The sequence below is a fragment of the Phyllostomus hastatus genome, unplaced genomic scaffold, assembly GCF_019186645.2.
Source record: "Phyllostomus hastatus isolate PE091 unplaced genomic scaffold, TTU_PhHast_1.1 phas_scaffold_1674, whole genome shotgun sequence".
Lineage (NCBI taxonomy): Eukaryota > Metazoa > Chordata > Mammalia > Chiroptera > Phyllostomidae > Phyllostomus > Phyllostomus hastatus.
The window spans coordinates 10270843-10415021 of NW_025334011.1; the positions used below are offsets into that span (position 1 = coordinate 10270843).

General features: G+C 39.7%; 1 protein-coding gene and 1 non-coding gene across 3 annotated transcripts; both read left to right on the top strand.

Annotated features, from left to right (window-relative positions):
• Nucleotides 1-8988: 8988 nt before the first annotated feature.
• On the top strand, nucleotides 8989-70596 carry MKX (mohawk homeobox). Of its 2 annotated transcripts, none has more exons than XM_045857961.1 (7): nucleotides 8989-9118; nucleotides 11188-11454; nucleotides 13252-13411; nucleotides 21103-21256; nucleotides 21651-21986; nucleotides 68062-68095; nucleotides 68201-70596. In XM_045857961.1, the coding sequence occupies exons 2-7, from the start codon at nucleotides 11267-11269 to the stop codon at nucleotides 68385-68387; spliced, it is 1059 nt and encodes a 352-aa protein (XP_045713917.1). In that variant the 5' UTR covers nucleotides 8989-9118; nucleotides 11188-11266; the 3' UTR covers nucleotides 68388-70596. The 2 variants fall into 2 exon arrangements, with proteins under 2 accessions (XP_045713917.1, XP_045713918.1); XM_045857962.1 differs by lacking the exon at nucleotides 8989-9118 and adding an exon at nucleotides 10162-10291.
• A 68289-nt stretch (nucleotides 70597-138885) lies between these two features.
• LOC123831378 lies at nucleotides 138886-138989 on the top strand. Its single transcript, XR_006787900.1, has one exon. It is a non-coding gene; the product is annotated as a U6 spliceosomal RNA (small nuclear RNA).
• The last annotated feature ends 5190 nt before the right edge of the window (nucleotides 138990-144179 follow it).

Genomic DNA, 144179 nt, shown 5'->3' on the forward strand with positions numbered 1-144179 from the left:
CTAGAGAAACCATTCATGAAATCTGATACCAGTGCTTTATACTGACAACCAGCATTGAACACTTAGCATTGCAGATAACTGTATTTGTATAAAATATTTTAAATTAGTTTTCAAAAAATTAAGATTTCAGTTTTTAAAAATATATTCATTAATTTTTCTTTTCTAGTTTAACTTTATGTATAATTTGAATATTTTAAAATAAAAATAGTATTTTATAAACAACATATTAAAACAAGTCTAACTAAATTTTCCTGTATTTGTTTTAATGTATATACTTCATGGAAATATATTCAAATTGTGGAACTGTATGTAGAATTACATTTTATTTGTAATCCTTCAGAACACAAAATACAACAGAAAATTAATTATAATAATGTAATTAGTAATTTTTGCTCAAAGGAAGATAAGAAAATAAATTTAATAAAATAAAATACATAATAAATTGTGAATTATGTCTCTTTCACTTTATTACTTATCTAAATATTATCAGTCCAACAATGAAACATCCAGATACATGCAGTAATGATTAAACTTATTTGTCATGGATATTTTCCCAACAAAAATCATACCTACACAGTTTCTGGTTTTTCGTCATAGTGGTATATTTGTCACCATGGAGGGATAGGACCTGTTTTATTTAACAGTGTTTTGATTTAGAGACAACGATAGACAATTATAATCAATTAACAGCTTGATTTGTAACTTTTAAATATTTAGACATATGGATGTGGGCATCCACTTGTCTTCCTGCCTAGGGCTACACAAATGTTCCAGACAGGCCTGAGAACTATTGCAAATGGAAAAAAGACAAAACCAGACAAAACAGACAAAACAGCAAGAAGAGGGTTATGAACTTGTAGAGGCCACTACCATCTCCTTAGACTTCTTAATCAAACCTACTGGGCTTCACCCCGGCTGAGCGAGATATGCCACTCATAATTGGGCTATGTCTTCTCCTGCAATAAAACACCATTTCAGGATTGTTTTGGTTACTCCAAAGATGTTGTTTTTTTGTTGCCCAATGGGAAAAATGTTCTCCAGATTTAGAGAACTCACAGGAGACTCAGCAGTTACTGGCTTTTTTAGTGTGAGTCCACACATGAAGATGAACATGAAGGACAGCCCTTTAGCTGTGCGAAGTCATTGGATTCCAGTGATGCTGAAATTGCACTTGCTCCCCACCTAGGAGAAAGATCACATACAGAAGTAAAAATGAGCATGTTGGCATTGAACTTCCTTCTGTTAAGTGAGAAGCCAAAAGATGTGCAACTACATAGTAGGCTGTGCCTACAATTACATAGTCAAGTGTTTGTAACTCTTCCTCTCTGTCCTTTCCATGCACCTTCAAAGAGGCCATGTAATTTGGCTCAGCACACAAGTTCTGGTGCATGCCTGACTCCTTCCAAATACTGGGCCCATCAGTTATCGACTTGTGTTTATGGCAATTCTATGCCAAGGTATCCTCTTCTACAATATGGGTACTAGTGAGTACTTACCCCAAAGGGCAGCCGTGAGCATTTATATGGGTTAAGTGCCTAGAACAGTGCATGGGCATGCAGTACATGCTGTGGGCATATTATTCGATTTGTTATATGTCCTTAATTATGTCCCCTCTTACAAGAGTCTAGAAGAGCAATGTCAGGACATAAGTCTTACGCAAACTGCTAGTGCAGATCCAAGGGAAAAAACCAACAATGTGGCATTTGCATTTTGCAAGGGCACCTTTATCCTAGGCTTTGGGCTATTTATATTGCACCATTAATTGACAAAACACCTTTTTCCTTTTCCCTTCCACTTAGCCCAAATTCTCATCTAAATTAGGATTGGTGGTAGCTTACAATATCAGAGCACACTTAAGAAAGATCAATGAATATCACAACAAAGAGTTGACTGATGACTTAGGGTCACTGTGTAGTCTCAGGTGCAGACCTGACCTCTCTCTCCCCACCAGCTGCCGGCCAGTGGTTCTGTGTCCCAGATACTTGGGGAAGAATTAGTCCCCTCGTGCTGGGGACCACGGGAGGCTTCTCTGTATAAGCCTCAAGAATCAATGCACCACCACAACTGACAGGTTCGTCCTTCACTCTTCTCATCCAACCCCCCTTTTCCATTCTGCACCTTTCCACAGGAGGAGTGTGCAAGTAGGAGCCCCAAGGCAGGTTCAAGGAAGGCCCGGACAAGCATAGGAGGAAAAGAAGATAGTGAGCTAACCTCAGTGTGTTTATCTTACTGCATTTTTTTTTCAAAAGAAGTCCTAAAAATTTCTCTTGAAACCCAGAGGTTTTTGGCATAAAACTTGAAAAAGTCTGATGTAAGAGATGAAAATGCTGTTTTCCAATCAGGCTCAAATTTCTGAAATAAGGATCTTTTTGCATCTTTTCAGGAAGGATGTTGGTAATATGGTTACAAAATTTTTAACAGACACATAAAATGGCCCTTCTATCATCTTCAAGCTCCCTCATGTATTTCTACAGATGATTTACAGATTTACTGGATTCAAGCAATCTTTATATCAGACACCCTAAAATATTTTAGATGAGGTGTATTTGTTTCCTTGTGCTTTTCCTAACAGGCTTATACGCTAGGCAAGGATCGTGTTTTTTAAATCAAATTCAATGTCGTTCTTGGCACAGGATTTTGCATACAGGTGCCCCATAAATATTTATTGTTGATTATTAAAAAAGAAAACAGTAAGAAAGTAGTTCCAATTGTGTGAGGGTTTTTTGAAAGGGAGGAGTGAGCCAGAAAACACTAACTCTTAACAATCATTCACCATTTTCTGTGACTACAAAAAACATAAGTCTTAAAATTCACACACCAATACAATGTCTAAAGGTATATTAGTACCTTTAAAAAGTGGATAAAATAAAAAAGAACATAGTATCAAAAATATTGTAAAAATAATTAGGCTGCTTCTCTCCACATGTGCAATACATTTTCAGGAGAAGAATGGCAAAAACACTTTTTCGTTCCATCTCTTTTCCCATTCCTTCTGGTTGTGGCAGCCCCTAGTCATTAAACAGCACTTTTCTTAAGCCCATCTGGGGTAACCGAGATTATCTTTGTACAGGTGTGCATTATGTAAGGTAGAGACTGAGCTCCTTCAGACAGGAAACCCCAAAATACAGTGACATAAATAAGGGAAAGTTTATTTGTCCCCCATAACAGCCCAGAGCTGATCATTCTAGGTCTGGGGCCATCAAACAGCCTTGGGTCAAATGTAGCCTGTTCTTGTTTCTGTTTGTGAGGTAAAAATAGTTTTCACATCCTTAAATAGGTAAAAAGAATCAACGAAAGGATAAGAATAATGTTTTGCGGCACATGAAAATTATATGAAATTCAACCTTCAGTCTATTAAATACAGGTTTTTCTTTTTGGACCACAGCAACACGCCTTCACTGAATCATTCACAGTCAAGCATTCATTCATTCAAGGCAAGTATTCATTCACAGTCAAATTGTTACCCAGGACTGCTTTGGCACTACAATGGTGGAGCTGAATAATTGCAACAGAAACAATATGCCCCACAAAGTCTAGCACATTTACTAGTATCTAGCCCTTTACAGAAAAAGTTTGCTGAGACCACACTAGGTAGCTCTCACTCCTGTGGTCCATTCGAAGGTCCAGGGTTCTTCTTCTTGCAGCTCTGCTGTTGTTTAAGTTTCTATCAAATCAGTGGGTATGAGCCACTGCCACATCCATGTTCCAGCTGTCGGTAAGGACAGGTGAAAAACAAGAGCAAGCAATTTCTTTTTAAGCATGTGAAGCAGAAGTTGCACACATCACTTTTGCTCACATGGATTCCTTTGTTGAGTTTATTAAAATATACTACACATAACGAAAGCAAGGAAGATGAATTTGGGGTTGGAGGTGTCAGGTGAACCTTTAAAATCAATTGAGTACCTGAAGTCCATTAGGTTCAATATACAGAGAGTCATTCTAGCCTATGGTCAGAAGTCTTCACTGTATTTATTAAAGTAGCCACTTCTGGATGTAAAGCAAATTGATGTTTGAGCTAGAATAATTTTCTGGAAGGAATTCTAGTATTTCGTTACAAGTTTTAAAAGTGAAGTGTTCCTCAGGATCCCAGTACACGGTGTGTTCTCATGTGGGCGATGTCCTAGAAACTCACAGTGTCAGGGAGCAGTTGGGGTGTTGGGGCTCCAGCTTTCCTTCAGGTCCTGTCTCAAGCTCTGAGAAGTGGCCCAAGATATTAACCCATTTGGATCTCAGCTCTACTAACTGCTTATTATTTGTATTGTCTGTACTTATATGAAGCTCATGTTTTTTTAGAAACGGTGGTGACAAAGTACTTGCATTTTTGTCTGGAGTGAATTTGACTAAAGTACAACCATATTGAAGGTTCTCATCCTGACTGGCTGCTTTGTGAAAAAATTAATTCTGATTCCATAGAAAAACTGAGCAAGAAGATAGATACAGTTTACTTTTTCAAATCATAGATGCAGGGGCCCATCACTGTTATGAATGATCTTATATTGCTCGTCCCCAATTGTCACCTCATCCTGTGATGTGCTGGAAAATCTGTGTACAGCCAGCCTACTCTGCTCTGGAGAATATGGCTGCCTGAAATCGCTCTGCTGCTTCTGAGCAGGGCACAACCAAACACACAGCAGCGCCTCGTGGAACAGCATTGAATTAGCCTTCTAATTGGAACCATTACCAGGCAGTGCACAGTACTATTTTGATACTTGACATGCTCTGAAACTAGAACAGAATAATATTGGAAGTCTTTAGAGTGCAAGATGCTTTTTAAATTGTGAGGTCTATTGTAAATTTGTTACAATCTATTGGTGTTTTGTATCTCTCAAAGCCTTGTCAGACTAACCTACATATGGAAAGGAATCCACCACATACATGAGAAAAGTTGTTTCCAGTCAATGGGGGAAAACTCGTTAATAAGTGCCATAAGAATAATTGCCCACTAAATTGAAGAAGAAAAAAATAAAATTAGATTTTTGATTTTACAACGCAACATATACAAATTAATTTCAGAAGGATTAAAGAGCAAAGCGAAAATAATTGTTTTAAACTATTACAGGAAAATATAGGGAAAAAAACTTTCTAAGGAAGACACAAAATCCAGAATCTATAAAAAAGGCAGACTTATTGATCTATAGTCATGTTTAAACCTATAGTAAAGCAAAATACAAAGTAGGTAAAAGGCAGACGTTAGACCAAGTTACGTATTTGCAATGTATAAAGCATATAAATCATGGAAAAATGGTTTACAAAAGAAAACTCCATCAATTACAAGGCATCTAATAAGAACATAAGCAATGACTATAAGCAAATTCCTTCAATTAAGAGATTAAAAAGTGGCTTATAAATAAATGAAAATGTTCTCAACCCATGAGACATTATTTTATCCCCTGTAGGCAAACGTTATGAAGACCAACACACACAATGGTGTGTAAGCCGGGGAGGCAATGGGGACTTCCATGTGTTACTGCCAGTGTGAGTTGGAAGGAAATTTAGAAATATCTATCAAAATTTTAAAAATCTTGTTTCCTTCAACCCAGCAATTCTATGTCTGTGTGGTTATTCCTAGGGAAATATTTACACATGTGCAGAAAGAATCACATGCAAGAATGTTTCATGTTCATAATAGTGGAAATTGGAAAGACAGAGACATTCATAGGGGAATGGCTAAATGGATGGTGGAGCATTATGTAACAGTTAAAAAGGGGTTATATTTACATGTTCTATTATGAACATTCTTTATGAAATTATTGAGTGAAAATGCAAGTTTTAGTTTAATATTCCTCTGTGTGAACCACACGTAAAGTATGGTCTTATTTATTTAAGAAAACTAATAAAACAAACTTATAATGTTTTGTTTATATTCATGTCTGTGAATGCACAGAAAAAAGTAAAAAAGATGCCCATCAAACCAGCAATGGCATTCTCTTGGTGGTTGCCTCTGAGAAATGTGATTGGGTGTACCTGGCTGAAGAGGAACTTCCACTTTGTACCCTTGTTCTTTGGTTGCTTGAGAGTGGATTTATGGAGAAGACCCTCTCCGAGAGAATTTATTCTGTATTATTTATACAATTAAAGTATAAATAAAGCAACAATGCCTCGTGAGGTATTTGTGGGCCACCCATTCTACTAGTTTGTTCGCAATGTTTCTGCAGCTGTGTCTTTCACCGCGTGTGTCTTTACAGGTTGCTAGCCAAGTGTGAGGTGAATCTGCTATTTGTTCATAAGTCTACTGGTTTTTACCATTTGGATGAAGGGTGACAGTCATTCCCTGCTTTGTAATTTATTTCATTGCCTATAAGTAATAACTGGAAAATAGAGTTTAAAAGCAGTCATTATTTTCAAAAATTATAACGAATATTTGTTCTGAAATATCAGGTTCCTTGGTAAAATATCAACATGCTAAAAATGAAGTCTTCTTTATTTCCTTCATTAGAAAGTAAAAATTATATTTATAACTACACTTGAAGTCCAATAGAATGAATTTAGATTTCTACCAAATGTTCCTCCTTAACATATTTCTAGCTTTAGCAATGTGTAGCTTTCACATTAAAAAAAAAAATCTTGATGAGAGTGTGAGGAAAGTTTATGGAAAACTTAATAATATTCATTTTACATTTCAGTAAATTCATGTTAAACCAACATCTAATTAACCAGAATTAAGATTAGGGATCAAGTCTTCTGGCTCTGGCCTAAGTTTTTTTTCCCCGCTACGTTAAGGCGATATCCCACAAACTACATACACTTTCTTAAATCTTTCTAAAACTGAAGGTTTTACTTCTGAGGATTATAATATAGCATTTGATAGACTGAGATTGGAATATAATATAAGAAGCTGAGTAAAACACAATTTAGAAAAATGTGACATTTAAAATAATGATAAATGTACCTAAACAGTGGATTGAAATGAAGATATTTTACTCTTACATAAAGGATGAAATGCAAAAATAAAAATTTGGTCTATTACAAAATACACACTCATTTGTATATTAGAGAGGAATTCTCCACACAATTTCATTTTAAAATAGACCCTCCACTGTTCTATCATTTTAAAATGAATTCTAATGACTAAACTATAATGTAATGATCATGTATTAATTTTCAGTGACTTAACCTGAGGCTTAACTTAACTTATATATTATTCCTCTACTTAATAATAATAATAAAAAAACATTTTGCAGAAATATTTTTCTATATATTTACATAAGATTTTAAGAAAACAAATCTTACATGTAAATATATCTTTAATCAATGTTCTCTAAATGCATTTGAAATTGCATAAATAAGGTAAGATCAAAACAAAATTAATTTGTCCTATACTAGCCTATATTAAAAAGCATACATCTCCATATTTCACTACAGTAAGTATTGTGAAAATGGAAGCAATTACATACATGCCTTTTGCTTTGCCCAGCACAGTTGACCAAGTACATGTCAGAGGGAAACGTTGCAGCTGATTTCATGATCATGTCTGGTGACCACCATCACAGTCTTGGAGACCATGGAGGGGGGAACAGGTTTCTTTCCTCCTGTAAGTTACCAACTAGAACTACTTCTGTTGTGCAGCTTCTGTTCGCACCAAGTCTGTGGGTGAAACTTTGCGAGGTACCCTGGACTTCAAATCCTTACAGCGAGGTCTGTCGACCTATGTCTGCACTGAGCTCACACCGCAGCTAGTCAAGTGCAGCTCCCAGACGAGGTGCGCGCTCTAGAAGCGCGAGTCGTATCATGAAAGACAACCAAGGACATCGGGAAACGCGACCAAATGATTTTATTTATCTGCCTGGTGGTCAAAAATGTAAACCTACGTCCCTTTCTGCTTTACATTGTGCCACATCCCAGTTTACTGCCTCGTATTTTGGGAGATAGCAAAGAAAATTCAGGGGTCTGATTTGTCTTGGAAAAAATAGCTTTAGTATATGTTTTAACAACTTCCAGGCCATCTAAACATGGATAGGTGAGCCGCTGCCCCAGCGCTGCCAGCCACCTTTAGAGGAGAAAGGGGCCATGCCTTTCAGGTTTGGGTAACTCTACTTTCGCTCTTAAAAACAGAGAAAAGGTGTCGCTGCAGCGGCGAGGCCGGCAGCGAGAACGCGGGCATCTAGGTGCTCGAGCCTCCTGTGCACCTAACCCACAGCTTCGCTGCTCTTATATTTGGGGTGAAGGTGAGAAGCCAAGTATCATCAGTAAGTGAATCTGAGAAGCATTCTCTCCCCGTGCACTGTGTTCCCTTTCGGATTCTTCTAAGTTCTGTTCACTTTGCTTCGTGCCTTAGGGTCGTCCTCTCTTCCACACCTGGACACCGTGGTCTCTCTGAGCCCCAGCCTCTCCCGAGGCGAAGGCGGCCACTCCAGCGCGGGCCCGGGAGGGTGAATGTGTGCCTGGCTTTGAGACAGCCATGACCTCAGAAACCTAGTAACACCAGAAAAAAAGGCTCCCGGGATTCAAGGCTCTCCTACATACGCTCACGCGCTATAGGCACAAACCCGAGCTGTAACTTCACTCCAACTAATCCCGAGGAAAATAAAGGGCGCGCTGTAGTGGTCTCGCCCTCCCAGCCACTTGTAGTGAAATTTCCGACACTCCAGCCAGCTAAGACACAGGATTTGCACCGCAGCCTCTCAGCTCCCAGAGCCTGAGCCGGGCGCTACTTGAGGCCTCTCCGAGAATTTCTCCCCTAAGTGCGAAGGAAGTAGCCCCTTATGCTCATCGCCTGCGAGGCCGGTGGAGCTGGGAGCCTGGCCCGGCTGGCGCGGACTCCGCGGGCTGGGGGCTCCCTGCTGTGCCGGCTGTGGCATCCCCTCTGCGAGGGTTAACTGCCATCCGCACGGCCGGGCGGGCGCAGAGGCTTCCTCTCGACAGCCCGGGAACGTGGATACCGCGCCCGCAGGATGTTCGCTGGCTGGGCCAAGCAGTCAGGAAACATGAGAAGGCCTTGATATTCCTGTTCCCGGGCCGCGCGCGCCTGTCTGGGTAAATAAAGCCGAGGCGACGGCGGTGGCGGCGGTGAGCGCGTTGGAGCCCGCGCGGAAAACATGCGGCGGGGATGGGAGTGAGCCTAGCCTCGACGCGGGAGAGCCAGCAGCCCTGCCGCCGGCCGCCGGCCCCACTCCCCCAGGTACAGCCCTCAGGGCGCGGAGTCCCCGCCCGAAGCCTCGGGTGGGAGGCTCACTTTGTCCCCGGGCGCCTCAGCGCTCCGCGCCCTTCCCCTACTTCTCTCCACAGTTAAGAGGAGACGCGCACGGGTGGCCGCTAAGCCTGGCCGGAGGGTCTGCTAGGGCCCGGGAGCCCACCTGACCGCTCCTCCTTTGCTTTAAAATTGTTCCCGGGCGTTGGGCGGGGCAGTCACTATGGGAGGGAGCTCCACAAGTGACAATTAGGAGTGAATTAGGGTAAGTGGAGAGCACCGGAGCCCAGAGGAGGCGTGGGGTACCGCGCGTGGGCTCCCTGGAAGCTGAGAAGCGGCGGTTCCCACGCCCCCGGGGCCCCTTGCGTCAGCATCCAGCTCTCGAACTTCTCCCGCCGGCTCCTGCCATGCCATTGGACCCAAACCACGCCGGGTGTCTGACTGCCTGCCACCTTTTGCAGACTGGGGACAGCCGGAGAGGGGCCCAATCTTCCAAACTTCAGGGCAGATGCGCTGGGGAAAACACCCCTACGTACAGGAGCACTGGGGTGGGAGACTGTGGGGCTGTGGAAGGGTGTATTATACAAACGGAGCAGCGAGAAGGCAAAACACTAAGCGCACGGATTTAACAATTAAAAAAACCGAGTCCTGACCTTTGAACCCGGGTAGCGAGCACGGAAATTTGCTTTCACATGTCGCCGAGATTGTGTCCAAACCCCAGACACGTACCTGTCTGCGCGGGAGGGAGGATTCACTCTTATGGGACTCGGGGCTGCCAGCAGAGGTCTGACTTCACGTCCCCACGAATACTGAAGGGAGCCGTCGTTTCGCCGTGCTCACGGCCCTACTTGTCGCGCGTGGCCGCTGCTGTGGTAGCCGGAGGGCGGGGCGAGGGGTGTTGGCGAGTGTGGGCGCTCGCCGAGGCAGAGGATCTGTGCCTGGGTTGGGGGGGCAGCCCGCGCCGCGGGGGGGCGGGGTGAGGGGCGCTGGCAGCGAAAGGAAAGAAAGCTGCTCGGTCGCTTGGTGGCTCGAGGCGGGGAGATGGGGCGGGTTGTGGTGGCCGTGCGCCTCTGGGCGGTCACTCGGCAGATCCGCTGCAGCGCGGACTGGCCCCTGACGCCGGTGCACTGCCGGCAGAGGCTCCCCGCCACGGCGACTCGGGAGGTGAGCTGGAGGCTTTCTCTGACTGTGGCAGCCGCAGGCCCTGCGGTGCATGGACCTTGATTCCTCCTCTCCTAAAACATTTGCAGCCTCCGAAATGGTTTCCTGAAACCCCGGAAAGGGGCGGGTGTGGAGGGCTCCGGGCGCCAGGCTCGCACCCGCGCTGCGGAAGAGAACCTCACTGACAGCGGGCTGCAGAAAGCCGGGGACTCACGCGTCTTGGAACTGCCCGGACCCTGAGAGTCCCCGAGCGGGTTGAGGGTGGTGGAAAGATCTAGGGGGAGAGGGAGCATGTGGTGTGTTTGTCTCTGACGCCACTTAACTTTCTAGCTCTGGAGTCTGCTAAATTTCCCAGCCCTCACCCCCACCCCAGGGACGAACGCAGGGGGTTCAGCCAAACCATCCAAGATCTAGAGGACATGAAATCCCGGTCCGGCCTGGGACTCATTAACTGGGCTTGCGCATGCGGTTGTTCCTGTTACCCCCAATTTCCCTTTCCTCCAACCCTTCTTTACGGCCCGGGTGGAAGCCCCGAGAGACTTGAGCCTTCCATTATGACTGAAGAACACGCGGGTCCCGCTCTGCTATCTGGAATGTGGTTCTTTCAGATTAAAACCGAGGCAGAAAGGCTCCTTTAGGAATTACTTTCCTTGCCGCCGCGGGTACACTATTCCCGTTTGAAGTGCCTTGGCAACGAAGAGGGCAGGGACCTGCCCCAGAGTGTGCGGGAGCAAGGGGAGCGGGTTAGTCAGGTACGGAGAAGTGTGGGTTCCCTGGTTCAGGTGCGGCGATGCCGCTTCTCGCCTGAACTCCGCAGCCCCTCGCTTTGGCCAAGTTTGGGGCTCCGCTCAGGGTGTGAGCGCTCTCAGCGAGTAACGTGATGCACCTTCATCTCCTAGAACCCGAGCCCTGCGGAGCTCCCGGTGGCCCGGCTCCGAGGCTCTGTGGCCGCGCGGGGCGCCCCTGCCAAGCCACACCATGAACACCATCGTCTTCGACAAGATCAACGGCGCCGTGCTTTTTGAAGACCACGGCGTTCCGGAGCGGGAGCTGGGCGGCCGGCCCTATGGCGGCGTCCTGGACAGTCCCCATGGCCGTCCCGAGATGGGCATTCCGGAAGGCCCACCCCTCAAGGACAACCTCGGCCTGAGACACCGAAGGACTGGGTATGCGCACCCTCTGGGGGCCCCGGCTCGCTCGCAGTCCAGAGGGGTGGGGGCAGTGAGCGGCGCGGGTATGCAAGTGGCAGTGGGGGCGCGAGGGTTGGAACGCGGAGTTTCTCTGTAGGGCAGGTCTCCGCCTCCTGGTTTTGCGCATTCTTATTTTAAGGTAGTAGTTTCTTAAAATATGGGGGGGATCTATTCGTTAGGATAGGTCAAAAGAGACTTTTTGGAAGCCGAGGACACCTGGAACTGCCCCCGCCATCCTCCCATACTTGGATATCAGGGTAGTAGGTTACCTGTCCCTCTCTGGACCGCGGGTGCAGACACGCGACTGAGAGCCAGATATAAAGAACAGAGCAGGAAGCTAGGAACAGGGCAGGGCCAAGCAGCCGGGGGCGTCCAAGGTCAGGCCAGCCCCGGGGGCTGCCCCTCTTCTGTCACAAGGCTTCACACCGCCTTGCGGCTCGCCTCGCCTTCGCCAGGGTGCTGGGAAGGTCGGCTTTGCCCAGGGTGCACTCATCGTGCTCGCTCGGTCAGGGCTCGCTGCCAGCTGGGAGGGGAAGGCCGCGAGCCTGCTGTGCAGGGTTTCGTTTTAGAAGGGTGAGGGGCCGATGCTCGCTGGTGGGCCCAGCTGCTCTTGCTGCAAACGTGTGGACGGCCGTCCCTAGCGCGGCCACCTCCGGAAGGCTCCCGGAGTGCCAGGTTGAGTAGGGGCAGCCGTCCTGGCCCTCTCCACCTGGAAGATTGCATCAGCTGCTGTTCCTGCGTTGCTGCCGGTCAGTAAAATAGAGATTAGATTTCGTCAAAATGTTACTACCAGTCCTTTCGAGTGGAATTGCATTTCAAAGTGCGCAGAGGCGAAAGCCCCCGAGGCTGCAGCTCCACAGCGCGAACCTCCCGGAGTCGCCGAGCGGTAGGGCGTCGGCGCGGCGACACCTCCCGGAGCCTCCTGGGAGCGCAGCGCCGAACGCTGGCTCCAGACTGTCTCTTCCTCCTAGGAATATGCCTTTCCAGGGGTCTTTTTTTTTTCTTTTTTCTTTTTTAACTCCATGGGACAGATCTTTTCAAACTTTTTAACTCTTCTTATATCAGGAAAAATCCCCCAGAGTGTTTTCCCTCGCACCCTTCCTTTGGAAAGTGTCTCCTTTTCTCCAGAGGTTCAAAGGAGACTGGATAGAGCTCCGAGAGAACCAGGGTAGCGGGGCGGCGGTCATTCCTTGCTTTACTCCCGCCGTCCAGTGAGCCGCCTTTCCGTTGACCACAGGCGACGAGGAGCCCTGAGAGGCCGGCACGAGTTCCTTGAAAGAACGTCCAAGAGCCTGCAGCAACCTCTACCCAGCCAGCCCACCAGGCCAGGGCCACGAGAGAAGGGCGCAGTGCCAGCGGGCGAGGGAAGGGGGACAGCCCTGCTGCGCAAATCTGTAGCTTAAATAACATTTTCCTTCAAATCATTTAACCATCGTCACCCAGATATCTAACCTCGGGTGACTGGGTTCAAGATATCCCCCGTTTCAAGATAAATCTAAGGTTCTTTACTGCCACATGATCCCTCTGCGACAACCAGGCCACTTCAAAGAGAAATGCCGAGGAAATGATACTCGCACCCAGACATTGTGCGGCTCCCTCGCCTCAACCTCGGGACGCGTGGGAAGGGTGCGCGCGGCTGGGCTGTATGCCCTGGGGTGCCTGGCGGGGACTCCGCGACCGCGGAACTGCGTGTGTCCCCGAGTGAGGGATTCCCTACGGGCAGCATCCAGAGAGTGTCACTCACTAGGGCCTCCTCCTCCCCCGGTGTCCCAGGGCCCGGCAGAACGGCGGGAAGGTGAGGCACAAGCGACAGGCCCTGCAAGACATGGCGCGGCCCCTCAAGCAGTGGCTTTACAAGCACCGTGACAATCCGTACCCCACCAAGACCGAGAAGATACTCTTGGCGCTCGGCTCGCAGATGACGCTAGTGCAGGTAAACCCCGGCCCACCAAGCCCCTGATCCTTATCCTAGCGAGAGGTGAGGAGCGGGCACTCCTCCTGTTTGTGCGGATCTCCACCTGGCGTTTCGCCCTGGAGAAGGGTGCAGCAGAGGAAAGCCAGCTGGAGGCTTTGGCTCCAGCCGCTCAGGGTGATGACGGGTTGGCCCAGGGGCAGAGCTGTATTCTTCGTCGAGTTTCTGGGTCTCCTCTCAATCTTCTCTTTTAGTTCAGTGCTAATCCTCGGTCCCAGGAGTGATCTCTTGGTGTTCTGTTAGGGGCGGGCAGTGAAAAGTCAACAGCAGAGTTTTGAGAAGGTGTCTGGGAATTCAGAGTCATGGACCTGTATAGATGGATACAGATGGGGACTAGTCACAATGATTTTCAGACTGGAGTGTGCATCAGAATCGCTGGAAGCCTTGTGAAAACAGAGGTTGCTGGGCCCCACCCCAGAGCTTCTGATTAGGAGGTAGGTCTGGGATGGGGCCCATGATTTGCATTTCTAACAAGCTCTCCAGGTGATGGGGAAGCTGCTGGCTCTGGGTCACACTTTGAGAACCAAGTACAGTAGAACTTTCAGTGTTAGCATCACTGACAAATCGAGGAGGTGGGTTGGAAGGTCAAGGAGAGTGTTTCGGTTTTTTTTGAGAAGCAGCATTCTGGGCATTAGCTAAAATCCACAAATTTCCCTGATGATACCTTCTACTGGGGTTAAGAAGAGGCAGATCTCAAATGGCTGAGTTACTCGTCAAGTGTAGGACAACACTAGTGAGCAACACTACTTTACATTTGGCTGGCGTTTTTTCTCATACATAATCTTACTTGGTATTCACAAAAACATGGGGAAGCACAGAAGTTATTGTCAGCATTTCACAGATGATGTAACCGAGGCACGTGGAGGTTATGTGTTAGTAAGGGTAGAGGTAGGTCTGGAAATAATGTAATTCCAGATCAAATGCTCTTTCCATCACACCACAGTTTTCTTTAGTAATTTGCTGACAGGAACTTTTATACATGCAAACAGAATACATGTCCTCAAAAAGGGGGAGGCACTAAATGAGCTGAGAAGTTTTGTGCATTATAGTAGCACTACATCAATGCATTTGTGAAATTTTGGTCATCCTATTAACTATATAGTAAGGAAGAACCCCAAAATTTAAAAAACAATATTTAACTTTTAGATAAAATAAAAATTGCTTTCCAGAGCATTTAAGATTGTCATTTAGGAATTAAAAGTTTGACAATGATGTTAGCAAAATAACAATAGATTATTTTGGTTGATTATATAGTTCCATAGTTAATGCTTGCCATTCTTTTATATAAAAGCAAAAAATATTTATGATATATTTTGAACATTTTTAATTATGAAAAATAACATTTGTCATTAGTAGACATTTAAATTTTCATGTGCAATAATTTTTTAATATGCAATGCAAGTATTTTTCATTTTCATGCTGAGTCAAATCACTTTCTACCTGTAATGATAGTGCAAATACAAGTAACAATTTGTTTTGCCATTAGACATTGGTTAGGCTATTACATTTTTCAAATTTACATGAGGTTTTCATTCCTATAATGAAAACTTTTCTCATAGTTTCTTTCTGTATAAAAGTATGTAATTCTAAATAAGACAATGATAATTATTCTTAATAATAAGTGATACTTGCTTAGCAATTTTTAAATTTTATAGTATATGAAGCTGGTTTCTGGAACTTTAAAGTAAATGAAAATATCAAAATCTATGTTACAATCAGGGAACCTTACATATAATCCAATTTAGGTTCAATTTTTTCAGTTAGGCATAAAGGGTATCTATGTAAGAAAAAATGTATATGTGTAATGTATATACATAATGTAAAGTGTAAAAATGTACACACTCATATCTACCTACGTATATGTTTATATATATGAGGGGTTTATAAAAGTCAGACATGCACTAATGTCCAAATTCTGACCCTATGGGGAACCAAATAAATTATGTAAATACCTTACACTTCTGAGGAAAAAAAATAAAGCTATGGTCTGAATAAAGCTTTTGATCCCTGCAAATTAGGCCCCTACTTAATGAGTCAGGCTCCCCCACTAAATAAATTTCTCCTGTGGAGTCAGGCTTCTTGAGAAGAGTGACCTTGTCGTATTCATTCTTCTACCACCATATACTACCTACCACAGTACTTTCCATGTAGTAAAGTGGCCCTACATGTTTATAGATCAAATAGGTTCTAATGAGGGAATGCCACGATAATCACCATGTGGATTTCAAAAACACCTTAATGAAAGCTAAAGAATGTCTTGAAATCTGATTAAGAAAGTTTTAAAATCCATCCTACTGTAGGGAATACATGGAGGGCAACTTTTTGTCTTTTTTTTTTTTAGATTTTATTTATTTATTTTTAGAGAGAGGGGAGGGAAGGAGAAAGAGAGGGAGAGAAACATCAATGTGTGGTTGTCTCTCAAGTGCCCCTAACTGGGGACGTGGTTCACAACTCAGGCATGTGCCCTGACCGGGAATCAAACCTGTGACCCTTTAATTCACAGGCCCACACTCAATCCACTGAGCTACACCAGCCGGGGTGCAACTCTTTATCTTTAATGTTATATGATGGTTTTATAGAATAAGAAAGAGTATAACTAACCTTATTATTTTAATATATCTGGAAATATGCCCTATTTTCCTGTCTGTAGACAAGCATGGAGTGTTCCCTTCATTCCTGGCTTCAAATTCCTATTTCTTGTTTATTGCAACACCTATCTCCTTTTCTCATGATTTATATTAATAAGCTGTTAGCATATCTCTCATTACTTAATACAAAACTAGCTTATATTTTGATAATTTCTTTTATACTTAACCATTTCCTTTTGGTTATGAGTAAAACTGTCAAGCTTTTCATGATAAATATTTTTGCCTTAATTTGTTACTCTTAAATTAATAAGGAGGGATGTAAAACCTCATCAGCAATCTCCATGAAGCCCAGAAACAAAAAGCTGCAACTTCAATGGATAGAGAATGGATAGGATGGAAAGAGAAGCTCTATGGACATTAACAGGCATCTATTTTTATTTGTGCCTGAAAAATGAAGCAGAAAGAATTATTTACAAAACTTTCTAGACTTGGCAACTTTCACAACACACTCGACTTGGCCTAATGTGCTGTGATTAAGTTTGACTCTCATTTGCATCATGAGTCTGGTATCTTACTTCCTAGTGAGATACAAGCATTTTTATAAAATTATCAATGAGATGGTTTGTGTGTGTATGTGTGTGTTTTAATTCTAATCAACCAAAAGTTTTCATTGTGCTTGGTTCCTATTGCTGACCACTGTTGAAATATTATAAAAATGTACTCTGTACTCTCAAAAAATAAATAGCTTTATTGTAGAATAATATAAACTGGTATACAATTAAGGTTCTGTATTATTTTAAGAAATGAATCTTACCAAAGAATCATTGCCTTTAGAGAAATTTTCAAAGGGCAGATGAGGCTGTATCTCTGTGGTTTTAATATTTTCTATCATTTATTTTTTATCCCTTAAAATAATATACTTGTATTTTTCTGGATTATAAGAGTGAAATATCTCCCTAGGATGATATCTTTCATAATCACCATTCAGAGTGCAGGGCAAGAGCTGTTTGAGATTACAGTTTAGTGATGTTCATGCTTCCTCCTCTTACAGCAAAATTTTGAAATTTCAAGGATATGTCCATGCACCATGTGGTTAAAACTGCTGTATTGCAAGAGTTTGCTTCCTATATTGACACAGTTTTAGTTTTGCTTGGTATGAGTGCTTCTGCTGAGATATGTATGTAGTTATTAACTGCAAGGATTATAGCAACTGTTAAATATTCAACAAAATCTCAGAAAGGTCCTTCTACATTATTCCCAGTGTTATACAACATGGTGTGGAAATGAAGTGCTTAGTATTTCAGTCGAGCAACCCAGAGTCACTTTGTTAATTCTGCGTGTTCACAGGTGGACAGATGCCAGCATATCCCCTGGGTTTACTGTAATGATTCCTCCGTCAATACGATGGATATAAACACCTCAGTTGGAGTAGGATGAAAATTACTTCATTTACTCTTCCAGCATCTAGATATTTGGTTCTCTAAGCATTCACTATAAAATAGTGTTTTTAAAGCTCTGAGTTTGACATTAAAATACTGTTCCTTCAGAACCTCCCCCGGTAAAGAGGCCTGTTTCATGTAAAACAGACTTTAAAGAGAATTTGAATAATAACCTGAAGGAACCACTAGTAAGTTAAAGGTAGGAAACCTGAACTAATTTTTTTTTAGTGAAACAGTTGAAGTTTGCCTTAATTCATCAGGGAGAAAATTGCAAAATAATATTTACGCAGATTTGTTAAGCTATTTTTCTGCTGTTTGCACAACTTAATGCAAGTAGATATTAAAGTCTCAGATTGTATCCAGCCCTTTGATTGTGCTGTGAATGTCTAGTAATAAAATACTGACACAGTAAATATATTAGCAGATTGGGTGCTCATCAAACCTTAAAATCAGTTTAGAAACAGCCTGTATTAGACATCAGAAAAACTTTCTGGAAAATCTCTTAATATACAAGGGTGTAGCACAAATAACGCCCCTTTCTATTACGAAATATTTTATTAAAAAATCATAAGCATGTAATTCTGCAACATAACAATATCACACTCAAGCATGCCATATGCCATTTTAGGTGAAGTGTTCAAATTAAAACTATAAATTATTACACCCATATTATTACCCTACCAACCACTCTCAAGTAGTTCTTACTTCTACAGGACCCTATATAATTAATATACTATGGATATGTAAAACATAAAAAAAGTCTTTGGCCTAGTGGCTCAGTTGATTGGAGCATCGTCCTGTGCTCCAAAATGTTCTGCTTTTGATTCCCAAGTAGGGCACATGCCTGGCCTGCAGTGCGATCCCTGTTGGGGTGCCTGCCGGAGGCAACCAATGAATCTCTCTCTTTATCTCTCTCTCTTTCTTTTCTCTCTAAAATGAGTAATAAAAACTATATCCTCAGGTGAGGATTAAAAAGTTTAAAACATAAAAAAGGATATGACCCCTATAGGTGAAAAGCTAGTTAATGTTACCATGGCATTGAAAGGTCCCCCATTTTTCTATGTTAAAATTATAGTATACTAACATTTTTGAAGTTAGAAGACCCATTGCATTTTAATAAAAATATGAGGAGTTTTTTTAAAGTTATATTTTTACACTCCACTACGTGGCGGTGATGTTATAATTTAAGGTTAGTTAAGAATTAAGATTAGTTAAAATTTGAGGTTTGTCTGAATTATACAATGTTTAGTAAAGAAAGTAACAAAAAGTTTTAGACTTGGGTTCTAGTAGATCTATGACATCAGCCTAGAGGAAGCTGCAGCGTGTCGTGTGTGTATAAGAGGGGCAGAGAAGGGCAGAAACACGTATCTGAGCTAGAGGGAGTAGTGGTCGGGAGCAGAAGGTGGGTTCGTACCAGCTCTGAAGGGAATTACCACTGTCATAGGACAGTGTGGGTTGTATCCACAGATCTTAATTTTGAGAGTTGACGAAGATGTTAGGAATCACATATTTTAGATGAAGGGTTTGAAGTTCAGAAAAGTGAGTGTATTATCTCAACTCACACAGCATGTGTTTGACAAATTCAGAACAAGAAACCAGGTCTCTTTCCATTACACCACAGTAACAGGATAATGGGACATTCGTGTGGGTTTGAAGAAGTTAAATGATTAAATCATAATGGTTTATCAACAATTGAATTTGATGGTGGTTGTTAAGATCCATTCAACTGGACAGAATGGAAATTCAGAAAAAGAATGTTCTAAAATTCTTAGTTAGTAGTAATGAGGACTTGGACAAATACCTTGGCCATGACCTGGACAATAGAAAGAGAAATGTATCAAAGAAATGGACCAGGTACTTTGTGCTTCCGTAGCAATAACCCATGTATCACAGTGTTAATTCCCTTCATAGTTTTTCACTGCTGGTCCTTCTGTGTGTACATGGGACACAACGTCCACTCCTAGCACTTACCACCATGGCTAAAGCAAAAGAGCATCTTGATACATGTTTGTTGAATGAAGGGTTCCAGAAGTTCCCTGTCTATAGAGGGTTGGAAAAGACTGAAAATTTGAAGTCAGACTGAATTATGGTAATAACAGCACAGCTTGGCAGGAAGAAAGATTGGTGAAAACTAAGACTTTTGAAATGCCATGGTGAGATATTACCTCATTGTATATAAGTTTAAGGGGACAATTAATCATTGCTTAAGACACAAGGGCAGTAATTTGAATATATATCTAAAGCTTAGGATATATTTTGTGCATATGTATATATAAATAAGCTGGGAAAAAATACCTTGCTTTACCCATAGGGACAAAGAGGAAAAAAACTTTGGCTCTTTTTTTGTTTTTGTTTTTGTTTTTTTTAAGTAGGAATCACCCCAGTTCCATTCAATAATTAGGGCTTGAGCAATATGCAAAAAGTGTGTATTTATAGTACAAATCTGAAAAAAGGAACTTCTGGTGCAAGCATTGCCACATAAACCATTATGGTAATGTGGGGTCATATTCTGGAACAAATTGGCAGAAAGATTCTCTTTCCACATTTTATTCTTTTAAAGGCAAATACCAGCTTCTCAGGTTTTTCATTTATGTGTTCTGATGATAGCCTGGTATTTGGAAAGAAACCTCAAGTACCATTTTTGCCTCTAGAAATTCGGTAGCATCTTATTAAAAAACAATAGAAGCAAATGTCCTTTGTTTGGCAGTGTTCATTTCTTTGGTAGCACTTGACTATTAGGGTAAAGCTGGGCATTATTTGGGCTTTTCTCCCTCAGCTTGTCTGGTTTCTCTGTCTCTGGTTGTTTTGCCAGCTCCTCTTTTATACTCTTACATCATTAATAGCTAGAGGTCTCCATTGGTCCTTGACCTTCTTTTCGTTCTGCCTCTCACAACTTCAGCTATCACCTCTGTGCATTTGACCCAAATCTGTTCTTTCTCTCCTTAAACTGTAAGTTACCATTTTTATTTTCTTGCTTCACATCTCACCTACATGCTAGAAAGTGTTTCCAACTAAACATGCCCCCAAACAAACATATCATTCCATCCTTAAACAATCCTACTTTCTTTCTTTAAATGGCACAGATTTGGTAATTCAAAGTCATCTTTAACTCGTCCCCCTTCCTTACCCACCAGAATGTCTCTGGAACTTGACTTGTCTTTGTTCCTGTGTCCTCTTTATCAGGAACACACTTTTCTAGGTATTACACCTGACATTTTCCTTCAAAGCCTACCTTAAATTTTTCATGAAGTCTTGAGTCATGTATAAAAGTATCCTTTCTTTCCTTTGGAGTCCTGTATAGTTTTATTGTAATGCATCTTAAGCCACTCTTTCCTATATCAGACTTGTCTGTATATTCTCCTACCTCTCTTATTAGACTGAAAATTTGATGGCAAGACATCTTCATTTTTTCTGTTCCCCAGATACAGTAAGTGCTCAATCTCTGTGCTAAGCACTCAACATATTTGTTGAACGAATGAACAAGTGGATTGAGTGTCCAGTGCTGTTATGCCATAAGAATATTTAGTGGTGAGAGATACTGAGAGAGGCTTAGGTCCTGTGTGGGAAAGTAATTGTATGGTGGATAATTTTTATGTTTTGTTAATTGAAAAATAATACTTTTTAGGTGTCAAATTGGTTTGCTAATGCAAGACGTCGACTTAAGAATACTGTTCGACAGCCAGATTTAAGCTGGGCATTAAGAATAAAGTTGTACAACAAGTATGTTCAAGGAAATGCTGAGCGGCTTAGTGTAAGCAGTGATGATTCGTGTTCCGAAGGTTTGTTCATATTTTTATTTTGCTTTCTTAGCTTTGCCTCAATTGCTATTTTTAAGGTCAATCCCACAAAATATAATGGTGCCATAGCAGTTCTTTTTTCACTTTTATGGTACTATAAATGACCACCAGGAGGATGGCTGTTTCCTCTTATTTATAATTTATTGTGTGTCAGAATGACATTTTCTGTGAAATTCATTAAAATTAAAATACCATAGAGAGAGATCACATAGATTCCTGCTTTTCTTTGCCCCAAAATTAATCTTGAATATCAAAGTTAGTTTTATACACTTCAAATATTCTTTCTTTACATTTATTGTTAATGATTAAACATACCAATTGGGTGGCTGGGGGAAAGTACATGGGCGTCCTACCTACTGATATTTTTCCCCCTTAGATGGAGAAAACCCTCCAAGAAGCCACATGAACGAAGGGGGCTATAATAATCCGGTCCACCATCCTGTGATTAAAAATGAGAGCTCAGTCATAAAGGCTGGAGTGAGGCCAGAGTCACAGGCCAATGAGGACTACGTGTCACCCCCCAAATACAAGAGCAGCTTATTGAACCGTTACCTTAATGACTCTTTGAGACATGTCATGGCCACAAATGCTGCCATGATGGGAAAGACAAGGCAAAGGAACCATTCGGGATCTTTTAGTTCCAATGAATTTGAGGAAGAGTTAGTGTCTCCTTCATCATCAGAAACCGAAGGGAACTTCGTTTATCGCACAGGTAAGTCTGTGCCTTTTCTGACCTCTTGTTTAAAACCATTAAAACTGTAAGCAGGGGCATTGATTTCAACAGGTATTAAGTCATAGTTTTTATTGCTTTTGTATCAAATTATTCACATATTGCCTATAATTAGGTTTTAAAGCTTTCGATTTGGTTTTAATTACCAGAGATGCTTGTAGTAGATGATGGAAAATTTTCATTCTTAATAAAAATGATAAGAATATTTATTCTTAATAATAAATTTTAATCTTAATGATAAACATTCTTAGATGATACATATATTGGCCCTTATTAATAGATTTTAGTGGAGGAATGTTCTGGATTCCATCTTTAGACATGAGAATTCTTTATATCCCATATTTTTCTAAAATTCTTTTATTGCTAATAATGGTGGGAAATAAACACAAATTAGCATGGGTACCAAGACTTTGGTGATAGAACATTATAGGTCTGGCTTAAACTGCTTTGGAAATTTTACTTTTATTTCAGAAATAATGAACTGATTACTACCTGTCCAAAACAGTCAGAGGGAGAAGTAAATTTGGTAAAATTTTCTATCTTTACTTCAGTTCCTAGAGAGCTTTGATCACAGAGTGTTCGAGCAAGTAGATTCAGAACAAAGGACATGTGTAACCTATATCTGGTATACATAGCGTCCATGTCCTGAAAATGCCAACAAATGAGGTTTAAAAATGTTAGAAATAAAGGTAACTTCAGAAGCATCCTGTCCAGCCACATTATGTCATAAATAAGAAAACCCAGACTAAGAACACACAGCTAGTTTATTCTTGTGCAGATCAGTAGTGCAGCTGAGCTAGCACAACAGGTTGGAAGGATGCAACTGCTACCAGACTACTATTACTGTTATTATTACACATTCTAATGTAGCTACTACTCAACTTTATATTACATATACTGCTACCATCATTGATTGAGTAGTCATGATATGCTAGGCTCTATGCTAAATGCTACACAAATGTTACTACATTTACTCCTTAGCATATCAGGAAGCCTGATGGGTGTCCCATAGGGCTTTATAAAACAATTTAAATTTGGTTTGTTTAATAAAACCTTCACATTATCTAGCCAGAAATCAAGTGTCTACAAAGTATACAAGATACATTATCTTTGAGGATTCAGAGGAAAATCCAAATATACTTTTAAAGACTTAATCTCATTTTTGTTTTTGTCTCTAATTCCAACAATGAAAATAACTCCAAATGGTCTTAAATACAAAAATAGTCTTATAAATAATGATTGAGTCTAGGAAGAAGTTATAAGATGCAATAAAAGACTATTTAGCTGATAAATAAAATTTAAAACTACATAGTAACACCTAGCAAATATGACCAGAGAGGAACTACAATGTAACTTAGAGCTTTATGAATGCTAATTTACAGAGGAAGGAAAATAAGTCATACAAGGACAGGTAATTGAGAAGAATATTTTTAAAAATATAAAATGTGAAGCTAAAAGATAGATAAATAAATCAAGAGTTGACTCTTTGAAAGCAATAGTAAAAGAAATAAGCAAAAATTAACACTAGGTAAAGTTGGAAATGGGAAAGAAGATCTAGCAATCAATATGTTTGGTACTAAACAAAAATATTTTAAATTATGATAAAATACTATGAGCAATTGTTGACAAGGTACTGTATACAAATGTGTGGATAAAATGAATAGGTATTATCCACATAGATTAAATTATGGACTCATAATGAGAAAAGTTTTAAATCACCACTAATTAAGGAAAAATAAAGGTTTTTTAGTAAATCCAATTCCCAAAACACATGACTTCATAGGCTCATTGGATTTATTTCAAACTTTGAAGAAATCATTTTCATGCTTTATACATTTTTTGGTCTGAAACATATAAAAATATGGGAAATATTGGCCCTGGCCAGGCAGCTCAGTTGGTTAGAGCGTCGTCTTGATACACCAAGGTTGCCAGTTTGATCCCTGGTCAGGGCACATACAAGAATCAACCAATGAATGGATAAGTAAGTGGAACAGTAAATCAATGCTTCTCTCAATACATACACACGTATAATATGTATAATCTTAGTTTTTAACAATGTGAATGTTATCCAAATCCCAAACTAGATTAAGATAGCATAAAAGTCAAAATTTTTATTTTGACTATGAAACAACATGGGAAATGTGATGTTAAGTGAAAACAATTTAAAATTGTGGAAACACCAAATATAATTATGATGATACAAATGTGTATAGACAAAGACAAAAAAGATTTTTGGAAACAATGAAAATTAATTTTGATGAGATAATTGAAGGCCTATTATTTTTAAAAATTTCTTTCTGTTGCTCAGTAAAAGCAAGGTCATATGTCTGTGAAATTTACCCAGTGTAATGAGTCTTCTTAAAATGCATGCTTTTTTTCAGAGGTAACAAAATAAAAACATCAAAGCAGGAATACATGCCTGTATAGTTGATGCTTTTCTAAGTTAAATATCATGGCCATTTATTTTTATTAAAGCATTCCAATGGACTATTCATGTGCCAAGTTCTATTTTTAAATTAAAACTTATTTTTTAGTTGTGCAACCAAATGAGAAAGCAGCCTAGACACGTCAACTTCTGGGTTTTCATGCATGTTTATAAACTTGAGAAGGACAGAATACATTTTGGGGTTTTGTGGGTGGAGAATTAAGAAAGACTGCTACATTTCAGACCAAAACAACACATGGCTGTCTGCTAAGACTGAGTGACAGCCTCAGTATGACTGAAGCCGGGTTAGCACTCAGGCACGAATGGCAGAACAGGGGATTTCAGTAAATGCTTTCTGAGCAACTGCTATGGTTTTCTCTGGCATGCAGACTCACTCTGAATTCCTTCAGTTCCTTCTGGTTTTACTTTCTTTCCTCACCTAAAAAGAAATCTTCTAAGTCTGGTATTAATACCACACCCCTTCCCAGTTCTAGAGTAGTGCAAGGATTTCAAATTTTAAATTCTTTTCCGAGAAACGATTGCCTTTAATTACAATCTATTAGTTTATTGGTGCCAAGAAACTTATCTATTTTCCACCCATTTTTGTAAAAGAGTTGTTCTCTCATAATGCATTGTAAAGGAATGGGTGTATGGGATGGGAGGACAATGTGTCACTGAATTTCACTTCACTGGTTCTTCCTTGGTTCTGGCAGGGAGAAGCCTGGAAGGATATAAAGTAGATACAAACATGTTTTTATTGATTTCATCGATTTTCCATAGGCATTAAATATTTCTCTGTAATCTGCAGTCTCCCACATCATGCACAAAAAAATGTTCTTTTTTTTTTAGGAGCATAGTAAATATTGGTTACTTATATAACAATAAATATTGGTTAAAACATTTCTGACTGCAGCAATTATAACATTATAACTAATCAGAATTGTTAAGGTCATTGCTTGTAAATAAAATTAAGTAATACTCAAGAGAATTTAGTCAGTGCTGTTTGTTGAGTTAATTCATCTAAATTAAAATTATAATCCATTTTCACTATGTTAGGTTAACAGATGGTAGTTTTCAGGTATTCGATAGAGTGAATTCCTATTACAAACTGACCTCCATGCCTCTAGCCCATAGGTGGGTTTGCTCTAAGGTGTCAGGACAAGGGCTCTACCCATCACATCCATCTCCATTCTTGTTGAATCAATGCGGGTAGTCTCCACGTGGGACCACCCATGAAGGAGCCATCTGCCACCTGTGCCACCTTACAAAGTCTTAGGTGGAGCCTTTCCAAACTTGGATTAGAGTCTGATTTGCCTTCAAACACAAGCCTATCACATTTATTTCTTTGCTGAAGGAAAGGGGAGACATTTCTGAGAAGTGTACTGATAGGGAAAATCAGGCATGTCTTTTTAAAAAATTTTATTTATTAATTTTAGAGAGAGAGGAACATTTATTTGTTGTTCCACTTATTTGTGCATTCATTGGTTGATTCTTGTGTGTGCCCTGACTGGGGATTGAACCCACAATCTTGGTGTATCAGGATCCTCTAAACTAAACTACCTGGCCAGACCTCAGGCAAGTCTTAAAATTAGATGTGTGGACTTCCCCTCGTCTTTTACTTGGCTTGAAGACAAATCCCTGTCCTGTTCTTTCTTTCTTGCAGCTCACAAATGATCAACTTTTAAGTGGCTAGTACATTTTGAACCCTGCTGATCTGCCAGCATATAATTCATTTTTAATGTATTTTATTGATTATGGTATTACAGTTCTCCCGATTGTTTCCCTTTGCCTCCCACTCCATCCAGCATCCCCCATTCCCTCAGGCAATTCCTACACCATTGTTCACGTCCACGGGTCATGGGTGGGTTCATTGGCTACTCCATTTCCTATAATGTATCTTAAATCCCTGTGACTATTCTGTAACTACCTTTTTATACTTCTTAAGCCCCTCATCTCTTCACCCACCTCTCTCATCTGGTAACCAGCAGAACGCTCTCCATATCCATGATTCTGTCTCTGTTGTTCTTGTTTGCTTAGTTTGTTTTTAAGATTCAATTGTTGATAGAGTTGTATTATTTTGCCATTTTATTGTTCATAGTTTTGATCTTCTTTTTTTTTAAATAAGTTCCTTTAACATTTCATACAATAATGGTTTAGTTATAATGAACTCCTTTAGTTTTTTCCTTATTTGGGAAGCTCTTTATCTGCCCTTTGATTCTAAATGATATCTTTGCTGGGTAGAGCAATCTTGGCTGTAGGTCACTACTTTTCATGACTTTGAATATTTCTTGAGAATCCCTTCTAGCCTGCAAAGTTTCTTTTGAGAAATCAACTGAGAGTCTTATGGGAACTCCCCTGTAGGTAACTAACTGCTTTTCTCTTGCTGCTTTTAAGATTCGCTTTCTATTTAACATTTGGCATTTTAGTTATGTCCTGGAGTGGGTCTCTTTGCATCCATCTTGTTTGGTACTTTCTGTGCTTTCTGGACTTGCATGTCTTCACCAAATTAGGGAAGTTTTCTATCATGATTTTCTTCAAAAAGATTTCCAATTTCTTGTTCTTTCTCTTCTCCTCCTGGCATGCCTATGATGCAAATGTGGGACCTATTAAAGTTGTCCCAGAGGCTGCTTATACTATCCTCACTTTTTGGGGTTCTTTTTTCTTCTTGTGTTTCTGATTTGTTGTTTTTTGTTGCCTTGTGTTCCATATCATTGATTTGATTCTCAGCCTCATCCACTCTACTATTGTTTCCCTGTAAATTGTTCTTTATTTCAATTAGTGTATTCTTCATTTTTGACTGGATGTTTTTATGCTGTTGAGGTCCTCACTAAGTTCCTTGAGCAGCCTTATAACCTCTGTTTTGAACTCTGCATCTGATAGGCTGCTTATCTCCATTTCATGTAGCTCTTTTTCTAGAGCTTTGATCTATTCTTTCATTTGGACTATGTTGCTTTATCTCCTCATTTTTGGCAGCCTCCCTGTGTTTGTTTTTATGTATTAGGTAGAGCTGCTTCGACTCTGTGTCTTGGTAGTGTGGCCTAATGTAGTAGGTGTCCTGTAGGGTCCAGTGATACAACTTCCCTTATCACCAAAGCTGGGTGCTCAAGGTGTGCCCTTCATATGGGCTGAGTACACCTTCTGCTTGTAGTTGAACTTTGGTTGCTGTTGGCAGGTCAATTAGAGGGATTTACCCAGACCAGTCAGCTCCAAAGACTGGCTATGACCACTGACCACCAGCCTCAACCCTTTGTGGAGAATCAGTTGTAGCAGGGCAGGGTGGTGGTGCTCCATCATGGTCTGTAGCTGCCAACTGCATGCGCTGGCCCTGGGAAGGTAGTTTAGGCCAAGGTCAGCACCTTGTCCTGCCCTGAGTTATGAAGGCGACCCTGCTTGAGTTATTAAGCAGTCTGAGATGGCTGCTACTTTTGGTGGGCTTGGAGATTCCCAGGCAGAGGCCTGTGAATCTTGGCTGGCTGCTGCTAGTGCCAGGCCTAGGACTCACTGAGACAAGCTTTTGGTTGTTTGAGAAGATTTAGGAAGTTGTGAAGCATGAGCCAAGACCAGCCATTCATATGGAAAAGCATCTTGGGTAGGCCTGGGTCTCTGGGCATCTCCAAGTCAGGTCAAACAGTGTAAGCCAGGTTGATGGATATGATTGATAGCCAGACATGGCTTGTGCCTGTCAGCTTTGTGGCTCTGTGGAGGGAGGGTTTAGAAAAGGGAAAAGACCTTGGCTCACTTTGATGCCAGACACTTCAGTTTCTCCCTGTCTACCACCGGTGCCTTTCAGGCTGCTATCCCAGTGCTGGAGCTCGGAAGAGGTGAGTCTGAGTAGATGAGTCCATGTGTGGGTCCTTTAAAAAAAACTGCTTGGAGCTCCAGAAGTTTCTTCCACTGACTCAATCCCTGCAGGTTTTTGCAGCCAGAAGCTGTAGGGACTTATCTTCCTGGAACTGGAACCCTGGGCTGGGAAGCCTAGTGTGGGTCTGAGACTCCTTTCTCCCAAGATATCCCTCACGAATTTTTATCTACCACACATGGGTGAGGGACCAGCCTATTCCATATCTGTGCCCCTCCTAACAGTCTGGATGGATGTGGTTTCTTTAATTTCATGGCTTTCAGACTTCCATTCAACTTGATTTCTGATGGTTCTGAGAGATGGCAGTTCTACATTTTAGTTGTATTTTGATGTGGTTATGTGAAGAGGCAAGCCATGTCTGCCTACACCACCATCTTGACTAAAAGTCCACATGGGATTCATAAATATAACCTGCTTCTGCAAGACTGAATGTTTAAACTTCATCTTGTTAAACTGTCTAAAATCCCTCTTAATATTTTACATCTGTTGTTGCAAAATCATATAGGCAGATGGGATTCTTTTCTTGGTAAGTGTGAATTAATCAGATTAGCTTCCCCTCTACTTGACGGAAGTGAATATCCCTGAAGAAAGGGAGATTTTGACCGAGAGAAGACAGGTCATTTATTTGGTACCTGGAAGACTTTGGGAGGTAGAGTCCATTTGGATGACTTGCCACATTTGGAGCAAATGAGAGAATGAAGCATTTTGGTTATTGAAGAAAGAGGAACTAGGAAGTAGAATGAAATCTGGGAGAATGACAAAGGCTAAATACCATTTCCAAACATTTTTCTTGGCTAACAACTCCTTTGAATAAAAAATGGTGACTTTCTGATAGCCTTTTAAGAAAGGGTCTGTTCTCCTGGCTGGTGTGGGTCAGTGGATAAAGCTCCTACCTGTGAACCAAGGAGTGGCTGGTTCGATTCCCAGTCTAGGGCACATGCCTGGGTTGAAGGCCAGGTCCCCAGCAGGGGGTGTGTGAGTGGCAACCACACATTAATATTTCTCTCTTTCTCTTCCTCCCATCCTTCTCCTCTGTCTAAAAATAAATAAATAAAATCTTTTTCAAAAAAGGGGTTTTTCTAATTACTTATTTCAAAGCAGTAATGTTTTAGATGAGATTTCTAGAAATTCCGACCTTTGAATAAGCATGGGATTACTATAGAATTATAAACATTTAAGCATTGTTCTAAACACCACAGATTTTTTAATGTCAGCGGTTTTGGTGGGAAAACACATACACATCATACACATGGATTAGTTCTAAAATTAAAATTAGGTTTTTGAAAAATAAATATTTTATGGATATATTTGCAAAATTTAAGTGAAATTTTTCTGTATTCTACCTACTATTAAAAATTGAGAGATTAACTGCAGTCAAAAATAAAAAGGAGAACAAATGTTGGCATGAGCAGTTGCTGACTCCTTCAGGGGTTAGCGTCTCATTTATTTTCTTTGTTTTCTGGTATCGTGTGACAGCCTTCCAAAACCTAACTGCAGATGCTGAGACTCACAGTCCCATTCGACAATGTGACTTACAAACAAACTGAAGTATACGGCGGCTCAGTTAACAAAATGTACGCATTTTTAGGGTTGTGTTTAATCCTGACCTTGATCAGCCTTTTATGTTGTATTTCCTCCATGTGGCACCTGAAAATGATATAACACTGACTATATTTGTGTGAATGTAGACAATTTTCTGGAAATGAAGTTGTATCTTCTCTCATGCTGATTCTCACTGCCTTGTACATACTAAAAGTTTGTTGAGGCCCTGAAATGGTGTTTTATTCATTTTTATAGTCCCCTTATCCCTTAGTATGGTATTTTTTACATATTTGCTCCATAACTGTCTCTTAAATGAAGGAGCTAGTGTTTTCATGAGTCCGTCTGTTAAGTCATAGGAGACATTTTAATGTGTATGTTGATCTCTGCGAACATGGCAAGAGAAAGAAAATGGTCCTAAATAACTTTTAAGTGGGTCAAAAAGAAAAAGCAAATACAAGAAGTTAAAACCAGAGGAAGAAAATTAAACAAAATGAAGCTTGAAATCTTAAACAAAATGTTTAAGAGATTAAAAAGAAAAAAATTAGGAGATATAAAATGAAACTAAAAAGATTGTTAAGTAAAAGAGTGACTTTTAAGAAAATACAAGGGTGATCAAATCCACCAGAGAATACAAAGTATAGCATAGGAGAAAAAACAGTGGAACCTTAGTGATTTTGACTTCACTGATGGTGTTCACTGTGGATATTTAGGACACAACCCCATAGGCAAGACCTAAGAAACAAAGCACGGAGTTGGACCCATGGATTTAAACCTTTCTGCGTATTCACCCTCAGAGTTGGCATGACAGCTGTGACTTTTTCAGAATGACTATTTTTAATCATATGGTAGAAATGGAGACAGCCTATGCAGAAATTTTACATTTTCTTTCTCCTATTCATGTGAAAGTAAAGATCCCATACATTTTACACATTTTCCTGTAAAAAACAAGTTTATCAATTTGAAATTTTGACTCTGCAGGGCATTTTCTATATTCTGGCATTACTGCATACTGGCATTCAATCAATTGTAATTGATTTCCTGACACTCTGTGCATTTCAAACTTGCTAGAGCGGTCAGTCGTATCCTGGTGCAATTTCATAGAAGTGCTTGTTCATGTCACTATATTTAAGGCTGTGTCAGTGTTTCCATTCAGAGACTTTTTTCATTCCCTAGGGCTTCTAAATAAGTCATAAAAATTCAAGCCAGACTCAAAGTTGGCATAAAAGGGCCTTTTTCCCCTTCTCCTATGTATAAAGAATATAAGTGCATAACTCCCCCTAATTCTAAATTTAGTTGGGTTTGTAAACTCTTTACACACTGACAAGACCAAATAAGATCTGTTGACACCTCTCCAGTCTGGTACTAAAGAGGTTTTACTTTCTATGAAAATAACAAGGCATTCTGTCTAATGAATATGGAAGTGGTTCCTTTCCTTTCTTTCTTTTTGGGTTGGCCGCAGTTAGTTTCCCCTTCGGCCTCCCTACTTTGTTTCTAAAGTTAAACAGGTACTTTTCTGTGTCAAAATTTGTCTTGTTGATGTGACAAAATTTTTGCTTAAATATGTGTTTTCTTCCAGTTCAGGATTTTGGTACTTTTCAATTTGGAAAGTTTGTTTGCTTGTTTTCTATTAGAAATGATGTAATTTATATTGTGTTTTGGGAAAGGAATATAATAATATTTTTGTTTACTTTGCCCAGGTTCTTTAACAAGACTTGATTCTTGTTTTTGTTTTTGTTTTTTGTTTGTTTTCAGGTTCGATGAAGCAGAGCATGTTTAAATAGTAGCTACATAACGAGCCTTTTCTCCCTTGCTTCTTTGACAGCTTTGTTATCCAAGTTCTCTCATTTTTGTTGTCCTAAAAAGGGCAATAGCCAAGGATTTCATAAATCCAGCAGTGGATTTTAAAGGATTCTCTACTTCAGTCCTTTAGTTTGCAAATTAGGAAATTGCTTTAGGCTCTTCAATAGGTATCATAATTGTTGGGTTTTGGGATCTGAGTGCTGGGCTTGCTTGCAGATGTGATCCTGAACCCCCAGTACAGGAAGCCTGATTGCTTTTGGTAATTTCAGGTATTTAATTGACTTTTACTTAAAAAAATACTTAAATCCTTAGTGTTCAACTTTTGAGAATTTAGGCTAGGTGTGTGTACATTTTTTTAAAAGTCCCTCTTTTAATAGCTGTAGTAGAAATGTCTTCACACGTGTTGATAGACTGTAGGTTGAAACAGGCACACTGTATCTGAGAGACCATCCTAATGAAGACAGGAATGGTTGCAGAAGCTCCCAGACAGTGAATATTCCTGTGGGGGGTGTGTGTGTGTGTGTGAAGTTGCTTAGTAGTAGTAGTAGTAGTAATAGAAATTGAACATAGCTGGGAAAACAAAGTAGCTTGAAAATGACCAGTGGTATCTTTCTTCTGCCTTGTGCACATACTGGAGACATAACAACCCAACTGGAAAGTGTTCTGAGAAGATAAATTAGTCTCAGTTTAAAGCAACAACATCACTCATCGACTTCCAACAATTTTGAGTCTGCCCACTCAGAAAAGCCAGTCATGAACCATTCTTCATACCCAGTAAGGACATTACAGTGCAGGAAACACTAAGGTGTTTCAATGTCAAAATCACCATTAACATTTCTTCAGGTGAAGCGCTTCACTAAATGTACCAAGGAAAAACTAAATTGCAGTTTAGACTTGACTATCTCACAGGTTTGGTTAACACCTGAACGATGGCGCCATGGCCAAGGTGCTCTGACGTGCATGCCACATCTTCCACAGTCACTGGATTGCAGTCAGGTTAACAGTAACCTCTAGCATTGGCTGGTGTGGCTCAGTTGGTTGGAGCGACATCCAGTGAACCAAAGGCTGCAGGATCAGTTCCCCATCAGGGCACATGACTGAGTTGCCATTTGTTCCAGTTGGGATATGTTTGGGGTGACCAGTTGATGTTTCACTCTCACATTGATATTTCTCTCCCCCCTTCTCCTTTCCCCTCTTTTTCTCTTTCAAATGAATAGCCATGTACTCAGATGAGGATTAAAAACAGAAAGGCTCTCTCTCGCCCACTGACTTCAGTGCTTTGGAATATCTTTGTTACAATGACCAAGATGGACATTTTTGGCAGAAAAAATGTATTCCCTTTTTGGTACCATCGTATTCATATATATTTGGATATAATACAGTATATATACTGGACACAGAGGCAATTTTGCCTTTGATAGGTTTCATTTAAATAAAGAGAATAAAATTTCTTCAGATAGTAATTTTAATAGGAATATTTTGGTAATGTAAAATTAAAATGAAAAAACACAAATGAAAATGAAACCTTTGAAACCGCTAAAAGGTAGTCAGTGACAACCGTTCATAAAGTGTGATTTCCAAGAAACAGTTTGCTCTTTGAGTTTTCAGATCGTTGCCTGTATATTTAAAATTTAGAACTGCTAGTCCCTTCAATTGAGCCAGACTCAGGTAATGGTGGACAAAGCTGTCAGTATGGCAGAGACATTCTAAGTGAGAATGCCCTGTTCTGCCAAGACTGTCATTATGACACTAAAATGTACCCTTTTGCTAAGGGCCAAAATTCAGAGCTTCTCCTTCCAGTTTCTACACTAATTTAGACAACAGATGCTGAAAAGGCGAAGTGGTATTCAGGATCATTTCTCACATGGCCTCAGGGCAAGAGGACGGCTACCTGCCAAGAGTGAGAATTCCTTAAATGTTACTGGGTCTTACGTTTCGAAGCGTAAAATCCCTGGCCAAAAGCGGCTTGGTGCCATGTGCCGTTGCTGTGATGTTTTTGCCCAGCATAAAGCTGGGTGGTTGCAATGTTGTGACTGCTGAAGAATCTGCATCGCCGTCGCTTGCTTGCAGCCGAGGCTGAGCGCTGCTGCTGCTGTGCGTTTTCTTTTATCGTAGTTTTGGTTGCACTTATTCTCACTATATATTTTTTCTCCTTTAGTTCTCTTCAGAGCTGAAATTTATCCAGCTGGATCATGAATTTTTTCACAACCTGTCAGTAGTGCAGTTGGTCTTGTTTCAGCTTTTATTGTGTCTCCTGAGTTCCTTTACTTTAGACCTTTTCAGAAATATGGCACCACTTCAGATTTACTCATAACCCATGGGGTCTCCAGTTTATCTAACCTGTATACTTTCGTCTTTTGGAGGATAATTTTTTATTTACTTTTTTCTTAAAATGTACTTTGAAAAGTATAAACATAAATTATCTGGAATAGTAATTCTCAACTATCTTGAAAGGTGTTTGAGTTCTATTTCACAGTTACTATGACTGAAGCAGTAAAATTTAGTTTATAGTTACAATAACTTTCCTTTCATTAGGAAAATATTAAAAAGCTCAATTTTATGATTTCATGACATATTACCAGCCCCCAAATACCATTCCTAATCCCCACCCCTTCACGCACACACTCAGTGAATGCTGAGAGGAAGCTCAGAGAAGAAGCACAGAGATAAAGGAGCTATGCTCTGTTTGACCTCAGCCTGTCTCTAAGGTGCTTTAATTAACATGATAGCTAAAGTCTGCATAGAGGATTGGTTGAAGCCATACCAGTTTAGTCTATATTTTGATTGTAATTAAATTACATTTGATTGAATTTCTTGCTTTATCTGTGGTTTGCTGGGCCCAGATTTTGTCTCCAGTCAGCCTGCTTGTCTGACCTGCAATTTACCCATGTGTAGATTAGGCCACAGAAGTTACAATGCCAAAAGAGGAGAGGTTTGCCTTAGAAATCGGCAGCCCGGGATCCAGCCACAATTGCCAGCAGTTGGATATGTATTTTAAGGCAAGTCACTTTATTAACCAGGACTTCAGTTCCTTTAGCTGTAGAATGAGGGAGTGTGCCAAGATAATCCACAAATACCTTATTGCCTCTGATAATGGGAGATTCTGTGAAATGTGTAGGAAGAGAAGGACACCCACAGTTTACAGAAAACCACAGGTAAATGCATAGCTTGTTATCTCTATTAGAAACAGAACTTGGGCTCTGAGCAACAGAACAGGAACATTTCAAAGGAGCAGTGTGGAGCATGGCAACAGTGGTAGCAGATGAAGGATCCTGACTTAGGTGGCTGAGAAGGGAGGGGCTCATGGTTACATCGGACAACGTATTTTCCCCCAAATTGATAGCCAGTTGTCCCAACGCAATTTACCAAGTACTTCCACCTTTACTTATTGATTCAAAATGCCACCTTTATTACATACTTTCTTTATGTGTATCTATTTCTATATTCTAATGTATTCCATCGAACTTTAAAAATATTTCTGTATCAATAGTATACTGTTTCCATGACTGTAGCTTTACTGTGCATTTTGGCATATGGTAGATGTCTCCTTTTACTTTTCTTTTTTAATCCTCCCTTGCTTGAGGATACAGTCATTGATTTCTAGAGAGAGAGGAAGGAAGAGGGTGAGAGAGAGAGAGACATCAATGTAAAAAGGAAACATTGCTTGGTTTCCTCCCATACATGCCCCAAACTGGGATTGAACTCACAACTTAGCTATGCGCCCTGCCCAGGAATTGAACCCATAACCTTTTGGTGTACAGGATGGCACTCCAACCGAGTCACCTGGCCAGGGCTACTTTCACTTTTTAATAATATCCTCATCTAGGCTCTTGAGTTTACTTTTCAAGTTGAAATTTGGAGTAAGTTGGACAATTATTTAAAAATTATTGGAAATTAGTTTGGGATTGCATTGAATGTATGTATTGGTGTTATCCTTATTATATCAAGTCTTCCCACTCAGAAACATGGTGTATTTCTCCATTTATTCCAGTCATCTTTCATGACACAATACATTTTTAGTTATATTTTTTGTTTATGTTATTACTATTGTCCCAGATTTTCCCTCTTTGTCCCCTTCCACCAGGCCCCTCCCACTCCCTCCGACAATCCCCACACCATTGTCCATGTCCATGGGTCATGCCCGTATGTTCTTTGGATACTATATTCCCTATCCTGTGCTTTACATCTCCATGGCTATTCTGTAACTACCAATTTGTACTTCTTAATCTCTTCACCTTTTTCACCCACCCCCCAATCTTCCCCTTTTACCTGGCAACCATCAAAATGTTCTCTGTATCTATGATTCTGTTTCTGTTCTGCTTCTTTATTTATTTTGTTATTTAGATTCAATTGTTTATGGATATGTATTTATCACCATTTTATTGTTCATATTTTTTATCTTCTTCTTAAATAAGACCCTTTAACATTTCATATATACTGGTTTGGTGATAATAAACTCATTTAGCTTTTTTGGGGGGGAGCTCTCTTTCTTTTTTTGTCTGGGAAACTCTTTATCTGTCCTTCCATTCTAAGAGATAGCTTTGCTGGGTAGCATAATCTTGGTTGTAGGTCCTTGCTTTTCATCACTTTGGATATTTCTTGCCAATCCCTTCTTGCCTGTGAAGTTTCTTTTGAGAAATCAGCTGACAGTCTTATGAGGACTCCCCTATAGGTAACTAACTGCATTTTTCATGCTGCTTTTAAGATTCTTTCTTTGTATTTAACCTTTAGCATTTTAATTATGATGATGACACAATAAATTTTTATAGTTTTCTTTACATAGGGTTTACATATTTCTCATTAACTTAATTACTAGATATTTTATTTTGTTAGTCTTATTTCTATTGTAGATGACTTCTTTGTCACATTTATAATAATTATCACTGATATTTGGAAAATCTGTTGGGTTTTGTATATTTTTCTTACATCCAGTTGGATTGTCAAAGCATACAAACATATACTCTTCAAATAGAAACTCCTCTCTCTCTTTCCCTTCCTGCACTTATTAATTGCATTGACCAGGTTTTCCAAAACAATGCTGAATAATAGAAGTGATGGCAGATATTAAAGGAAATATTTCTTATAATTTTACCATTAAGTATAATATTTGCTAAATGTTTATGGTATAATCATTTTATCAAGTGAAGGGATTCTTCTTCCATTTCTAGATTATTTAATAAGAGATTCTCCCCAACCCCAAACACACACATAACTAAATAGGCTACTGCATTTATCAAATGCTTTTTCCACAATTTTTAAGACTATCATCTAGTTGTCCTCTTTTGATCTATTTGTATAGAATACATCTACTATGTTTGTCCTTGAATTATTAGGAAAAATTCTATTCCATCACAACATAACATTCTTTTAATATGCTGTAGTTCTGGATGCAACTTATTGACAATTTTAGTAATTTTATGTCAAAATTCTCAAGTGAGTTTTGTCTATAATTTTCTTTTTTTGAATGCTCTCTTTGTACAATTTTGATATTAAGAATTATCCTGTCTTGTGGAAATAGCTGGAAAGTATTTTATCTTTTCCTGCTCTGGTCAAGTTTAAATGAAATATGGATGAGGTCCTCCTTGTGTCTTGAAGGTTTGAAAGAATTCACCCATGAAATGATGTTGGCCTGGGATTTTGGGGGGTCTCTACTTTCCCTCTGACATTTCTCATTTCCCCTCTATGTTATGAACACTTCCCTCAATTTTACCTTTCCAGATTACTGATTTAGTCTTTAATTTTGCCCTTCCATTCTAGCTATCTCATTTTTGTTTTCCAAGAACATCTTGTTTTATTGCTCTTTTTTTCATAACATCCATGACCCCTGTAGAGATCAGAATTTACCTGAATCTTGACTCTGCATCTCTTAATGTCCTCACTCCTTTGCTAGGAGACCTCTTTAGACAGGTCCCCTAACTTGTTTAAAGAACATTTGTAGCAGCTGTGTCCTGGGGTCAGATGACTCAGTAGTGTTCTATAAACTCAGGAGGAAAGGCATGACCTAGCTCTTTTGATGTCTGTCTCTTAACAGTAACGTTCATGATTTCCCTCATGGTCCACTTGCTGTCTATGAATGGCTCACTTGGAATATCTCCTGTGCCCTGCTCACACTCCACCATGGTCTTGCTGTCCACCTGTTTTGAGTTATGGTTCTCTGCTTGGATTTCCTCACCAATTTGATGGCATGTGCATTTTATCTTTCATGAATTTCTCAACTTTTCTGATTTAGTAATTTAATGTTTTCGAGTATTGCTAGGTATTTATTTGTTTTTAAATTTTCATTCTGTAATTTTAATGGGTTTTTGAGAGAGAAGAATATAAACTTATTCAGTGCACCATCTTAAAGGGAACTCTATAACATAAACTTAATAAATGATTTTATTATAAAGATGCTTCCTTTGTTTCTGACAGTTTTTAGTGGGGATTTGCACACATTCAGAAATATGAACAGATTCTGAGTAGCAGAATAATCACTATAGAGTAATTATGTACAGAATGGAGCATGGGAGCTCCTAAAAATTCCTGATAGGTGTCATGCACATAAACATGACACATTACCATGGGCAAGATTTTCCAAAGTACAGTGCTTGAAATAAAGAGCTAAATGTAATTTGAATTAAAAAATGCCTGTAATCATAACAGTATAATACAGTGGTACTTGGCAATTGTGAACTTTATAAATACTACACTTTTGAAATGTGATTAGAATCCAAAAATGTACTACTTCATTCCATAGTTAAGCATGTGGGAGAGCATGGTAAAGTAACATTTTTTTATTCCTCTCAGTGGAAAACTTACATTCTTTGTTTGAATGAGTAGTGTTGGGAATTTTTAAGTAAAAAAACAAAGAGCTAAGAATTCCTTTTTTTTTGCCCATCTTTCCTTCAAGCAAAATTATCAATTAAATGGAGCGTTAAATAATAATGTTTCATACTTTTTTACCCTTTCATATTGGATTACTTTAATAACTTTTATCTAGTGCTAAAATGTACTTAATTAAAGTTGTACATCAAAATAAAATGATACCATGGGAAGAAAAGGGTTATCATGTTTCAATCATTATATTAATAAAGTACATATAAAATTTGCATATTCAATTTATTTCAAAAATGTCAAAATATCTTGGTTTTCTTTTAATTTCTCTCTCTCTTTGCCCTTCTCTCTTCCTCTCTCCCTTCTTCTTTCTCTTTCCCTCTCTCCTTCCCTCCCTTCTTCCCTCTTCCTTTTCTCTTTCTTTTTAAACAATAAACTTCATTGTCTTTGTTCAATATTCTGCTGTCCAGGTCCTTCCCTGGTTTGTTTGACTGCAGCTGAGCTGACTGAATATGTCGCTGTATTTCTATGTCTCTGGAACTGGTGGACTGACCACAGAGTACTTTTCTGTGAGTTTTCTTTCTTCCCTCAGGGATTTGCTTGATTGTCTAGTTGTCAACATGTGGATATTGTGCTGTTTATACAGCAATAAATTTAAAATGGGCCACTGTTCTCATATTTTTCCTAGAGCAGCACCTTCTTTTACAGAAGCATGAAGCATTTCCAGAGCCCTTATTGCAGTGACTTCATTGCCATTGTTTCAGGCAGTACCTGTTATACTGGTTGGGTCTTTGCCTGGATTATGTACCAAATGCTTTGGTACATTCTCTGAATTACTAGAATCATCCTGATGAGGTCAGAAGCTTTCCATATTATCACTAGCTGTTATCCCTGCTGGGCAGGCAGCTAAAGAGCAGGTATCCAGACCTAATTCTTAGTCAGCCATTGCTGCATAGCCTTTCCCAAGACTTGTCCTAGAATATGTATGGATTCGAAGAGTTTTCTTTTTTATTGATCCTGTACACCCCCTGTTGGAGATGCTAATGAACAACAACAAATCCAAGCACTTATTTTTAGAAAATATTAAGTGAAGCCCCTGAAACTCAGAAGGACAAGGGGTGTTCCAGAAGGATGGCTTGAGACTGTGACACATACACAGCCAGGAAAGGACAGCTTGTATGCCTCAGTCAGGAATGGTTTAGGTTGTTTTAGAATTGATTAACCATGACAGGTTCAGAACGGATGACTGTGGCCGTAAATCAAAGTATGTTTTTATGCCTATGTATTGGTGTTCTCTTGGTGCACAACCAACTACCAGACACTTAACCAACTTAACACCACCTGTTATCTCAGGTCAGAAGGCTGGCACAGTATGACTGGATTCTCTGCTCAGAGTCTCACTAGGCTGATATCAAAGTGTTTATCACACTGAGGTCTTACTTGGCAGCATTGGGAAAGAGCTCACTCACAAGCTTATTCAGGCTATTGGTGTAATTTCTAAGTTTACTTGTGGTGGCGATAGGACTAAGGGCCCCATTTCCTTGCCTCTCTGCTTCTGGAGGCTGCCCCATTTCCTCTCTCTGATCCCTGCATTTTCACACCAGCAACAGCATGTTGGGTCCTTCTCACACTTGACTCACTCAGCCTCTCCCCTGTGCCCCCAACCAAGAGAAACCTCTATGTTTTGGGGCTCACATGATTACATTGAGCCCCCCGCCCAGATAATCCAGGATAATCTCCTTATTTTAAGGTCTACTGATTGGTGATCTTAATTACATCTGCAAAGTCACTTTTAACATGTAACATAACGTATTCACAGAGGTGACACTAGGGGGAAAAGTCAAGGGAGAAAATTCTCCCAATCCCACCAGACATCACTTAGCAGGGGGATTTTTAGATAAGGTTTTGCTCATTCAACCCCAAATGTTTGGACAATAAGTGTCCTCGTTGGTGTTATCCATGTCTCAATCCAACCCTGCAGGCCTTTGTCTCAGGACAGCTGATACCTGTGGGGTATGAAAACAGCAAGGTCAAAATACTTTACCCAAGGACATACTGATGACAATAATAGTAGCTGGTAGTCACTGAGCACTTATCAAGCATCAGGCACTGTGCTAAGCACTTGCCTTGCCTTTTCTTACTCAATCCTCTTAACTACTCCATAAAGTCAGTACCGTTATTATTCCCATTTCCCACAGGATATTTTGAAAGCAGAACTGGTAAATCTTTAAAAGATTAAATGTGTAAGAGTTTAAAGAAAGCTTCCCTAACTCCTCTGGGCCATCGTAATCCTTTCCCCATTCCAAAAGATTAGGATAAGCCATGTGGCTCCTTTATCTTTGATTACAGCCTTCAGTCCAGAGTTTATTTCACTGCCTCCTTCATCTTGCTGCAGATTCTGTCTTTTAGAGTCTCGGTGTAGGCATTTGAGACTGGCGATGATGCCAATGAGATGGAGCCTACTTTATAGGACAGGCAATGGCATCTGGCCTTAGATCCCCAAGAGGGGGCATAGAGCACCTCTGTAGAGAGGAGGGGAGTCCAGAGACATAACAGTGGCCAGAGGGAAACAGGCTGCCTTCAGCAATTCTCCTAAGAGCTACGGAGTCTAAACATGTGGTGAAGGCAGAAAGAAACAATGGCACAGAACAAGAGTGGTAGGTCCCTTTATCAGAGGAAAGCTGTTCCTTTGGAAGGGGCAGCTGATCTGTGGAGAAAACAAGCAGGACTATAGTCAGATTCCTTCCTGTGGCTTCCTGAGTGGCACCAGAATTCTCAGGGCAGGAGAGGAGGTAGCACCTGCCTGGACCTGGCACAGGTCTTCCCTTACTATCCTAACTAGTGTGCACTGGATATAAGGCTTCTCCTTCAGGCCACTCTAAATCCACAGGAAATAAAGTTGTGCCTTGAATATCAGAATACACACCTTCCTAAAACGTTAGATTTAAACTGAGTCATGCTTTAAGGACAGTACAGACACTTGGTATTTTAAAATAATCCTGCCATGCACCCTTTTGTTGTATGAACAATATAACTCAACTTCCGTGTTCCATAAGTTCAGATTCTAAGATAGTGGGGTTTTCTTAAGGTTAAACAATATAAACTGCCTTAAAAACAACAACAACAACAACAAAAACATCTATCCTTGTGTCAGCAGTAATGCCTATTAAAATATTTTATCCTGGTCCTAAAATGTAACTGAAATCACTAGATGGTAAAATAGTGAGTGGATGATCTGTGAATATCATAGTTTTAAAACTAGAGAAATGTTGTCTTTATGTATGAGTGTTTGCACTCAGGTTTTTAACTTCCTATACCAATGAAGATTGATACTTTAAGAGAATTTTTTTTAAAATTTCAAATGCTGACTCCACAAGTGGGACTCAACAGCATTCCTTTAAAAAAGAAAAAACAACAACTTTCACCTTGGCTTTTAATCGATAATTAAAGCCAAAGTTTTCTTTTAATTTTAAAAGCTTATCCTTGAACTAAAATAACATAGAAGGTTTGAAAACATGGCTCCAAGCTGCTGTAGATCATTGCCTGAAGCCACAGAGACTCCAGTTAGACCTCTCAGCGCCAGAGAAACTGCAAATTAGAGCTAGCTGAAGGGACTGAGTTTCTGGATGTCATAGTACCAGCAAGGCTGCTTGTGTTTTGGGAGGTGTTCTCTTTGGGCTCTACTCATGAATGACTTAATCCCTATGTAAGATCAAATGTCATGCTGGTTGCCATGCAAAGAAAAAGTGAGTGAAGCCTCTTTCACCTTCCACAAACTTGATGCGCTGGCCTGCAAGAAGTGAGGCAGCAGACAGGAAGAGACACAAAACAGACATTGTAAAGTGAGACCAGAACACAGAAAAACTACAAAGGTTAGGTGAATGATAAAAATATCCTTTATAGGGGGTAAGGGGCGTGTAAGGACTAAATGGTAATGGAAAAAAATACAATAAATATTAAATAAAAATATACTTTAAAGTAGAATGCCATTGTTTATGATGGCAAGAATAGGGGATAATGTCCATGATTGAACTGTAAAAATATTTTTACTAAGGTCATTTTTGTGCTTGCTATTCTGGTATTGGGTTAGTAAATCTCATGCCAGATTAGATCTAATAATATATTGCGTTGCTCTGTGTAGTGTAGAAAGTGCATGAACATCTGTTATTTTATTTGATTTTCATTACAACTTGGTGGGTAAAAAATAAAGATAATTATTCCTACTTTCAGTTATTCTCACTTTCTTGCAATTGGGAGGGAGTTACTCACTGATGAGCCAGAAAGGCAAGTTGAGTCTCCAGCTCCTCATTCAGGCTCTTTCCACTCGATTTTACTGTGTTTTCCATCCTGGTTAAGTGTACTGAAAATAAAACATTATTTATGGAGTAGAACCCTCTAAAACATCCTTTTGTACATGTACTGCTTTGAAAATTGGATGAAAATCTTTGGATCTTTCTCCAGGGAAATGTGTAGTCACTCCTTTCGCCGCCACACTTTTGTGGAACCCAGAGGACAACAGGGGTATCTCTGATCTTTTAGATTATCAACAAAAAGTCACTGCCAGCAGAAGTCCCCAAGCTGATTCAATAAAAGGAGAAAATTTATTCAGATAAACAATTTACAAACTAGGGAGACAGACAGAACCTCCAATGAAAACCAAAAGTTCATTGCACAGAAACAAAGAGGAAACCCATTTACAGAAAGTATCTACCCCAGCCCCTGATTGGTCCATTCTTATGCAAATGAAGGATTTAAATTTGCATACTCTGGTTCAAATAAACTGTTCCAATTGGTAAGAATCACAAGTCTTGATCAGTCATTAAGGAGCTGGTCTGATTGGTTAGTAAAGATGCAAGTTATACTGTAGCTACCCAGCTCCTATTTTATAGGGCAGGTCTCAGCTCATTGGTTGAGATAGGACTCCAGGAACTACTTTATAAGTTTAGCCCTGATGGCAGGAATGAAGTGTAGAAGGCTTGGCAGCTCAGTCTGTGACTTTTTCCTGAAGTGTGTGAGAGGTGCCATGTAAACAACAGCTGCTAGACTCTGATTATGAATTTGGGCCCAGTTAACCATGAGGAGTCCTTTCTGGAAGGTATATTTCTTCTTGGGGTCAACGAGATCTAAATAGGATTCTCTTGGACACTTTATTCATAGTGTGGAAGGTTGGACCCTTCTGAAGATTTCTGCTAATAGCTGAGGGTTCTGTCTTTAAAGTCTATGTCACCACATGCTTTCCAAAATGCTTTCAGTTTATGGGTAGCATCACCATTCCACACATGTGGTTCCCTGTTTTACATCATGTTGATTCAGATATGAAATGTACTCCCTTCTCAAATGCCAGGCGATTTCCCCCCATGCAGAAAGTGTGTATGCGTAGCAGACTGAATGGAAAAGTTAGGGGAATGAAGAAGGGCCACACATCATGCAGTTTGCAGGTCACCTAACTTTATATTAAGCACAACGTCTTTTTGTTAAGCATCCTTTAGCCACTGTATATGGGACTCTTCCCTGCCTGCTCTGCCCTACATGGTCCCCAAACTCACAGTATCTCACTGGCTCCAAGATCCCCCATTTCACCCTTTCCTACTCACCCCCTAGATGCCCAGTTGCCTCAAAATCTCCAAGTTCTTTTCACACCATGTAATATAATCCATATCTCTCCAGCTTCAGCTCCCATATCATGCCAGCCCTAGCTTTGATGCTCAAACCCATGCACCAAGATACTAAGCAAACTGAAGGGACTTGGTCCATAGCCTTCACCTTCTTTGTAAAGCATTTGTGATGTTCAGTGACAATTTACTTCACAGTTATACCTGTTTTTATAATTTTAGGGGTTTCAAGGATTCCCTAATACTCAATAGTCATCCCTGCCAGATTTTGAACCCCATTTGGAGATAGCTTCTAGAATTTCTGATTTTTTAGGGACTGAGTTTAGAACTTTCTTGGGGCTCATTTTTGCAGCAAAGTTGGAAAGTAAGCACAGGGCACACTCAAGACCACTGCAGGGTTGCATCTAGGTTAACACAGCCAGTGTGGAGCGAACAGCTGGGCTCAGGAGCCCATTCCATTTGCCTGGCCATTCTAGAAACTGAGGGTGGTATTGAAGGTTCTGGGAACAAAGAAGATAAATCAATTAGTTCAAAAAACACACTTTGGTTCTTGGTTGTGTGTTCTTTAGAGAAAATGACACATGTATTATGAGGAAAAGTAAAAATATGATACAGGAATAAAAAATGGCATAAAATGGTATTTTAAAAGTGGATAGCGATTTTAATGAAGGAATTTATTATTTTACCTGATTTAAATTTGAAACCATGTTATTCTAAGAGATGCATACTTGTTCCCAGTGATGGAACTTCCCGTCTTGGTGATGGTCTGTGATTTCAAAGCACTGCTACTTGAGGTCTACTTCTGTTTCCAGGGTATTGTGGCATATATAGTTTTCTTTATATGCCACATATAAAGAATTGGGCAGTACAAAAAGATTTTCATCTTGTCCTGGCTTGTGTGGCTCAGTAGATTGGGGGCCAACCTGGGAACTGAAAGGTTGCCAGTTCAATTCCCAGTCAGGACATATGCCTGGATGGTGGGCCAGGTCCCCAGTTGGGGGCATGTGAGAGGCAACCAATTGATGTATCTCTCACACATCAATGTTTCCCTCCCTCTCTTTCTCCCTCCCTTACCCCTCTCTAAAAATAAATAAATAAAATCTTAGAAAAAGATTTTTATCTTACTTGAAAGCAGTGATATGATTATCACATTTCTGAAGAAAACTCCCTATGTGAGTTTTCTCAAAAAACACCATAATGTGATTTAGAAATATCACTAGTAAACACAAATGTTAAGAAACTGGCAGAAGTGTAGAGTTAATGATGGACCAGAAATGTCATTATACCCACTGCAATTCTGAAGTTGTGTTAAAGAAGCAGAAATCCTCAAATTGGAAATTAGACCCCATCCATGTCTCAACTTATCCACTAAAAAGATTTCGTTATTTTTATTGGGTTGTGTTACATTTATGTATGTACATTTATGTATTGGGACTGAGATATTTATGAATCAATTATAAAAATTAATATTTTTATGATGTAGATGCATGATATGCAAAAGTTGGTATGTCTGTTCTTGTCTCATTTTATGGCTGTTAAATTGATCTTGCACATTTCTTGTTAAATTTATGCATAGACATTTTATAGTTTTGTTGCTGTAAGTAGGGTCCTTTCTTCCATCACATATTTCTGAATGTTGTTTATATGAGAAAGACACTGCTTTCAATGTTAATATTGTATTCTGCAATGACCATAACTTTGCTTATCATCTTTGATAGTTTTTCAGTAGACTTTCTTGTGCAGTAATACTGGGTTGGCCAAAAAAATCTTTTTTTTTTTTCTGTATGATGGCTCTAGTAGTACTTAGTTGTCTTTAACTTTATTCAAAACAATTTTGTTACGTTGTATTGTGGCAACTGTTGTATCAGTGTGCATTTAAAAAAACATCAAAATAGGTGAATTTTTGTGCAGCCATTTTAATATTGAAGACATAAGAAAATGTGCAACATTTTTGGCATATTATGCTTTATTAATTCAAGAAAGGTAAAAATGCAACTGAAAAGCAAAGAAAGATTCGTGCAGCATATGGAGAAGTTACTGTGACTGATCAAACATGTCAAAAGTGGTTTGAGAAGTTTCATGGTGGTATTGACATTTTGGCCAAATAATTCTTTGCTGTGGGGCTATCTTATGCATTGAAAAGTTTTGAGTAGCACCCCTGGCCTCTGCCCACTAGAAGCCAATAGCAGGAGATAGCTGACACACTCAAAATATCCAAATCAATAATGTTATCAGTGAAAATGAAAAATGTATCTTTTATTTTACAGAAAAAAAACAAACAGACTTTTTGGCCAACTCAATAAAATTACAGTATTTTGCCATGTATAATAAGTACTGTTTGCCCAAATTTTTGAGGGAAAAATAAGGATGCATATTATACATGGATAGTATTAATTCCATATCTATATAAATGTTTTTAATTCTTTTATTTATGCTTATATGTTAAAAGTGTAACTCTAGAAAGCAATAATGATATCTGTATGCAAAATAATACCCTGGAATATGATCATCAGTTTTATACATAAATAAAAAATTGAGTTAAAAAATTAAAACGAAAGACTGTTTTCCCTGAAAGTTGGGCCAAAACCGTGGGTGAGTATTATACATGGCAAAATCCGGTATAGTGTTTGCAAATAGTGATGGTTTTACCTCTTTTCTGAAATTTTTGCCAGTGGGTTTCTTTCTCTGGCTTATTGCACTGAATTGTAGCTCTAGCACAGTGTTAAATAAGAGTGATGCACACTTTATCTTGTTTCAGACCTTTGTGGCAATACTTCCAGTATTTTCCCATTAACTATGATGCTGGCTTTTGGGTTTCAGTCAATGCCTTCGGATTATGGTTTTAGGATTTGAAGATCTAGGTTCAGATTTTTTTTCTCTACCACTAACTAATTGAGAAACAATAGGTAAATCATCTAACTTTTTTATTTATTTCTAAATAAATCAAGAAGTATAAAATAAAGAAAAATATCTGCCTCACCACGGAGCGGTTGATAATGATTATGAAAGCACTTGATAAGCTCTGTTATGTAAATGTCTCTTGTTATTTCTGTTGCCTCCAGTACAGAATGCTTTCCTACAGAGCTCTTTTAAAGATTGGAAAGTGGATTTCCCTTTGTGCCTCTGGGCCGCTTTGTAATTCCATTCACAATACAATTTCTACATATATTCCAAGTTTGGAAAGAAAAAGCACTTTTTGAATGATGAGCAAATTCCTTTCCTGATATTTAAATGAAATGTATTCCAAACCTGGAGCTGTTTGGAATGCTAAGAAAATGTTGGTCACCTTCTTGTTAAAAAAAGTATAATAAAAATGTTTATGTACCTCTGCACTTCCTGACTGAGCGGCAGTGAGTGCACTGAGTTGGTGTTGTTTTGTGTTGTTTCAGTTCTGGGGGAAATGAAACCAGAAAAGATAGGACATTTTTGGAGATTTTTGGTTGTGAAAGCTTTTTTTTTTCCTTCCCCACTTTCATTAAATTGAGAGGGACATATAAGTTTGAATCAACTGCAAACGAATTCCTGTCAGTGATCCGTAACCAACATTTTCTTCTGTGTTAAATTCTGTCTTTTAAAGAATGAACTGCGTGTCTAGAAATTCCAATGGCTGTGCTTACTTTCTTAGACATAACACTGCTGCCTGGTAGCCTTGACTGGGCTTCCTTACTGGTTTCTGTGCAGAGTTATGTCTCGATCCAATCTGCTGCAATTCACAAATGGATTTTTCCTTTGTAAGAACCACCCACAAGTAGTTCCACTTCTGACAGGGTTTGCACTACTTGAAGTCTGATGTATCAACTGCCACCTTCCTCCATGCTTAAAAAGTAAAATATGTGGTTATCCACCCTGTGTTTTCTTTTAAAAAAATTTAAATATATTTTATTGATTATGCTATTATAGTTATCCCAATTTTTTCTCCCCTTTATCCCCCTCTGCCCTGCACTAACCACCCCCTGCCCCCAACCCTCCAGCATCCCCCTGACCCTTAGTTCATGTCCATGGGTTGTACATATAAATTCTCTGGCTTCTCTATTTCCTATACTATTCTTAATCTCCCCCTATTTTGTACCTACCAGTTATGCTTCTTACTCCCTGCATCTTTCCCCACCATTCTCTCCCATCCCCGCACAACGCATTGATAACTTTCCATGTGATCTGCATTTCTGTGATTCTGTTCTTGATGAGGCAAAGTTAAAGGAGTTTATCATCACCATCCCTATGTTTTATAGCCTCTCTTACCTTCCTCTGCTGGGCACTGTCTTAGGCTCTTGGTATTAGACTGTGAGAGTTATTTTCAAGCAGCAGCCTTTTCAGTTGGCCTGCTGTTACATCAGAGGCTCTGGAGATGCCTCTGGCTTTGTCATGTGGTTGGGCTTCGGGAGAAATGGTTGAAATTCATTTTCCTGGATCCATTTCTCTAACTGCACATCGAATCAGAGGAAACTGCCCTTTCTAAAATGATTGTGGATGCCATTTTGCATTAAAAGCTAGCCAGGCCTTAATGTTTCTCTCACAGACACTGGTATAAGGAAGCCGTTCTAGTCTCCAGCATGCATTAAAGTTTATTTGCTGACCTGAAAGGCACATACCTTGGAAAACATATTCCTTCTTTTGTTTATACATGTTAATTCATCTTTTGTGAATCTCAAAGCAAAAGCATAACACGAGAAAACAACATGGGAATGTGCCATGGGTCCATGGGTCCATGCAATTCTTTCAGGCGGCAGTTGTTTCGACAGTAGCAGTACCATCGTCGTTCACACTCGTTCATTTTACAGAGCACTTGTCAAATCAAATTCAGTAAATTAGAATAAAAGCCAAAATAGAAGGCATTAAATGAATCAGTTCAAAACTAACCCCTCTACAGACATAGCTCAAATGGCAAGAGGGAGCTGGCCCAGCAGAGCATTCACAGCTCCCTTAACCCCCTAAGCGTTCTAAATGAAGGGCTTCACCCCATTAGTTCAATAATACAACAGCAGTCAGGGAAGAAAATATGTTACGTTCAGTAGGGGGTGGGTGGGGGGCCTCTTCCTAGTTGTAGAAATTAACATGAGCAAGCTAGAAAATGACAATATGTGTTCAATTTATCATTTTTCTCAGTGGGCAAGCTTCAGAGGACAGAAAGCATCTTCATTGTCTTGTTCACTACTGTATTGCCAGTTGTTAGCAAAGTGCAGTAGAGATCTGCTGATTGATTGATCTCTGGGGAATATAAAAATACTTCCACCTTTGAAACAATCTTAGTTTGGGGAGGAAAGTATGTATATCTTTTGTTACGTAAATATAACATCAAGCAAAGTAAATATGATGGGCCAGAGTCCATTCTTGGGTAATTGGAAACAGACTCTGTGCCATGCAAATGGTTTACATTACTCCAAAAGCAAAATTTTGCATTTAATGTAAGATATAGTGGTAAAATATTGAGCTTTTGCTTTCTACTGATAGTGTAAACATTACTCCAAGATACAGTCTCTGGAAATAATTTAGCTAACTCTTATTTTTATATGCATGTTCTGTTCTGGAGACTTGTAAAAATTGATGGAAAGTTATTTTCTTTAAGTGACAGTTTGTTTACAGAAATTCCTTGAAATCTTGATGGTTATTGAAAAAACTGAAATAAATGTTGCCTGAAACTGCCTGTTGCCGGGTACTCCACACCTTCCAAAGTGGTACCATACCCTGCTGGTAAACCACCTGAAATCCAGAAAGGTCATGGAGGCGGCTCCCTCTGTTAAATGAAATATTTATGTTTCAATCCCCAAAACATATTGTGGATCATTTTGGTGTCTTTAGTTGAGGGTACAGAGTAAATTATTCCAAAATTATGGAGGCCAAATGCCATTTTCTCCAAAAGTTTGTGTAATATCTATTTATCTGTGGGCAGATGACTGCTCAGTATAATCAGAGGCAGACTTTGTCAAGTTAAGTCTAAGTAAACACAGCTGAACATAAGCAAGTTGGACTACAAGGTTTTTTTGAGCTTTGCCAACAGCATATGACCTTGGAGAATGCTGCTTTTTTACTACAATCTGCTTTCAATGGAAAAAAGAATTCTTTTTGTTTCACATTAACAAGTGATGATTAGAAGCTTGTTATGTTCTAGTTTCTACATGCAAGACAAATGAACATCATGCACGCACCCAGCAAAAAGCCACCTTCCTGAGGGAAGCTGAATATTCATTCCCCTCCAGGGAGCTGAATATATAAACCTCGAGTGCAGACACCAGTTAAATGGAGTTTCTTTCTAAAAGAAAACCTTTTTGTTGTTGTTCATTCATATTTTGCTTTTTTCTGTCTCTGTGCCATTTCAACAGATTAAAATTGTGCTTCCAAGTGCCACTGGGAAATGAACTTTATTGATTTATCCATTCTTTAAGAAGCATCTGTCATCAATCGGAAAGAAACTTTGTGGTGACATTAACTTTTGGTTTTCAGTAGAAATTCTCACTAACCGTTTTATGCTTTCCACTAGTCCTTTCTTTTTCTTTTTTAAAAAATATGTGTTTCTCTTCAGTCACCCAATCCTGTCTTCTTTTAGCATAGTATGGAATCCAATATTTAAAAAAATTTAAAGGCATTTCATGGTTCAAATGAAGTTTCTATTAAATATTTCACGTCAAAGGTGGACTAGAAGTGGGAACTTTGGATTAGTGGAGATTTGCCTTGTAACTGCTGGCTCTTCTGTGTCCTCTGACTGGCTGGCAGCCAGATCGACCCTCCGTTCTTTCTGTTCTTTCACTTAAGGAAACAATTTCTTTCCCCTTCACCCTTCAGGTGTGCATTTTCTTTCAAGAGTAAATGTAGTATGCATTAAGGGTGTGTGACTAGTAAGATTTTAAAATAATTCATCTTTCAAGACTGGTATTTTACAGTTTTGTTTTGTTTTTTAAATCACATGCTGAATAATATTAGCAAAGAATACACAAAAACATTTAAATCTATGTGCCAAAATATTATTCTATAGTTACATTTAAGACCCTTTCTTATTTATATATTTATTTGTATACCTCTTTTTCCTATATACTGATGTATTTCTATATTGAAATGCATGCTTTGAGGTGGAAATATTAGAATATTTCTAAAGATGTTGCTAAGTAATCCAGCAATGAAGCTTCCTCTTTTCTGTTAAAGGCAGCATCGTACATCTCTGAAAGTATGGCCAGCATCCACACTTGAAGGCCCTCTAAGCTCTCCTCCTCTCGACATGTCAAAATCAAACCCATTATGACCTGCCTCCTCCAAAGTAAAACTCGCTCTTCCTCTTTTCTTCCTTAACTCAGTCATCCAAGGCAGAAATCTGAAAGACATTACCAACTCCTGCCTCCTGCTCCCAATGCCCACCCAGTCTTTCAACCTCTGCCTTCCTAATCTCTCTCAAAGCTTGTCTTCCCATCCATCCCACTGCTAATACCTTAATCCTCAGACTCCCCACTTCTCTCTTAGGTCCCTGCCATGGTTCTACTTGGCTCCTCAAATCTGATCTTCCACTAAGGCTTCAGGGATCTTTCTAAAATCCAAATCAGGTCATATCACTGTTAAACATTTTTTAGGCATTCCCCATACATTTCAGGATAGAGTTCATATTCTTCTTCTTGGCATGCAAAAGCATAAACCCCTCAATGCCTGGCCTCCGCTCATCTCTTTTGGTTCATTTCTCAACAGCCCCTTCAAACACCTCATGCATTTCTGCTTCACCTAAAAGAGTTTCCCAGAGGAGTTGTGCAGTGGCATGACACTGGCTTACACACAGCTGTTCCCTCACCTTGGAATGCTTTTCCCCACCTTCACCTTGGTACTTCCTGCTCACCTTTACCTCAGGCCTACGCTTTTCCATCTTTTCTGGGTCTAGGCATCCGGATAATAAGTTGGTTGGGCATGCTGGCATGAATGGAGGAGGCTACTTGCTGCTGGAAGTAATTGCCCAGGGCCTTTTCTCCATGCTGCCCCAGGAGTGTATGATCTCCTAGTCTCCTTTGCAGCTCCTTTTCAGGACCACCCCACCCCACCCCTGCCCTTGTCCTTGATCCCTCTCCTATATGCTCCCATAGCACTTACCACACTGGGTTGTTGTCATTTGTTTCCCAAACTGCAGATTGCTTGGTGTTGAAATCCGTTTGTAATTTGTATTTTTAGCAACTGTCACGTTGCCTGCTAGATAGGATGCATTCATTAAATGTTTGCCAAATGAACCCCTGAACCCATGAATAAGTCAACGAATACAACGTGGAGAAGAGCAAATTATACTGCACTTAAAGCTGGGAGATCTGGCTTCTACTACTGGTCCTCTTGTTGACTAACAATGTGGCTTTGGACCTGTCAGTCAGCTTCTCTTAGTCTCCATTTTCATATCATAAAATGGAGAAATGATACAAGTGTGCACAAAAAGAAAATGAGATTACTTGAACATTTATGACTCACAAAATACTCCATAATTATTGTTATCACCATGAATTAAGTTAACCTGGTCCTTAACTATGCTCCCGAATGTAACGTGGGAGGGGACAAAATGCTGTGTACAGACTGTAGTTTTTCACTTGACTCTCACAGTAAGATAATTTGGCTTTCACTTGGGTAAGCTCTAATTCGCTGCAATGTGTTTGCCCATTTGCTACCAAAGTACCAGGCATCCAAAGACGGCAAAAAATATTCCAAAAAAATTGAGTGTTCCTCTCATTCTGCTATGCATTGGGAAGAACCCTTTAATAAGTGTCAGTCTTTTTGTAAGGTATCAGGAGTTGAAATAATCTATATATTCTTGCTTCAGTCAATCTAAGAATTTAGGGATACCAAATACAGTTGTTTAGAGTAAAGCAGTCACAGAATTAATGTCTTTTAAGTACTATATGTTCTCAGTAGTTATTTTACTCCTTGTGAAAAGTGGGTATACCAGTTGGTTAGATCTTCATAGGAAATTCTTAATGACAAAAATTAGAGAAGTAGCTTTTAAAAACTGGGAATTTCCAAAGCTGCTCTTCCAGATTCAAATGGTATATTCTATCTTGAGAGAGGACCTTAACATTTAAACTTTCCCCACACAATTAGGAAAAAATTCTCTAACACATCTATATGATTGCACAGGTAATGTGTAAACCTCTAGTCCAATAGTAGTTACATGGGCCAACCCCAGAAAGGAACGGCAGAAGACCAGTTGCTGACTGGTATTTGCCATGGTAATCCTGAAATTTGCCTTGGTACTTATTCTCATTTTCACTCTCATCAAAGATTCCATCCTAATGTTTTGCATGTTATGGCTACTAAGCAATTTAAGTGACGTTCTCTGAGCCATTGCAAAATCGATGCCTCCATAACATGCTGTCTTGCTCTTTTGAGGATTTTTCACACCAGAGCACCATAGACATAACATGGCTGCCCTTGACCCAGCTTAGACAATTCAAAGGCAAAAACTATTTTTGAATTGTTGTGCTACATGTTATCTGTTCCATTCCAAGATTCAGCATTCAGCAAAATTTGCTACCACTGCAGAAAGAGTATTTGCAACTGTAGAATAGTTATAGTTGCTATTTATTCAGTATTACTGGGTGTCTGATATTTTACAGTGATTATTCTAATTTCTACAGCAGTCCTTACTGTGCAGTATTTTGTATCTATTTTACAGATGAGGAAAAAAATAAAAGAGACTCAGAAATTAAGTAACTTGCCCCAAATCACATACTAATAAGCATCAGAACTGGGATTCAGACCTCAAGCTCTCTGGTTCCAAATCTCTACTCTTTCCCGTGTGCCTCACTGCTGGAGGACTCGAGTGTGATTAAGCCAGTCCACCCTCCACCATTTGAGCTGATTAGTAGTGAACAGGTGTGCTCAATTTCTCAATTCAAAAGAAACAAAAAGGACACGAATCCCATTAAAAGCAGCTGTAGGAATTTGTCATTAACGGGGTATTTTCTTTCTCTATGTCCTAAAGACTACCAAAGTTATCATGGAATTCTATTTGAATAATTCTTCAATTAAGCATAAAATGAGACTCCTATTTCTAAAGCAACCAACCCTGGCCCCACAGAACTCCCATTACTTTCTTTTTTTCTTCAGTATAAAAATCATCATTTTTTTTCATTTCTGGGCCCACTTGCTGCTTTTCCTAGCCCTGTCAGTTATTTTTATTATGATGTTTGTGAATAATTAACTGATGTATTTTCATACTTTCACCTTCCTCATCACTTACCTTTCATTTCTTTATTCTTCTCCTGTGAGTTCAGATAAGACAGCACATATACAAATTCCTTGCTCCTCCAGTTCAAAAATATTTTTCTGCATCTTCTTGTCCATGTAAGAGTCTATATATTACATTATCTAATAAACTAGCTTATAGGATGACTTTTATAAACCTCTTAAAGGAAGTTGAAAACCAGCTGGATAATGTATATTATTGCTTAGAGTTTGAAAAATAAAAGAAATGCTTTTTCTAAAAAACCTTACTAACCAACTCCACTTTTCCACCTCCTATTCTTGTCTTTTCTGAGGGCTGTGTACTTAAATGCTGCCCAGAGGCCTAAGACAATGGCTTACTTCTTCATATGTGTTCTGTAAAGTCTTGTGTTAGGAAACCATTGTGGGTGGCCTTGGAAGGATGGTTTTTCCTGCCATGGTAGAAGGATGGTTTCTCCTCTTTCAGTTCTCTAGGGTTTGGACCCATGTGTAGACCGTATGTGTAACAGAGAGTGGCTCAGTCATGCTAAGCATGAACTGGGTGTGTGTGTAACTGGGTAGACATCTGAAACAGTAGAGGGCATCATGAGCAGTGGTGTGTGGTACATTTCTCGCCTGAGGGACCCCCACATCTCTTGGTTTCTTATAAGAAACTATTCTGCCCACAAATCTGTGACTGGGCTATACCAACCCCTCTTGCTTCTACCTCCTGAGTGTGGAAAAGTGACAAGAACTACCCCACATGTCTACAAGAGCTAGGGAATCTTTCAAGGCTGGGGTGTCAAACTCATTTTCACGGGGCACCACATCAGCCTTATGGTTGCCTTCAAAAGGCCGAATGTAATGTTAGAACTGTATAAATATAACTACTCCTTAACAGTTAAGCGAGAGATCAGCGCTGCCTCTAGGTAGAAAAAAGGTGCTGGGCTGGATAAAGCAAGGTGGAGGGCCGGATTCGGCCCGTGGGCCTTGTGTTTGCCACCTGTGTTTCAAGGGATGTATGATTTTTTCTGGCTGTTATTCCCTATCCCATTCCCCGCCCCACCCCCTGGCAAAAAAAGTTAAAAAAAAACACCTGAAAAAAGGCAAGTTTTTTGGTGCTTCCATGATGAAAATATGTACTTTATTTACTCTTGTCTGTGACAGCCCGACTCTTTTGTATAATACTTTGATTGAAGGCAATAACTACTATCTTCTCAGTGCTTATTCACCATCTATTTCTGGGTGTCTGGAGAGAATTTAGAATTGGAGGATTTGATTTTTAAATCACTTTTGAGTATGCATAGTATATTCCATCACCAAAACCAAATATGTTGGTAAGTGGATTCAGTTTGCTCTGGAACTGTAATTTTTACTTTTTTTATTTTTTTTTGCACAGCATTCTGCCTCCCCCACCCCTTTTGTTTATTTTTAAATTGGTTTGTGTTATTGATTGTTAAAATATTACATTTGTCTCTAAAGTCATCAAGAAGTATGGGAAAGGACCCTGGCTGGTGTGGCTCAGTTGATTGGGCATCATCCTGCTATGCAAAAGGTCACCCCTTTGGTTCCTGGTCAGGGCACATGCTTGGGTTGTGGGTTTGTTCCCCGGTTGGAGCACATACAAGAGGCAACCAATTGATGTTTCTCTCTCACATCAGAAATCCCTCTCTTTATTCCTACCTTCCCCTCTACCTCTCTCTCTCAAACAAAAAAAAAAAGAAAAAGAAATAGCTTTCTTTAAAAAAGTATGTGAATACCATTCACATACATTTTCTACCAGAAAATGTAAGAAATAGCAAAGGATTGCATTTAGCCCAAAAATACATTATTAGGCTCATTGCCCCTTTCTCTAAACTGATAATTTTTAATGGTGAAAATAAATGTTTTCCTTTTATTTTTAAGGTATCTTATTTACTTATAATAACATATGACATTTATAACACGATATGTATGGCAGCTGCTGGGCATTTAAATATATTTAAAGCTTGTGAACATGCCATTCTCTTGTATTTAAATTTCCATGAAATGGTTTGCAAGAACTTTTCTATATGTTATACTCATTTTTCTTTCCTGGTAGTCATTGAGATCTTTTTTTTTAATCTAAGACCTTTAGGGTGCTTTCTCTCTTTTTATAATTTCTTTGATTAGTACTATGTCTTTAATATCTTGTGATGCCAACAAAATACCCCTCCTGAATATTCCGTTTCCTAAGGCCATAGCTGTGGAGCCTTGCCGTTTAGACTTGCTCCATCTAATTTGGGTGGCTGTTGACAGCAGTGGTCCCAGCCCAGGATGGCTCCATATGCTCCCGGGAAGAACCGTCTCAGCTCACTCTCCAGCAGACACCCAGCCAAGAGTCATTTGCAGCTCTCAGTCTGTCACTGGGCCTTTGGGTGGCTTCGAGACAGCTACCATTAGCATTCTGGTTCTCTTCAGCCCTCCAGTCCCAGATGGTATGACCTTCTGCTGTTGTGCAAAAGCAAAGCCATCAGCAGGCCAGAGAGGGCCCTCTCAATGCTCCTTCCCGAGTAGATCCAACGTCATGACCAGTGAGCTCTGTTTCGGTAGCTTTGGTCTTGGTGGTGGCCGAGTTGTTTGCATGCTGATTCTGTTTCTTATTGCCTTGTCCCTGTTCCTCCTTAGAGATCACATAGCTCCATCTATTTCTCGGGGCTGCTGTAAAAATAACAGATTAAAACTAACCAAAAACTGTTTGTAAAACCTCATCACTCTGTCGAAGCATAAAAACAATGCTCTGTTCTTTCTAAGGCAGGCCTGAATAAAAGATTCTACTGAGAGCAGCAGAAACAGAGTTTACTTTAGTTTATAAAAGCTTATTATGCTACCCTAGAAAAAAATTCTGTTAGGTTAAATTAGTTTTTGATAACTCCGTGTGGATTAATATTTGTCACCCTATTTTCCCAAAGGAAAGATAAAAAATGCAAGATTACAAAAATGAAAGGCCTCACCATCACAGCAATAGAGAGCTGGGCCAGCCTGTTTATTTTCAAAACAGAAAACAGATCTTATAACAGTCTATTATTACCATGGCTGTTTCAACTAGAAGAGGGAAGGTGATTGGGTTATTCCGAAGTAGTCTGTAATATAGTACAATAAAAATCTTGGGTTCCTTCATTCTCAACTTTGTGATGGCTGTCCCTGAGTTATATGTCACAGCACAGAAAAATGTGGTAATTACTGGGGGAAATAATGCAATTAAAGTGAAGTGATTTATCAAAAAAGTGTTTTTAGTGATATTATATTTGTTTAAGCAAAAAATAGACAATGAAAGTATTTTTGAAGCTTCATTCTGAGCAATATTTCCCTATGATGTTCTGAACAATTCTTTAAAAATGAAGAGAGAATCAAGAGCTTGGTTCATTAAATACAGCCCTTAGACTGTTATTTGACCCTTCTTGGAATACTAGGAATCCATAATAATTTTTAAGAAGTAGCAAAGAAATGCTGCCTGTGCTGCCACCGTTGAGTGAATACCCGGACTTCCAGTATCATGGCACCCTTTACTGAAAGCAGTCCACTCAGATGCTCCACCATAGTTCTGCTCACGGGGCGGCCCCTCTACCATCTACGACAGAATGCCTGCCGAGCTTCCTCCGCACCTGTCTGTGATCTCCATCATCACTGACTCAGAGATAGGACAGGAGCCAGCCCTTTTGAGAAGTACTCCTGTGGATTTTATTCTCTTTTCTACCGCATCCTGAGAAGACGAGTTAGAAGTTAAAGTGTGCTAGCCTCTAACTCACCTGTAGAGGGTGTAGCACCTCCAAGGAACTTGGAGTGGCCCCAGGACTAATGGAGGCCGATTGAACTCCCCTCCCCTTCCCTTAAGGAATTGTAGTGCCATAGCCTTTGCTTACTACGTGCCAGGTAGGATTCCAAGAACTTTACACTTAGTATAGCCGGTCCTCGAATAACGTTGTTTCATTCAATGTCGTTTTCTTATAACATTAATGAGAAAAAAAAATCGATTCTTGCCAGACCTACTGCCCGTGTAGGTTGGTGTAGGTTAGCGTATTCTCCTGGGGTCTGTGCGGGTTTTCTCCTGTGCTCCAGTTTCCTCCCTGTCCCAAAGATGTGCACAGCAGGTCAGTTAGCACGTGGTCTCCACTGCCACGATCTCAGTGGGTGTGGGTGTGTGCAAGTGCACCCTTCATTAAAAAGGTGCCTCGCCCCAGGGTGAGTCCCACCTTGCACCCTGAGCTGCCAGGACAGTCTCCTGCCACCCAAGATTCTAAACTGGAATTAAAGGGTTGGAGCAGAATTCTCTTGTTTTTATTCATCTTTGTTAAATGTATGTGTAGCTCACATTGAATCCAATGTTTAATATTGGAAGTGCTTTGAGTCTTTACTTAGAAGTGTGGTGATATTTTTGTTTCCAGAACATACCACAGAAACTTAACTCTTGTTTCTATCTATTAGCCTATGGTAAAACTGGTTTCCTCACATGTTGTTTCACTTAAAGCCGAAGTTTCCAAGAACCTATCCAGGACATTAAGCGAGAACTTCCTGCACATCATTTACTCCTCACAGCAACCTGGGGAAGTAGGTGTAACTCTTACCCCCATTTTATAGGGGGAGACACTTCAGTGCACTGTGCATAAACAGTTTTCCCAAGGTCACATACCTAGCTGGCAAGTTGGCTAACATTGTCCTGTGCTCCTAAGACACATCCTGTATCTTAGACAAATTATTATACAAAAAGGTGGTTTCGAGCCATAAAATGTTTTTGTTTTCTCCCTAAACATATCAACCTATTATCCTTAAGGAACTTATCCCCCAGTTTTTTCTAGCTCACTTGTATTCTAAATGTAGGTGATGATAGTGGAATATGATCTGTATGCCGTTGGAATTTAATAAATGATTTGGGATGTGGATTCCCCTGGCAAGATTTAAAGTAGAGAGGGGTTATTTGGTTTTCTCTTGGTCAGAACAGGTCATCAGAACAGGTCATCAGAGAAGCCTCTTGGACCTCCATCTACCGCTAAGGCAGAGCTAGGCACCAACTGCATCTTTATGCCCTAGTTCCTTTCCAACTGCTCCTGCCCATTGGTGCCATAAGCAAAATCTTTCCAATTTTCACTTCAAAGTCCCTCCTCTTCCCAGCTTAGACTCTAAATGACTGTTTCTGCAATTAAAAGCAGAAAATCACAGAACCTTTAAATGTAGAAATGTGTGAACATAGAACACTGACATGCCAAGTAGAGTTTTAACATCTTAAGTATATTAAGAACATTGAAATGTATTTAAAATGTACAAGAAAGACTGGTAATATCGCTCATGTTATGTCTAAAATATGTTTTTGTTTCTATTAATAAATACAGCAGATGAACTGTGGGTAGGGAAACTGCCATTTGCTACCCTTTGGAAAGATCCAAGAAGGTTGTGAACATCATCTCTCTTACTGTGTCTCTCTGGTGTTAATGCAGTCAGACAGGTTCGACACAAAGATCTCCTAGGCTGAAGAGTCATTTCTAGAGTTGGTTATTTGAGGAATTTAAAAAGTGTGGCAGCAATGTGAGCCAACTCAGAGATACGCGGCTGTTCACTCATCAAAGGATGATTTTTCAGAGACACTGAAGACCTTGTCAAATACATGGATGGAGCCAGACTTTCCAGCCAACTTCTAGATTGTTATGAAGGCATATTTTTTTCATTTAAAGGGTCTTTTTGCTGAACAGAGTCGTATTAGTATTTTGTAACTGAAAGCTATTCAGCTATATATTTATTGAACAAGTCAACCTTCTAGAACTGCAGTGTGGCAGCTATAAAGTTGATCTCAGGAGAAACAGCTCTCATTAAGCTTTAGCTGAGAATCAGTAAGTCCATCCAGTTTTCAGACATAGTAGCCCAACTTGCCTGTAAAAAGGACTGCTTTTATAAACAATTAGTGCTCCTTGTAACACACAGGCACACAAAAGTTATGCATGCATAGTTAAGAGGTGATTTTCTGAGACTTGGGTTGAAAACTGAGCTATCCTGGATGAAACATTTTGGGGAACATCTCCAATAGTCCCCTTAAGAACATGAAGTAACAAAATCCATTAGACACTTCAAGGTAGTAGATATTTTTTAATGTGGCTCCAGTGTTCTTTGTCTTGGCATGTTATAGTACTTTGGCACAAAATAGCATCAGAAAGCCATTTTGTCTTTGAAGATGATAGATTCTGCGCACTTAATCCATTCATCTGAGCTGATGGGCTTTGCCCAGAGTTGATGTATTTCATCTTTACATAATGATTTGCATATTAAACCTCTGAACAATACAAATTTTTCTGGTAACTGCATTCAACCCCATATTCTAGATGTAAAAAAACCGAGAAAGCTAACTTTTTTTATTTTATACAATTTATATAGTCCTAGGTATAGGTGCTCAAACTCTCTTCTAAATCTTTTACAAAATATTAAATCATGTGTCCTCATAACAAGACTGTGCATCCAATACTATTAGCCCCATTTTATAGGCGAGAAAGCTGAAGCACAGAGAAGTCAAGCCGCTGGCCCGCCGTCACACGAACAGTCTGTGGTGGAGGAAGGGTTCAGCCCCTGCCGTCTGGTTCCAGCGTCTGAGCTCCAACCACTCTGAGCACTGCCTCGTGCCTCACACCAGACCACACTCATAGCTCATAATGATGAGCTAATAATGGAAATGAGAATATTTAACATTTCCAGATCTTCTTCTGGTTGCTTGCCAACAATTTCCTCCCCATAGACCTCATTCTAATCTTCAAAGTGAAATTTCAGACTGAAAGTTTTAGACTTTGGGAAGATGGAGCCTTTGAAATCACAGAGGAGCAATCCTGGTAGATGGCACTATGCAGAGTAGCTTAGTGTCAACAATATTTAATATATTTAGTGGGAAAGATTGAAGGTGACATTCAGAAATTATAATTGGGTGGTACTCTGCTTATTTCAAAGTTTCTTTCTTTCAAGTTATAAAGTCCACTTCCTACCTACTACTTTAGTCCTCTAGCCCAGACTGATGGGGTCAGGGTAGCTATGGATTTTCCCAGAACAAAGATACAGCTGGGACTTAATAAGAAGCCACCAGCCTGAAACCTTTATACTCTGCCTTACAAGGAAAGCCATCAGAGCCATAGCTCCCTAACTGATAAGGAACCAGGCAGTGCACTCATAGGTTTACCCACAGACATGGCTACTCTAGAATAATAAAGGTGTTCTGCTATTGTTGGTGTCAATGGAAATAGAACCTATTCTGAAAGCTTTGAGATGTCAATTTTCTCCATCCTGACCAAGGAACTCTTCTCTATCAGTCCAAAATAGAAGGGTGTGGTTTCTAATTTTTATTTTCTGGCAGGAGATAGAGAGGATGGTGCACTGACAGAGAGGCAGTGAAAGGTGGAGATCCTGTGGATCCAGGACATCTGGGCATCATTAGCCATGGAGAGGCCAGTGCACATGTGAGGCAGTAGGAAGGAAAAGAATCTTTGGCCAGAGGGTGGAAGTCATGGCTGGAGGAAACACTGGCTTAATTTTTGGAAAAGATTGTTCTTCAAACTCTGAAGTGATTTTGGAAGCCACCCATTCTTTAAGGCCCCAGAATAAACAATTTAGCTAGTACATTACAAAAGGAAAAAAATACTAGATCCATCCATGAAGATGAGATGGACTTTATTGAATAATTCTCACTATTCAGAAAGCTTGCAAAGCTCCCCAGCTCAAAGCTCCCAGAACACAGGCTCCAGTAACACCTCTGAGAGCAGTAACCTAGATATTCACTGAGCTAAGTTGCAATCCCTTCCTGAGGTTTTCAAGTGGAACTCACTTCTTTGGTCAGTGGAACTGTAAGAAGCAGGTTAGTCATCAACAGGTAAGTGTTACAGGTTATTGGGTGGTTTTCTCCCCTTCCTTTTTGGGAAAAAATCACTTAGAATGATTTCTCTTTACTCATTCAAAAGCTCTAACTACTCTAAAGAGAGGATAACAACAAAAATTTCCTCTAAAAGTGCTGCACAACAGCCATCTAGAAATTATTTAGTAGTAATATATCACTAAAAGAAGTGATTATACATATATCACATCTATTAAAATGTTACCAATTAAAGTGTGAAAAAGAGCTCAAGAGAACTTATTTAGACTCCCTATTTTGTGATTTGGAGAGATATTTTGACATTAGAAATTAAGTTATAGGAGAAAAAAGTCTTTTTGTAGCTCTAGGGTCTAAAATACTAGCAAAAAGAACAGAAAAAGGTGTTTAGTAGGTTTTTCATAGGTTATCATTCCACAGATTTCCTGTATAAACAATGCATTCGGCCTTGCCAGGATCCTTGAAAGTGGCTTTAGCAATCACCGGGGCAACTGAGATCACCGGGGCAACAAGATGCAGCAGTAGAAAACATGACCTTCAGAGTCCCACGGCCTCAAGCTGAGTCTCACAGCCCCGACTGCCTACCACTGAGTCCTTTGCGAGTTTCTGGACTCCTCTGAACTGCAGTGTCATTTGTAAATAAGGGGTGTGATACTCTCTCAAGGTTATTGGAAGCATTTAACCAGAGATGACATTTGTAGAATGCCTGGCATAAAAATAAGCATTCAATGAGTGTTAGTAATCGCTGTTTTAAAGATAACCTCTTCTCGTAATGTTGGAGTCTCTCAGTATTCACATTTACGTTAGAGAAAGCTAGATTTCGAATTCTTTCAGGTTGTTTCTATTTCACAGGCAAAAACCACCACCACATCAGGGAAGACCAAATGGTAGATTATTATCTTATTTATTAACAGAGGGTAAGGCTAAAGTAGAAGTTCAATGAGAAAAGCAAGTTATAAAACATACAGAACAACCCCATTTTTAAAAATGTCTATAAATGTGCTTGAAAGGCCATATATCTAAATGTAAATATCAGGTATCCCTAAGTCCTTTATTTTTTCTTTAACACTCTTCCCCAGATTTCTGCAGTGAACCTGCATTTTCCTGTTAGAGAAAAACATGTGCTGTGTTTAAAAGGAACGGAGCAGAGAGCCACAGTGGATCCAATCCGTGGGTGTGTGCGCGCCCAGGCTGGGTCTATTGTGGGTGGCGGTAGAGAGAGAAGCCGTGGTGAAGGGAGCCGAGAGCCCGGCTCAGTCCACTTGCATAAGGTCCTAAAATTTGGAGCAATCGGTCTCTCAGAATCGTCAGCAAGGTTTTGTATCTGCTCTCCTCACCAAGTCTTGTTTTTAATCTCACTTGTTCCAAGTATGTAATTACTCCAGAAACTGATCTGTTGTCTTGGGGGCTCTTGGGACCTCTGAGATCAGAAACACACCAAAGCCCTGGCTGTCCACACCTGCTGTCACCAGTCACGGCCCCAAACTGACCCAAGTGTGAGGAAACGCAGTTGCCAAGCATCTGGAGCTCTGACTCTCTCTAGTGTAACTTAGGGAAGCATATTATATGACTTTTAGACCATTTAATTAAAAATATGCATATTCTTAATCACACTTAATTTTACTTCTATTTTAGTGGTATGAGTAATACTTTGAGAAGAATTTAAAAACATTCCTAACTTTAGGGCTTATTGATTAAATTTGAAAAAAAACCTCAGAGCAAAAGATTTGGCCATATTTTTGTCTCTTTTTATGACTCTAACTCTTATTTCAGAAATATATATCAGAATTAATGTGTTTCTAAATCGGCGTTTATCAAACTTAAGTGGACACTTTGCCCACAGAGCTTTGTGCTTACCCATCTTGAGTTTCAGCAGACCTGAATTTTCTGTATAATTGTTTCTCTGCTTAACTGTATGAGAAAACACATGTCCAAACCGAGGATAGCCCCACCGTAAGTTTCAACATGCTTTGGGTTTTACAGCGTTCAAGATTTTCCTAACTACACACCTCTTTTTTTCTTTCCTTTTCTTTTTTGGTCTTAAAACACGCTCTTTTGGCGGGTTTAATACGTTGTTACTGCCAAGCAGTTGCTTTTATGGTAATTGACAGCGTAGCTGATTTTTGGAACCTTAGAATCTAAAAAGGCATTTTAGCTCAGACTTTGGAGAGGCTGAGCCAAGCTACTTGCAGAGTGAGAGCTACAGCTGAGCTGAAAGTAGGGGGCAGTCAGGCTGAGGTCTGTGCATGCTAATTAACAACAGGGAAAGTCTGCTCTAGCTCAGACTTACAGTTTCTCTCTTTTCAGCAGCGTTCAGAATCCTTCCTCCTCCTGTCAGGCTGAGCTACTGGGTGCCACTTGTGGAGAGGAGGCAGTGAGACCACCTGCCTGCGGTGGGCAGAAGTGGCATGAGCCCCTGGTGATGGGTTAACACCCCACACTCCTTAAATGCTGACAGTTGACTGAAAAGGCATGAGTATTTGAACCAGATAAGAGCCAGCAAGTTTAAACTTCAAATGAAAAGAGCATAAGGAAAAAAACCTTTATATTTAATATAATTATTCAATGTAATTTGTGAATTGTAAATTTTCTGAGTTCCCCACAAATGAAGCCAGTTCTCTAAAATACCTGGGGCATTTCCCCAGATTTTATCTCAGCATAACAAATAGAAAAAAATTCCCCAAACTCCCACATCTTTATAGTTCTTTGCTTACCTACAAAACCACAAATATTTCTGAGTAAAAGGCCCCTGTTTGCTATATCCCTTCTGCTTAGTTCTGGAAACTAGAAACACTACATGGCAGGAGGTGGCTCTTAGATGCATAATGTCCTAGGGGCAATGGGCAGCCCCCTGTAGCAGCAACAGGAAAGAATGCCCTTCTAACACCAGTTCAGATTTTCAACCGAGTGACCCTGGACACGGAGACCCCCATAAGCTGTAGTAGTCAGCTTTCTCTTTCCCGTTGGTTTGAAACGTTTGACATGGAGCTATGTTATACACTGTTTTAGCATCGACTGCTGTTGATGGAGAATCAAAATGTTTCTCCTCTACATGACTTCTTATGGAGACTTTTCTTCTGTTGCTGGGAATGGAACCCGATCCCATCCCTAATGACACTGCATGTGCCTGTCTGTCTGAGAAATGAAATAAAGGATTCAGTCTTTTGAATACCGCCGAGTACATTGTTGAAATTTGTGAAACTAATTAGGAATACCCAAGTGGTGACTGGAGTCTGTGTTTTTGTACTTCAAAGGTATTTTCATAGGCACCAAACTGTAAAACACATATACCCAAAGAGTAAGCAGAATTTTATAATCTCACAGGAGGCTGTAGTAAACTTGTTTCTCTGTGGCACAAGTTCAAGGAGGCAGCCCCAGGGAGCACAGCCATTCAGGGGACTGCAGGACCTACAAGTTCACTCTACATCTCAAATAGAAGCACTCCGCGGACCTTAACTGAATTACATGTTCCCCTCCCACAAGCAGGCTGCACTCATTTCTGGTGTTTCTGGGCTCTGTAACCCATTACATATTTGATAGCCACAGGCTTCTTTCTTGCAGTCGGTGCCATAATCACTCTCAGGTTGACCATTCAGGTGGGGAGTCTGATTCTGGCCCTGCATGTATGTGAGACTGCTTGCTTTGTGAGCCAGAGCATCGGTTACATGGTCTTTTCTAAATTATGTTTTGTTATTTCCCTAATGTTATTTAAGCTTCATGGAACTTATTCTGCTTTTGCCAAGTCTTTCCATTGAATAAATATCTCCATAACCTATTGCTTCACTCTGGCAACAGAATTGTTGCAATTTGTGGGCAAAATTGAGCAAAGGCCTAACTCTTTTTTTCCCCCTCTGTAAAATGTCCAGTGTGCTAGCTTTCCTCCTCCTAAACAAAAGCCTTGACTTGTTCTGTGTTCTGGTAGCACCTTGTGTCTGGCACTCCTGCATGGAGATTCACAGATAACAGTGCTAAACAAAGAACGATTTAACGGACGTAACGCAGACATGCTGTCCACACACAGGGGCACTAATACTAAATAAATTAAAATGCAAAGTGCTTAGAATAGTGCCTGACACATAGGGAGTAATCTGTGAACTAGGATCATCAGAGTTCTGTGAATTAAAAGTTCCTCCATTTGCGTGAGTAGTTTTGTAATCCTAAAATTTTCAAAAGCAACAGCAGAATAGCTAACCATCCAGGCAGAACTAATGGGAGCCAGAAGATCCAGAGGCTGACCATCCAACAGCTCACTGATTCATGTATTTCCTCCAAAGGATCCCTAAAACGAAAAGAGTCCAAATGAACTAATACCACTTGTTATTCCATTTTGGGCTAGACATGCATTATCTCATTGATTCTTCCTGACAACCTTATCATTTATTCAGTAAATGCTTTTGTTTTGCTTGCATTTTTGTTTCTTTAAGTTCCCAGGATCCCGGGTGAAAGACTGTGCAAGAGCTCACAGTGGTCCGTTACTGTCTCCCTGTCTACACCATAACGCCTAACTTAGGATGAGTTAGTGGGCTTTCCTGATTCTTTAGCTTCGTAGAGGCTTCGAGGTTTAGCTGCCTTATCTACATGGCTACTTAGTTATATTCTATTGACCACATCTTGCCCGGGAATTTTGCCTTGGCTGAACAATATACGATCATGTTGATGTTTTTCTTCTAGTTCTGTGACTATCTTAGATCTCAGAACCAGAAATTATGGTTCTAATCAGCCTTAAGCATTGCAGAGAAAAAAACTGCTTTCAGAAATATTGATTTGGGGGTGGTAAAAGAACGGGAAAGGACTGAGAGCAGGAAGAGACAGCTTTCCAAAGGCCACAGAGCGAAAGGAGAGCCTTGAGCAAACAGTTTTTCAGGTTTCCTGTGTGTGGCAGTGTACCTCATTCTGTAGCTATTCGGTAATGTTTGTTGGGGGTGATGCTGGTGACTTAACCACTATCTAGTTTGGGGGTCTCACAGGCTGATGGGGAGTCCCGGGTCTACTCTTATTCCCCACCCCCCTGCCATGCTGGCAGCCCCTCTTTCCCTCTATCTGTCCACTTCTGTGTTCCCAATTCATTCAGCTAAAGGAACTGTCCAGAGAGATTTAATCAAGACCAAGAACCCATTTTGTCTTTCTTTATATTGATGTAGTACTGGTTGACATTAGTGTTCTGAGTGAGGGAGCAGCAGGAAAAGAAGTTCTTTTGCAGCCTGAAGACTGGTGCCTGCTTATTTTAATATTCCAGGGACTCCTGTGTTGCTGTCAGCATTGGGTCTATTACTCATTTGCTACCCAGCCAGAGGGAACTAGTTGCCAGTCCTTCTTCTGAGGTGGGGGTTTGATTCCCATGAAATCATAGAATATTGAGCCAGAGGCACTCTGAAGATCTTCTAGGAACATCCTCATTATATAGTTGAGAAAACTGCACCCCAGATGTGGTGGGGAGCCATATTCTGGCCGGAGGTACACCACGGGTTAGTGGTGGGGTGGAACCGGAACCACAACCCGGCTATCTCATTTGCCTCCTTGTGAGAAAGCTCAATTTCTCAGAATAAATTAACCTCGGATTTTTGTATATCTATGAAAGCTACTTTTTATTCTTTATTACTTGTCTTCATCATATGCTTGCTTCTTTGTAAAGAGATATTTTTTGCATCTTAAACTACTTTATCTTTGTGTGAAAACTAATTTTCAGCGTATTTTCTTTATTTTTAATTATTGTTATTCAATTACAGTTGTCTGCATTTACTGATGAATTTTTCTTAAATTTTTTGATTTTTTATTTTTTTGAGAGAGATCAGTTTGTCTCTCCACCCATTCATGCACTCACTTGTTGATTCTTGTATGTGCCCCAACCAGGGATCAAACCCACAACCTTGGCGTGTCTGGAGGATGCTCTAACCAACTGAGCTCTCCGGTCAGAGCCTGGAGAACTTTTATTCCTGGTAATTGATGATGCAGCTCCTGAGATTACAAAGAAAGGAAAAAAGTAACTGAATTTTTGCTTTTCTTTACAGACACTCTGGAAAATGGATCCCATAAGGGCGACAGGTGAGCAGTGGGCTTCCATTCACCACTCGTGCTTTTCACTGGTGCCATTTTTTATGTACATGCAGTGAGTTTGATCATTTTCTTCCCTCTTTTGCTTAAATTCAGTGCAGCTAATAGAAAGGGAGCGAGCAAGGATGACACGTACTGGAAGGAGATCAACGCGGCCATGGCCTTGACGAATCTCGCACAAGGAAAAGACAAACTGCAGGGAACCACCAGCTGCATCATCCAGAAGTCTTCGCATATAGCGGAAGTAAAGACGGTCAAGGTGCCCCTGGTGCAGCAGTTTTAATAGTTTGTCGCTTTCCAGATCGATGGCTGTCCTTCACACCAGTGTTTTTTCATAAGTCCTCATCTTAAGAGCTGAAGCAAGAGTGAAAATGACTCCCTTTCAAACCTCTCTTTATTTTTAAATATCCTGAATATATCATTCAGTTGCTTCTGTAAAAGACATAAGTTATAAAAAAACTTACTTTAATCTAAAATATTAACTTATTTTATGTTACTCAAACTATGCATACAGTGTCTGCATTGCCATCACAGTAAGTGCCTTGCTTCCCCAAAATAAGCTACAACGTGGGCACAGCAGAGCAGCTATGCCTCAAAATGACAACGCCGTAATGCTTGCTAGTCTGTGTGTCATCCCAGATGGACCTGACCAGTCCAGGACTGAAACCATAATTGCCAAAGCCCTTGAAACACATTCAACAAGTTACATGTTAAAATTTGGAAATCTTTCAGCCCAAATGAAATTTTCCTTTAAGAAAAACGTCTGTCGTATGTAAAATTGTTCAGTGTGCTTTTCAGAGAGACAGTGAGACTTTTATGCATGCGTCTTGCCTGCGTATCTGATACATTACAAACTTCCAAAATGAAAGGAGCAGTGATCACATAATGTGTATATTTAAGAAGAATCGCAATGACTACGTTGTGATCAGAAAAACTTTCCAAGCACTTCTGGAAAGTACAATGCCCTTCAGAATCAATTTGGATTTTCTTTTTCTCAAGTTTTGCTGAAGTATTACGTTTATCATATAGATAACAGGAAATTTTCCTTTGTAGAACTAAACTTATAGTTTAGTTTTAAAACATAACCTTGTTTGCATTAAAGTTCAGTTATTTTTGTGGTGCAAATTGTTTTTCATAAAGAATGGGTAAAAACCTTTTATTTGGTTCACTTCAAATTAAATTGCTGATGGGCAATTTATTTTGCAATGAGAACAAGATAATGAAAGAAATGTATCTCTGTGAATATACATATACATACATAAAATTGATTTTAAAATTTAAAACATATGGACAACAAAACATTGAACAGTCTCTGAATTATGCCAAGTAGGATATAAAGTAAAAATTAAGTGAAATTGTGCATTAAAAGAAAGAACATTTTGTTTCTAAATTAAGATATCATTGAGTGAGAATAATCAATATCATGAAAGAAGACTATTTTTTTCAGTCAAACAATCATATTCTAATCAGCTTGGGGAGACTTGAAACTTGAATAAGCAGTGGAGATGCCAAATATAACAGCGTTTATGTGCTACAGAGAAATAAAAAGGATTTGACCCTCTTATGAGGGATGAGTTTTTTGTGTATGTAATGTATTTTGTAATTTTTTAAAAAACTGGAAAGCATTTTGTGAGTGTGAATGAGAGCCAGTAATGCAGCCATTTGGTGACATTTTTTTTTATTTTGCAAAATGCTTTTAAAACCAAAGGCTGCTCTAGTTGTTATGTGGACAGTATCAATCTTGACATAAATTGTAGGACACTTTTTCATGTAACATAGCATTTGGGAATTGGGTTTATTTAGTGTAATTAAGATAATTTGATATAAAAATATTTTGTATATATATATTTTTACTTTGTTTTCTAAATTGCTGTTTGCAGTAACAGTAAGTGCAAAGCAAGATATGTAAGTTATGACTGTATGATCAGATGAAGTACATGGTCTTTTAGTTTACATCCTTAAGTACTTACAGATCCGTAATAATAAAAACTGTTTCATCTTTGTAAAACAATTTTGCCACAATGGGGTCATATCAATGATAACTAAAAACAAGTACTTCACTCTTTTTCATACTACTATAAGTTATTCTGGTATTAAATATTTTAATAAAATTGTTTCATTTTGACATATTCCTGTTAGATGAATGGATGCTGGTTGTTTTTCATTTGAATTAGCCATAATTCATTTTTGCCATTTAAAAAAATCAACAAATTTATTCTATGTTGTAAACTATGGATGACAAGCCAATAAAGGACAGCTATTCACATAATTTTTTTTAAAATACAAACATTTGGAGTCTAGCCTATAAACACATCAAGAAGTTTTTGTAATTAGCACATCCTTGGCAATATCTCCAATTGTAATTATTTTTAATTTTTTTTTCTCTTGCTGCTTTAACATTCTCTGGAAACTAAAGTCCCCCCAGTCCTTTAAAAGAATCTTGAACAACGCTGAGCCAGCAGCTGAAAATCTAACTCATAATTTATGTTGTAGAGAAATAGAATTACCTCTACGCTTTGTTTTGCCATATGTAGTCATTTTAATAAAATTAATAACTGTCAGGAGTTCTTGACAGATTTGAAATAAAAGTTAATTTCTAGACCTCCTATGAATTTTGTTTTCCTTTGAGAATTGACCAGGTGGAGAAAGAAGTAAAACAGAAGAGCCCATTATATGCTGTGATTCCCCTGGGGTCATAAGGGATGTGATATGGGAGTGTTGTACTGGTGCTGGGTTTGATTTCATCACCTTAGACCACCAACCCACCTTTTCAGAGCTAAGGAAAGGAGAGTATGGTTCTAACTGTTAAACTACATTACTGCTTTAGAATGAACATTTTCACTAAATACCTTCTTTCAGTAGCTACTACAATAAGCATTGTTTCTGGGTGCTATGTACTGGAGGGAGCCTGGGCTTCAAAGCTAGACAGATCTACGTTTGAACCCCAGCACCGCCTCTCACTACTGTTGAAACCCAGGGTCGGTCCCTCCTGACTTCAGTTTCTTTACCTGCAAAGTAAGAGGAATGAGGTAAACCTTGTAAAACTTGCCACAAACTTTAGAGATAATATATAGTTTATAAAGTGCCTGCCACAGTGCCTGAAATTTTTTTAATAGGTGCTCAATAAATGGAAGTTATCATCGCATAATTATAACCCTCTATATAGAGTTTAGGTGAAAGAAAGTAGAACTATAAATGGCATGAGATATGGGTAGTTTAATGAAGAGCCTTGGGAAAGGAAAGATATCTGACATGAGAGACTGCAATGAAACAGTGAAAGTGGGTATCAGTTTAGACCTTCAAGGAAGATCATTGTATTATTAGTTCGAACTTCCTGGAAAAAAGTATAAAGCAGAACACAGAGAAGAACAACATTCCAATAGAAAGCCCAGCATGTGCAAAGCTTCCTTTATTCGGATTAACCAGAATTGCTTTTCCCTCTCTTGGTCTTGCTTGATTTTCCTGTGCAAGGTGACTAGGAACTCAAGCCACTGTCTGTATTCTCTGCCCACTCCAAATAGCAATGTTTAACAAACAGTGGCAACAGCTATGGTCTGCTTTTAAACTCATCTAGCTCAATGCCATAACATCATGCAAATAAACAGAGAATAAGAGTAGGTCACCCAGGGTCTTCTGTCTGGGGCAGCTTAGGTTGGCCACGTCTTGGAGGCAATAAGGAGTTGTGGTCAGAACTGAGCTGGCACAGCCTGGCATTGACTCTTCACTCCTTAGTGACATTGGGGAATAAACATAAGTCTCCTAAACCTGCAGTTTGCAACTGTAAAATTGAACCTATGAAATCTACCTACTCCAAAGATCTGTTGTGCAGATTAAGTAAGACAGCGGATATAAAAGCCCTTCTTTGCACACTGCATGGTACTATACAAATGTTAACGATTATTAATGTATTCCAGATGCTCTGAAAGGTCTAATGTGCCATAATTTCTGGCAATATAAATTGTGGTTTCCATGAAGCATATAGGACCCCTCAATTTTGTCAAAAACATGTTATGATCTATCATTTTGGACCTTTTGAGCACAACGCATCTTTGGCCCTGTACTTCTTTGAAACAATTGTGATCAGAATTAGGTGATTGATTGTCACACTGCAGGTAAAGAATCATAACTTCCCAGCTTTGAAGCACATCTTAGAGATGGAGTAAACATTTGGTTTGGGAGGTGTGCACATTGCCTGTTTTTTTTTTTTAAGATGAGAAAACCAGATTTCTGAGTTTGGAAAAACAAGCTCATGTGTTTTTACATCTTTATACAAATGACTTCACGGAAATTCATGTAAAGATTGTCTCAATAAGTCTTCTAAAATAAATTTCACCCCAAAGCCAGTTTCTGGAAATTTGATTTGTATTCATTACTTTTAAACAAAATTTTAAATTTTAATTTCTGCTTTTAAAAAGTATAAATTTAACTTATGCTAGTTGCAGAAAAGTGTAGGCAGTACAGCAGAGCACAAGATTAGAAGCCCCATGCCCTGTGTCTACAGGATCCCAGCCTCCCAGCCCAGAGATAACCATAGCTAACAATACCTTGTGTACGCTTCCAGGAACTCTGTGCATATACAACCTTGTACTCTTCATCTTGCACTTCTGACTATACTTATCATTCTTCACAATATTTTTCCATTCTATCATGTATATATAGAGATGGTACATATATACAAAGATATGTAGATTTCATTATTATATGAATACATAGGATTTTTTATTTATTATAAATGATTTACTAAATACCCCCTTGATAGACTTTTGAGTCATTTCCAATTATTAGTTATTATAATCTAATGTTATCCAAAGAATTGTTTCACATTGAGATAAGCAGCTTGTCCCAGAATATAAATCAACATACTGCTTTCTTAATCAATAAAGCCTTTCTATGAACAAAAAATTATCGCTTGAACTCACAGTGCTCTTAGAAGTGTAGTTGATTTACATTCTGGCCCTTTAACTCCTCACAGACTAATAATAAGCAACTGGTGGATTGTCATCACTGGGCAGACCATATTGAAATAGCACTGCTGTAAATACTGATGCAGTGAACATAGGTCTTTTATGCCACTTACACCCCCATGGAATGAATACCTAGCAGTGGAATTAATGGCTCAAATGATAAGTATATTAAATGTTTTGATGGATGCTGCCAAATTACTGTTTAAGCCCCAGCTGGTGTAGCTCAGTGGATTGAGTGCAGGCCTGTGAACCAAAATGTAGCCAGTTCGATTCCCAGCTGGGGCACATGCCTGAATTTTGAGCCAGGTCCCCAGTGGGGGGTGCATGAGAGGCAACCACACATTGATGTCTGTCTCCTTCTCTTTCTCCTTCCCTTCCCCTCTCTCTAAAAATAAATACATAAAATCTTTAAAAAATAAAAACAAATTACTGTTTGAAAGTTCTACCAACTTATACTTCCAACAGTAGGGTGTGAATGTCTTTTTTTTTAAATAACTTGGTCAAAGCACTGAGTATTACTAAACTTTTCAATACTTAACAATATGCTAGGTAAAAAATGATGGCTCATCATTGTTTTAACTTGTACTTTTTAAAATGAGTGACATTGTGCATAAGCTTATTGGCCATTGGTATTTCTCTTCATTGAACTATTTTTTCACTTTCTTTCTTCCTTCTTTATTTCCTTTTATCCATTTCTTAGTGATATTTACAATCTAGTTCTATATTTAAAAATTCAGTACCTTGTCTATAGTATATGTTACAAATATCTTCCTGGTTTGTATTTTATATATATTTTTACTTCTCGTACAATATTTTAAACTCAGAAGCTTAAATATCATCTGTGCACATATATACACAGGGAGTATGGGAGGGGTCTGCATCTATTTGGTCAGCATAGACGCAGTGTAGTTCTCCAGAGTGCAGGTTTTGGAGCCAGACTGCTGAGGTTCCAATCTTATCTCTTCTGCTTACAAGCTCTACATTCTTGAATAAGACACTTAACCTATCTAACTTCAGTTTTATCATCTATAGAATACTGATGATAATAATAATAATGTATTTCTTAATGTTGTGAAGATTAAATTAGTTATTATATATAAAGCACTTGCAATAATAGTACCTGGCTTAGATAGTGCAAAGATTGTAAAGACAGTCATCCATCTCTTTTGCAGTTTGTATTATGGTGTATTCTTCTATTGCTGTTTTTGTATGCTTAACTCTCACATCCGTTGGCAATTTATTTTTACATAAAAATCAGCTAGGCACCCCCCAAAAAGAAATACTTATGTATAAATTTAACAAAATATGTATAAGATCCAGATATAAAAACTACAAAACTCTGATGGAAAAAATCAAAGAACTAAATAAGTAAAGAGATATTCAATGCTCATGAATGGAAAGACTCAATATTGTTAACATGTCAGTTATTCCCAACTTTATCTACAGATTCAACACAATTCCAATCAAAATCACAGCAAATCACTTTGTAGATATCAACAAATGGATTCCAAAGTTATGTGGAGAGACAAGAAATGCCAAATAGCCAATACAATATTGAAGAACAAAATTGGAGTCCTAATGCTCTTAATTTCAAGACTTACTGTATTTTGCCATGTATAATGAACACTTTTTATTTGCTCAGATATTTGAGAGAAATAAGGATGAGCATTATATGTGGGTAGTGCCTGAAATACCTTGTATCTATCCTTGTGTTTTGTAATTATTTGTTACATAAAATTTCTTGTATCATAATATGTTAAAAAATAAATACTAAAATTCCTTTATAATACAAAAAGCAAGTATCTAAATATAAATAAATAAATAAATAAAATGCAAAAATTAAAACAAAAGATTTTTTCTTGAAAGTGTGGGCCAAAAATATGGGTGTGCATTATATATGGCAAATATGGTATTTTAAAGCTACAGTAAACAGCCCTGGCTGGCGTAGCTCAGTGGATTGAGCGTGGGCTATGAACCAAAGCATTGCAGGTTCCATTCCCAATCAGAGCACATGCCTGGGTTACAGGCCATGGCCCCCAGCAACCGCACATTGATGTTTCTCTCTCTCTATCTTTCTTCCCTCCCTTCCCTCTCTAAAAATAAATAAATAAAATCTTTTTAAAAATTCTCTAAAAAAATCTACAGTAAACAAAGCCGTGTAGTGTTGGCAAAAGAATATACAAATTCAACAGTGGAACAGAATAGAAAACCTAGAAATAGACCCACACAAATATAGTTAACTGCTATTGGACAAATTAACAAAGGCAATACAATGGAAAAAAGATACTCTTTCAAAAAAATTGTACTGGAACAAGTGGACATCAACATGCAAAAAAAAAAAAAAAAAAGCTAGACACAGACCTTACATCCATCATAAAAACTAATTCAAAATAGATCACATACCTAAATATAAAACATAAAACTGTAAAACCCTTAGAAGATTAGGTAAGAGAAGACCTGGGTGACCTTGGATAATGCAGTAACTTTTCGGATGCATCACCCAAGGCTTGTAACAGTTGATAAACTGTACTTCATTAAAACTAAAAAACTTTTGAGAGACAATGCCAAGGGAATAAAAGACAAGCACAGACTGGGCAAAACTACTTGCAAAACACATATCTGATGAAGGACTGTTATCTAAAGTATACAAAGAACTCTTAAAAATCAGCAATAAGAAAACAACCTGGTTATTTTAAATGGGCCAAAGACCCTAAGAGATACCTCACCAAAGAAGTTATACCGGGGGCAAATAAGCACTTGAAAAGATGCTCCACATCATTTGTCATTGGGAGAATTCAAATTAAACCAATGAGATACCACTACCCATTAATTAGAGTGGCCAAAATCCAGAACACTGACAACATCAAATGCTGACAAGGATGTGGAGCATTAGAAACTCTCATCATTGCTGGTGGGGATGCAAAATAGAGGCTTCAAGGGCCTCTGCTGGGATGACACTACATATCAACTTCTGCTCAGTTAAGATTCTACTTTTTATGGGGGAAGTGGTGGGGAGAAAATGCAGACAACTGTAATTGAACAATAAATTAATTTATGAAAAAAAATTCTATTTTTTAAAATTAACTTTCTAGATGTATCACTTGGATTCCCTCCTCCTTTTTTCTATGCCCCCTTGCCTTCCTCCCTCTCAATTTTCTCATTAATATTACATTGTCAGTATTTATGCTACTTAAATTTTTCTCTGAAAACATAACCCCCCACAGTTACTGAAAAGGTTTGATGCTTACTTTGAGTCCTTTCATATACTACTTCTCCTTCTTGAGTTCTGTATTTTATCTTTTGATTCAATGGCTTTCATCATGTTTTTTAAAGATGAGCTCGTAAATGCTGTATTCCCTCAGGTTGAAGCTATCTTCTGTTCCTTTATACATTCATGATAACCCACATTGGTCTGGAGTCTCACTTTCACCCTCAGAATTCTTGTTACTGCTGTCCTACTAATTGATTAGTTGGATAGTGTGTAGGAAACCCCGAGGTCAGCCTTATGTGTTGGAAATCCACCAACACATTACTTACTACTTTTTTGCCTGAATTCCACACAATTCTTTATGTATACTTAAAGTTCAGTGACTTAACCAGAAGGGTCTAAGGGTTATTCTGGAACATTCTGTGGAACATTTTGTGTCTTCTCTATTTATGGTTTGAAATCTAATTTAATTCAGGAAAAAAATTCTTACATCTAAATTATTTAAGTTCCTCTTTTCTGTTCTCTTCCTCGATGTTGCCAACTTGTCATATTAATTTATTCAACTTATTACTTGTTATGTACCAATACTACACTGGGCAATTTGCTAGGTGGTAGGTATTATAATATAAACCAAGTATATCAGAAACCTAGTTGAATGTCCTCTGTCAGTCTTTTATAGCTACTTTTAGCAGTATCAAGTTTTATTTTTTGTTTTCACATCTATGTGTTTTGTTTTGTTTTGAAAATTATCTTCTATTTCTTTCCTGCTCTAAAGAGGCTCACTTTCCACTCCCTTATTCTCTTCTCTATGATCATGATATCATTTATATCCTCTTTGAGCTTGTTTTTCAAGCTCTTTAACATCTTTGAGTATATTGAATAGTATTCGTCAGAAGTGTTCTTCTTTTCCTGGAGAGAGTGCGTGTGTGTGTGTGTGTGTGTGTGTGTGTGTGTGTGTACAGGATGATGCTCCAACTGAGCCACCTGGCCAGGATGAGAATTTCTTTTTTATGCTGGGTCTTCACTTGTTTTTTGCTTGTTACATTTGCTTTTCTCACTTGCAAAAATTACACTGAGGTCCCTTTTTTTTTGTCCTTTATACTTAGTACTACTCTTTACTAAAGACTGGGTGTGGAGGTGGAAAAGGCACAGTGTCTCTGGCAGCTCTAGTCCAAGTATGTGCTTTAGAACAAGACCATGTTCTTATTTTTCCCAAATCAGCTCTGTGTCTGTATGAGGACAGGACTCTCATCTCCAGGGTGGGCAGGTCTCCCAGGCTGGAATGGAAGAGGCTTGTAGTAAAATATGGTCATTCTCAGAGATTACTTCTTTGTTCAACTGACTCAGGTCAGCAGTTATAAACTACATCATTGTTTTCTCTTCTTTCCAGCCCCAGCTCACTTCTAGTTCATTTCTTGATAGGAGAAAATAGGTCTTGCAGCCCCACTTCCCTTCTGGTTCTATGTTATGAAACAACTCCCACTGGGATTGACCTCCCCCCTTTCCTGTGGTCTGCCTCTAATCCAAGCGCTTGTCTTTTTAAGTAAGGGACTATTAGTTGGCTGTTTTAGAATATCGGTCACTGACTTTGAGAGCCACATATACCTTCCTTAAGATGTAGAGAGGTATACATCAACTTTATCATTATCCTTCGATTTGTTCAAAACACCACTACATAAAACAGGTATTCTTTATATTCTGAAGTGGGTCCAAGCCAAGTTTTATCAAAAATGGAAATTTGCCTTCATTTTTCTTTCTCGTTGGTACTGGTGGGGGGTACTAGCAAAGAAAGTAAAGTATAACTTTGTGCTACCAACTTCTATCAGGAGTCCCAAGGAAATACATTCTTAATAATTTCTTTTATTGTGGTCTTAAAATTTTCTATTCTGATATTTCATTTTTTAACTTTATTTTTTGTACCTTTGCTAGATTTGCACAACTTTCTAACCCTCCCACTTGATAATATCATGTTACCTAGAAATGATTTCCTCCTTTAAATAGCCTCAGTATTGCCTTTCCTAGTGTGTCATAAGACCCCCTGAAGTCAATAATGAATGGAGTGGCTATGAAGAAGTGATAACCTCTATTTCCTGTTCACTTTCTCACAGGCGGTTAAGCTTAAATGTGTGCTATAAAATCTCTCCAACCAACAAGCCCAACCATTTATCACTATAGTCTTAACTACCTCTGCTTTTTGGATATCTTAATTCCCCAAAGGACTGTCAATTTAACCATAACTACCTAACAACTGCCAAGCCTCACTTTATGAGCTGCTGTTGAGAGTTTAGTTATTTAAGGCTGATTTTTAAAAATTTTTATTGGTACTTCATGGCGTTTGCTTGATTTACAATGCTTTCTGTAAATAACCACAAATTAGGAAAGTTGCTTCCCCTTTAAGGTGTAGGCAAATATTAAAATGAGTACTGAATCATCTTTCTCCATATATTTAACTCCTTGGCAGGTTATTCTCCCACGTTCATCCAACTCGTAAGGTTGAATGTGGTCAGACCTTGATGGGGAGGAGACCTGCGTGGAAAATGACTTCATGCATTTCATCAAGTACTCGGTGTTTTTGCAAAGGTATCCAAAGTGGGAGAAGTCTAGTGGTTAAAAAGAAATATTGAATATTTTTTGGCCATAAGAAGGAATAAAATTCTGACACGTTACAACATGGATAAACCTTGAAGACATCATTCTATGTAACACAAGCCAAACACAAATAGATGATTCCACTTAAGTGACGTACCTAGAATAGGTGAATTCATAGACACGGAAAGAAGATTAAAGATCTCCAGGGGTTGAGGAAGAAGCAATGGGGAGTTACGGCTTAGTGGGTAGAGAGTTTCTTTTGGAAATAGACAGTGGTGATGCTTTGAACAACATTGTGAATGTAATTCATGCCACTAAATTGCACACTTAAAAATGGTTTATGTGGTTTTTAAAAAAAGAATTACTTCACATTTTTAAAAAATGTCTGGAAGTAACTTCAGTACTCTCATCTCCTTTACCCTTCCTTCAGAGGGTCCTGCCTGGGGTCCTTTCTCCTCACTTAGGATACTGGGGCCCTTTGCTTGTGTCTTGGTGAATCTCTCTCCATCACCTGCCACAGTTCCTCCATTCCTTGCCGTCTCTCTAGGAGGGTCCACACTTGACTCCTGTCTCCCACCCTTCCCCTCTCTGAACAATCTGACCTCAAGTCCTTCTTCCTCATTTTCGAGGCTGAGTGACACTCCCTTCAGCATTCTTTTGGTCTGTGAGATTTAGCAAAACTCACCCAGTTCTGTGCTACTGCAAAGACCTTCCGGGCAAGGACCACTATGGCTCCTCTCCCTCTGCAGGCCCTCATGAGAAACAGAAGGGCCCTGGGACAGAGCCGTAATCTCACAAAGTGGCCACGACCATGAAGAGCCATATCCTCATCTTTGCTGTCTGCTCAGGAAGCAAGTCAGATCACTGGAAGCAGTGTTCCAAATCACCACCTGGGCTGGCAAAGAGTTTGACTTGTGCACCTGCCCTAAACTCTGAAACCAGTTGGTCATTTTGCTGGGTTTTCACTGCCAGCAGCTGGGGGCAGGTACAGGCATGTGGCAGGAGGAGTGTCATATGGCACAAATCAGCAAAAATAGAGAAGGCCTTAAACAGGGTTTAAAGAATTGCTTCACTTTCTAAAAAACTGTAGAGGCAAGGGCAGACACTGCTGAAAAATCAAATACCAGGCCAGGGGCTAAATCTGAACAAGCAGAAAAGATAGCATGCTGTCTTGTGTAGGAGAGCCTTCAGTTTGTACAGTTGCCCCTCTGTATCTGCGGGTTCCTGTCTGTGATTCACCCAACAGTGCCTTGATGCAAGGTTGTTTGAATACATGGATGCAGAATTCAAGATGTGAAGGGCCAACTAAAGGACTTGAGCATCCTTGAGTTTTGGTATTCACAGGGGTCCTGGAACTAATTCCCCAGGGATACGCAGAGAGCAGTGACAGGACAGAAGTAGGCAGGGCCTGTGCAGGAGCTAAGGAAAAACCAAAACTTGGGAGAAATGCTCATTATACCAGGAAATTGGTCACTAAGTGAATTGATGTTTACTTAATTTTCTTTTGGGTAATTAGAGTGCATAGCCCTGTGACTCCCAGTTATAAGTGACTCCGGTTCACATAAAGCTCATTTTCAGATTTCTCAGAAAATAGTATTTGTCATATAGACACAGAGGGAGAGAGATAATATGCCATTATATGTATTAAATATTAGTTTTTTTACCTAGTCATTGCAAATAATTCCAGGTTCCAAGGAACACAGGAAGCAGAGATAAATTGCATGTATCTGCTTAACTTCGTTAAGAATTGTCAGAGGAACATTCGCATGAGCAAGTGAAGGGGCGAGAAGCAGTGTGTCGGTGCTTCTGAATCTGTATGGACTGGTGGAGCCACAAATGTGCAGGCGTGTGAAGGGGGTTGCCTTATTAGCCTAAGAAAAACATCATTAGGAAGGAGATCTGCTACTGAAAACTCTACCATCGTATATCATTCACCCCAAAGCCAAATACAGTGGAAGGTTTTTGTTTACCTACTGTCTGGAATTTTCCATACTTTTGCCATTGACCAATGGAGAAACAGCCTCAGCTTTGGGCTGGCTCATTAAGGTCTTTCAGAAAGGAGCCAGTGGACTTAGCATCTCATCCCAGAGGGAAGGCCCCTGATCACGTTAAACCAGAATGGTGCTGACTGCCTCTTGCACCGCACTCTTAGTTCAAAGCATAGCAGCACTAAAGTATCTGGAATTATACTCACTCTCCTTTTGCCACGGACATCCCCAGAAATATCCTACACAAGTATGTGATTTCTCTAATGAGGCCCCACATTTTTGTTTTGCTTTCTTACTTCTCTTCAATTCTTTGCCCACCCCCTCCTCCTTTTTCCCTCTTTCTCCTTTTTCCTCTTTATGAAGCTACTTAAAAATTTGTCTTTGAGTTGAAGTTAGCAATCTAGTGGTAAAAAAAAATTTAAAAACACACACAGACAAATCCAACAGCTCAGGTGTGAAATCCTCTTTGTAGAAACCCCTCTTTGCCATGTGTGCATATCTTACAGAATGAAAATGACTGGATGGCACTGCGTTTCAATATGGTTTTACTATTGAATCCATAAGGGTTGGATTAACCCTCCATTGGTAAGTGGAGTCTCAGTGAAAATTTGGAGTGATTCATGGGCCACCTTCTTTGAGAAAGAAGTTTGAGCCTCAAAAAGGAAATTTGAACAAAGAGCATGGACCAGGCTGGCCATGAAAGAGAGTTCTTGGTCTGGACAGCACAAGGTCCGATGTCTAGGGGACAGTCCCTGAATGGTGATTGTTACACATGGCATTTCCAAACTGACACCTAGAAAAGAAAGTCTCAGAACAAGGCTAGATCTGATGCTCAGGTATCCCACATGCAGCTGCGGCCTTCGGGCTGCAAGCCCTACTGCATAATTCTGTTCAAATAGAGGCAGACTGCCTCTATTTTCAGTGTTTTCTACATTTATTTCCCTTTGGTTATTCCCATTCATGATTAAATAATTTGTTTTACTGAAGGTGTCAAGGAAAGCACCCTTTCGCCAATTTTTAGGTGTGAGTATCTTAAGGATGCAATGAGTTCCTGAGGCAATCATGACTCTACAAAGGAGGATCTAACACAGAGACAAATTTGGGGTTTCCCTCAAAAAAGAGAGTCCCCTTCTCACACTAATTTGAGAGTGTCTTGGCCTTAATTCATATGGAAGTTGGTGTTTCTTTTGCCTTTTCCCAGCCAATTCACTTAATGATCTCCTTCTTCCTTCCCAAAACATTTGCAGCCAGTTACTAATTTTTGCTGAATAGAATTAACTTGGTTCAAAGAAGTCATGTTCTATTCTAGCCAACAAACACTCTTCTCCTCTCCCTCCTGCCCAGAATGTGCAATTAGGGCCCGATGCCACCAAGTGGTGTAGTAACGGAAAATAAATAAGGGAAAACCTCATTTAAATAGAGTTGGAAGCTCTGAGGGGGCAGATCTCTTCCACATATCTGTTGCAGTCCCTGGCAAGAAGAAGCTTCTTTTACATACCCCTGAAGGAAGAAGTAAGATTTTCTCCCTGCCCAGCAATAAGCCAGCCAATGAGAAACTGCCATGTCTCAGCCAATGAGAAGTCACCACAAACCTGAACTCTCCTCCAATAGATTTCTGTTCAAAGCAACCCAGGCTAGGAGGAACTGAGTAGTCTAGCATCCCACAGGGTTAGGAGCAGGAGGGGCAGCTTTCTGTAAGACAGAAGTGCTGGCAGAATCCAGTGTTCCTTTTCTGGGATCTCCCCTCACAAGACTAGCAGACTGGTGCTATATCTGAATCTCCATCAACCTGGCTAACAGTGTTCACCCAGCCCTAGTGATTCCCTGAAACCCCTGCAGGATCCAACTGACAGGCCCAACCCAAACCATTTCCAGTGGCTTTTCCATACAAATTACCTGTCTTGGCTCATGCTTCAGACAATCCCAAAATCTCTCAAACAAGCAACATCTGGCCTCGGTATGCTGCAAGCCTGTGCTAAGGTACCCCAGGCTCAGCACTAGCAGTAGTCAGCCTTGGCCTCTCCTGAGCACCTCCAAGCCCATAACAGGTAGCAGCAATCAGCAGATCACTTTGTAGCTCATGTCCAGTGGCCCTGGGCAGGATACAGGTGGTATCCTGTATCCTGGCACAAACATTGGTTTGCACCTTCCTGGAAACCTCAGAGCCAGAGCACCTCTTGGAAAGCTTCAGGCCATGTTGAAGCTTCGCCCAACCTCCTGCACAAGTGACACAGCCAAGGGGCAGACTCAGTGGGTACCAGAGCCCCACTGAAGTAAGGCCTGTTCTTTGGGGTTGAACCCTGCACAACTGATTTTCTATGATGGTCTGTCACAGCTGGTCATCACAGCCAATTGGCTTTGGGAGAAATCTTTCCCACTGAGGTGCCAACAGCAATTAAGACAACTAAAACAGGAGGGTATACACAGCCCACACAGGGGGCATACAAGGAGTGCCCAGTTCAAGTGATCAGGAAATTTTGCCACTGGACTTAAAGGACACCTATTATGTTAGGCCACACTATCAAGCCTGGGAAACCTAGCAGCACTACCCAATACATAGAAACAAATTTAGGGAGGCATCCAAAGTGAGAAGACAAAGAAACATGTCCCAGCTGAAAGAACAAGACAAAACTCAAAGAAAAAACTAAACTAAATAGAATCAAGCAGCCCACTAGTTACAGAGTTTAAAACACTGCTTATAAGGATGCTCAGTGAACTGAGGGGTTGAGTAGATGAACTTAGAACTTCAACAAGGAGATAGGAAACATAAAGATGGAACTAGAAAATATGAGAAGAATTAGTTACAAACGAATAATACACTAACTGAAATTAAGAAAGCTTTACAGAGAATTTAACAATAGAATAGATAAAGCAGATGATCAAATCAAAGATTTGGAATATAAAGAAGCAGAAAACACCCAATAAGAACAGAAAAAAAGAAAAAAGAATCCAAAAAAATGAGGATAGTTTAAGGAGCCTCTGAGATAACTTCAAGTATATCAACATTTGCATCATGGGGGTGCCAGAAGGGGAAGAGACCAAGTAATTGAAAACCAATTTGAAAAAGTGAGGAAGGAAAACTTCTCTAATCTGGTGAAGGAAATAGACATACATACTCAGGAAGTACAGATAGTCCCAAACAAAATGGATACAAAGAGGCACACTCCAAGATACATCATAACTAAAATGCCAAAGGTTAAAGACAAAGGGAGAATCTTAAAAGCAGCAAGAGAAAATTGGTTAGTTACCTACACAGGAGCTCCCATAAGAAATTTCGCAGGCCAGAAGGCATCGGCAAGAAATATTCAAAGTGATGAAAAGCAGAGACCTATAACCAAGGTTACTCTACCCAGCAAAGCTATCATTTAGAATCAAAGAACAGATAAAAAGAATCCCAGACAAGAAATACCTAACAGAGTTCACCACCACCAAACCAATATTACAAGAAATGTTAAAAATATCTTTAAGAAGAAAAAAATCAAAAATAAGAATAATAAATGGAAATACCTACATATCGATCAACACTTACTTTAAATGCAAATGGATTAAATGCTCCTATCAAAAGACATATGGAAGGTGAATGGATAACACAACAATGTAAGGGTATTTATAAGAGACTCACTTCAGCCTTGGCTGTATGGCTCACTAGGTTTGAGTATTGTCCCATACACAAAAAGGCTGTAGGTTTGATCCCTGCTCAGAGCATATACTTAGGTTGCTAGTTCAATCCTTGGTCAGGGTGCATATGGGAGGCAATCAATTGCTCTCTCTCTCTCTCTCTCTCTCTCACTCTCTCTCTCTCTCTCTGTCTATCTATCTCTCTGTTTCTCTCTGCTTTTCTCTCCTTCTAAAATCAATAAATGTATTTCTGGTGAAGATTTTTTAAAAAAGAGAGAGACTGACTTGACATCAAAAGACACATACAGATTGAAAATTAAGAGATAAAGGAAGATACTTCATGGAAATGGAAACAAATAAACAAAAATAATCTGGGGTAGCAATACTTATACCAAAAAATAGACTTTAAAACAAAAGCTATATTACAAGAGACAATTCCACTTCTCAATATTTATCTGAAGAAACCCAAAACAGCAGACTGAAAAGTCATGTACATCCACCAGCCAAGATGGAGGCATAGGTAGATACACTCTGCCTCCCCACACAACCAAAAGAAGGACAACAAATTTAAAAACAAAAAATAACCAGAACTGCAAGAAAATTGAACTGTATGGAAATCTGACAACCATGGAGTTATAAAGAAGAAATATTCATCCAGACCAGTAGGAGGGGTGGAGACAGGCAGCCAGAGCAGAGAGGACTCATGGCAAGGTAGAGTCTGAAGACCAGGTGAGGTGGCAGGTAGTAGAGCCAATAGTCCCACATCTGGGTGCGGATAAACTGGGAGGAACAACCAGGGAGTGAGACAGACTGCACAGCCCAGGTTTCCACCACTGGGAAATAAAGCCTCAAAACCTCTGACTGAGAAAAATTGTGGGTTTTGAGGAAACAGGAGAAACTCCCAGCCTCACAGGAGAGTTTGGGGAGACCCACAGGGTTCTGGAACATGCACAAACTCATGCATGTGAGAATCAGCACCAGAAGGGCTCAATTCGCTTTTGGGTAGCAGGGGAAGTGACTGAAAACCAGCAAAGGATAGAGCAAGTGACACTGTTTTCTCTTTGACCCCTCCCCACACACAGTGTCAAAATGCAACAACATGGGTTGCCCTGACTTGGGGAATACCTAAAGCTTCACCACTTAATGTAACAGGTGCACAAAGACCAAAAAAATATAGCCCAGTTGAAAGAACAGATCAAGGCTCCAGAAAAAATACAACTAAGTGGTGAAAAGATGGCCAACCTGTCAGATGCAGAGTTCAACACACTGGTAATCAGGATGCTCACAGAAATAGTTGAGTATGGTCACAAAATAGAGGAAGAAGTAAAGGCTGTGAAAAGTGAAATAAAGGAAAATGTACAGGGAACCAAAAGTGAAGGAAACTGGGACTAGAATCAACAGTTTAGACCGGAAGGAAGAAATAAACATTTAACCAGAACAGAATGAAGAAACAAGAATTCAAAAAAAAAATGACGAGAGACTTGGGAACCTCCAGGACAACTTTAAACATTCCAACATCCAAATCACAGGGATGCCAGAAGGAGAAGGAGAGCAAGAAGTTGAAAACTTATTTGAAAACATGATGGAGAACTTCCCCGACCTGGCAAAGGAAATAGACTTCCAGAAAGTCCAGGAAGCTCAGAGAGTCCAAAAGAAGTTGGCCCCAAGGAAGTACATGTCAAGGCACATCATAATTAAACTACCCAAGATTAAGGATAAGGACAAAATCTTGAAAGCAGCAAGAGAAAAGAAGAGAGTTGCCTATAAAGGAGAGCCTTACCTATAAGGCTGTAAACTGGTTTCTCAAAAGAAACCTTGCAGGCAAGAGCAGGCTGGAAAGAAGTATTCCAAGTCCTGAAAGGCAAGGACCTCCATCCAAGTTTACTCTATCCAGCAAAGCTTTCATTTAGAATGGAAGGGCAGATAAAGTGCTTCTCAGATAAGGTCAAGTGAAAGGAGTTCATCATCACCAAGCCCTTATTATATGAGATGTTAAAGGGACTTATCTAAGGAAAAAAAAGAAGATTAAAAGATGAACAGTAAAATGACAACAAACTCACAACTATCAACAACCTAAACTAAAAAAAACAAAAACGAAAACAAACTAAGCAGACAACTAGAAGAGGAACAGATTCACAGAAATGGAAATCACATGGACGTCATCATTAGGAAAGAGGACAGGGGAGAATGGGGGGGAAGGTACAGGGAATAAGAAGCATAAATGGTAGGTATAAATAGATAGGGGGAGGTTAAGAATAGTATGGGAAATGGAGAAGCCAAAGAAATTATACGTATGACCCATGGACGTGAACTAAGGTTGGGGAATGCTGGTGGGAGGGGGGTACAGGGCAGAGGGAAATAAAGGTGAGAAAAATGGGACAACTATAATAATACAATCAGTAAAATATATTTTAAAAAAGAAAAGACATTTACAATAGCCAACATATAGAAGCAACCTACATGTCCATAAATAGATGAATGGGTGAAGAAGAAATAGTGTACATACAATGGACTATGACTCGACCATTAAAAAGAACAAGATCTTGCCATCTGCAATGACATGGATAAACTTAGAAGGTATTTTGCTGAGTGAAATAAGCCAGACAAAGGAAGGCAAATGCCACATTATTTCACTTATATATAGAATCTAAAAAGCAAAGTAAATGAATAACCATAACATAAACAAACTCATAGATAAAGAGAACGTTTTGATTTTTGCCAGATGGGAGGGGAGTTGAGGAAAGGTGGAAAAAGTAAAGAGATTAAGAAATACCATTGGTAGTTACAGAATAGTCACAGGGATGCTAAGTACAGCATAGGGAATGTAGTTAATAATATTGGCTAGTACGATATCAGATAGATATGAGATTTATCAGGATAATCATTCAGTAAGTTATATAGATGTCTAATCACTGGGTTGTGCACCTGAAACTAACATAACATTGCACATCAACTGTAATTGAAAAATAAAAAAAAATATTTGAAGTGAAAAAGCAAAACAAACAAACAATCAAAAAAGCTGCCTTGTCCGACTTTTGCTTTTCCTCTATGAAAGAAAGCTCCTCTTTTGTTTGTGGGTCTTGCCTGTGGTTCCCCATAGTTTGCATGATACAAATTATGACACACGTTTATGTTTTGTTTAAAATCTAACTTTAAAGAACTACCAAAGTTCCCTTGGCTTTATAATAATTTTTCCATCTTGTATTTAGCAAAATACAGAACTCTTCACTAAGTTTACAAAGCTGGCTTCCAAAACTATCTTCTTCTCTCAGAATAATTTTTCCTCCTTTTCTCTTTATTTTGGGAACTTTTCCTAAGCTTGTCTTTCATATCACTAATGTGGCATTAATCGAGGTAGCAATTCAAATATTTTATTTCATCTTATACTTCATAATATTCAGTCTTTAAATCACTTTGCTTTTTAAGAAAATATTAGTTCCATGACTAATTTCAAGCTATTTCATAGAGTCCATGGTTTTTTACATTTTATTGAGTTCATAGCAGATGCTACTAAAATGTACTTCCTTTTCAGAAATAAATGTTTTATAAAATTATGTTCCCTCTGTCTTTTGAATATGATGTTTTCCTTCTTATATTAGAGATTTTCTTCCTATGCTTGTATGTGTCAGAGTTAATCAGGAAAACATGAGCACTTGGAATATTTTAAAGAAGGAAGCAATACACAGAGAACTGGCTACAAGGTCACGGAGGAGATGCAAGGTCAAACAGCGATGTTGAGACTGCACCCCAGACAGCAGAGATGACAGCAAAGGTACTGGTGGAGCCCAGGCACCAGGCTACCTGGCAGAAGCTGAGCCTCAGCAGCCTGCCTGGGGGTGGGTGGCAGGCTAAGGGTAAGGGCTGGGACCTCCAAGAGAAGAGGCTCTCCTGTCTGGTGAGAGCTGGAGCCACAGGGGAGACCGCATGCCGCCACAACAAGGGTCCTTCTGAAGCAGGGAGAGAACACCCTGACTTCTCCCTTCCTCCCACACTGCAGTCTCTCTGAGACTCCAGAGAGCAAGAAAAGCTTTTGATACAGGACAGTATCATAGTGTGAGGATCTGAGAGCAAGCAAAAAAAAAAAGAAAAACAACCTTATGCTGTTGGCTGCTTTTGGGTTTTTTTCTACTCCTTTTTGAACAATGGGGATTCTATACGGGCCTCACATTTGTGCCAAAAGGATTCCTTGTGGAAGGCTTCTTACATGCTAAGCTGGCACAGTACACTAACTAAGGGAATGGAGGAAAGGACCAGGGGCTCTCCTGGCAGTGGGCCTCCTGTCTGACTTTGGAGACGCTGCCAGGTACCACTTCCCCAGTGTTTCAGCCTCCTCCTGAGTCTGCAGGCACTTCATCCAGGCAGCCTCCCTCACAGGGACCCTGACCCTGCATGGTGTGGCCACCTCGCAGACAGCCTGCCCAGCCAGACTCTCCTTGTCAGGCCTTCAGCCTGTTGCCAGTGCCTGAGAAACTTTATAATAATCACCGCAGACCATAGCCTGGCAGGGCTCAGGGAGCCACCCGCTCACCCTTGACGCCCACTCCTAAAGATAGAATGTAGAGAGAAGACCCCTAGCACTCCTATAGAGACCTCCTGCCCCCACACTCTGCCAGGTTGGCGCCCTGACCGTGACTGCCTGTGCCTGGGCTGTGGGCCCAGCCTCCCCGACACAGGCAAAGTGACTGCAAGTAGGGAGCACTTCTCTGTCCGGTTATCTCTCTTTGCCTTTGGACTCAGAGGATATCCATGGAATGCGAGATCCTCTCGATTTACTTCCTGCAAAGCCACAGAAACTAGAGACTCTGTGGGAATCTAAGGACACAAGCCAAAGATACAGTCCCTGCTCCACTAGGAAGACAGGCAAATAGAGAGGGGGAGGAAGGCCAGACAGGAAAGGGCAGTGCTTGCAGAGGATACAGGCAGGAGAGGCAGCCTGCCTGGCTTGGGGGAAGCTGGTGCTCCCTGTGTGGGCACCGCTGAGCAGGGACTAGAGGGAAACCACTGTGGAAGTGGGTCGGCTGCTGTCAGACACAGGAGACACAGGGGAAGGCTGGCTTCTAAGGCAGAGGGAAGAGCATGGCCAGAGGCCTGAAAGTGGAAGGAAGGCTGGTGTAACTGTGGACCTGCAAGGGAGGAGACAGGGAGAGTGGCAGAGCAGAGATCTCAGAAGTGTGGCAATGAACGGTGGGGGGCCTTTCATGCTGACGTGTCCAGATTTTAAGCTGAGGGAAATGGGCATCGTGAATATGTGAGCCAGCAGCACATGTGTGTTTTAGCAAGAAAACCCTCTCACTACACCATGTAGAATGGTGTGGAGGAAACCCAGTGCAGACACAGGAAGACCAGTTAGGAGGTCAAGGCTATAGATAAAGGCACCCCAAACTTGAGGCAGCAGAAGGGATGGAGAGACATGGATGGTTCGGGAGAAACTGTAGCAGCTGGGGCTGATTGGGTGTGGAGTGTCAGGCACAGAAGTAACTGGGGCAACACTGAGGCCTTTCTGGCTTGGGTGACTTCAAGAATGAATGAAGGACTGAGGCAGTGAGCATTGGATGAAAACCAGGTCAGGGAGGAAAGATTTGGTTTCTTTCTTTTTTCTCTCTCTTTCTTTCTTTTAATTTGATGAGTTTGAGACACATGTGGAAAATTTGCTTAAATACATAGGTTAGGAGTGCAGTCAGGAATGCACAGATTGTAAGGATGCTTGTGGGCCTAGATAACAAGGGTGTTCCAGCTAGCACTATTTCATGGCTATGTAAACTCTGCACTGTGTGACGCAGGTGGCAAATACTAAAAATGCTCTCTTTAGAAATGATTTCAGATGTTTCTAAGATCATGACAGGGACATGGGTTAATTTTAAGCATGACCATTTTTATTGGAGTGTGACTTAGAATGACATCTGTTCTAGTTTACAGCTCAGCAGATCCACCTGGAGTCAGAAGACAGCCCTAAAACACATCGAAGGGCAGCAGAAGCATCAGTCTGCACGCACAGGGGTCCTTCGTGGAACTGCCTGGTTCCTTAGGACGCTCTGCCTCCCGATTATGGGGCAGGACAAACAGGACTGTCTCCCTGAGCAAACACAGCCAAGCCAGGAACTGTGAAATTCAGTCTCTATCAAAAAAGTCCCCAGAGAGCCTGAAACTCATTTAGAGCTGTTTCATAGAGAACTCATTTGAGGAACATGACTGGCCTTGTATAGCACCTTTAAAATAACAACTTTCCATTAAGCTGTGAACACTAAGGAAAACATTTCTCACAAATATTTTTTAACCAACTTCCAACAGAGGGTTGCCTTATCCAGCCATGCTGGCTGGAACACTGCTTTCGTTCTGAGAGGAGCCACAGGACCTCCTGCAGCAGGAGCAAGACCTGGCGTGGCTCTCTGCAGCTTTGCTCAGAGCAAAATGGAGTGAGAATTCCCCACATCATCTGTAATGTGAAGTAGTCCTTGGCTCTGTTTCATAAAAACACGCACTAGAATGAAAGCAATTGTGTGGTGAATGTGGATTTACTACTGAAATCCCATTATTACTTTGAAAAAATAATTATGAGCACTTACCAGACACCAGGTGCTGTTATAGGGGCTGAAGATAAGAAGTTAAACGGTAAGGTCTCTGTGTTTTCATCAAGCTCACATTGTCATGTGAAGAGAAAGAGAGTAAACAAGAAGACATAAATGAACAAAACGATTTCATCTTGTGCTGAGTGGGATGCAGTGCTACACACTGGCGCGGTGCACATGGAAGACTGAGGAGTCGGGACGGGGTGTGCAAGCAGAAGAGCAGGCAGGAGCTTTTAGTTTGGACATTTCCTGAGGAGAATAATACTTCATGACGTGTGAAATTACATGAAATTTAAATTTTCTTGTCCATAAGTGAAGTTTGATAGGACGTAGCTGTGTGTATTGTGCTATAACAGCAAAGCCGAGTCATTGCAACAGAGGCAGGATCGCCTGCAAAGAGGAAATATTTATGTGGTTCTTTACGGAAATATTTTCTGATTTGGTCTAGATTTTAAGAAACTGAGAAGAAAATAATAAGAATGCAGATTCTTAAATGTTAACATTGAGTGTTGTCTCTTTCAAGTATTACATTATAAATACAATTTAAAATGTACAAAAACAATTGAAGGACTATTCTCCAGCATTCAAAAACTAGTATTCAATTCAACCAAGAACTCTCCACATTACTATCAAACAAGTGAAGTTCTGGCACACTTCTATGTTGCTTTACTTTCTTCTTAAGGAAAATAAACAAAAAAAATCAACTGACATTTATGATGTGGGTAATGGAAAAAGATATTCCATGCAAACAGTAACTAAAAGAGAGCTGGGGTGGCCATATCAACCTCAGACAAAATAGAATTTATATTAAGAAAGGTTACAAAAGATAAAGAAGGAAATTATATTTTGATAAGAGTTTCAATAAAAGAAGACATACAATTGTAAACATTCATGCACCTAATCATAGTTCCTCAAAATATATGAAGCAACACATTTTGAAAGGAAAAATAGTTCTATAATATCAGTTGGAGAGTTCAATATTCCACTCTCAATAATGAATAGAACAACCAGATGGAAGGTAAGTAAGGAAATTGAGAACTTAACAGTAAAACCACCTAGATCTAACAGACACGTGCAGAATAATTCACCTAACAACAACAGAATGCACATTCTCTCAGGTGCACATGGGACATTCATCAAGATAGACCATATGTTAGTCCACAAAATGTCTCAATAGATTAAAAAAGATGATATTATATGAATTATCTTCTCTGACCACAGTGTGATGAAGTTAGAAATCAATAACAGAAGAAAGACTAGAAAATTTACAAATATGTGGAAATCAAACAACACACTTTTGAACAACCAGTGAGTCAAAGAAGAAATCACCAAGGAGATTAGAGAATATTTAGAGATAAAGCAAAACAAAAACACAGTATATCAAAACTTATTGCATATAGAGAAACCAGTGCTAGAAGAAAATACGTAGCTGCAACTACTTATGTTAAAAAGAGTGAAAGAACTCAAATCAACAACCTAACTTTCTCACCCAAGCAACTAGGAAAGAAGAACAGACTACACCCAAAGCCAATGGAAGGAAAAAAATAACAGAGGTTAGAACAGAGATAAGTAAAATAGAGACTAGAGAAACAATAGAGAAAATCAACAAAACCAAAAGTGGCTTCTCTGAAAAGATCAACAAAATTAACAAAACTTTAACTAGACAACTAAGTAAAAGAGATAAGCCTCAAATTACTAGAATAAAAAAAATAAAAACAAGGACATTACGACTGATTCAACAGAAATAAAAAGGATTATGAGAAAGTATCATAAATAATTGTCTGTCAAAAATTGGATAACCTAAAAAAAATTAACAAATTCTTAGAAACCTACCAAGATTAACCCATGAGAAATAGAAAATCTGAATAGACCTATAACTAATATGGAACTAGAATCACTAATCAAAGACTCTCTACAAAGAAAAACCTTGCACCAAATGGCTTCACAAGTGCATTATTCAAAACATTTAAAGAAGAACTAACCTCAGTCCTTCTCAAATGTTTCCAAAAAATTGAGGAGGATGGAACATTTCCTAACTCATTCTTTAAGGCCAGTATCACTCTACAAGTAAAGCTAGACAAAACAAGAAGACACTACAAGAAGACACTACAAGAAGACACTACAAGAAGGAAAGAAAAAACCCACCTACTTATATATCTGATAAATATCGATATAAAAATACACCAGCAATCAAATCCAACAACATATAAAATGGATTATATACCATGATCAAGTAAGATTTATTCCTGGGATATAAGGCTGGCTAAACCTGCAAAAATCAATGTAATCACCACATTTACAGAATGAAGGACAAAATCCACATAATCATCTCCACTGAGGCAGGAAAACTTTTCGAAAAAATTTAACCCTTTCATGATAAAAAACACTCAATAAACTCACTGAAAGGAAACTACTTCAAGGATACATCTTGTATCTAAAGCGTCAGCAAATCGCATCAGCTTTTCCTTAAAAATAAGTCAGAATCCAGCTTCTCAAGATCATCTAGACTACTACAAAAACTTCAAAGCTGGTCTCCTTGCTTCTTCCCTTGTCTTCAGTCTATTCTCAAAACAGAAGCCAAAACGATCCTGTTGAAATTTAAGTCACATTATGTGCCTGCTGTTATCAAAATTCCTCTGCTCTCTTCCCATGTTTCATAAAGTAAAAGTTCAAGTCCTCACAATGTCTTACAAAACCCTACATGATCTTCCCCTCCCCCATAATCTCCCTGAAGTCATCTCCCACTGCTGTCCCCCTCGCTCGGTCTGCTCCAACCGCTCTGGCAGGCACCTCCTGCCTCGCAGCCTTCCCTGAGTGGCTCCCTCCATTGAAATGCTCCCCTTCTCAAGGTCTTCAGGTCTTTACTCACACATCACCTTCCCAGTGAAAACTCCCCTGGCCACCTACTCTAAAATTTCAACTATCTCATTCATTCTGATATTTCCTATTTTCTATCTCTGCTTCAATTTTAAGTCTCAGCATTCACTACGACCTATCATACTAATTAGCATATATGTATACTATATATCTGTACTAATACTATACTATAATATAATATATAGTATATAATACTACATCTATATATGTACACTATATGTCTGTGCTAACACTATAATACTATGCTATAATATAGTATATAATATATAATTCTATATAGAGATACTATTGTACATTATAGTATACTATAATTTGTATATATTATAGATAACATAGATATACAGATGATCTCAGCCCTGGCTGGTATGGCCCAGTTGGTTAGAGTGTCATCCCATAGACCAAAAAGGTCATGGGTCCTATTCAGGGCACATACCCAGGTTGTGGGCTCAATGACCAGTTGGGGCACATGTGAGAGACAACCAGTCAATGTCTCTGTCTCTGTCTCTCTCTCTCATCCTTTCTCTCTCTCTAAAAGCAATGAAAACTGTCCTCAGGTGAAGTTTAAAAAAAAGAAAGAAAGAAATATAAATGATCTCAATTAGACTACAAATATCATAAAAGCAGAAATTATTTGGTCTGTTTTGTTGTATCTTTCTGTATTGCCATATCCCCAGCAATTAAATAGTGCCTGGTGCTCAGGCACCCAAGGACTGTTTGTTGAATGAATGCATAAGTGTAATGCATATGACTCAGCAAACACCATTAAGGGAGCGCTTGTGTCTTTGAAGGCAGGGAAAGGATAGGTGAGGAAGCAAGGCACAAACATAAAACATTTCCACCGTAGCTTTTGGATTTTGTTTATTCAAAATAATATTATTATGTCTGTAGATAGCCAGTTGGTAGGAAATACACTGCAATAATTTTGAAAGGAATAATCACCTCCAAACACAAACTTTCTTCAGAGACTGCAACTGAGGACAAAGATGAGATGACATCACTGGTATTGGACACTGATGTTTTTTAAAATGCGGTTTTATGTAATTTGGGATTAGAGGACTCAGTTAAGGGGCAGCCTGCAGCCAAGAGAAGGCTGGTGAGCAAGGAGCAGAAGAACATTCATGTGAAGCAAAAAGAGGGGGTAAGTCCAAGAGAAAACAGAGAAAAGGGTCAAGGGTGATACCACCTTTGGCATTTGTGTCATAACTCAAAAATCACTGGAACCCACTTGGCCTAGCTTCAGCGCATACATTTTGACTCAAAGAACAACAATCCACTGAAAAACAAATGAAATCAATTCCAATTTTTACTTAGGGAAAAATGACCAAGAAATGTGGAGAGAACTACACATGTAGTGCATGGCCAATCGTCGTGAGTCTTTTCTCCAAGCCTCTACTCTTAACACTCCGAGCCCTTTCTCTGAGTCTCCTCCACTCTCACTATTCACCACAGAAATCACAGCTGACCCCAGAAACTTCTTTCTCCCTCCCTCTCAACGACCAATCCAAATATGCTCCAAGGCCCATGTCCTGCTACTCTCCACTCTCCCTCTGTCTGCCCTCCCTTTCATCTCCCGTTTTCCTTCTCATGAATAATCTTGTCCTTTCCAATGTAAACTCCATGTCTTCACTCGTCCAGTGTGTGTCTGTCTCTCCCATTGCCTCAGTTCTGTATCATAAACTCAGGCTCAGAGCTGACAAAGCTAGAATTCTCTTGATGAGAGAGGCAGAGGGGGTCCTGGAAAGGCTGTAACTCATAACATTAATAATTTTCTTTCCCATCACAGTAGAATAAAGTCTCTTTTCCTCTCTGGATTTCAAGTGTCTTAAAATATCTGATTTCAAAAGAAGGAGGAGGAAGGACCCCTTGGAAAGACAGAAGTACTAGTGAAAAGAGAAATCCCTCTCTTTGACTAGGGATTTCAGCCAAGTGAGCTAAAAGGCCAGGATTCTTTTTAACCATCCATGCCACAAGATGTAAACGAATCTATTTACTCAGCAAAATATTTCCTTATTACATTTTGAGTAATTTCCCATTGAAAACAAACAGTGCATGTCAAAAAGTTCCACAAGTCCCTCGGGCCCTGAAAGCTAGAATGGGCCCATCACAGTCATCTTTCTTCTTCTTTCAAGAGAGAAAGCCAGACAAGTTTATTTTTACTTTTGTCTTTCTATTTTGATTTACCAAATGCCACTGCTCAACTGAGCTCTGAAAAAGAGACAAAAGCAGCCACCATCTTAGTTTAGGTTAACTACAGAACATTGCAGCTGAGAGGGATCTGAGTGGGCAGCTAATTTGACAATGTTTTATTTACTAGTTAGGGAAACTGGGAGCAGTCAAGGTTACCAACTTTGACATGGGTTGCCCATGTTAATAAGCCATTGAAAAAGGAACAGTAAGAGAGAAGGGGGGAGGGAAGACTGGATGAAAGAAAGTGGAGGGATCAACCAGTAAGCATGTGTGTAACTCCCAGACACAGACAATGGTGTGGTGGTGGCCAGAAGGAAGGGAGGGGCTGTGAGTGGAGGTAGGCAAAGTGGGGGATGGGGACATCTGTGACAGTGTCAACAATAAAAAACAAAACAATAAAAAAAGAAAGAGAAATAAAATAATTTCCCTTCTCTTTGTTTAGTGATGATCAAGACAACTCATTAGACAACCTACTCCTTCCATACTGATGTAAAATGCTACGTTTGTCATAGATGGAGTTCTCATTATTTAATTCTACTCTGTTATATTGAGATATATGTTCTGGCAGCAGAGTCTGACCCTTCTTATTTCTATAAATTTCTGAGTAATTTTCATATCTTATATAGTAAGTTTACTTCCTTTTCCCTTTAAATACTATTATATTTATATTTATTCTGAGTGAAATTTAGAATCATTTGACAGATTTTGTTAAAAATCTCTATTAAGATTTATTTATTAAATTAGGATGCACTTAACATCATTGCAATTTTTTAAAGATTCCTCTTTAAAATTTTTTCTGTTTTCTTCCCATGGGTATAATCCAGATACTGACTTCGCACATTTTTTAACATTCGCACTGAGTTGTCTTGAACCCTTTCTCAAATGCAGTGGGAAACCCAGAGGAGGTGGACCTTCAAGGACAGGGGGGCATATTGGTGATGTGCAACATGTTCAGAACCAATATCCTAGACTCTTCAGCTGACTGAAGCCACTCTTGCTGAAAGCCGGTTGCTTGGGCTTCAGGAATTTAGGGCTCTTGCAAGAAAGGATGAGAGCAGCCTTTTCATTTGCACTGGGCGGTTTCCCTAGAAAAGAATGAACTAAAATTCTACTGTAGAGTTCATGCAGGCTGTTAGTTTTCTAAGACCCAAGTGAAGGGGGAGGGCCAGAGGTCTCTATCTTACTTCCTGTTGGTTTCTCCACCCGTAGGCCTACATCTCCACTTTCTCCCTACTTTGTGGAGTCAGTCACCATTTTCTTGCTTTCGAAATGTTGATAGATAGTATTTGCTATTGTTTTCTATCTTTCTTTTCTTGTTTGTGTGGATTTATACCTTTTGAATATTTTTACAGTCATTTTAGTGGTATTTCTGGAGAGAGTGGGGAGAAACCTGTGTGTTCAATGCACCATGTTTCCATTATTTACCTTTTAAACTTTTCTTATTTTTTACAGTATGTCTTTTGAAGACAGCAAATAGTTGGCATTTTTAAAGTCAATTTGAGCCTGTTATTTTTTTCTTTTTTAAGGTATGATTTATACATGGTAACAGACACAAATCTTAAATGTACAATTAAATGAGTATTTACATATGCATAAACTTGTGTAGCCAACTCCCAAATCAAATTATAGACCATTTTCATCAACCCAGCAGGCTTCCTTCCACCCCTATGTTGCAGTTTGGGTTCTCTGAGACAAATTTTAGTGCTTAGGATATTTCCAATGAACCCTCAGGATCAATACCTGTGGAAGGGAGGGGCAGAGGCATGACCAGGTAGAAGATGTCATGGTGTGAAGCAGGGTCCACAACCTCGGCCACACCCACAGGAAACTCTAGAGCTGAGAGGACACATTAGAGTTGTCCTGAATTGGGCCAAAACGGACAGTCTTTTGCCTTCATGAATTATTGGATATGGACAGTCTCTGGAAGAGCACAAGCTTGGACGAGGCAGCTCTCTGCAGCTGAGGCAACTGACCGCTCTTCTCACGGACTGCACTCCCAGCAGCTGAGGAAAAGTCCTCCCTCGCAGGGGGAGTCCAGGCAGTGCTTCCTCGTGTCTGCCATCCCCTCCTTGTCAGCGCCTTCCAGGTCATTCTAACTTCTACCACAGATAAGTTTTACTTAATTTTGAATTTCACTTAACTGGAATCACAAGGCACATGCTTTCATTCTAGGTACTTTATTTTGTTCAACACTATGCCTATGAGGTCCATCGTGCTACTACAGGTAGAAGTTGCTTTTCTCATTGCTATATAGTGTTCTATTGTCAGAACATATCAAAATTTATTTATCTATTCTTCCATTGAAGGACATTTGGGTTGTTTCCATTTTGGGCTATTATGAATAATGTTATTATTAACATTCTTATACATGTCTAGCCCATACATTATATTTATTTTATTTTGGAAAAACATAAAAAGTCATTTTTTTGGTACATATCCCAGGAGTGGAATTGCTGGATCATAGGATATACACATGTTTAACTTTAATACATATTATTTTCTTAAGTAATGTGTTCTTTCAATTTTTTTCTATACACATAGATATTTTTTCTTTTTCAAAAAATTTTATTGTATTTTTCCATTACCATTTAGTTCCCTTATGCTTCCTCCCCATAATCACCCCACTGTTGTCCATGTCCACAAGCACTTTTTCCTTTTTGCTCAATTTGTTAATTTTGTTTCTGTTATATCTTTGCTTTTTCTATCATCAATTTCTGCTTGAGCTTTGTTTTTGTTCTGTACATAATACTTAGGGCTTAATATGCTTTTTATAGCCCAATTCCTTGAGGATACTTAAATATTTGATTTTCAGCTTTTCTTTTTCTAACATATTCATTTAAAATTATAAATTTCTCTTAGTCAGAAATTGCATCCACCAAACTGATACACCAAATTTTTACTACTATTGAGTTCAAAATATCTCATAGCTACTACTGTGATTTTTTCATACACAGGTTATTAAAGTTGGAGATTTTCTACTTATCCATCTGTTATTGATTTCAAGTTTAATTCTACTGTGGTCAAAGGATATTTTCTGAATATATTTAGTCCTTTGCAATTTTCTGAGGCCTACTCTGTGATCCAGCATGTAGTCTATTTGGGTAAATGTTCCATATAAACTTGAAAAGAACGTGCATGCTGCAGTTGTTGGGTGTTATATTCTATACCTGTCAATTAGGTTCAGATATTTCATGATTTTATTGATTATTTTCTCTTCATATTACTATCAATTATAATCAGTTACTAGGAATGGTGTTTTAAAATATCCAACTATAATTGTTCATTTCAATTTCTACTTTTAGTTCTATCAACTTTTGCTTTATATCTTTTATTAACTATTAGGTATACTCAAATTTGAAATTTTTATGTCTCCTTGATATCTTGGCTCCTTTATCACTATGGAAATTCCTGTCTTTGTTAATATTTTTGCCTTGAGTTCTATTGTTTGTTATTAATATAGGACTGTATCAGCTATCTTTTGGTCTGTGTTGATATGGCACATTTTTTCCTTCCTATTTTTCCATCTTCTTGTGTCTCTTACAAACAGTATTTTGTTAAAGTGTATCTCTTGTAAATAGCATATAGTCAGGTGTTTTTTTAATCCAAATTGGCAAATGGGCTCAGTGGAGAAAACTGACAGATCACCTCAGAACTGGAATTCTAATTCATCTAGTTCTCCTTGTTTCCACAACTCTCCTATGTCCTTAAATATATAATTTAGGAAAGTTTCAGGATTTGTCTGGTTATGCAGTGAGAACACTGAATTACTATGACCTGCTACATCCAGCCAAGAAGTGCAAGTCTCTGAGTCTTTGTCATTCAATAACAAGTTTAACTATTCACTGTTAATGTGATAACTCCTTTATGTCAGCTAATTTCTTATATCTTTATTAAAGATGTATTGCCTTGCAATTATTTTTCATAGATTTATCTTTATAACTCCAATAGTGTAGACACTGTGTACTCCAGGTGTCACATGGCTCCTTGACATCTGAAACTAAACCAAATCATTGATCCCCTCTTTACCACATTCAATGAGAAAACTAACATCCCCTCCAAGATTCTGGCAAATTTATAGGCACTTAAATTTTCATGGTGAATTTTGCTTCTGATTCTCTTTGTCTTCTAACTTCAATATCTCTGTGACGCTTACCATAGCTTTGCAATCCCACAGCTTTACTCTGGCTCAAACGTGTTTTCTGTTCTCTTTATTTTCTCTCAACCTCCTCATCACTTCAAACCTTATGTTAAGCTTTTAATTATTTCTGAACCTTCCGCAAAGCTTTCACTGAAGACTTGAGGTAAAGAAGGGACAGTGAGTTATAGCTGCACAAGAAACAGAATATTGGATGAAGCAAATCTCTTCATAAAATTTCTTTGATCATCCTGACATTAGAGATTTCTTGCAAGCCACCGTTCTCCGCAGGTGACTATTGCTCTCACTGTGTAAAGTTCACTTCTTTTTCTCATTAGACTTTTGTTTTTTTAATATATTTTATTGATTATGTTATTACAGTTGTCCCATTTCTTCTCCCCTTTATTCCCCTTTGCCCTGTACCCCACTCCCACCATCATTCTCCAATCTTAGTTCATGTCCATGAGTCAGACATATAAGTTCTTTGGCTTCTCCATTTCCCATACTATTCTTAACCTTCCTGTGTCTACTTTGTACCTACCATTTATGCTTCTTATTCCCTGTACCTTGTCCCCTGTTTTTCCCCTTACCCCTCCCTCCTGATAACTGTCCATGTGATCTCCATTTCTGTGATTCTGTTGCTGTTCTAGTTGTTTGCTTAGTTTGTTTTCGTTTTTGTTTTTTTTTAGTTTAGGTTGTTGATAATTGTGAGTTTGTTGTCATTTTACTGTTCATCTTTTAATCTTCTTTTTTTTCCTTAGATAAGTCCCTTTAACATCTCATATAATAAGGACTTGGTGATGATGAACTCCTTTCACTTGACCTTATCTGAGAAGCACTTTATCTGCCCTTCCATTCTAAATGAAAGCTTTGCTGGATAGAGTAATCTTGGATGGAGGTCTTTGCCTTTCATGACTTGGAATATTTCTTTGCAGTCCCTTATTGCCGGCAAGGTTTCTTTTGAGGAATCAGCTGATAGCCTTATGGGAACTCCTTTGTAGGTAACTCTCTTCTTTTCTCTTGCTGCTTTCAAGATTTTGTCCTTATCCTTAATCTTGGATAATTTAATTATGATGTGTCTTGGCATGTGCTTCCTTGGGGCCAACTTCTTTGGGACTCTCTGAGCTTCCTGGAAGCCTATTTCCTTTGCCAGATTGGAGAAGTTCTCCTTTATTATGTTTTCAGATAAGTTTTCAATTTCTTAGTCTTCCTCTTCTCCTTCGGTCACCCCTATGATTTGAATGTTGGAATGTTTAAAGTTGTCCTGGAGGTTCCCAAGTCTCTCGTCATTTTTTTTTTTTTGAATTCTTGTTTCTTCATTCTGTTCTGGTTAAATGTTTATTTCTTCCTTCTGGTCCAAACCGCTGATTTGAGTCCCAGTTTCCTTCCTGTCACTGTTGGTTCCCTGTACATTTTCCTTGATTTCATTTTTCATTGCCTTCTCTTTTCCCTCTATTTTGCAACCATACTGAACCATTTCTGTGAGTATCCTGATTACCAGTGTTTTGAACTCTGAATCTGATAGATTGGCTACCGCTTCATCACTTAGTTGTATTTTTTTTCTGGAGTTTTGATCTGTTCTTTCTTTTGGGCCATACTTTTTTTTTGTCTTGGTGTGCCTGTTACATAGTAAGGGGAGGAGCCTTAGGTATTCACCATAGTGAGGTAACCCACATTGCTGCGTTGTGGTCCTACATGTGGGGGAGAGATCCAAGAGGAAGCAATGGCGCTTCCTCAGCCCTTGGTGGGTTTTCGGTCATTTCCTCCACTACCTACAAACAAATTGGGCCCTTCTGGTGCAGACTCCTGGGTAAGTGGGTTTGTGTATGTTCTCGGACCCTGTGGGTCTCTCCAGTGGCTGGGAGTTTCTCCTGCCACCTCAACCCCCACAGGTTTCTTCAGTCAGAGGTTTTGAGGTTTTATTTCCCCCACTGGAACGCTGAGTTGCACTGACTGTCTCACTCCTCACTTGATCCTCCCAGTTTATTCTCACACAAATGTGGGACCACCTGCTCCTGCAGCCACCACCTTGCCGCGAGTCCTCTTCACCCCAGCTGCCCTATTCTGCCCCTCCTACCAGCCTGGATGAATGTTTCTTCTTTAATTCTTTTGTTGTTGGACTTCCATATAGTTTGATTTCTGGCTGTTCTGGTTATTATCTGTTTTTAAATTTCTGGTTGTCCTTCTTTTGGTTGTGCGAGGGGGCAAAGTATATCTACCTATACTTCCATCTTGGCCAGACTGAACTTTTATTTTTGCATAGGTAACATTTTAGCTCTTTATCCATGTTAAAGTCTATCTACCATTGTAGATCCCTAAAACTCATTAGCATACTACACTAGAAAAGGGATATATTTTTCAAATCTTATACTTACCAGCACCAAAGTATCTGCATGTGATTAAAGACTAAAGCTTAAAGCTTAAAGCTTCAGTCTTTCCCCAAAACATTCTCTATATGTTGAAAAGACCAATACAAAGACTCTCTGTCCTTTGGACATGACATACTATAATTATTTTTTCTCTATATATTTCTGTCTGTCCTATAGGAGGTTTCTTTTCAATAATATTTGAGCCTAAATTCATGATAACAATCAAGCAAGAAATCATACCTATTCATTGTACCTCTCACATATAAAATCAGACATTTAACAGCCTTTTACTTCATAGCCCCAGCTCCAAATTACTGCTAATTAATCTAAGCTTTTTAAATCCAAATCACTAATATTAATTTGTAATATTATGTTTATTAGCTTTCAAGTCACCTTTATCAATCTTCCCAGGAGTAGCAGCCTAAAAATATTAGGATCAACCAGATAAATATTGATGTAGATTTCTCTGTTAATGTATTTATTTGGTTATTACAATAGGAACTTAGAAAGGAATGAGAAATTACCTACATGCTCAAATGCAGGAGAAGTTATCTGTACCTTAAACTAAAAATTCACTCATTTACTTTTGTGGAGGCAAGGTCTTACATTAAAATCCATTACTTAAATTATTTCATGTGCAATTGTTAAATATAAGTCCATGTTCCGTCCCCTAATCTTGTCTAATTTACTTCAACCTTCTCTCCACACACTGACCCCCTCATTACACTGTAGGGCACCATCTTGATGTTTACCTACTTATTCAAAGAATGCAAATTTATTTTAATATTCACCCCAGCCTGTTTTAATTTTAAAAGGCCTATTACATGTCCTTGCATAACACAAAATTTATTCCTAAAATTCTGTTTAAAATTGACTTTTTTTTGGTAAATTAAATGCACCAGCAGAGTTGTTATTTAAAGGAAGGCTTCAGTGAATCATTTTGCAAAGTACAGAATTTTTATGCACAGTGAATAAACTCCTATCCCAACCCATTTCCACCTCCTCATTCCACTAACAACAATAACAAAAAAATCTGGTTTATAAATTTGGATTTCTGAATAGTAAAAGGGCTTACCACATTTCATTTAAAAACCAAATATAATAAACATTTACATGGCTCCCTCATCTGTATAAATAATTATTCGTTCTCTCTACTTGAGAACTTACTATTTCTTTTCATTGCTTTCGCTTTCTGTCTCTCTCTCTCTTTATTTTCCCCCAGACTGTGCAGATGCTTAAAGGAAGCTGAAATGAGAGGCAAGAAAGATTAAAGGGAAATAATGTTTTTCTTTGTAAATATTATAAACCTCTTAATTTTTTCTTTCTGGGCTCAAGGTTCCTTTAACTTTGTTCTATCATCATTATTATTGGCCTCTCAGAGAAAAAAATGTGCTAAATAGCCTATACACACTGGCAGGTTTTTATGTTTACTGCTCTCTCAGGTCAGGAAGCTAGCAGCCTACAAAACTCCACTTTTTTCTGGGGTTTAAGTTTCTGGGAAAAACCACCACTCCAACATGAATGTCCATTTCCATTTCAGGAATTTCTTTGCATGGTACTTTTTCTCACACTGTACTCTTGATGTAGTTAGTAATAATGACTACTAAGGGGACAAAGCTTCCCGTGAAAGATAAGCTTCTGCAATTGTCCAAGAAACACAGTAAAATCATGTTATTGAGCCGTGGTGCCCACTCATAGGACCTGCTTCTGATGATGAAGGGAGAGGGCTCAGTAAGCTTCATGGTGAAGTAATTAGAGGGATTTTTTTTATTATATTCTGACAAGTTCAATAGAGAGTTGTTTGGTTACTTTCTACTGTTGCAACACACATGGAAAACACATGTGGCATGGATTAGAGTTTGTTCTACTTTAGAGGTGTTGATAAAATAATTTTTAAAAAGTAATTCACAAGCCTGTAACATTCCTCAACCCTACACGATGTCAACCTGCCTCCCAGTCCTTGCAGAGAACCCCATTGCCACCAAGCTGCCACTGCCACCCCAAACCAGCACCATCCTGCTCCAGCTCAACCCAATGTGGTGACATTGGCCTCAACCCAGGCCACCATGGGGACCCAGCTCAGCACAGGAAAGTTCTGCATTCCAGAGATAGAAGACTCTAGGCTGGGCGCCTGGTCTCATTTTCTTCTTCCAGCTCTTCCAAGGGTTCTGTGATCCTGAAATCCAAGCACCAGGCTGCCAGCAGAATCCAATTTTAAATCTTAGAAGGCAGCACATATATGACTAATAAACATAAAATAAATAAAATCATCATGTCCTTGTGATTCTTCCCTTTCACTGTTACTCATGTCTAGAATTCATCCATCATCACTATCAGTCTCTTAACCCTGGCCATCATTATCTCTACCTTTTGGATCAATGCAATAATCTCATAAAACATCTCTTGCATCTCTTGCCTCCAGTAGTCTTTTCTTCAAACCATTCTTCTACTACAGCCTATGTAAATTCAAATGTGGTATTTCTTCCTTCTTCAAAAGCCTCCCTGGCTCCTTGAGTTTTCAGGATTGAGATCATATTCTTCGGCATGGCTTGAATAGGGTGACCATTCAAAATGCCAGGAAGGCATTTTTATTTGCCCAAACCAATCACTATTGAGAGTGCAAGAGGGGTGCAGGTGATGATTATGCTGGAACAGTAGGTGTAAATAGGGACTATTCCAGGGTAAACTGGGACATAGGGTCAATCAGAGCACAGAGGACCTTCATGAACTGACCCCTGCTCATCTCTCCTACCTCACCTCCCATCCCTTTCCCATTTTCCTACATGCTGTTCTCATCGTCTGAAGTTTTGTTCTCCTTACCACCCACCCCTTCACCTGGATGGCTCTGATTGATCCTCTAGGTCCTTACTTAGTCTCCTCTTCTTCTAAGAAGCCTTCCTTGACCTCTTAAACTGAGCTAAGTGCTTTCTTTCTTATAGTCTCCATTCCCTTGTGCTGACTAGCCTTAGCAGTGACCACACCCTATTATTTACTCATCTCTCTGCCCCCATAGATTGCTAAACTCCTTGAGAGCAGAGATCCTGGTATTGGTTGACTCTCAGTTTGTATGGTATATAGACTGTATGTTTGTGTCCCCACTAAATTCGTATGTTGAAATTCTAACCCCAAAATGTTGGTATTAAAAGGTGAGACCCTTGGGAGGTGATTAGGTAATGAGAAGAGAGCTGTCATGAATGGGATTAGTGCTCTTATAATAGAGACCTTTTGCACTCTTTTCACCATGTAAGGAAACATCAGATCTGTTGGCGACTTGATCTTGGACTGACTACCCAGCCTCCAGAACTGTGAAAAATACATTTCTGTTGATTATGAGCCACCCAGTCTATGGTATTCTCTTATAGCAGCCTTAAAGGATAAGATAACATATACAGTGAGTGAATTTACAAATTCCAAGAGCCACTAGAATTGAAGCAGTAGAGACCTGAGAGATTTCCGGGAGATGATATTTGGGAGATGATAGGGATGGTGCGCCATTACGAAGCCGGAGGCAGGTGAGGGCACAGTCAGGGGAGCCTGAGGAGGGCTCTGGAGTGCACAACATGCCCCTACTTGAGCTCATTTTGCCGTAAACTTCTGGCACGAGATAAATTATTACCTTTAGTGGCTGACAAGAAAATGTAATTTAAAGTATAGTGAATAAGGGGGAGAGAGCAAGGCCTGGAAGGGAGCTGAGTGAAGCTTCTGGTTGCTTCTGATATTCTTTCCTGTGATCCAGATGCTATGACACAGATGTGTTCAGTTTGAGAAAATCCATTGAGCTGAGATGTGCACTTCTCTGTATGTGTGTTATTTAAAAAAAAAAAAACAACTTAAAAATCTTAAAAATAAGAGGAATACTTTCTTTCTAAATCCCTTTTTCAAACTTGGGAATCACACGGTGTAAGTATTAAAAAGTCCAGTCTCCATCCTGTCTCCCCCCATTCCCCCAGCCATAGAATGAATCTGGAAAGCCTTCCATAGGGCTAAGTGTCCCTGAAATCTCCTAGATTTCCACAGCATTAGGATTCGGTAACGTGGGCCCCACAATCGAGTAAATCAAAATGAACTGGCTTGCTAATTGCTTGGGTGCAAGTTCAATGTTTCTAAGATATGCTTTCATTTTTGTTAATTGTGCATGTGTTTCCAATGAAAATTCCAAATGTGTATTCGAGCACTCCACCCTTTGGGGGATGTTCACAAACATACTCCAGTATACCCTGTGTGTGCGTTAGCGTTCAATTTGAAACACAAACTGCCCAGACATACATATTTATGGCCGGGCCTCTCTTTTCCGTCGGAATGGGCCCCCCTCGCCCCCGCCCCTCATTTCCATTCTTGTTTTCCTGGATGGAGGCTGACTTGTTTAGGGCCGCCGTTGGCCCATCCCCGTAGTCGAAAATGACACGGGCTGCTGACATCCAGTGGCAGCCCCGCTTCATTACAGATGTGTGTATCCCGTCTGCGCGCGGGGACCGTCCCGTTCCGGCCGGGAGCCCCCCAGCCGGACGCAGGGCGCAGGAGCCCGAAACGGCCCTCTCGGCCTGCCTCCCCTCTCCCGGCCTCCGCCTTACAGGCCTAACGGGGAACCGTTTCCCGACAGAAAACGCAACTTGAATTTTGAAACAGAAGCCATTTGAAAAGAAACCGGCTCTACGTTTTATTATTTTTCCAGGGAAAACAGGCTTTGCCTCTCCCCGGCCTCCGCGCCCGGGAGGCTGTGAGCTGCGACAGGCCCGAGGCTCGCGGAGACCCGTGACCGCGCAGCCGCCGCCGCCCACCGCCGCCCAGGGTCCGCCGGGGGCTTGGGGCGGCCAGTGCTGGCCGCGCGCTCGGTGCACAAGTGGCTGTATTTCAGAGGAAATCATTCTTTGTGAGTCCGAGACTGAGAGAGACTATAGGCAGGAAAAAAGTTTGGTTTCAATATGTGAAATTGGTTCCCCGGGGGGCAACTTTAATTCTTGTCAAATGTTTAGGGAGAATGCAAAAGGGAAACTTTCCACCTTTGAGACGCATTCCGAGGGCTCCAACCCCTAGTGTCTGTTGGAAGCCTACACCCCGATTCGAGGAGCTTCTGGGGGTAAAGCCCCGTGGGGTGGCCTGGAGGTAGGGGAATGAAGGGATGTCTGGCAAAACGACCAGGTGGCTGTGCAGCCACAACCAGCAAAATGTGTCTCGTCCTGAGGCTGGAGCGAGCGCGGGCAGAGGCTGGCGCTCAGGAGTGGAGTGGCCCCATCCCAAGACGGACACTGCCGAGAAAACTCTTCGCGTACAATTGCCTTCATAGTCCTCTGGCTGTGCGGGCTCTGCAGGTCCCTGGGCCAGGAGATGGGCGTGCAGCAGACGGTGACGTCCTCAGAAAACAAGATGAGAAGTGCCCTCCACTAATCTTATTGGGCCGTATAGATGCAGCCGTGGTTACAGCTGTAAAAAACACATTCCCCAACCCTAGTATCTAAATTCCAATGCCCCCTGCCCCCTGGCCTCCCTCCCCATCCACAACCTCTTAGGGGGGCTCACTGGGGGCTCTCTAGGGGTTCTTAGTTCTGTGCAACAGACAGTTTAAAGTAAAAGTGAGTCTATTAGTGAGGCAGTGAAACAGAGAATGGGCTCCTCCACAGACAGAGCAGCCCCCTGTTTTGTGGGATTTGCTCCCTTTATTAAGGTTCATTTAATGGAGCATTCGGTATTCAATGCGGGGGAAGAATATTAAGGATCTTTTCAGGGAAAGTGGTGGAGACTTCTCAGAAGAGCTGCGAGGGCCATTTGGTGTCTGTATATGGGCTGTCCGTTTTTCCATCAAGGTGGCTCCGGGTGTGTCAAGCCAGAAGAGTTTTGGGAGTCCTACTCTGGGCATGGTGTCCTGGGAGAGCTGGCTTCTCTTAGGCTTTTAGGTGCACTCAGGTGCAATCACTGTTTGCATGTTACCTCTCACATCATTGACCTTTAAACTGAGGTATGCCTTTGTCCTTCCCATATACCCTCTCACTCTGTGGTTCATATGTTTAAAACCTGTCTGCCTACTTGAACTGGCAACTCCTTGAGGTTGAGTTCTGCTGTATTACTCACCTCTGAATCTGCCGTACCTAACTCAGAGAGGCACATAGTAGGTTCTTAAAGACTCTTGGTTTAATGAATGAAAAAATGAGCCCTGCTGCTCCCAGCTAATGAAGAAGAGCGTGGGGCCAAGAAATGGAAAGAGAGAGAGAGAAAAATGGAAGTTTTTAAGACCCCAACTGGTCTAATTTGGATAGGATGATTTAGAAAAGAGTTTTAAAGGCAAAATCCCTTGAGGCTATTGTGGGGGGGGCTCCGCCCACAGACCCCCCTCCCACCCCCCAGCCGCCATGGATGAGAATAAGTCTACCAAGATGTGATCTGCTTGGGGAGGAAAGGTGGCCGATCTCTCACAGGAGAAGGACCAAGAGCCTTTTCCTCAATGTCCTTTTATTGGGTTCATTTGCACAGGAATACAGATAAAGCTCATTAATCATTGCCAAGCAGTAAGGATCAAACAATAGATAAGAAAGAACTCTGAGGGCCAATTGAGTCAGGGTCAGATAGCTAAAGAGCTGTAAAACTTTGAGGAACAAGCTTACTTCTTGCTTGGACCCTTATCATTTAATTAAGAGCATTCTAAACAAAGCAGGTTTCACAGGATTTTACATGTTCTTTCTTAGGCCTGATTGCCCGGGGAACCTGCCCTTTCCAGCACAGGGCTGCACCACCCTCTGTCATTGTTTCAGGCTTAGGTGGAACAAGGGAAGTAAGGCAACCAAGAGATTAGGAGATTTCTCCCATACAATGAGGACTCAGGCTTTGTCAAAGCCGAGGGGGGGGGGCAAGGGCCCATCACCCCCTTTTGCTGTAACCCCCAAAGTTCTTCCTTGGGGGCCTCCCACGTGATCGTGCCTGTCTTAGATCATTCCCCCCCTTTGGGAATTTTACCCATCATTGGCTAACCGACCAAGTATTAGGGGCCAGTTATGGCCCCTTAAGTAAAAGGAGCAGAAGCAGTGCTCCTGCCAGGGAGATTAGCTTTTGTCTCCTCGGTGGCTTACAGTCCAAGGACACTCCCTCAGCTTTAGCCTTGGTGGGGGTTGCAGCTTCTGAAACCAAGCAGGGCGGTTCCCAACAGGCTATATTCACTATTGGCTAAGAGAAACCTGGCCTAGGGCTCAAGGAGAATTCCCAGTGTGTAACCTGTCAGTGCCGGGGTGTGGAGTTTGGGGATTTGGTTGGTTGCAGGTGAAAAGTGGCAAAGTTATCAGAAGCATAAACAAGGAGAGTGTGAGAAGGGCCAGCTTTAAAGAGCAAACTGCCTCCCAGAAGATGGTATTGCCACAAATTCCCCTTCCTCTCTCTTTAAGGTTGAGTTACAGAGGGCTGCCATTGAAATGCAGGTGATTTTTGGAGGATAACCCAGCAGGAACTTCGGGAATGGGTGCGGAGAGCGGGGCCAATAAAATGCCATTGGTCTGATCAAGATAGCATAAAGTATAAAACAAAGTGGAGTCACTCATGTCAACTAAAATGGCTATCAGTCAGCTGTGACAGTTTTGTTCAAGAGGAAAATTACCTAAGTCAGAGTAAACACATCTGGCATAGAGACATACCTGCCCACATGGTCAGAGCAGACACGAGGAGACACTCATAAGATATCTGCGCACATGGTCAGAGTAGCCAAGTCTGCAGAGCAGGACCACCCATAGAGAGGCTCCTGAGCAAATTCCATACTTGGCATCAGGGGTGCCGAGACATTTATCTAAAAGACCCCAAGGGTGGAGTACATCACTCTCAAGGTATAACTGAGGAAGGCCCCAAACCACTGCTGAGACAGCCAAGCTCCACGAACCATAGTGCTGTTCCGTGCATGCTGGTCTCCCTTGGCATTGGCTGCCAGAGGCTCTGCCCTGCCAGACCGACTACTTCACCTGCCCTGCTGCCCACTGGGCTCCGGGCTCCAGAGATCCTTCCTTACAAGATGCTGACAACTCCCTTGCCCACTGTGCTGTCTACTGGACCTGCAGACTGAGACTCGGGAACTTGGGTTTACTATCCCCCAAGTGATTGCTCTGTGTGTGTGTGTTATAATTCTCTTAGATTGTTAGAGTGTAAGTAGGATATCAATGTATGTTGATGTTCTACTTTGACTGAACCTGACTTCAATAAAAGCTGAGTGAATAGCCTAGTTCCTGTGTGTGACTCTTGTCTATTCCTTGGTGCCCCGAGGCTCAGCAGGCAGCCAGCCGAACAGTTGCCCAGCTGACTTATAGGAAAGACTATATTGCAAACATATGCTTGTGACAGTAGGTCAGATCAATTCTTTAATGGTCAGCTAAAGACATCTTGGTGCTCTGAATGAAAAAGAAAAGGGGCCCTAGACTGGAACCAAGGAGGATGCTAGCAGCAAAGGCAGCAAAGCAAATAGGTTCATGAGAAGGGTGTGTAGAGAGGAAAGCTGCTACTGTACAGCCAACTGAGGTGCCTGTGAGAGATTCGGTTCCATTCAAACAGCATCTCAAGCGGATGGATGAGGACACTGCAGTGGATAGTTTGTGCAGTGATTTCAGCAAAATCTGTGACAAAATATCCAATAAAATTTTATAGAAAGTATGGTGAAATATGGGCTAGATGATAACAAGGCTAGCTAAATTTGGAAGTGGAGAACAATGGAGTCTGAAGAGTGATTAACAGCCTGATAACATCTGGAGAGTTGTTTCTGAACTCAAACTTTTTTTTACCAGTGACTTTAATGATTAGAGAAAATTATCAACATTGCAATGGAAAAGCAAAATCAAAAAAGATAGCCAGTGCCATGGGTAACAGATTCAAGATTCAAAATGTCATCAACAATCTCAAATATTGACTAAGCATTGAAGGGATGAATCTTAACACAGAAGAAAGGGAAAGTCTTAATAGTTACTCTCCAAAAATAAATCACAGAAGAAGAGGATATAGGAGATTTAGGTTGGCGTAAATTCATAAGAAAAAGATTGGAGGATTAAGAATAACCAGCAGTTAAGCAGAGGAGGAGAGCTAATGGAGGAGAATTCAAAGAAACATGACAAATCACTCAAAAGGTAGGATGTGTTGCTTGGAAAAGATAGTTTGGAGAAGTGTGAGTGCTCTCTTCAAATATTTAAAGAACTGTCCACCAGGGAGAAGCAGGAGTTCTTGCAGCAGTCAGGAGCGATGGGAGACAGGCTTGTGCAACCAGAGAATGAAAGCTTCCTAGCCCAGTCTAGGAAATTCTTGGTGGAAACGTGACTTCAGTGACTTCCAAAGTCCCTCTCAGCCTTTTGATTCTGGGGCACTTTTTGCGATCCCTTTCCCTGCCTTGGTCTTGGCAAGGACACACGTCATTAGGTCGCTACATGTTCTTTGTGAATCACTCATGGAACAAGCAGTTGCTCTGTCATGTCACAAAATAATTTTCCCTTTAAGGACACAAAAAATTTGTGTGAACACAGAAAACCCTGACATGCTGTCTACTCGCCAGCAGTCCCAGAAATTGTCTGAAAGAAAGAGAGTGGGAGGAGGGTGGAGAAAGAGGGGGTGTTTTCATACCCTTCACACACAGGGCTCCTCTGGGCAGGTCTTATTCAATCCATCTGGCTCATGAAACATTCTATTTTGTACCTTCTGCGGCTGTTGAAGAGGCAGAGTGGAGATTTATAACAACAGTTGTTCATTCCAGCCCAACTGGTTTGGCACAGAGGGGAGCTATGTTTTTCAGAACAGCTTTTTGACATTCCTACATGAGCTAAAATGCATGAAAATTTTGGTTTTGAAACAACCAGATGTTTTTGTCAGGGAAGAAATAGATGACCTAAAGGAGGCAGGGAAGATAAACGTGGGGCTCAGGGAAGAAAATGGTACTATAGGGAGCTCATGTCTCTCTCACAGCTCCTACCAGCCACTCACCATGATTGGCCTACTTGTACCAAAGCCAGACCCCACTCAGCATTTTCCATCCCATGGTCCCCACTTGGGCTGCAATGATGCTAAAGTTCTGGGAGTTAAGGAAGAAGTTTACTGTCTTCCCCAGCAGATGCTGTTGGGGCAGGGGGAGAGGGCGGGTAGACTGCTGGGAGCAGAACCTTCAAGGCAGAATGGACCCAGATGAGGCAGATACACAATGGGCTGCAGAAAGTATTAGGAGAAAGAACACTGAGCTTAGAAATCAGGTTCCTGGTTTCCTCAGCCATGCACTTGTCATTTATTTGAGACCCAGTCATATCATTTGTATAATAGGGATCTTGGAAAAGGTGATCCCTAACATCTTTTTAGCCCCCTGATTCAATGTATTTCTGATTCTTCTCTTCCTTAAAAAACAGATAATACATTTAAATTGATACGAGGAAATAACTTTTCCATTACTAGTTATCAGATGAAAGATAGAAATTTTTTTTCTCAATAAAGGTGACATTTTTAAAATTTGAAAAGCCCAAGTACTTCAATAGATTCATTAAATTAAATTACCTCAATAATTCATCGAAATATATTATACAATGACCACAGTCACAGATTTTTCAAAATTGTCTTGATTTCAGATTTTCTGACCTCACACCATGAGTTCTAGTTTTCAGTTAAGCAGATATAGTCAGGTACTCACAAATACTGGCGGGAAAATGGAGAGAGGCTGGAGGGCATAGAGTTATTATTTCATACGACTATTTTGATCCTGAGTATGAAGTTTTCTTGTTAGTTTTTTATGTTTTTCTGGATAAGACTTTTTAAAAGTTCTTGAGAAGCCCAGAAATCACATAGCTCACCCACCCCCCATCACCCTCTTTTCTCCCCAACCCCCACCCATAGTCTTAGGAGTCCTGACTCCTCTTCAGCATTCTAAGACATGGAGCTACTACACAAAGTATCTGCCTGCTGCTATAGCCAAAGGCCAAGAGCTCCCGGCATTCTCACTGATTCTCCTTGGCGGTCTGGCACCTGCTACCATTTCCACTTTTGCTACCTCTTTTCCTCTGCTTTACCAAATCTTGTTTGGTTATAAGAGGAAAAGGGAGTTTGAAAAGTAGTGCAACTGAGAGTGATCTGGGCAGAGAGCATTGAGATTGCCTAGCTCCGTTCAAACCTGCCATCTACCCTACTGGTTTGACTTCCAGCACCACACATCAAACTCCAGTGCCGCCCTGTGCCCGCCCAGCCCTGGTTTCCCATGCTTTCCAAGTGCTACCAGCACCTGGGTGATTTGTTTAACATTACCCTTGTAAAGTTGCTGCCTCTCCTAGAGCCGCGTCAGCATGCCTCCCTCTTCTTCAGAGAGAGCCAAGAGAAACTATTAAAAATGTGTTTGAAATTACACGTTCCCCACTCTCCTTGACAGAGGAGCTTTGCAAAGCTCGTTAAGAGAGCCGGAGAAAATTCCACAGCACATTTCTGGGTTTATGGTTATTATTTTGCATGTGCTGCTGAGCTAATAGAATGTGACTTCGGACATCCATGATCCAAGGGAAAATGGCTGCTCGAGTCTGGAGGCTGTGCTACTGAACAGCAGAGATGGTTAGCGTTTTGGCTGTTCACCCCCATCGGCTCTACTTGCAGACTTCTTGAAAAAGATGAGAGCCAACGAGACGAAGACAAAGAGGAAAGGAATAAATTAGGCGGGTTTTGAAATGGGTCCTTTTTCTCTCCACCCCCTCTTTTGCCCTTTCAAATGTTGGATGGGCTGGTTTAAGCTTATTTTACATCTTTGCTCTGAGTCTGTGAAACTGAGCTCCACCAGAGTGGAACTCTGACACTTGTAAATAATCTCCTGGAGGAGCCTCACTAAGTGGAAGCAGCCTGTTCAGCTCAATTTTCTCCTCCAGTTACCATCGATGACCTCCAGACATCTCAATTTCTTACATAATCCTCAAGCAAGCAAAGCCACCTCTCCATTGCCTCTGTTGGAAAGAATGTTATGCCTGACCGTCTCCCTCGCTGGTGCGTGAGCATGACAACGTGTGAACCAGCCCAGCTCAGATCAGGGACCACCACATTAAAACTTCACATGCAGACCTCATGGTTTTACATCTTCTCGAGAAGATTTGAATGCCTGATGAGTGTATTGTGAAACAGACACATTAGAAGTGAAGTTCACTACCACCTCATTGAACCTGATCCTTTGCTATAAAAACAATGGAGCCCGGTGAGGTTTGTGTCAAGCAAAATGTGAAACAACACCATTTGACTTTAGGCCACGTAAATAACTTTAACAAGCAAAAGCTAAAACATACTGATGAGAAACATTAACGAGAAACATATATTGAGAAATCTAGCATGTGGGAAAATTTCAGCAGAATTTTAAAAATCCATTAAAAATGGGAACTGAAGGGCTCAGAGATACCTGATTTCCAGTGTCTGACACATTTCCGAAGCAAAGAATGGAAGGCATTCTTAGTGCTATGCATAAATATAACTTCATCTTAAACTAAGAGTTTCGAGAACAGATATCACCCTTTCTATTTACCTGTAGCCTCAGTTCTTGATTTCCGGTATCGCTGTTAAAGAAGCCAGTTGTCCCCTGATGGATGGGCACCATTGTTTGTTTTTCATTTGGATTGAATTTAGATTCCTTCAGTCTGAAAAAAAAAGGGAAGAAAAAGAAAATATTCTTATCCCATTGGATTAAATATATCTCTTGATAAAATAATGCCGAATTCTTAACAAGAGAGTATATAACCAACACCAAAAGGATTCTTTATTCTTCAAAATTTTAAGCACAATTTCAGGTCAACAAGTTAAAAAACAATTTCCAGAAAAACGATTCCAAAACTATATCCATCTGTCTAAAAAAACCTCATTTCTAAAACCCTGTTGTAAGTTTTTTTGTTTCTCTGGATGTGTTTTTCTTTCCACCCCAAATTTTACCTAAAGCGAGAACTAATCTTTACTCACAATATTTAAGGAAATTTTTTCATACCACAAATTTTCTCTTCTGGATTTCTGGGCACTCTTACCCACGAAGCAGGATCTTTTTGTTTCCAATAATCACTGCCTACAAAGATATGACCCTTTTTACCGGAAACTGTGTGTTTTTCATTTTAGCATCAACTTTTATTCAATTAATTGTTTGAAGTTCACAGGCTTCGAACAGTCACCTTCATCTACCCATTGCTGCCGTAGAGAAGGTAAGGCCCAGCATGCAACCCCATAGTCCCTAAAAGGGACATTTGTTCTTTGTATTTAAGAGGCACTTAGGGTACTTGGTGTCCTGAGACCTTGGACCATCTGGTAGATGGCGCACAGCAGATTCCTCAGTGCGCCCTCCTCTGCCCAACGGGGGGGTTGCACTTGCCAAATGAGGAGCTCAGGATCAGTCTTGTTGGAACTTGAACTATTGTTTTGGAGAACTAACTTTTTCTAACTGGCTGTAACTGAAGTCTCTCTCTGATTTGGTACATGAAGTCCTTTCCTTGAAATGTACAAGTGATCCAGGCATGGAAGGCAGGATCGAGTCTCCTCAGTACTTCATTCACTTTGAGGTAGAGACCGTTCCCACAGTAGCAGAGCCGGGAGAATGAAGTCAGGAATATTTTCCCAGGTGGGAGCATCTGAAATCTCAAGCAGCTTTTCAATTACTAGGCTCTGAAGAGCAGAGAAATTTGCTGAGCTTGAAAGGACTCTTACAACCACCATTGTCAGGAGCTAATTTACATAAAGAGGAAGCCTGCAGGAGAAATTTTCTTTGAAGTGCACACAGTATAAGGAGGAACAAAAATGTACCTGGCACAGCCTGGCTGGGTTGATTTGGTTTCCACCCACTGGCTTCGCCCCAGGTGACAGACGCTGGAGGTCGGCACGTCCTCCAGCCAGTCTGTCTCGAGGTTGCACGTGTGGGACACCAGGACAAATAGGACACAGGGCTGAGCTCCACTCCAGTCATGCATGGGAACATCACCGTCTGGCAAACAGAAAAGATCAAAACATGCGGAAAAAGACATTTTGAAAGAGCTTGTGTTGGAAACAAACAATGGGGGCATGGAGCTGTGGGGGGGGCACAAATATGGACTGAAAAAAATCAGTTTGTTTGCTGAGGAGAGTTTCTTATGCTTTTCCAAAAGGATGAAAAGAAGTTAAGGGGGAAAGTCAATGAATTCAAGTGTGAAAAGAGTGAAAAAAAAGTCCACTGGACTAGGGGAGACTCAGCAGCTGTTCCAGGGGCCACTCACTCCCACATGGCTTCCCTCTCTCACAGTTATCTTCTTAAATCCTGGCTAATTAACAAATTAATATCAAATTACCAAGTGGAAAAGTCTCTTATGCTTCAGATGATATCTGCAGATTCCACCTCCTCAGGGAAGCCCCCCTGGATCCCTCCACTAGACCAGTCTCCTGTTAGAAGCTGTCAAACGCTGATTTACTGTGTCCTCCACTGGCCTGCAAGCCATGTGGAGGAAGAGGGTATCAGTTACTGTTGATCCTCAGCTACCAGTGCCTGGCACATTCGTTCATTCATTCATTCACTCAACATATGTTCACTGTGCTCCGTCTAAATATGTAACAGGATCGGTGCCAAGCACAAGGATACCATGAGTCACAAGGCAGAAAAAGCCTTCTTTGATCTCATTAAGTTTAAATTCAGAGATGGGGTCAAGGGGTGGGTGAAATGGGTGAAGGGGGTCAAAAGGAATAAAACTCCTGTTATAAAATAAGTAAGTCATGACGACATAATGTTCAGCATGACAACTATAGTTAATACTGTATTGTGTATTTGAAAGTTGCTAAGAGAATAAATCTCAAAAGTCCTCATCACAAGACATAGAAAGAAAAAATTGCTTCTCCAATGTATGGTGATGGATGTTAATTAGACTTAATGTGGTGATTATTTCATAATACATTCACCTATCGAGTCATTATGTTGTATGCTTGAAACTAATAGAACATTATGTTAATTATATCTCAGTTAAAAAAATAAATAAATTCAGGGATGGGGTGGGGATGGAGAAGAGAGGACAATGCATAAATAAACAAATGAACAAGAGAACTGCAGAGACCTGTTAAGTACAGTGATGAAAATAAAAGAGGACGCTATGTTTCTGATGCAGCCCTGAGGCTACAGACTTGTGCTAGGAGGCAATGGAGTTGTCAGAGAGGTGATGTTTGAGCAGAGATGAGAGTGACAGAATGTGGCCAGCTCTGCAAAGATCTTGGTGACAGAAGATTCCACACAGTATATAACAGTGAGCTGGGCATGTTCATGGAGGGGAAAGAAAATCATTATAGCTGAAGCTTAGTGGGATCTGAGGAGAGAGGTTGGGAATGGGGTGGGAAGAAAGGCATGGAGATCATGTGGGTTATAGAGGTACACAGCAAGGAGTTTGCATGTTGTTCTGAGCTCACAGGAAATCTCTGGAGAGGTTTAAGGAAGCAAGACATCAGCATAATTTAGTAGGTGTTTTGTTGTTTTAAATCACTGGATCTTGCAGGAGGGGTTCATAAACAGTGTAATGAAAACTAGGGAGACAGGCTCTGGCCTGAGGTGGGGAGGTGGGAAGGGAGGAGATAAGAATCTGCCTGGATTTTCAGCTGGTGCGCAGTCCTGTGTGACACACTCTCCAGCATGAACCCCCTGTACTTCCTGTAGGACACTTAGGTCCAGCACTAATACCATGACTGCCCTACCCATCCAACTGACCTCTCTTCTTGCTCACTTCTGATGAAATGCTGTAAGCTAAGCATTAGTAGAAGAAAACCAAAAGATCCCACATCTTTTTATGGTGGTTTGGATGAATCATCCATGAAGTTCACATCAGTTTTTCTGTTATACAAAATCAATGCAATTTCTCGCTTGCCGAGCCAACACCACCATCCAGCCAAATCAGCCATCAACTGTTATCTTTTCTCAACTTCAAATAATGAAGTAATCTTGTTTTCCTGAAATGTCTTGAAAAGGTTACTTCCAGGCTGACACTGTACTTGCCAACTTTTATTTAGAAAACACATTTTTTTAATATAGTCACTTCAATGCTCAGGGAGAAAAGGGCCAAGAAAAAGTCAATGAAGCAGCGGCGGAGGTTGTTCCTCATCCGTGAATCCCTGGGCCCTGATTAAACCTGAGCCATGTAAACAGCTTTTATGGGCAGTACCACTGGCCAGACCCCCTTTCAAAAGAGACCCCTGTTGCCCTGGAGGGTTTAGAGTTGAAAAGGAAAGCTTTTCAAAGCCATCAGAAAGTGAACATTAATCTAAGTGCATCCTTGTAGCACAAAAGTGTCAGAATCCATAATTAGGGGTCAGAAATTTCTTTGCAATAGAGCAAAAATAAATAAGCTCACGCAAGCACAAATCCAAAGGCAGCGGGTGCATACACACTCCAAGTGTCAGCTTGAATTTATTCTCCACTTCGAAAGGAGGGACTCTGAAAGCTGGCTGCCAGTCTGAGGGAGCCTCCTCAGCTCTTCTTCTGGCCCTGACAAAGGTCTGAATGTTGCAGAGAGAAACCCAAAGAATAACACAGGAAGCTTTTGACTTCTTACATTAAAAAAAGAGGTTTTTTAAAAAACATTACAGTTTACATTCAATATTATTCTGTATTACTTTCAGGTGTACAGCATACAGATTAGACAATCATACTTTACAGTGTTCTCCCTGATATTTCCGGTAACCACCTGGCACCATACATAGTTATTATAATATTATTGACTATAATCCCTATGCTCTAATTTACATCCCTATGACTATTCTGCAACTACCAATTTGTACTTCTTAATCCCTTCACCTTTTTTTGTGCAGCCCACCAATCTCTTCCCCCTGGCAACCATCAGTCTTCTCTGCATCTATGAGTCTGTTGCAAAGTTATTTAAAAGGGGGAAAGGGAGGAGAAAAAAGAGAAAGAGAACTAACCTCGTCCTTTTCTTTTTTAAAATTTTAGCCTTTGTTTTATTTGTTTAACAATTTTATTTATTTATTTATTTGTAGAGAGCGGGGAAGGGAGGGAGAAAGAAAGGGAGAGAAAGATAATTGTGTGTGGTTGCCTCTCACGTACCCCCTACCGGGGACCTGGCCCACACCCCTGGCACGTGCCCTGACTGGGAATGGAATGGGTGACCCTTTGGTTCACAGGCCAGAGCTCAATCCACTGAGCCACACCAGACAGGGCCAAACCTCTTCTATAGTAATCTCCTCAGTACAATAATCCATAATGCTTGGCACATTAAAACCAAATACCAACAAATGAAAATAAAGTCTGATTTCCAGTATGCTGCTGTTTGACACATCTGGAAGGGGTTTAGCAAAGACATTGGCATGTAATTTTAACTGCATTGAGAACTTTGCTATGACAACAAAGATATATGGATATATTTTCACACAATTTGGAGTATAGAAGTCTGAGTACAAAACCATCTCCCTTGTGAATGGAAACAACATTATTACAGCATTCAAATTAGAGGGGATCAATAGTAATAAAACTTCCTGAGAGTTCCACTGGAAAAGGGTAATGGAAAACAATATCCATAGAACTGAATACTTATCAATAGACTCTGCTGCATCAGAATAAAATGTCCCTCCCTCTTTGTATAATTCACTTTCAGGCATCCAAACAGAAAGCTTCAAATTAGCTAAGTAAAAGCCACTCTGGGAAAATGTCTTCTTTAGTAATTTTTGAGATTAGAGCCAGGGGTAGAAGTTGATGAGCTGAGTCAATACTGGTTGTAAAAGCTGCCCATCTGTTGAGTCATACAGGAATCAGGCTGGGGGTTAGTCCCAGGCTCCTGGGGTTACCTGTGAGCTTTAGCATCTCAGTTCCCCCATCTATTAAATAAGAAGACCTTTCTTCCCTCTTGAATCATTTTTTTATGTTTAAGATAAAAATTGTCAAGATGTTGAAAGCACTTTTAAAGCATGAAGCTCCTTTAGTGCACAACAAATGTACTGTTCTCAAATTATTCTAAACAGGCTGAGCAGAAGATAGAGGGCCGAGGGCAGGTAGTCACCTGCACAAGCTGTTCCAGTTTTTCTTGAGACCAATATGGGATGGAAGGTAGTATGTAGAAAAAGGAGTAGGTGACTCTGCTGTGGGTTTTATGCAGCCAGCTGGACTGGCAGGACTGGAGTTTGAGGGCATGGGTGGGCTTGCCTAATACATCCTGCCCCTTCCAAGTAAGAAACTCAGAGGGAGTCGGAGTTGCTAGAATTGCAACCTCACTTTTCAGACTCAGCTGTCTCCCACTGTCAAAAAGAGTTAAAGAAATCGACTGGGTTCTGTCAGGATGGTAGCATAGGCAAATGTAGTACTCAGATGCTCCCACAACCACATCAAAATTACAACTGAACTATGGATCAACTATCATTTAGAACCACCTGAAATTTAGCTGAACAGAAGTCCTACAACTAAGGATATAAAGAAGAAGCCACATCCAGACTGGTAGCGGAGGGTAGAGATGCTGAACCGGCTGGTCCCACACCCAGATGTAGCAGTTGAAAATCAGGAGGGATATCTCGGTTATGGAGGTATCCCCTGAGGAGCAGGGGGTCCCTGTCCCACATTAGTCCCTCCATCCTAGGGTTCCAACACCATAAAGAGAAGTTCCCATAATTTCTGGTAGTAAAAACCAGTGGGCATTGTGGCTAAGAGAGACTGAAGGCAGTTGGAGTCCCAGACAGTTTCTCTTAAAGGGTCCAGGTGGACTTACTTGGACTCACTGACTCTGAAATCCAGAGCTGGGGCAGCGGCCCGAAAGGAACCAGGACACACAGGGAGGAACTGAACTGTCTGGCATCAGGCCAAAGCTGGAGGGGCAGTTTTCTCCCAGACAGAAGTACCAGCAGAGGCCATTGTGACTTTTCTGAGTTTTTTTTTCATTAAGTTGGCAGGTGCCATATCTGAGTCTCCATCAACCTGGCTATCCCTGTTTGCCTCCCCCTGGTGAGTCCCTGAGACCCCACTGCATCCTAATGCATGACACACTCAAGCTATTTCCAGTGACTTTTCCACACAAACAACTCCTTTTGGCTCGTGCTTCAGACTTTCCTAACATCTCTCAAACAGGCAACATCTGGCCTCAGTGTGCCACATATCTGCCATTAAGTGGCCCCAACCTAGCACTAGGAACAGGCCACCTTGCTTCACAGTGAGGCTTCTCCCAGGCACCTCTAAGCCCAGCACAAGCAGCAGCCATCTGCAGATCACTTTGTAGTTCATGCTGGGTTGTCCCAGGAGGGGCACAGGCAGCAGCTGACCTTGGCATGTACCTCCTGGGAGGACTCAGGGACAGTACACCTGGTAGAAAGCTTTAGATTTTGCTGAAGCACCAACCAACCTCTTCCACAAAGGATACACTTTATGAGCAAACTCAGTGGGCACCAAAGCTCCACTGAATTAAGACTGCTCTATGGGGTGAGCCCTTGTAAAGGTGATTCTCCCCAGTGGTCACAGATAGTCCTTGCAGCCATCGGCTGGAGGTGAATCCCTCCCACTGAGGTGCCAACAGCAATCAAGGCTCAAGTATAAGAAAAGGGTGTACACAGCCCACGCAGCTCAGCTCTGGTAATCCAGGAGGCTGTGCCATTGGACCTTACAGAACACCGACTATATTAGGCCACTCTACCAAGTCTGGGAGACATAGCAGCTCTACCTAATACATAAAAACAAATCTAGGGGGGAACCCAAAAAGAGGAGACAAAAAAACATGTCCCAAATGAAAGAACAAGATGAAACTCTAGCAAAAGAGCTAAATAAACACAATGAAGACAAGCAATCTACTAGAGGAAGAGTTCAAAACACTGGTTACAAGGATATTTGATTAATTTCATGAGAACTTCAACAAAGAGATAGGAAACATAAAAAAGAAACTAGAAAACATAAAAAGAACCAGTCGGAAATGAAGAATACATTACTAAAAGAAAGACATTACAGGGAATACAGTACAGGGAATCAACAGTGGAGTAGTTAAAGCAGAGGATCAAATCAGATATTTGGATGATAGGGGAAGCAGAAAACACTCAATCAGAACAGCAGAAAAAAAAATCTAAAATGAGGATAGTATAAGGAGCTTCTGAGACAACTTCAAGTGCACCGACATTCACATCACGGGGGTGCTGGAAGGAGAAGAGAGAGAGCAAGGAATTGAAAACCAATTTGAAAAAATAATAACAGAAAACTTCCTGGTGAAGGAACTAGACATACAAGCCCAGGAAATGCAGGAAGTACCAAACAAGAATGACCCTAAGAGGCCCACACCAAGGCATGTCATAATTAAAATGACAAAGGTTAAAGACAAAGAGATAATCTTAAAAGCAGCAAGAGAAAAACAGTTTTTTACAAAGAGTTCCCATAAAACTGTCAGCTGATTTCTCAACAGAAATTTTGCAGGCCAGAAGGGATTAGCAAGAAACATTCAAAGTGACTAAAAGCAAGGGACCACAACCAGAACTACTCTACACAGAAAAGCTGTCCTTTAGAATCTAAGGACAGATAAAGAGCTCCCCAGACAAGAAAAAGCTAAAGGAATTCATCACCACCAAACCAGTATTACAAGAAATTTTAAAGGATCTTCTTAAGAATAAGAAAAAAATATGAATAATAAAATGGCATAACTACATATCTATCAATAATTGAACCTAAAAAAACAAAATTAAAAAAAAAACAAGCAAAACAGAAACAGACTTATAGAGGACATTTTCACAGTTGCCAGATGGGTGGGAGTTTTAAGGAGTGAGTGAAAAATGTGAACGGATTAAGAAGTACAAATTGGTAGTCACAGAATAGTCACAGGGATGTATAATACAGCATAGGGAAGATAGTCAATAAAATTGAAATAACTATGCATAGTGTCAGGTGGTACAAGATTTATCAGGATGATTACTTAGTAAGTTAATGTCTAATCATTGGGTTGCATACCTGAAAATGTTGTAATATTGTATGTCAACTATAGTTGAAAATTTTAAAAAAATATATTTAAAGTTAAAAAAAAGAAGTTGACCTACATTTGGAATGATTCTTTGGAATTGATACCTGAGCCTTTGACTACACTTTCTATCATTTCAGATGAAAAAGCCCATCAACTTAGCACTGAACCCTATACATGCTGTTTTTTCCCCTGTATATACAAGTACACACCTTTTCAGTTTAAAAAAAAAAGCCCTTTATGGCTTCTCTTTGTAATATCCAAATTGCCAGCATCATTACTCTTATGCTTTGGGGAAATTATCATAAAAAAGTCATCAAGGATCATAAGGATCCTTGATGATCCTCAAGGATCCTTATTTTATAAGGATGACTTGAACTGAAGGACTGTGATATAGTGGCAGTTGATCTAATAGCCCAGATGGCTACGAGGTGACTGACAGGCAGGGAGTGTCTGCAGTGCAGAGACTCTGGACAAAGGGGAGACTTACACTACAGGTGGAATGGAGTAGGATGGTAAGCTTTTAAAAAAGAATTGTTTATTTTTGGAATTTTCCATTAATATTTTTAGAGCAGCAGTTGACCATGGGTAACTAGAACCACAGAAAGTGAAACCATGGGTAAGGGGGGACTACTGTATTAGCAACATAATGCAAGCCAGTGTTTGCTCTCTTGAGCCTGTGTCATGAGAAGAGCATGTGCTGGGTAACTTGACAAACCCCCAAAATGACAAACTCCTGGAACATACTTGTACCGCTGAGTTGAAGAGTGAAATCATCAGAGCTTTCCCAGCTAGCCGGGAATCTGAAGCTAGCTGGCCCCAACAGACCTGCAGACAAGCGATGCAGAACAAAAGTTTATTTTTTGATGCCACCATGTTTGGGGGTGGCTTGTCATGCAGCCTTCTGTAGCAATAGCTAACTGCTATTGGTCCCCATGGAAAGTAGGACAAGTTATAAATTACAAGTGAAAGCCTGATGTTTGGTGTGTAATACAGAATTTTTTTTACAGCTGCAAAATTCAGAGATTGTATTTTAGCAAAGTGACTTGACTGATTCTCGTTGACATTCGGTTGGCATCCTAGATTCCTTCAATGACTGTCACCGTAAAGTAAGTGGGATAATAGAAACTAGGTCTTTTAAAAGTTTTTTTTCCCATTTTTACTACAGACATGTTCAATCCCAAACGAAAGCGGATTAATGACCCTCACAAAACCATGACCCAGCTTTAACAATCATCAGCACTTTACAGAATTTGTTGCTGCTAGCCTACCCACTGTTTCCTTGATCTGCTGGAATACAACTTCTTTGAGTTCCTAGAGTCAATTCAAGTAAAAGAAATTCTCTGGTACAGTTTTCTAGATTTAAGTTCAAGGGGCCCAGGAATCTTTAGAAATTTATGCAAAAGTTTGTGGATGTAAATTTTTTGTGGATGAGGTCCATGATGTCCACCAAAATCAGAAGATGAGATCAGTGTAACTGTACACACATGGCAAACGCCAGCCATTCTTGCCTTCTCTCCCAGCCTCACGCCGGCATCGCCCACCCTCTGCAGACAGCAGCAGGCACATCCATGAGAGGGATCAAACTGCCTCGGCCTAGGGGAACCGCAAATTCCCCAGGTGGCAAATGACTGACATGCTTATGGAGGCACAGAAATAAGAGAGTGTCAGCTTTAATTTTATCAGAGCTAGAAGTCACAGTCCTTTAAATAATCAGGAAGAACACCTCTGTCTTCCAGTGAAAGTGTCTGGGGTGGCTTAAGAGCTCAATTCCTAAACCTCAGCTGTCTAACAACTTCAGGTATGCCTGCCAGCCCACCTCATCAGCTGAGAGGAAGTACCTCGGGGTTGATAGATTGAGCTTAGTGCAGTGGTTCTTACATTTCAGAGAATAGATGAATCACCTGGAAAACTAAAATCCTTATTTTTGGTTCCTATTCCAGACCTACCGTGAAATCTGCATTTTTAACAAGGTCCACAGACCACATGCCAAGAAGTGCTGGCTGAGGGTTGCCCAGGTCTAGAGCAACCATCTGAAGCTTAAAGTGAGTCTTCCTTTCTTGAATTTACATTTCCCTTCAGTATGTAAATGGGGTGGATTTTTTTTTTTAAAAAAGCTTTAAACCTTCTACCAGCCTAGAAATCTGTGATATCTAAGATTTCCAATTTCCTTTAGGGCCTGTGTACCTCTCTCTACTAATTTGTAGGACTCCTGTTCCACTGGGCTGGTTTGAAAGGTTTTGGGGGAATTCTCATCAATCCAAATTGGGGAGAGCTGACCAGAGTCAGAGGCCTCCCCAGACATATCCAGGTGACACACGTGGCAGTGGCAGGCTTGGGACATAGAGTCAAGCGTTATTTGAATTTCTGAACCGGTTTTTCCCAGAAGAAATGTCACCCAAGCAATGGGAGCTCCAGAAGTCCCCTTCAACTACAAAAGGGAACAAGAATGTAATGAGAAGCACAGAGCCCAAGGAAAGTAAATACAGCCACCCTCCCCCTCCGTGTTCAACATCAAGGCCACTGGTGCAATGTGGGTTTCATTAATGGCTCAAAGACAGTATTTCACAGAGTTATAAGTTCAAGATGTTATTTAAAAACCCATATTGCGATTTTTTTTATCCCACCTCCCCCTCCCCCAGGGTTTTCTTAAATCATTTCTTAAAAGAGAAACCTTTTTAACATGGTTCTACCCCACTGGTCAAATTTCTAAGGGTCTGGGGCAATCCTCACTGGGCCAAGCAAGACCCGAAACAGTTTGGTGGAAGGATGATGCCATTTCCTCTGCCTCTCAGGGGGAGATGGGGAAAAGCTGTGAACCCTTTAAGTATATAAGCAGGATCGTGTGGGTGGCCCCAGAGAGGGACACCTGTTTTGCTACTAAATGCGAGATTACAAACACAATTTTTCCATAATACTATCCTATCTGAAGCTCAGCCAGACCTGAAAAGCCAAGGGGATTTCTAGAGAAATTGAGAGCAAGATCTCACAAGGTCTTAAAGGTATAATTTTGGGAAAGAGCCACTACATTAAAAGAAAAAGCCTTCTGGGCATACTTTTTCATAGTTGTGGACTATTCCACAATATGACTATACTGGTTATTGGTGGACATCCAGGTTGTTTACACTTTTTTCTCTTATAATCAATGCCAAATAAATAAATAAATATATGTTCATATCTATTGCATATATTTATAGAGTAAGAATTTCACAATTAATGTTGATGGATTAAGAATAATCACCAGCATGGACATTGAATATTTAATAAATATTACCATACAGGGTGGGACAAAAGTAGGATTACAGTTGTCTGTATGGAAAATAATACACTGATTAATAAATAATAATACAAGAATAAACTGTGTTTCACACACTCACAACTATAAACCTGCTTTTGCCCCACCATGCACTATTTTCCCACAAGTGACCCTAACAAGCCTCATCCCTGTCAGAAGCAGGGGCAGCATCAGCTTTCTCACGCTTCTGTGAGCACAGTTGCTTCTGTTTTCCCCACTTCGATGGACATAAAATATTATTTTTACTCGCATTTCTGTGAGTCGGGTCAAGCATATTTGTATATGTTTATTGGTCATATAATAAGCATTTTCTCTTCCCTGCAGGCCTGATCCACCCCTTGTCATAGTAGGTTCTTTTTCTTCTTTATTTGTAGAAGCTGCATAACATTAACACTTGGTCTTGCACATATGTTAATAATGTTTTTCCCAGACTTGTTTGTCTTTTAGCTTGGTTGCTAATCTTTCCCTTGGACATGCAGAGACTTTAAATTTTTAGGTAGTTAACTCTTTACAGATTCTGGGTTTCCTAAAGTCTTAACCCACCAAGGTTGTAAAATCTTAAATTTTCTCCTAAAAATATTAACAGCTAAAAAGAACAAGAACTTTAAATCGTACGTCTCAAATTTATTTTTGTGTATATTATGTGAGGTTCAGGTCTCAGTTTAGATTCTTCTGATAAGTAAAGCCAGTCATGGCCACGCCTCCTAGGAAACATCCCCCTGTCCTCTGGTGAGCTGAAATGCCGTGGGGCCACACAGTGCGTTCCCCTGAATCTGTGTCTATACACTCTCTCTCTTTCAAATGCCTGTGACTCTGCTACATTCTTTTTTTACAATGCTTTCACAGTAAGTTTTAATATTCTCTACCTTTTAAGAAAAATTTTGGGCAACTCATATATCTATTTTTATACAAAAACTATAAAATAATTTGTCTATTAAAAAAACTGCTCACTGGGTCCTGTCCAGTGGGGCTCAGTTTGTTGGAGCATCCTCCTGAACCAAAAGGTTGAGGGTTCTATTCTCAGTCAGGACACAGACCTAGGTTGTGGGTTCAATCCTGGTCTGGGTGCATAGGATGCCCAGTTCAGGCACATACAGGAGACAACCAATTGATGCTCCTCTCACCCATCGATATCTCTCCCTCTCCCTTTCTCTCTCCATTCCTCTCTCTCTAAAAAAGCAATTTAAAAACATCCTTGGGTGAGGACTAAATAAAAAAACCAAAAACTACTCACTGGACTTCTGATTGAAATTACATCTTATGTAATTAAACTTTTGCATAAAGAAACATGGTATGTCTCATCTATTGCCCTATAATCCCATTTTATAAGTCTTCAATTAGGTTTTCCCTCCACAATTAGAACTATGTTGCTAATATGGATAAAATTTTGCCATGCAGGCAACCTTCATTGTTCACAGATTCTGTGTGTTTGCGAATACACCTAGTTGCTAAAAGATATTTGTAACTCACTGCACTTTCATGGTCATTAATGGGAATGTGCAAAGTCACAAAAATTTGAGTCACCTGATATGCAAGTTCTCAGTGGAGGTTGAAAAAGTAGATGTTCCAACATTTTGTTTTAGCTTTTATACTGTAAACAAGTATCTCTTTCATAGTATATTCACTGCCATGCTGTTTGCACTTTTTGTTGGTGATTTCACTCTAAAATGGCATCTAAGCATAGTACTGAAGTGCTGCCCAGTGTGCCTCGGTGTAAAAACACTGTAATGTGCCTTAGGAAGAAAATATGTGTATTAGAAAAGCTTTATTCAGGCATGAGATATAGGCATGAGTTGGCTTTGAGTTCCATGTTAGTGAATCAACAATATACAGGGGTTGGCAAAAGTAGATTTAAAGTTGTGAGTATGCAAAGCACAGAGTTAATAAAACTATTGATTTAAAAAAATTTTTATTGTATTTTTTCCATTACCATTTAACCCCCTTATGCCTCCCTCCCCATTTGCAATCACCACACTGTTGTCCATGGCCATAAGCCAGTTTTCTTTTTTGCTTGGTCCCTTCACTCCCTAACCTCCCCCACCAATAGCTGTCAGCCTGCTCTCTATCTATGAGTCTGTCTGTATTTTGCTTGTTAGTCCAGTTTGTTCATTAGATTCCACATATAAATGAAATGATATGGTATTTGTCTTTCACTGGCTTATTTCACTTAGCATAATGTTCTCCAGCTCCATCCATGCAGTCACAAAGGGTAAAATTTTCTTCTTTTTATGGCCTAGTAATATTCCATTGTGTAAATGTCCCATAGTTGTTTTTTCCTCTCATCTACTGATGGATACCTGGGCTGCTTCCATATCTTGGTGATTGTAAATAATGCTGCATGAACATAGGGGTGTTTATGTTCTTTCAAATTAGTGTTTTGGGTTTCTTCGGATACATTCCCAGAAGTGAGATCAGTGGGTCAAAAGGCAGATACATTTTTAATTTTTTGAGGTAGCTCCATACTGCTTTCCACAGTGGCTGCACCAGTCTGCATTCCCACCAAGAGTGAAAATTGTTCCCCTTTCTCCACATCCTCTCCAGCATTTGTTGTTTGTTGATTTACTGATGACAGCCATTCTGACAGGATTGAGGTGATATCTCATTGTGGTTTTAATTTGCATTTCTCTGATGATTAGTGACATTGAGCATTTTTCATATGTCTATTGGCCATCTGTAAGTCCTCTTTGAATAAGTGTCTATTCAGGTCCTTTGCCTATTTTTTAATTGGGTTGTTTATTTTTTTTTGGTGTTGAGTTTTGTAAGTTCTTTATAAATTTTGGACACTAACCCCTTATCAGATATATCAGCAAATATGTTCTCCCATTCTGTGGGTTGTCTTTTCATTTTGTTCATGGTTTCTTTTGCTGTGCAAAAACGTTTTACTTTGATGTAGGTCCATTTGTTGATTTTTTCTTTTGTTTCCCTTACCTTGGGAGATATATAAGATAAAATATTGCTATGAACAATGTCCAAGATTTTACTGCCTATGTTTTCTTCTAGGATTTTTATGGTTTGGGGTCCAATATTTAAGTCTTTGATTCATTTTTAATTTATTCTTCTGTGTAGTATAAGAAGGTAGTCTAGTTTCATTTTTCTGCATGTATTTGTCCAATTTCCCAATAGCATTTATTGAATGAACTACGTTAATAAAGCTATTGTAATAATCATAACCTGTATGTCTTTTTCCATGTGAACAACTATAAACCTATTTTCACCTACCCCTGTATGTTAAACAAGGTGTCTCCAAACAGAAACACACATTCAGTGAGGGTATGTATTCATTGGTTGATGAAAATGTTATGATCAGAGATGTGTAGGAACCAAATCCTGTGTGTATTTTCCTAGGAGCAATGTTTCACTATTTGCTGATTCATTGTTTGTGGCAACCTCACAGAACACAAATACTGTAAATAAAAACCACTGTTATATATCTTTAACTGCTATCTTCATACCAGAGTTTAATATTAAGACTATGCTAAGTTCATAAAATTAATTAGTAAGCTTTTTATTCTTTAATATGACTTGAAAAGTTTAAATACAAAAATTCCTTTCTTTGGGCTAATCTGTACTAAAGACTGAACACTCACTCCTTCCTATTTTCCAACCCAATTACATCCTGCCACATTGCCAGACTCTTCAACATTATTTCAGTATTGTGTTAGTATTAAATCCTTTATTATGGAAATCACATTCCAATTTATAAATTGCTTCATATTTGCATATAAATCCCCTCCCAGTATTAATTTTCTCCTGAGAAATTAAGATCTAAAGATTACATTCCAAAGAGATCAAAATCCAAAAATTATTAAGTTATTGTCCAAAAGATGTAATATCCCAAATTTCTTGCCTTTGTGAGTTAAAAATGCAAAGAAATGAAATGTTCCTCCTCTACGGCAATGTATGTATGATTTTGTTCAACATCACAAGACAGTCCTCCATGCTTCGGTAGGTAGGCTGAGTGTTGCTCAGGGCTGCAGATCAGGCTAACTACTGGAAGGGTGTAGTTCATTCTGGACCACAGAAGTTGAACTAGCTTCTCATATACCCTGCCTTTTAAAAGTCCACTATATTCAGAGAAAGGTGAAACTATCACAACATTGGCTTATAGCTACCAAACTTGGGAAGCAAGCCAATTTTCAGACCCTAAGTGCAATTATCCCAGACAAAATTATGTTCTCAGAACCGAGGGCTTAGTGTTGCCAGAATCCAAAGCAAAAATTCATTAGTGCCTGAAAGAAGGAAAGAATGATGAAAAGCTTGCTTCATTTCTCCAGGATAATGGTTAGTCTACATCAGTTGTCCAGAGTCCACAACCTGGGAATTTAAACTCCATTGGAAGAAATCTTCCATCAAGAGGTTAGATTTGGCACCCTGCATTAACATATCAAGGGGAGAAAGCTATCTATATATCATGCCCTTTCTCAGAAAGTGGCATTTTTTAAAATGCTGTGTCCTTAATAATGTTTCTGCAATGATGTAGTTCCAAGCACTAGGTTTTATTTGAGGAGCCTTCATTTTTCAGCCAGCATTATTTAGTCATCTTAATTTCTCATTTTGCTGTTGGATTACCCGATGTTGTGATGAGCTGAGCATGGCTCTGTCCTGCCCGTACTTTGTGCTGTCGTGTGGACAGGCATTTTCAATGCTGAGCTTCAGTGGCTCTTCTGCCAAAGCCTGTGAAACTTGCCTGCCGGGGACGGTTTCTTTTTCACTCCTCAAGTCTGTTTCAAATGGAAGATCAAAGCTGCTCTTGAAAATTGTGTTTGGTGTCCTAGAGCCCTAATGAACACCATTCTTCTATCATGGGCTGCTACTCCATACAACACACTGTACAGTTTGAGTCCTGGGCATTGGAAGCTATATTAAAAGCATGTTTACTTGACCCACCTAGTATAGGGTAGCTGGATAAAATGCAGCATGCTCAGTTAAATATGAATTTCAGATCAACAACAAAACCTTTTTAGTATGTCTCAGTATTGCATGGGATATAACCTAAATACTAAAAAAATAGTTTATCTGAAATTCAAATTTAACAAGCATCCTATATTTTTTTAAATTTTATATTTCAATTACAGTTGACACTCAATATTATTTTATATTAGTTTCAAGTATACAGCAGAGTGGTTAAACAATTATATAAAAGTGATTCCCACCCCCAAAATTGAAGTACCCACCTGGCACTATACATAGTTATTATAATATTATTGACTATATTCCCTAAACTGAACTTAAGTGCCCATGACTATTTTGTAACTACCAATTTATACTTCTTAATCCCTTCACCTTTCTTACCCAGGCTCCTAGGCCTCCTCCCCTCTGGCAACCATCAGCCTGTTTTCTGTATTTAAGAGTCTGTTTCTATTTTATTTGTTGGTTTTGCTTTTTAGATTACACATGAAAGTAAAATCATACGGTATTTGTCTTTATCTGACTGACTTATTTTACTTAGCATAATACCCTCTAGGTCCATCCATGTTGTCACAAATAGTAGCATTTCATTCTTTTTTATGACTGAGTAATATTCTGTTGTATATATGTACCACCACTTTTTTATCCACCCATCTACTGATGGGCACTTGGGCTGATTCTACATCTTGGCTATTGTAAATAATGTTGTAATGAACATGGAGGTGCATATATTCTTTTGAATTGTGTTTTGACTTTCTTCAGATATACTCCCAGAAGTGAAATCACTGGGTCATAAAGCAGTTCCAGTTTCAACTTTTTGAGGTAACTCCATACTGCTTTCCACAGTGGCTACACTCATTTACATTCCCACCAATAGTACATGAGGGTTGCTTTCCTCCACATCCTTCTCAACACTTAATTATTTGCTGATTTATTGATGATAGTTGTTCTGAGAGGTGTGAGGTGATATCTCACTATGGCCTTAATTTGCATTTGTCTGAGGATCAGTGACATTGAGCATCTTTTGATAGATACATCTGTTGGCCATCTGTATGTCCTGTTTGGAGAAGTGCCCCCTTTAAAGAAGGCCCTTTTCCCATTTTTATATTGGATTCTTTGTTTTGGTGTTGAGTTTTATAGGTTCTTTATAAATTTTGGATATTAATCCCTTATCAAATATACTGGCAAATATCATCTCCCATTCAGTGGGTTGTATTTTCATTTTGTTGATGGTTTCCTTTACTGTGCATAAACTTTTTAGTTATATGTAGTCCCATTTGTTGATTTTTTCCTTTGTTTCCCTTGCCTAAGGATATATATCAGAAAAAAATATTGCTAAGAGAAATGCCACAGAGTTTACTGCCTATGTTTTCTTCTAAGAATTTTATGGTTTCAGGTCTTACATTTAAGTCTTTAATCCATTTTGAGTTTATTCTTATATATGATGTAAGAAGGGGGTCTAGTTTCATTTTTGCATGTATCTGTCCAATTTTACCAACACCATTTATTGAATAGACTGTCTTTACCCCATTGTATGTTCTTGTCCCCTTTGTCATATATTAACTGACAGTATACTGGTGGGCTTATTTCTGGACTCTAAATTCCATTTCATTGATCTATGCTTCTGTTTTTATGCCAGTTCCATGCTATTTTGAGTACTATGGCCTTGTAGTATAGTTTGATACCAGGTTGCATAATATCTCCAATTTTGTTCTTCTTTCTCAAGATTGCTGTGGCTATCTGGGGTCTTTGGTGGTTCAAAAAATTTTTGAATTACTTGTTCTAGTTCTGTGAAAAATGCCATTGATATTTGATAAGAATTGTTTTGGATCTATAGATTGGTTAGTATGAACATTTTAACTATGTTCATTCTTCCCATCCATTTGCTTGTACTTATTTGTATCTTCTTCAGTTTCTTTCTTCAGTGTCTTATAGTTTTCTAAGTATAGGTCTTTTATCTTTGTTAAATTTATTCCTACGTATTTTATTTTTTGATGCAATTGTAAATGGGATTATTTTCTTAGTTTTTATTTCTGATAGTTCATTATTGGTCTATAAAATGCAACTAATTTCTGAATATTTATTTTGTATCCTGCTACTTTACTAAATTTATTTATCAGTCTAGTATTTTTTAGTGGAATCTTTAGGGTTCTCTCTATATGGTATCATGTCACCTGCAAATAATGAAAGCTTTACTTCTTTCTTTCCAATTTGGATGCCTTTTATTCTTTTTGTCCAATTGCTGTGGCTACAACTTCCAGTACTATGTTGAACAAGAGAGGTGAAAGTGGACATCCCTGTCTTGTTCCTAATCTTAAGCATCCTATATTTTGATTTGCTCAATCTGGCAACCCTAATATAGAGCTAATGTACATAGTGGGGGTGACTCCAACTAGAGGAGTGCCATTTATTCATAATTGGCCTCTTCATATTTCTTTCCTTGGCCCTGAATAAACCATGACACTTGGAGCTAACTGATATAGTGCTGCCTACCTAGGCCTGGCAGCCACATTAACCTAGAACCTCACTTGTGCTCTGTAGAATACACTAAACTCAGCTCCCTTGCTGTTGAAGAGAAATAAATATTGTTCCAACCATCAGTGTCTAAGGAGGTCTAATCCCACCTCAGTCTTTTGTTCCAGTGAGAATCAAGATCATGCTGCTGCAGACTTAGTCTCAACCCCGGCTTCATAGCAGGCTGCACACCTGCTGTCTGGCTCAGGTCCACTGGCACACACACCAACTGCACTATGTAATCTCAGTCCCAACAGACACTGTATCGCTCATCTGTATAGTGTTCCATGTCTGTGCTGAGGGTAAAAACACTCTAAGTGCAGTAAGCTGCCACAGGGTAATGCCACATGACAGAGTCTTGAGAAACTTGAGCTCTAAACATCCCACCTAGTTTGTACTTACAGCGACTTAATGAGATTTCCAGAGTCAGAACTGAAGGGTGGGAGAGGGAAAGTATCAAATCATTGAAAGGGAAATAAAAGTTAAATAAGGTCAACAATATACATAGACAAAAATGCTCAGTTTCATTTATAATAGTTTTTCAAATTAAAGAAAGGAGATATCATTGGGGGCCTACATATTTGGTAAGAATTGCCAAGATTTAAAAGTATCTGGAGTTATCAAAGGTATGAAAAAATTGGTATTGTTATATAGTCAAATGTCACTATTTGTATGGTCTTGTTCAACAGTAAAATTGCATAGAAGAGGTATTTTATAATAAATAAAAATAAGAAACACCTAAGTGTTAACTAATAGGAACTAATAATTATGTTATACTCTAATGTAAAGGAGAGAGATTATATATAATGGCAAGGAAATATCTGTGATATGTTAAGAAAGGAAATCATAGGATTGTGTATGTATATTGTGTATATTGTGTGCATGTTTCTCTTTCAGTTTTTAAATTATCTGGATTATAGACAACTAGATAGGCTGGTAGATATATGTGTTCCAGTTGGCCACTGAATTACCTAGAGTAAGAAGGACAGGTAAAATACTGTTTCCCAAATCTGAGACAAATATATGTCCCAATTAAGTGGTGACTTCTAGGCCAGTTTCAAATGATCAAAAGGACAACTTGAGGGTTACTCATTCCATTTTAAGCTCCTACCCCTGGTCTTCCTTGGATTGTCATGGGGGCAATTCATTCTGAGTCTAAGCAGTTTCCCTCAGGAGGTGGGTTAACCAGGTTTTGTGGAGCCTAACCATAAAAAATTTGAGGTACCCTTTAACAAAAAGTTTTAAAATATCTTGTGCAGAAGTTGAAAATCACTGACCATGTCAACCCACTACTAGAGTACCCCTCAGGGCCAAGGCAGTGAGAGACCCAGAGCCCAGGCTCAGCAGGGTGTGGCCGGCACTTAAAGAGCAGAGGTGAAGTGGGAATCCCAGTCTCCCAGCACCCTCCAAGTGTGCAGCTAGGCGAGGTGGCTGATGAGTAGCATTCAACTTCACTGCCCCTCCATGCGGGAAGAGAGAGGTTGTTCCCTTACCCCATCCAGGTGAGGGTGTTCCATGAAAAAATACTCCAGGAGATTGGGGGTGTCTGCTGCCCAACTGGAAGAACCTGAAGGCAGGAGGCATTCTGGATCAGCCTGCACATGAGGGAAGAGGCTGCAGGGGGCAGTCGTCTGGCAGTTTGCACATCTCACTGTTTGAGGGAGGTTAGCAAATACAAATCCCTGGGCCAAAGGATGCCATGGCTGGCAACTGCACATGAGAGATCTTGAAGGGACCCCACACAAGGGCTTCTAATCTAGATGAAGAGGTTAAAGAAAGAAGCGGGGTTGTCATGCCAGGGAAGCAGGTACTCGGATAAAGATGGCAGGGACTAGCCAATGAGCATCAGAGTGTGGGCAGAGATCTCTGAAGAATCCACTAACATGCCCCGCACAGAGCCAGCATTTGGAGGTGTGCAGGACGGAAGGCTGCAGAGAGAATGATAAACAACACCACCTATGTGAACAGAGCTGTACTCCTCTATCCCTTCTCCTCAACCTTGCTCTACCTCCACTTAGGAAATCACTTGTGAGTGGGAGACCATGGTGGAGCATGAATAAAGGCACAGAACCACCCCTCTAGCCACAGCGGATTCCCGAACCATGACTCAAGGGGCCACAGAGGAAGGAGAGGAGAAGCTGGGAATTAGAGTTGAGGTTGAGGTTTTGTGTCATACTGTATTGGACTTTTACTATCTGAAAATGTGACCATTCTCAGAGACAAAAGTGAACGATGCAATCTGCCAGAATTGCCATCAATGAACACAGAAAGGGAGATGAGAAAGAGCTGGCTGAGAGGCAGTGCGGAGAGAAAAGTATGCTCTTTCCTGATTGTTCCCCTACTCTGTTCAGCCCATGAAGTACGTCAGTTACACATGATGTAGTTCTCATTCAATTTTTCTTTCTCACTTTGTTAAGACTGCTTACAATGGAGGGCCTACCGACTTCATCACAGCAACACTATGCACTAAGACATGGTGATTTGTCATAGGATTTGCACTCACACACATGACACATGATCCCCTTGACTCACATTCAGAGTCTCAGCAACCATCAGCACAACATTTTTAAAGTTCTCATTCATTCTATCCCTTGATTTCTAGCCCTCCCATTTCTTCTTAATAGAGGCAAGCAAAATGTGTAATCATAATTGATACTGATTTCTTTATGGTTTGCTTTCAGCTGAATGACATGGGCAAGTCTGAGAATGTTTAGAACAACAAACATAAAATTGAAGACGTCAGCACTGGCCAAAACTTTTGTATAAGTCTCTAAGATTTTTCTGTCCACATATACAATTTCAAAATATCTATAAACAATATTTAAAACTCATGAATAGATTCTCTCTTCCTTTTAGCAGAGTTTACATACTTTCCAGTTTAGTAATAATATGCCTCAACCATCTTAAAAATTTTCTTCCATTTTAGTTTTCATATCAGTGGGACACTATTTCATGAGTCACTCAAGTTGATGCTCTTTTCTCAAATTGACATATTTGTCCCTTTCAGTGCCACTCCCAAAACATCTAAATGCATCACTGCCCACCCCAACCAGCGGAATAATTTAATTTAGCAAACAATTGTTTGCACATTAATTAAGAGCTAATCTGGACATTGGGAATATAATGAAAAATAATACAAAGTTCTTGACTTCACGAGACTTTCACTATGTTGGGGAATTAGCCAACAGCAAATTGAGAGATACAGTAGTTGGGATTCTTTAGGTAATGGAATCCATAGAATAGGTAAGTAGGTAGGTAGGTAGGTAGGTAGGTAGGTAGGTAGACAGATAAAAGGAACTGGTTTACACAAGTACAGAAGCTGGCAAACCCGAAATCTGCAGAGCCAAGGTTGCAGTTTTGGTCTGAAGACAGTAGGCTGCTGTAGAAGTAGGAAGATGACAATGTCCCAATTTGAAGGCTATCAGGCAGGAATTGTCTCTTCCTTGGGAGGCAGGCAACCTTTTGTTCTATTCAGGCTTTCAACTGATTGGATGGGGCCCACCCACATTATGGGAGGCAATCTTCTTTACTCAGTCTACCAATTGAAATATTAATCTTATCCAAAAACACTTTAACAGAAACACCCAGAATGATGTTTGACCAAATTTTGAGCACCTCATGGCCCAGTCAAGTTGACACATAAAATTAACCATCACAAGATATAAAAACAAGTACATAAGATGTTTTATGACAGTTAGACTACAGAGAAAACTGATCTGGTAATCTCATCACATGGTGATAGGAGGGAAAGTGACAAGGGAAAGGGATGAGGTTAATATAGGCATGCCTTTAAGTTACAACACCGGCTCAAACTTTGAATCCATCAGTATCCAAATGCCATCTTGTGGCTGGTTATTCACATGAAGTTTCATTTATTTGGTGCCATTCATCCCACATCTGTTAAGATATGGTAAAATGTTTGGAATCAATGGAATTGCCTAAGGCTCCAGGGTTTCAGCTACCGTTTCACTTGTATTTTTAGTAGCAAACCCATGCTTGGTGGGTTCTGGATACCAGCAGCCACACCAGTTTCACATCATGTCCGACTGCTTTCTTCACTTATAATGGATTTATTGCAACACACCATAAAATACAATATTCATGATCAATATACATAAGGATGTCATAACAGAAATATGTACACATTTAAACTAACACACACCATCACTTTACAACCCCTATGTTTAGTGTAACAGCAACATCATTATGCAGAACCAATAGGACTGAATCATTTCCCCAAATCCAAGCCTCCATAAATAGTAGTCTGCATTCTTGGCCCAATGTGGTAATCTTTGCTTGGTAACTTTATGCAGTCTAATAAAGAACTTATTATAGAAAAGGTCTTGGGCATGGCCCATAATCCATGATTTCTCTTGAAGACATATTATCATTATCACGTAGGTCAAATCTTTACATTCTTTTCACACACACCGCCACCACCACCACCACCACCACCGCTCCTTACATCTGCATCGCTCAGGGGCCCACTGAAGTGGAGAACTGCTGCCTTTCTTTTTAACAAATAAGTGCATGTATGAAACCAACACACTGTATACCTTAAACTTACAGAATATTATATATCAACTGTGTCTCAATAAAATAAAAATTTAAAAATATTCTACAAGGCAAAAATGTTTATTAAATGATAAAATCACATGAAAGAACATTTAAAACATATGTAAAAGGTACAACTACAATAATTTAAATACCCCTGGTGCTCACTTTGGCAACACATACACTAAAATTGGAACGACATGGAGATTAGCATGGCCTCTGTGCAAGGATAACACACAAATTTGTGAAGTGTAAAAATTAAATAAATAAACGCCCCTGTGTATTGGTTTCCTATTGCTCTATCGCACATTACCACAAACTTAGCTGCTTAAAACAACACCCATTTATTAGCTCACAGCTGTGTGTGTCAGAAGTCCAGCATGGCGGGACCGAGCTCTCTGCTGAGGTTGCCACACGGCTGCAATCAATGTACCAGTCAGGCTGAATGCTCATTGGAGGCTCTGGGGAAGAATCAGTTCCAAATTCATTCTTGCTGTTGGCAGACTTTAGCTCTTCGTGGTTGTAGGATTTAAGTCCTCCATTCATTGACACGTGGCCCCCTCTATCTTCAAGCCAGCAATGACATGTCAGTCAAATCCTTCTGATGCTTTGAATCTCTAACATCCTAATCTGCAACCCTGGAAAAAACTCTGCCTTTAGAGAGTTCATGGGATCTGATTAGGCCCACCCAGATACTTCTCCCCTTTGATTAACTCAGAATCAGCTGATTATTAGCCTTAATCACATCTATAAAATGCCTTTTGCACATTAACTGACAGAATCACAGATGTAACACAAGGGAACAGAGATCATTAGGGCCTTTTTAGAGTTCTTCTTACCACATGTATCCAGCATCGATGTAACAAGATGGAAATATTACCAGTCCTCTGTGGGTACCTTCCTGGTTTTATCCTCTTCCTGCTATCCTGAACTCAGGGTCTGGCCTTTTCTTGCTTTACTTTACCCTTAGCACATGTGTGTGTAACACTAAGAATATATCATTCCAGAGTACATAATTTCAAAGTATATCTAGATGAAATAATATGAAAATAACCTTGGTGGTAAAGGATAGTCTTTTCAACAAGGGTGCTAGAATTATTGGATATCCACAAGCAAAAAAAAAAAAATCAGCTTTGTCCCACACCTTGCCCAATGTACCAAAATTAATTCAAAATGGATCAGAGATCTAAATGTAAAGGCTAAAATTATAAAACTTTAAGAAAAATAGAAAGCATAAGAGGAAATGTATGTGGCCTTAAGTTAGTCAAAGATTTCTTTTTCTTTTTTTTAAGATTTTATTTATTTACTTTTAGAGAGGAGAAGAGAGGTAGAAAGAGAGGGAGAGAAACATCAATGTGTGGTTGCCTCTTGTGCACCCCCTACCAGGGACCTGGCCTGCAACTCAGTCATGTGCCCTAGACTGGGAGTGGAGCTGGTGACCCTTTGATTCACAGGCAGTGTTCAATCGACTGAGCCACACCAGCCAGGGCATGTAAAGATTTCTTAAACATGATACCAAAAGTACAATACACATATGTACAGATTGATAAACTGGGCTTCCTCAAAATTGAAAACTTCTGCTTTTCAAAATAAACTATACAAAGGACTTGTACCTGGGATATACAAAGAACTATCAAAACTAAATAATTTTTAAAAATCTCAAAATCAAAAGTCCTCAAAAACCATTCTAACAGACACTTCATGTAAGATATATAGGTGGCAAATAGACACATGAAAATGTGCTCAGCCTTATTAGTTATTACAAAAATGCAAATTAAAAGTATAAGATAAGATTATTCACCTAACTAAAATGGCTGAAAATAGAAAGGTGAGTGGGAAAAAAATTGTGGTATATCCATATGATGGAATACTATCTGACAACAAAACAAAATGACCTACTGATACATGCAACATGAATGAATCTCATTATTGTGAATGAAGAAGCCAGACAACAAAAGTACATAGTATAATTCCATTTATATAAATCCCTAGGAAAAGCAATATAATTTATTGGGAAAGAAAGCAGGTCAGTGGGCGTTTAGGGTGATGGGAAGAATCAGAAGGGAGGGTTACATGGTGCAGAAAACTTTTGAGAATTGTGCTATGTCTGTTATCTTGATGGTGTGATGGTTTCCTATATAAATATGTAGAACTGCTTAAATTGTTTATATATGTGCAGCTTAAATGTATAACAACATTTAAAAGACAAAGAAAGCAATTTACTCTGAACTTTATATATTAAAAAATAAACTGAATGAATTATTTACCAGTTGCTTGAGCACATGCAAATGAAAACACAGCATAGAGGACAGTCACCCACAATTGTGTCTCTAATTAGTCTCAGGGGAACAAACAAATTTAAGAAATAAGAATCTTTGGCATACAATACACTATCATCATTGGTTCCTGCATAGTCTTATTTATTTTATTTGCTTCTATATTTATCATAATATTATGAAGAGTCATGAGTACCCAGCCAAATAAATAATTCTGATCATTACTTTGACCCATTTTATATCCTGGCCTTCAAAAACCCTGCCTAAAATTACCAACCACCTTGAACTTCCTATTTAACCATCTCTTGATATCTTAGAATATTTCATTTAACATGACTTTGAAAACTTGTTTAGTTCTGAATGTTCTTTAAACATTTTTGAAATGGGTGTCATGCTCATAGCAGCACTATTCACAGTAGCCAAGAGATGGAAGCAACCCAAATTTTCCATTGACAGATGAATGGATACATAAATTGTGGTGTATAGTACAGACAGTGGAATACTATTCAGCCTTAAGAAAGAAGAAAATTTGGACACATGCTACAACATGGATGAACCTTGAGGACATTATGTTAGGTGAAATAAACCAGACACAAAAAGACAAAAACTGTATGACTCCACTATACGAGGTGCCTAAAGTAGGCGCATCCATAGCAGCAGAAAGTATAAAGGTGGTTACCGGGGAGTGGGGAGAGGAGGGCAGGGAGTATTTTCATGGGTATAGATGTTCAGATTGACAAAATGAAAAAGTTTTTTAGCTATGTTTCACAGCAATACACTTAAAAATGTATTGAACTATATACTTAAAAATGGTTAAGATGGTAAATTTCATTGTTATTTATCATATAAACCATTACAAAATAAATGCAAACACTAAATCTAGTCTTTTTCCACTAACATTACTAAATTATTATTCATATTATTGTATGTAACTATGTTTTCACTGTTGTAAAATATTACTTTCCTTATTCCTACTTTCTTTGATTTATTTTGATAGTTTATTTTGTCTCACATTGATTTTCAGCATTTTTAAAAAACTTTATGGATTAATGGTTATACATTTTCTGCAATATGTTTCAATGTAGTAAAGATAATATGGCATGTATTTTAATACAAAGTATTTCTGTTATTGTTTAGAACATTTTCTAATTTTTATTATGATTTCTTCTGTGACACATAGGTTATTCAAAAGTATAATTTAAAGACTGTAGTTAGATTAGGATTTTTCTAGCTATATTTTGTTCATTGTTTAATTCATTGTGTTCAAAGAATCACAATATATGGATCATTTAAAAAATATTCATGTGATTGAAAAGAATGTCATTCAGTTTTAAGTATTTTCAAATTTTGGTCATCAGATTTTTAGAATTGTAGGTTGTTTAAATCTTCAAGTAGCAAAAAATTTTAATGACTTGTTTTTGTCATTAAATTCTGGTATATTTTGGTCAGTATAATACCTATTCTTCAAAATTTGTTGAGATTTTCTTTACGGCTTACAGAATGATAAGTTTTTATAACTGTTAAAATTGTCCATTAAATCAAGCTTATTAATAGTGACATTCAAATCTATGTTTCTAACTGGATTTTTTAAAAATATATCAACAATTACATATTTGCTAAATTCTCTACCATGGCATTGGATTTGTTGATTTCTTCTTGTAGTTTTATCAACTTTGTATATTCAGATCAATTTAGTATGTATATACATGTTTAGAATTTTTAATGTAATTTTTACTTCTTATTGAATTGAACATTAACTATTATGTAATAAACATCTTTATCCCTAATAGTGCTTTTTATTTTAAAGTACATATTTTAATATTATGTTATAATAATTAATAAATTATGCCACCTTTCTTTTAATTAGCATTTACCTAATATATATTTCATATTCTCTTATATCCTGCCTCTATGTAGCCTTATGTATTAGATTATCTTATAAATTAGCATAAAACTAGATTTTTAAAATCCATGCCATCAATCTCTATTTTTTCATTTACAATTTTATTTCATTTATATTGGTCATGATTATGTATATATTTGGATTTGTTTTAATCATCTTTTTATTCAGTTTTCTTGCTTTACTATATTATTTTTCATTTCTTATTTGTTTCTCTGAAGCAGTGTTAACCATCCGTATTACCAAGAACTTCATGGTTAAAAAAAATTAGTGAGCATTCCCTTTCTGTTTGGTGAGGGTGTCACAGCTTTCCTTCCACTCTTCTCTTTGCTGCTATTGGTCCAAAGCTGTGGAAATAACCCCAAGGAAATTTGACCCAGTTTCTTCCCTGGTCTAATTTTCATTTTAAGAACCCAACCCCAGAGGATTAGGGAAATCCCAAGTGATAAGAAGCTCATACCCTTTGAAGAAGCCAGCAGATGACAGGAACCTAGTAAGGAAGAACTACTTGCTTTTCCTTTCATCACCACCGTTTACAGACCCTACCTTCCCTATGATCTGCAGGCAATTGGGACCACAGGGTGTCAGTCTCTCTAAGGATCCACCAATGCCTCCAGACCTATCCCTTACAGTGTAGCTCCCCTACCACCATCACTACCACCAGCATGTCCTTTTCTTAGTTGCCAAAATACTGCACTGCTTTCTCAGAAAAGGAAGAGATCCAGAGTTCTCTGCACCTTCTACTTGGTCTAAACTGTAATTTATGAAGCAGGAATTCTATGATGTTTGAACAAAGTAGTTGAAATTTTCCTAAACGCAGATATCTTACTTTACTTCCCCAAATTTAATTTCTTTAGCCTTTTATTTGAGAGTGATTTGGGGGGGGTCAAAAATCAGGATCAGTACTATGTAAACTTGCTCTTATATGTTCATATCCTTGGTTATCTACATGGTCTAATTCTCCTAAAATGACTTTATACTGTTTGTGTAATTTAAATATAAATTTCACCTAAGTTTATTAAAAATAAATGTCATTAAATTTCATCCTAGTGTTTTCCAATCAAGTCTTGCAACAAATATTTGAGCTTATAGTATTCTAGGATGACATTAGCTGACTTGTAATTGTCTGTTTAAATAAAGCCTCTTTTGCTCTTTTTACTACTAATATGATAAGTATATGAGCCAAGCAAAGTGCACCTCTGCTCTGGAGATTATCCGTGAAAATGACACAATTAATGTATTTTGATTTTATCCTGAGGCATTCTCTTGGAGTCTTTT

What these genes read in the sequence shown, in the direction of transcription:
- MKX (XM_045857961.1), top strand. Translation starts at nt 11,267, where the DNA reads ATGAACACCATCGTCTTCGACAAGATCAACGGCGCCGTGCTTTTTGAA. An exon ending in CTGAGACACCGAAGGACTGG is followed by an intron (nt 11,455 to 13,251) that starts GTATGCGCACCC and finishes CCGGTGTCCCAG; the next exon opens with GGCCCGGCAGAACGGCGGGA. An exon ending in GGATCCCATAAGGGCGACAG is followed by an intron (nt 68,096 to 68,200) that starts GTGAGCAGTGGG and finishes GCTTAAATTCAG; the next exon opens with TGCAGCTAATAGAAAGGGAG.